A 115,897-nucleotide genomic window follows, 5' to 3' on the forward strand; every position below is an offset into this window, starting at 1 on the left:
AGTCACGGAGAGAGAGGGAGGGGGGGTGAGGGAGAGAGGGAGAACATCAACCAACCCAATATTCTGGCACAGGTTTTTGCACATTAAATCCTATGGACGGTTTAAAGTATAGACTACTTCTGAAGCAAAGAGAAGGGAAGGCCGGCCCCTGCCGACGTAATGTGAAGCGAAGCCTGTGAGATCCTGCATTCCTTTCCAGAGAGCATGAAGTCCGTTTCAGCACAGTACCAAAAAAAAAAAGGAAAACCCAAACCAGCAATTAGGTTATGACATCAAGCTCTTAAAGCGACAGGGGGACCTTATATATCAGTGTTTCTCAAACTTACATATTTCAAGGTCTCCCCTTAACTCTGACAATATACAAATGGATTTGGTTCTATTTGTATACTGTCAGAGTTACAAACTTGTATGGGTCAATTTAGACCCCCATAAAGGAACCCACAAAGTCCCTGGAATCCACTTTGAGAACCACTGTTATATAGGACTTCTTTACGGATGCTTTCCAAGACGGTTCAAAAGAAAGTTTTAAATTGTTGTTAGGTTTATTTGCTCTGGGTTGTTAAACTACGGCAAATGAGAGGTGCAAAATGCGGGTTTATTAGACCTGCACGGGAGGACGTCACGGCACCCCAGGGCCCAGCCAACCAGCCGAGTCCCCCCTGCATGCAGAAGCCATGCAGTTGCTGCTATAATAAGATGTTGAGATTCCTTGAGGGCGGCTAATCTAAGTTTGAATGCGAGTCTGTAATTATAAACACAACACTTTTGTAAACGTCAATTTAGAATAAAATAAAACTTCCCACAAAACAAGCCGCATTTTAAAGGCTACCCTTTCAAGTCTTTACAACGTTACAATAAGAAAGGGGGCTGGGAAATAAGATGGGGGGAATATATATATATATATATATGTATATATATATATATATATATATATATATATATATATATATATCCTAGAGATGACAATGTGTGAACAGCTAGCTGTAACTTAATATCTGTGATTTTGTGGTATCAACATTGAGGCATCAAAAAGCTTCAAGTTAGCAAACCCACTTTAACATATTGTCTTCTTAGAAGAATGGGGCTTCAAGTTGTCACAACATGTCACTGCAGCCTGCCTGTTGCCTAAGCAGCATACTTATTTTATCAGGAACATCCAGAGACTGCGGTCTGGATACATTTTTAAAATTGTGAATGTTATGGAAATGCTGTCTCTTATCTGACAACAATGGCTTTATTAACAACAAGCAAAAGGATACTGAACAAAGTGTCTATGTAGAACTGTTATTGGAATTAAAGCCACGCAAAGAAGGCATAAAGTTACAGTGAACAAGCCTATAGCACTATTCTACAAACCATAATCAAACCATATAATCCTAGAAACATTAAGAGAGCAGTGGTTCTCAAAATGTTTCTTAAATAGCAAGGAACCTCTAAGGGTCCACTTGGAACCCCCTCAAGGGACCCTGGGGGTCCCCGGACCCCACTTTGAGAACCAACAGGGCCACCACAACAGGCAATAAAAACTAAAAACCATTGACAAAATAAATACCAAACTATCTTGTGACACACTGAGCCAATAACACACAACATCAACAGGTGATGAGATTACATTGTCATATTTACATAACACTGGTGGTGAAACACTGCGTTCATTCATCACTTTTAAAAAATCGAACCTCTGTTCGAAGTGGAGCTGTGTGTGTGTGTGTGTGTGTGTGTGTGTGTGTGTGTGTGTGTGTGTGTGTCTGTGTGTGTGCAACAGCGCCCCTCCCTTAACATGTGTGGCCAGAAAAGGTTACTGCAGGGCAGTGCAGGCTACATACCCGGAGACAGACAGACAGACAAACAGACAAACAGACAGACAGACAGACAGACCCACACACACGGCCACGTATAGGGAGCTCCACACAGCTCCAAAAACTCGAGGCAGCAATGAACACACACACACACACACACACACACACACACACACACACACACACACACACACACACACACACACACACACACACACACACACACACACACACACACACACACACACACACACACAGGTGTATTTCTGTTTAAATGACGTCTGGGAGAAGCCAAAATAGAAATATGTGTGTGGGCTTTTTCTGCAGTCATTTATACAACGAGAAGCTGTCACAATGCAGAGCAGCTGAAACTCTGGAGAAAACAGCCATGCAAACAACTCACCTTGTATAGTCTAATAATAATATAGCCTATATATATATATATACACAGGACCTACACTGGAAATAACCTTTTTTATTATTAAACTGTATGGGTTGAGAAAACAGCCATACAACTCACCTTAGTCTAATAATATAGGCCATATACAGGAGTCAGGACCACACTCGAGATAACCTTTTGTATGGGTTATCCAATATTGTATTATATAGTCTATATATTGTTTTTACCAAATAGAATCAACAAATTAACCAATAAACCAGTTTATTTGTAAAATACACGAAAAACTTCCAGCACCCTTGGACTCACTCACACACAGGCCCATGCATGCATTGCATACATACACATTGTGTAAAAGTAATAAAATAAAATAAAATTAAAAATCTAAAAAGTTCAGTCAAATACTCTTCGTGTGCACAACTTATCCCAGACTAAATACGTTTAAGAAGAGTTTCTCTGCAGTTTCAGTTAAAGTCAGTATAAAATAGCTCAACAAGTAAACCTAAACTTTTTGCCCCCTTCTTCAAGAAACTCGAATGAATGATCATTGATTCCCTCTTCCTTACCTCTTGTGTTCCTTCTCCAGACATCCCGAGTTAAAAGTCTTTTAAAAAAAGAGCTTTTCTAGTCCCGAATCCCTTTAAAATAAAATGATCAATAGAATAAAATGATCAATAGATTATATAGGCTGCGAGATCCACAAGAAGAAGCCCTGGGACTTCCTCAGACGTCAAAGGGGAACAGCGGATCCCTGGCAGAAAGCAGCCTGAGATCTATTCCCTCTCCGAGGATCTATGTTCTCTCGGTACCGCGGTGTCGCCCTCAAAAAAGCACAAATCTACAAGCTCTAGAGTGCTGACAACAAGCTGATAACGTGTCGCGAGTCAGCTTGTAGATCTGTTCTTTTTTTGGAGGAACTGGCGATACTCTCGCGATGCCCGGAGTATTTTAGCCACTCCCATGGAATTCCTTTAAAGAAAAGGAAAAAAAGGAAAAAAGGATTGATACATCCCATGGTCCGGAGGGTCGCGGCCGTCCGTGATTGGCCCACCGGCTTTGCGTTTCGTAACTGTGATTGGCTAATTGGTTTGTCAACTGTACAAAATACAAAAAGAACAAGGCAAAAGCAGTCACATTATGTAAAGATATGAAAAACAAAGTCAAAATTAAATAAATAAGCTCGAGGTTATACATTTTAGGCAATATATTGATCACAGATTCTTCTGGTTTGCATAGCTTTAGTGTTTGTACAACATTTTAAGGTTTCTAAGTATGACAATAGAAGGGCTTTTAAAAAAAAAGGACGTTTTGGACGTTGTTTGTTTTAATTTAATGTTGTGTTTTCTATTCATTTACATTCGTTATTAGATGTAAATCAGAATCAAATGTAGTTCAGTTTAATCGACCCTACAGGCAATGGGACCTTGAATACCTTCCCAGCACAGTAGCCTAGTAGCTCAGCTGAGCTACTCAGTAATTTAATTAAAGGCTCATTTCACCCTTTTGTTTTTCCTCAACTTTATCTCCCATTACACGTGAAGAAGCATTATTCTTTAACAACATAACACAATATAACATAACATAACATAACATAACATAACATAACATAACATAACATAACATAAAAAAGGATGTAAACAAACACCCAGGTTTGATGTTTTTATATCTTTGCATCATGCCTATTCACAATTTTCATGGTATGTAACTAATTTGATATTTTACGGCTATGTGCTATATAAAGATTAATTCAGTACTTGTATGATAGAATGTTTCTCGCACTGATTGTACTTGTAATTTGCTGCCTTGCCTGATACATTAGGCCGGGTCTTCATTTTGAGGATGTTCCCTCAATGATGCTAAATTAATTGGCTCATTCTAGGATATTTGATGAGTTTTATGTAAAAACAATGTATTTATGTAAAAAAAAAAACTACTAAACAAATTATTGAACTCTATAGGCTACTACCACCGCACTGACACATCACAATCATGCCGAGGTATTAAAGTTATAGACATACACTATATATACAGGTAGTTGTCAGGCAGAAACTGTCAAATTAAAGCCCTACTTGTTCATACTACAGCATCACACAAAAGCATCAAAAGTAGATCCACAAGCTTTTAGATACTGCTACTTTTGCTACTTTGGAATTTTAATCCTGAAAAGTATCAGTTTTGAACATGAGGTTTCCAACCATAGATGCTTTCCCGTTTATAATGGTATGTGGCAAGACCTGTGAAGGAAGTTAGTAAGGTCTCTGGGAGCAGGAGATATACTGTACAGTATCTGTAGGACTGTGTGCAATAATATACTGATATTGACTGATAATATACTGAATTATCTGTACATATTTACTGCAAAAATAAGGTATGGCAATGACTCTAATGAACATGGTAAAAATACCTTACTCACATTTCAACTTAAAACAAGTGTGTTGTATGAAACGTGTAAATGCAGTGCCAATTAACATTACACACTTTGTGGAGCAGCTATATTACAGACATATGGCCTGTTTTATAAAATGTTCATTGAATGCATCTGACATTGGATCAACAGGTGAGGTGAGTTCATGTCAATCTGAGTTCCCAGAGGTATTTTTTTTCCGCCACTAGGGGGCGAAAAAGTTCATGTTAACTTTGAAGCAGCTAACGTTAGCTTAGCTAACGTGGTTGTCTTTGCCTAGAGGCAACGCACTCACTGTGAGCTTGTAGATCTGCTATTTTTTTTTAGCCGGTAGCTACTTCATATTCACATATCCTAGAGAGGGATAAATGTCCAGGATACAGTAATAGCATTGTTTCAACTCACTGTAGTTGATATGAAACGCTGATGTGTTGTTGTTGTAGTAATCTCGTGAGTCGTTGACGTTAACGAGATGTGGGCGTGGCCACAGCCCGCGCGCAAGGTGCTTCGTGATTTCGTGAAGTTTGTTTATCCTACTCGCACGGTCATTGGTTGATATCAACCTCACCGTGTTCTGATTTGATATTTGGATTTCAAATGTCAAGTCAACGGTATTAAAAGGCCGCTCACAGACGTCGTGGATCTAACGCTCATCTGACTTCTTTGAGACTAGACGTGCGTTTTACCAGCTCTTCCAGAGACACCATTACTGAGGAATCACTGCTTGTTTTCATCATCACCTGTCATCCATCTGTTGTAAGTAAGTTTGCTTTGTTCAAGACGCTCTTAACGACGTGTTTGTAGAGTTAATTTAGGCTTGTTTACAACAGTTTTTGGTCAGTTTCAACCATATTTACTAGGTTACCGTTTTTAGTACAGTAGATAGCTCGTTGTTTACACACACACACACACACACACACACACACACACACACACACACACACACACACACACACACACACACACACACACTCAGGTTTCAGAAGTTAGCCTAACCATACAACAGTTTTTGTTAATTTTCAACCATATTTACTAGGTTACCGTTTTTAGTACAGTAGCTAGCTGGTTGTTTTCACTCTCACACATACACACACAGGTTTCAGAGGATAGCCTAACCATGCTGCCTCTGCACTGTGTCACCCTGTGGCGCAAGGTGGGTGATAGCCTGTCGAGCCTGAACTGGCTCCAGGACATCTCCGCCCCCGGTGCCAACAGCAGAGGCCCCCAGCCAGGCGGAGGTCTCGGCTGGGAGGCTCTCTCCGTCCCCAACCGGCAGCCATTGGGTTTGTCTGTGGTGGCTTTGTCCCCTCTGGCCGGGGACATGGCGTCCATGGGCATTCCCCTGACTCCTGTCATGCCCACACCAGCTTGCAGCCAGACCCAGCAGAGCCTCCCAGGCGTTGTGACTCACAGCCCCTGCCCCGGTCTGGTGGGCTACAACACCAATGCCCATGAGAAGCCACACTACTCCTGTGCCACGCTGATCTTCATGGCCATACAGGCCAGCGAGAAGAGAAAGCTCAGACTGACCTCTATTTACGAGTGGTTCAGAGAGAACTTCTCCTTCTACCGCTGTGCCAAAACCAACTCCTGGCAGAGCACCATCCGGCACACCCTGTCCGTCAACGAGGGCTTCATCCAGCTCCCGAAGGAGAAAGGCGAGTCAGGAAAGGGGCGCTTCTGGACAGTTGACGCGCAGCATGTTGAGCGCCTCAGCAGCGGCGTCTACAAAGTCCAGATCGACCCCAGGTCCGGCTCGCAGCAGCTCCCCGGGCACTGTGAAGTCACTCTCACGGAACAGAATGTGCCGAGCCAGGGGGTTGGCGGGCGCAAGAGGAAGCTCCCCCAAGCCTCTGTCACTAGCCAGGCCAAAGTCCCCCGCCGCTCCAGTTCGCTGCTGCTTCGTGGAGACGAACAGAAAGAGCTGGAGTCGGTCGAGGAGCACTTCAACTTGGACGCCGTCCTAGAGTTGGCCGAGAGCAGGGAGCTCAGTCCGGACAGCGGGGAGCCACTGTCCAGATCGAGCCACACACCCCCTCCTGTCCAGCACCAGCTTACGGAGCTCTGCAGTGTGGCTAGCTCCGCTGTCTCTGTGCCTCTTCCTCCTCCTAGCTGTGACTTGGATTGTCTCCCACAGAGTCAGTTAACCATCCCCATACTGGAGGACCTGGTGGCTGACTATGACTGGGACGCCTTCCTTGATCCAGCCTTGAGTGAGGATCTGAGCCAGAACAGTGGGGAGCCACTTGGCCCCACCCCCGCAGAGGAGGATCAGGTGATCGACTTCTACATGAAGTCGTTCTTCTCTTCCGTCTTTGGCGAGGAGGTGAGTCTGGACAGCGGGGACCTGCCGTGAGCATCAGGGAGGAGTCCTGTCTGGTCATGGAGGTCCCCCCCCCCAGATGACCTGATGGTTAGTTGATTTGAGGCTTGCTGGAGTTTCCTGCTTGGATGTCTGAGGGCATGTAGGGTCGGAGGTCAGCGTGTCATGGGATCAGGTTGTTGGACACCAGGGCTTGTCCACACATCGATGGGCGACTGGGCGTGTGCACCTCGCCACTGGGGCTCTGCTGCTAAATTAAATAACATTAATTGGACATCATGGCTGCACAGTGCCATTTATTTAATGACAGTTTATTAGCGTTCACATTGTTAACAATTAAAGATTGTCAACACTCATCTTACGGCTCTCAACTGCATTAAATGTCATGCTGAAATGTCAACTCTCCTGGCCATACCAGCATAATGCCACATACATAAATGTGTCTGTCTCTCTGCCTGTCTTGTCTTGTCTGTCATGTACATCACAGGAGTTTCACCGGACTGGAAGTGGAGGTCCCCCCAGTGGGTCAGTCGAGCCTCGCTCCTGATCGCTCCTGGTGCGTGTGGACGTACTTCCACAAAGGGAAAATACTGTTGGCATAGATGGGCTGTACTGTGGTTGTGGTACTGTGGTAACAACATATATGTGTATGTCTTTTAAAGTTTTACATGAAGTAGTAATAGTCATATTAGAAATAGTTATTGTGAAGATTAGATGTAACAAAAATCTGTCTCTCTCTTCTGGACCGTGCTGGAGTTTCCCCTGACTGGAGGTGGAGGTCCCCCCAGTTGAAGTTGGTCAGTCGAGCCTCTCTCCTGATCGCTCCTGGTGCGTGTGGACGCGCTTCCAGAAAGGGGGACAACTCTGAGGTAAGTATGTTTACTTTTTTTCTGTTACTTTATATGGTTTAGAGTTTACTTTTAACATCAACTTGTTGTCATTTTATGAATATCTGTTAAGTAAGAAAAATGATAAAAAGCCAAAAAAAGAAGTAAAAAAAGTAAATCAATATCTGTCCATCTATACTCTGTATGTATTTCTATAGTGTTTGTATGTACAGTATTATATCACATAGACACACAATCTAAACATTCAGGGGTGGCTGGGTGTGGTAGAGTAGAGACAACACTCTTCCAACACCGCAGGTACCTGGGTTCAATATCCATGTATCTCCAGCATGGCTGGGCGCTTCAACAAACAATTGGCTGTTTTGGGTGGGAAGATAGTGAGGAACAAGTGATCATGTCCTTTTTGCTGCACTGCAAGATGTACATTTTTGTTAGTTTTCGTTTTTATTGTAATATTGTTTTGTCAGGGTTGAGATATTAAAATGTTGTACTAGTTTTTGTTATTTCGCTAATGTCATTTACCTATATTAAATAGTAGTTTATACCTTTGCAGCAACAAGGACTCAAAGATACTTGGGAAAAAAATGGGAATTGGCTACGACTAAATCGGATCTCCTCCCTGGATTGACACCTTGCCGCGGTGGAGGGGCTAGCGTGTCCCTGTAACCCAGAGCTGAGCCGGCTGGAGTCACTGCTTCTGGCTGGTCCAACCATGTCGGACAGCTCACAAGGGTAGGGACCAGACTAAGGTCAATCCCTAGTCCTCCGTATTTGGGGGTTGGGCATGAGGTTAACAACTTCATCCCTTAAAAAAATCATCTCAAAATCAAAGGACTCCAGACGTCCAATGTAAGAACTAAAATGTAATGTGACTCATAATGCCAATGCTTCCTTAGTATTGTTGCTGATCTTTTCAGAGCAGAGCTCTGCTGTGAAGGAAACGGGTGTGTGAGCTATGAGCCACTGCATCAAAGCAGCTTCCAGAGGTGCTTACAATGAAGGTCAGTTTTGTTATTATTATTTCTGACTACATGATGAATTCTTGTTTGCTTTTATCTGGATAACATTTGACATGAAATTCTGTACTATATATTGTTGCTGTCGGACAGAAACCTTATACCTCCATAATTTAACTTTTTATGTTTGACTTCATCCTACAAGAGAGTTGCACAAATGTAGTGAAAATGGCAGATCTACAAGCTAACAACGCATGGCAACATGTTGTGAGCTTGTAGACTATGCTATTTTCATTTTGTTTTTTCCAACTGACAGCGGTGAAATGTTTCAATACACACAGACACTCCTACTATGCTAAAAACGAAAGGAGGAATGTTTTTGTCATACGCTCGACTATGCTGTTGCATCACATGAAGATGCTTTGTGGGTTTCTACAGAAGGAATCGCTGCGCTGAGGGAGGAAGAGTCAGATGATGGAGACGATTGAGGGTCTGAACAGAGACATCAACCCTTTCAAACACAGTCAGAACGATAGAGGAGGAGCTGAGACCTGAACATGTCTCACAAGCTTTCATCCAACCTCAACTGTAAATATATGTTCTTTTCTTTTTTCTTTTTCTTCTTTGCAATAGAACTCTCCCATAACCCTGACATTCTTAGTGCCTTGCACTGCAAAATTCCCACCCCACAGCCACACTCACTCACACTCATGTCCTCACCCCCCAGCCATCTATCCACTTAACCAAATCAAATCAAATCAAATCAACCTTTATTTGTATAGCACATTTACAACAGCGGAGCTGACCAAAGTGCTGAACATGATAAAATCAATAATACAGAAACAATAATGCCTAAAATGCAATGGTATAAAATCAAAATACAAGAGTAAAAACAACAGATAAAAGAGCTATATACAACTAAAGGCAGTGGAGAACAGGTGAGTTTTTAGCAAAGATTTAAAGGCACCAATTGACTGGGCGGATCTAATGGGAAGGGGCAACATATTCCAGAGCCTTGGGCCTGCGGCGGCAAAAGCGCGGTCACCAACATACTCTTTCCTTCCTCTCTGTCTGTCAGGCTCTCCAGGCTCCTGAGCCTCTCCGTTCTCTCAAGGCAATGGCTGAAAGAGCAAGTGTTACGATCTCATCTGGATGGTGAGCTCCCACACCTACCAGACAGAGGTCAGCATCACCATCATCATCATCCCACACTGACTACTCATTGGGTCCTACTAACCGACAGAGGTCAGCAGAGAACGCGCCATTCCTTCATTCATCTCAAATCACCTTTCTGTGTGACACCTTTCTGTGTGACACTCTTCTGCTATGTGTGCAGTGAACATGAGGTGTAATGTTATGTCCTAGGGTTATCTGTTGTTTGCTTTATGGTAATGTTTTACAACCAAATGGATGTTTATTATCATTAATCTTTGGCCCCTTATGGTTGAACTAGATACCTCTGTGGTCAAAGAGGTTGACACTAAGGTCTCAGAGGCACTTGCCCATCGGGCAAGTACAGGTCATGTTCTACTTGCCCGAAGGTAATGCCCACTTGCCCGAAAAGTAAATCGTCCATTATAAAATGATAGGTACAATTTTAATTACCGCTCAATTTAACACTTATTTCTTTACTTTCTGGGGCTGTGCGATAAAATGTCATACCTCAATACCTCCAAATCCAAATACCAAATACTATGATTGGATATGTCTATGGTTTCACACTTGTTATTTTATATGTTTAAATGTAGCAACAGTAAAAACAGCACATTAGGTAAATAGTGCTCTTATTTTACATTCCACAGACCAGAAGACAGCGCACTGGCCACGTTCAGGTGTTTAGACAGATATCTCATGTTGTGTTTAGAGACATTTGTGTCCCCTCTCAAATGAGCACTTGCCCTGTCGGGCAACCTGAAAGCAAACTTCACCTGCCCTGATGTTTTATTTACCTGCCAGGGGCAGGTGGGCAAGCCTTAGTGTCAATGACTGAGTCTATGCTGTTTTAATATGCTGCTTTATAAGATATTATTTTATTCTTAATTTTATGGAGTGATGAGTGTTTGCTTTTGTGAGACCTAATTTTTGTGTTAAACCCAGGGTACAATAATGTTTATTGATGTAAAAGACTAAATGGGTTCAGATGGTTTTTGAAGGTGTAAATCTTAAATTATTTAATATGGAATATTAAATAAGTTGCAGTTGGAATATAAATAAGGGCTTTTGGAAGATGAACACGTCTTTAATAAAATAAAGTGTCCGTCTCACGCTTTGTCCAGCAGATGGCGACAGTGTCTATAAACAGACAGTACAACAACCGTCACTTTATTCCAACTGGTTGAGCGTCAGACTGGGACCAATCCACTTCTGCAGGTTGCAAATCCGGTCTGAAGCGGATACGGAAACGGTCCATAATTGTGGGTTAACGTATTTGTACGAGCAAAGTACCGAATACAGTAGGGCGGGCTCTAGACCGGATCTGAGAACTGAGCGTTAAATAGAACCCAGACACTCAGCCTGCCCTGGTGACGCGGAGAGGTTATGATTTCACCGGTGGAGCAAGTCAAGAGAAATCATGAATCATCACTGCTGATGGGACCACAACGTTTAATAGACGCAACGACTTAACAGCGTTATTTTTCCCAGTATTTGCAACTTAATAAAAAAAGACTAAATCTGAGGGGTTAATACAAATTAAAAACTACATATTTACTCCACTTAGTGGCCAATAAAGAGCTATCCTCTCTGAAGTTCAATCTGACTGACGTTAGCAGCACCCGGCAGAGGCTAGCAGCTATAGCTAACTAGCCCACCACCAACTTAACGGTCAACAAACAAAAACAACAACAACAAGAAAGGCGAACAGCGAACAAACAATGGCCGATAACGGAGCGGTGCAGCCGGCCGCCGAGGAGGACCCGGCGGCGGCCTTCCTGGCCCAGCAGGAGAGCGAGATCGCGGTGATCGAGAACGACGACGAGGGCTTCGGCGGCGGCGGAGCCCTGGATGAGGGCTTCGGCGGCGGCGGAGCCCTGGATGACGAGCCGCAGCCCGCTGCCCCCGTGGCGGCTGCCGCTGCCTCTCCCCCCGCCGCGAGGTCTCCCAGCCCGGACATCATAGAAGACACCTACGGTAAAGTAACCAGTAGGGCTGAGCTGATGCTGACTTAACTCTAGCTCTGGTCCGTGGCGTTTAGAAGGAGTTGAACTCCTTCTAAACGCTATGTATGGACCACCAGAGCTAACTAACTTAATGCTAACTATATGCTAAGTGCTAACTTAATGCTAACTATATGCTAATATGTGCTAACTATGTTTAATAGTAATAATACTTAACCTATGCCTAAGGTCCCTTTGCCAACGAGCTAATATAAGTATCTATTATAAAATATATAAAATCGAGGTTTAATCTCTCAGCTAATATTTATTATTGCGACCGTAGGTCGCAGATTAGTATGTCAACGGTCACAGCTTGTCCGTATGTATGTATCTCTGTCACGCCTGACACTGGTTCTATGGGTTTGTTGGCAACAAACCCATAGAACCAGTGTCAGGCAAACTTTGTTGCTCTGACATCACTGTGATGTCAGGGGAACCACTCTTAACAGAATGGGTTTGTCGCTCTGACATCACGCTCTGGCTTCACTGTGATGTCACACTGACAGAATCCCTTTTATACCAATAGATGGAGTTCCCTGATGTCATCAATATTAAGACCATATCTAACAGGACTTCATATGGGAAATGGGAATGCCCATACATGGAGGTCACATCGACCACATACCACACTAACGGCTGGTTCTACATAGAGGGATCTCCATGGACCATGTAACGTTTTGTTAAATTGGGATATATAAAATTCAACCAAATAGGTTAGTTGGGACGCAAACACGTGAATTACTTCCAGAGTACCGTATAATGGTTAGTAAGAAAATAAAATAATCGAGACAATAACAAAGTTATTAAGTTAACACAGAAACCTGAACACAGAAACCTGAACACATTAATGTTACATTATTATACTAAAACTGGTCATGTAAGCTAGTATGAGTTTGGTTGAGTTTAAGGAACTAGAATAGCTGTGTTTACGGTAAACACTGTCTACTCTACAGCATCTATCCAGTACTCTGTACCCTTGAGTTTTGTTTTATTTTCAGTAAACATTTGACTGAAACTGGATTTCTAGGGTGCGTTCGGAAATGCGCACCGGGTGTGTGTTCAGTGTAGTGAGTGCAGTGGGCGGTGACGTTGAGAGTGCATTCAGTGTGGCTTATTTACGAACAACCAGTTAAGGGGCAGCAGTGAGCTTTATCAGAAGGAAAACTTTCTGAAAAGCAGCAGTTGCTAACATAACGTTGCTATTGAAAGGTAATTTAATTCATAACATTGGCCTACCTGCTGCTAGTTCACAAGTTGATGCTTGTGTAACAATAAACCCCAAAAGGACCTATTCGAGCCGCAAATTGTGCGTTTTGTTATCAATTCCTCCATTGTTCACAGCTGAGAAGCGCTCGAGACACTGCAACCAATCAAAACACCACACTGACGCACCACACCGTCAAACACCATCTTCTGAGTAGGGTCGGTGAGTGCGTGTACTCAGCACACCGGTACGCCGCGCACTGGATTTCCGAACGACAACGCACCAAGTGCACCGAATAAACGAACGACAACATGGCACACCAGTGTGTTGAGTGCGCATTTCTGAACGCGCCCCTAGTGAACTTGTAAAACCAAGCTTTTGGTAGAAATCACACCTAGTGTGAAGTGAGCGGTGCTATTTAGCAGTTAATTTCATTAAACGCCCCACAAAGCTTGGCCAATGTGACGCTGGGCCTTCAACAGACTTTGAGCGCTTTGTAACAAGATGTAGGCCACACTTTGTGTTCTGGACAAAGCCAGATGTTGGAGCTTAGCTCCTTCCAGGAGCACCACTCAAAAACGCTACACATAGGGGTAGAGTTAGCTTCACTTCTCTTTATTTCAACGTTACATTTGTCATCCATTTGAAACATGTATGATAAAAGAGAAGGGGCTATTCTTTCCATGGTTATCTCTAGGCAGGTAACAGTATTCAATAGATCACACTTAATGGTGTGACACCATCTTATCCTCAGGTCACCCAACAGCACCATGTCCCAAATATTTTGTCACTATTCTTTACTGATCTACAAGTTCAAAACATATCGTTTCGAATGGCATTTCGAGCTTTAAGATCTGCTGTAGTAAGTGTAGTATGATCAAGTAGGCCATTAATTTACAAAAAAACACAAAGTTTTAAAATATAGAGATAGGCGGTTGCTGCCTGACAGCAACGTGTCGTGATGTGTGCGTTAAAGCTAAATAAGGATACATACTACTAACAACAACAACTGCCAGTCAGGTCATCCATCATCAGTTATCACATCAGTGTCCAAACAGGTGCGTCTGCATTTCTGGCTTAAGACAAAGAGCACACAAGGTTTCTACAAAGAGTACACCCTGGCTGTCACATTGTGACTTTGTGCTTTGAGACAACTTTGCTCTTGTTTTGCAGACGACTTTGCTGACGGCTTTGGAGAGGAGCCTGCTGCCACAGTGAATGGGGACATGTTTCAGGTGAGTTAACGGGTACACATCATTGTGTATCATTATTTTATGCTTTAACTGTTGAAAAATAGCAGATATACAAGCTCACAGCGCGGTGTGCTGCGAGCTTGTAGATCTGCTATTTTTGAAAAATCATGGAAATTTGGATTTTGACCTGATTCTATAAGTGTCGTTTGAATCCTTCTAAGGTTTTTTGAAAAACCCTTTGTTTCTGTGTCAGCAATCTGGCTGGCCATCGTCAAAGAAAAGGTCCTTTTCACTTAACTGGAGCTCAGTTAGTCTGTACTTGAGAGACTATTATGTCAGTGGTGCTCAAACCTTTTCATGTGAAGGACCCCCAAAATGATATGTATTTGGCCATGGACCCCCATCTCAAAATATGTAGTTCCAGGGACCACCCAGAAGCAAAATTTGAGTTACAAATGTTCGCTTAAAAATACATATATTCAAAGATTTCACAACTTTTTCAAAAATAGCAGATCTACAAGCTCGCAGCACGGCAGCTTGTATATCTGCTATTTTTCAATAGTTAAAGCAGTCAATAATCCTAGGCCTAAATTGGTTAACAAATACTGTCGGACCCCCGTCTCCATGTAACACTTTAAATGTTTTCTTGGGTTCAAAGACAACTTTTCAGACCAAAATCCTGTCCCTCTATTGTGAAGAAACAAGTGAAAATACATGGGTGTGTCTCAAGAGCTCACTCAAAGCCGCTGGAAAGTCGTGTTTTAGGGATTAAGGCCGCCTGTGAGTTTTCAGCATTTGAGAGACAAACCGCCTGGGGAAGTGTGTTCGATGTTCATCTCCTCCCAATAGAATGATTGACATGATGATTGACAACAGTTAATATGTTTAGCAGCTTTCCAATCTATGTGGTAATTGTCAGTGAATAGTCTTATGAGACGTAATTTCCTTTTCTGTTACCACCTCGCTCTGACTTTCTTTCACACTGACGAAGGCTGGATAGCCGAAAGGTTTGTTCTTGATGTAAAGATACAGTAAAGAAAAGAGAAATCTTAGCTCTTGCCACTGTGTGCGACCCATTGCCTATACAAACGTAGAGTTAATTTGGTCCCACCAGGAGTCCAACGGGCCGACAGACAGCTATGCAGCCATCGCCCAGGTGGACCAGCTGAGGCAGGAACCAGAGAGTCTGCGGAAATGGAGGGAAGAACAGAAGACCCGCCTGGAGGAGCTAGGTAACACACCAGTACACTGCCTACTAGGGCTGTCACAATTATTACATAATCGTCTAATCGTGATTATTTGACATTATCGCAATTATTTTGTCATAATCATCATAATCGTGAATGTTGAAAAATGTCAGAAATAGTGGAAATAGCCTATCTACAAGCTCACAACGCGTCGACGCGTTGTGAGCTTGTAGATCAGGTATTTCCACTATCAATGTTATTTTTTAAGTAGTAAGTTGTCAAATATGTCAGTAATGTATGTGTATATTTAGGTTATGTGTCATATCTACCATATGCAACTTCAAAGCCTAAAAGCCAAACAGAAATGTAATTATCAACGACAAATACACAATTAAATCGTTAATCGCCAATTATTTGAGTGACAATTAATCGTCATGTAAAATTTCATTTTGTGACAGCCCTACTGCCTACATTGACCTCTGTCTTAGGAGTGCAGCAGTTAACCATTACGACCTGAGGCAGATTCTACAAATGCCCTTTTAAGTCGTCAGTTCTCAAACCTTTTTAAGTAATTCAAGATTCCTCACATTCAAGTTCAGATTATGCAAGGCCCATCAACTTGCTATTTATTATGACCATGTATTAAATACAGAGGGCTCTCAACTTAAAAAAGACCGTAAAAGGTCTTATTTGAGATGTTCCTTTCCTTTTAGGCAGGGTGTTTAACTGTACTACATTTCAATTGTATTGACTATACTTGTACTGTTCTCCATTTTTGTCTAATAAAATAATCAATCAATCAAAAAACACGCTTGCTAAAACGTAACCATAGATAAGTGTTGTTTTATTGTAAACAACACATGCATTAAGCCTTGGACTGGCTTTTCCTGATTTGTATGTTTCTTTTTAAATTCTAAATTAATGGAATCACCACATGTTTCATAGGTTATAGAATTGACTCCACCTTTTCTGGTGTAAGTTCAAGATTTTTCCAAAAAATAAATACATACAATACATTTATTTCAATAACATATTTTTGGATGAGGGTCTGTTTGGGGGTCCTTTTGGGGGTCCTTGACATCATGAAATGTTTTGAGAAACCACTGGTCTAATTGCCATCTTAGTGTCTGAACAACCAACAATGGTTATCACAGTTCAAACACGCATTGTAATGACATCATAGCTACCAGTGGTGTTGCCAAAGAAATACTCGGCGAAGCAAAGTACCGGTACACAGTATTATTCAAAGTATTGTGGTATGTGACGTGTCAGTCAATGGATTCACAGCGATTCCTCTGTGTGCTATTTTAAACTGGTGCTGGTGGCGTCGGCTACTCCCGCCCCAAATGCAAACATTTGCACAGGAATGCTCAGGAAATATGCATCAGAAGAAAAAAGTTCTGCCATATGCATCAAACAGAAAATCTTGAGTATTAACAACACTGCAATTCATATTTTTAAATGATTGATTTCTTAAAGGCCCACTTAACCTCTGGGACAACCAGATCTTATTTTATTGTTGTTTGGGACACGATCAACACAATCCTGAGTTATTTTGCATCATATGATGCAGCATGATGCATCATATGATGCAAAATGCATCACTAGTAATGTTGAAATACGAAAATATCTCAAAACACAGATTGAACACAAGAAATAACTCAGGATTGTGTTGATTGTGTCCCAGAGGTGAAGTGGGCCTTTAATGACGTAACCATGTAATAAGTGAGATAATTAATAGTGAGGTTGTTGAGAAATAACCCTGACAAGATGATTAGACCCCGACGCAATATCAGAGGGGTCTAACAATGACCGGCTCGACATCAATATCCCACTTATTACATGGCTACTTAATGTAGAAATGTACAAATTGTCCCAAAAGTAACTACACAACTGATTTCATTGCTTACGCGGTAATGAAAGTCCATTAATTTATGCCAGGTGCGTCCAGTGCAAAGTGTCGCCTCGGAAAACAATGGGAATGGTTGATAAAATACAATACATTTTTGGTTAGTGAATGGTCTATGTCTCGCTTCAAATGTTTATGCGTGGAAAAACGGGGACTGCCCATAAGTCCAAAATCTCATTAGTCCGAATTTAGTTAGGGTTAGGTAAGGTTTTAGGGTTAGGTTTAGGCATAGTTTTACTGAGGTTTGGGTTAGGTTTAGGCTTAGACATAGTATTTCTCACCAGGTTAACATCACCAGATTCTGACTAATGGGATGTAGGAACAATGAGAGTTCGGACCAATGCCATGGCACCGGAAAAACATTCCAGAGAGCAATAAAAGTAGTGTACTTCAAGTTCTTATTTATTGGTATCGCAATGAAAACATGCTCATGTCCCATCAGGTCGGGACTCGGGAATGGCTGGTTTATATACTGTATTGTTCTGTCTGTGCTCCGTTTAGACAACGCGTCCAAGGCTGCGGAGGCAGAATGGAAGGAGAAGGCCAGGAAAGAGCTGGAGGACTGGCATCTTCACCAGAACGAACAGATGGAGAAGAACAAGGCCAACAACAGGTCAGTTGACTGGCTGGCAACTCGTCTCTCTTGGCTGGTTTAGTTGATGCGAGCAGCCATGACTGTGATAGTCTGTTTTAGTGTGAATGGCAGAGTTAAACAGCGGTCCGTGCCAATGCCTTTGTTGTTCCTGGGGTGGTTTTGTTAGATTAGGTATCACAATGCCAGAAGCAACTTGGTGTCAGGAATCACCAGGGACATCACGATTTGACCACGATTCATTAAGATCACTATTCTGTCCTTTTTTCATGTGTGTTGACTGCCATTAAATGTTCCATTGAAAAACATTTTCAATTTGGATCATTTCAATTTGCATTCAAATTAAACATTTCATTCTGTCTGCTGATCTGTAAACTAATATCCGAATGATACATTTTGGGCAGAATGTCGAAGGAATTACCCGTTGGCATTAAAGAGTCAATACAGATCACACGAAAGATCTTAATGCTGAATTGATTTCCCACCACCGAAGCAACATTCCAACACAGCAGTAGCAGAATAGTGGTGTTTGTGTGAGGCAGTATGTTTGGTGAAGGCTGTGGGAGATTGGAGCGGTTACAGATGACCTCAATGCCTCCAGGAAACAAATCGCTGTCGTCGGGTAGAAACCTCACGCGGCCATATTTCAACTTTTCCTGTTTATATTTTTGATAAATTAACACCCTACTTTGTCATACTTCACTGTCACACTGAAGTACCAAAAATAGCCAATCTGCAAATTCAGAGCGCGACGCACCGTGCCGCGTTTTGAGCTTGTAGATCTGCTGATTTGGGTCCTTTTTTTAAAGTAACGGTTTTGGACATACAAGGTTTCTTTCCACCCGACGGCAATGAAATGCTTTCTGTGGGAGCGTTGGTGTAACAGAGGGACACATGAAAAAATGATGAGAGACGATCAAAATGTCATGTTTTGGCCCTCAAGTTATGTTACGATATTCATGGCTAATGGTTAGCAATAAATCACATTTGTTTTTACACAAGCCCTCTTTATTATGCTACTGATAGTAGTTTAATCTTTTGAGGGTTTTTTATTTTATTTTAAGTATGACTGGTTAGTAGGGATGGGACGATACGTGATATTATCGCTTATCGTGATAAAAAACACTCACGATAATCGTATCGTGGAGATTGAATTTATCGTGAAATATCGTCCTCCGTCATGCACTGGGATCAAAGCTTGTCGATCTGCTATTCTTTGGCAATGTTCCGCCCCTGGATAATGGATTTAGTTTATCGTGATAATATCGTAAATCGCGATTTCTTTTGTCACAATAATCGTGATATGAAATGTTCATATCGTCCCATCCCCTACTGGTTAGCATTCTGAAGTGATGCCATGTTGTTATATACTGCTGTAAAAACGGTCTGTCACAATCTGTAGTCCTGTTTTATTCCCTGTTCAGGCTAACTTTTTCTTCTCTCACGCTTTCCAACAGACTCCAACAAAGTCTGGCACGGTATCACTTTGCATCTCTGACCGTAGTTTAGGCTCATTCCTGCCTCTCATGTCTCTGTAAGCATTCAGAGAGAATCCCCCAGTGACACATTAGAGACTAGTGCTGTATGTGCAGAATCTGCAGATTTAATACACCTGGGAAAACAAAAGAAATCGGGAGATAACGCTTGCTAGCAAGATGGTAACCATTAGATCAGTGGTTCTCAACCTTTTCAGGCCGCGACCCGATCATATTTGAACTGGGCACCCGCCACCAAGGCTTTCTTTTAGGTATAGAACGGGTACACATTTTGTGTGTCGTTATTTTATGATTTAACTATTGAAAAATAGCAGATATACAAGCTCACAGCACGGCACCGAGTGCCGCGCTGCGAGCTTGTAGATCTGCTATTTTTGAAAAATTTTATAAGTGTCTTTTGAATCCTTCTAAGATTCTTTGAAAAACCCTATATTTCTATGTCAGCAATCTGGCTAAACGTTGTCAAAGAAAAGGTCCTTTTCGCTTAACTGGAGCTCAGTTAGTCTGTTCTTGAGAGACTACTATGTCAGTGGTTCTCAAACCTTTTCATGTGAAGGACCCCCAAACTGATATTTATTTGGCCACGGACCCCCATCTCAAAATATCTAGTTCCAGGGACCACCCAGAAGCAAAATTTGAGTTACAAAAGTTTGCTTTGAAAATACACATATTCAAAGATTTGCACACATTTTCAGGACTTTTTCAAAAAATAGCAGATCTACAAGCTCGCAGCGCGGCACTCGGTGCCGCGCTGTGAGCTTGTATATCTGCTATTTTTCACTAGTTAAAGCATTCAATAATTCTAGGCCTAAATGGTTAAATTGTCACTTCACTGTTATCTGGGAACTCAGTTTGAGAACCACTGAATTAGAACACTGGTTCTTCACATGGGCTCCGTGGGACCCCCAGGCGTCCTTGTTGTTGTAGGGGTCCCCAGCTAAATCGTTGGAGTTAGGAACCAAGTGTACCCTTTCAGGATCTTTGAGTGTACAAATAGACCCTCATTTGGTTCCATTAATTAACATGTAGGATTTTATAGGGTAGATTGGGATTCCTAGGTTGGAAAACGGGGATCCTTGTCCTAATGCTGGGGTCCTTAAAATCATAAAGGTTGAGAACCAGTTTTAGAATTAGATGTACAAAAACATTGTTTTCATTTACAGTTCACTAGGCCAGGGTAAGCTGTCATTGGTTGAACATTGAACCTAGCCCACCCAAAACTATTGCCTAGTTGCCTAAAACTTTAGTATTTTATTATTAGGTCTCTGGTTTCTCTCACTTGCTTACAGTATCGTTCTTAACCACGTGATATACTTAGTCGTACCACGAACAGTGAAAATGGCAGATCTACAAGCTCACAACAACGCAGATCTTTGCCGTGCGTTGTCGTGAGCTTGTACATCTGCTATTTTAGCTATTCTTAAAGATAAAATTAAAAGATTGTGAAAAATCTGCTCAAAACAGGGTACTCAAAGTGTAATGTGGTTAAGCTGGCCCTAACCTTTCTCTGCTTTGTTCATGAACACTCACACTGTTTTTCTTCTCCTTTTTTTTCCTGCTTACTTGGCTTGCCTGCGTACTAGGATTGCCGACAAGTCTTTCTACAAACAGCCCAACTCTGATGTTATAGGCTTGGTGTAGGTTTTAGAACTCTTCTGCTTTTTGACGTTGTTTACGCCCCTTGTAGCTTCCATGAGTTTCTTTACAACCAGCTCCTCCTTTCTTAACGGGATGCATGCCCCCCTGCTCTAAAACTACAAACACATGGTTTATGAGATTGTATGCGTTTCACTTTTAAAAAAAAACTGCTGCTAACATAGGCTCAAGCACAGTCTAATGTTACGCTGCTTGCACAGAACTGTCTGTTGAGCTCGCTGCTCACAGGTGGTGCGTGCGGTGATAACTAAAGAAATGCATGAACGTGCTCTACTGTATATCTGAAGTAAAAGATTGCCAGTTGCATGAATTATCCACTTAAACCCTCTACTTGGTAAGACAGACCCGAGTTGCAATCGTACTCGGTCTGCTCCTTTCCTTCCAATTTCTTTGCTAGAAATAGACGATCTACAAGCTCACAAGATGTCACGGCGTGACACGTTGTGAGCTTGTAGATCGGCTATTTCGGACGAACGTCTGTCCCCCCCTCCCCAGAATAGGGGCTGCTGGAGTTCAAGTGGTTAATTTAGTTAACGAGTGACACATTATTGTGCGGACGTGCTTTTGCCAGTGTGGAGTTTTGTTCTGTGATAGCTGGCTTAGCAGGACGCCTCCTGATTTCTGGTGCTTTGTCCCGTCACGCAGAGCGTCAGAAGAGGCCTTCCTGGCCGAGTGCGACGGTGACAGCCCGGGGACCGAGTGGGAGAGAGTCGCTCGCCTCTGCGACTTCAACCCCAAAACCAACAAGCAGGCGAAGGATGTTTCCCGCATGCGTTCTGTCCTCATCTCCCTCAAACAGACGCCGCTGGTTCGCTAAGGCGGCAACGCAAGGACCTCTATCCTCTTCTTCTTTAAACTTTTGCCTTTTACAAGTTTTTAATTCCCGTTTGCATAATAACAATTTAGATTTAAGTCTTTCCTTTTTCACTACCTTGAGAAAACAAACTCCCATCGTTCTAATTATTCTGAAGTATACCTCACTCTCTTTGGATAAAATGAAGGACTGCTCTGTTGTTTTCGTATCCTGTAGTCACAAATGCATTGTGGTTATAATGGAGTAAATATTGTTACTGTAAATTAAAATCGCCCCCTTCCCCCTTGAACTTAACAAGGGCATTAGGTCAACTTAACTGCATGCCTCTATTATGCCAGTGTTTTGGATCTGCTGTTTGTTTTATAACATTGCATTTAGTTTTGTCATTAACAACCACTAATCTTTAGTTTCCATTTTTATTTAGAATTCAGTTCAAAGTACTGCACAATCCTTAAGGATAGATTGTAACCACCTCTGCCTGTCACTAATGAAACGTAACCACAAACACTATGTTCAATTATGTTGTATTATATTCCAAGTACCATATTTTGCGTAGCAGAAAAATGTCTTTTTGAAATGCTATAAAGCGTGTGGCCTTTCAGATTTCACCTCTTAATCCTGTAAATTCCAGTTTGTTTTAATCCAGATACAATTTCATTCCAAGTTTAGGCTAATTTCTACTCCCAACGATTTTTATTCAGTTGAAAATGTCATTTTTCAAGCGACAAGGTATGAATTAAGCCTTAGGCAGCATGTTGGTCCATAAAGGCAAAACATGCCACAACCAAAGATTTGTATAACAATCTAAATTTATTCTTACTTTGTACAAAGAATTTGTACAACAATCTAAATTTCTTCATTCTTACAATGAAGTTAATTATTATTTGGAGTCTTGTCGACTCTGAGCAAACAAGCTTCTAGTAATGTTTTTTGACATTTCTTTACAAAACAAATGAATATGGTGTTTGTTTGTTTTACAAACAGTAATGCCTAATTAGTTTCACATGTTGCCTATTTGGAGTTTATGAAGAAAAGAATGTTACAAGGGAAATGGAAAACTGAATAAAACAAACTATGGATTATGACTGCTTCTGCTTGAATATTCCTTTACTGATCCAATATTTACAACACATGGACAGTTATCTTTACATTTTATGTCTGTGTGAAATATGTAATGGCATATTCTGACATGACAATCTCATCGATGCAAGAAGACGGTGCAAAATCACGGTTCCATTTTTGTCTAGGAATAATCTTAAAGCAAAATACCACCCACAATGCAGCGAGCACGATTGGTAGGTCTCTATAGTTCAAACCAATAAAATCTGCATCACATTTTTCAATCAAGTTTGAACTTCATTGAGATTCCCAAGTGCTTACTTGGTCTGTGTTGGAAGAGTCTTTATTTTCACAGGTCCAACTTCAAGTATAACAACCCCGGTGGTTGGGAAAAGAAAATATGTTGCTGCCCTTTATAAATATCTTCTTAACACAACAAATAATTTAGCCACCACAGTTTCGTTGCTCCTCACTGTTTGGGTTTAAATGCGGTCGACAGAACACCCACAATAATGGCAACTACAGTGAATCCTTGAGCCGCGATACGCCCCCGCATCATCAGCTGGGACTGTCTGGTCTTCCCTTGATTGAAGGCTCGGAGACCCCACAGCAGCGCACCCGCTGTACCCAGACAACCTGGAGGAGCCAAACACAAGAATGTCACTCATTCATACATATACAAAACAAGCTTTTTTCACTAATTTATTCATAAAAGGTGTCTTCCTCAATTACTGAACAACCAAACTGGGAAACTTAGTTTGTGGGAGCCAATCAAAGCTGAGAATTACTTCCCAACCCAACTTTTTGGCATTGCCCAGCACGGACACTTCCGCTCTGGGAAACTTCATGGGAGCCAATCAAAGTTGAGAAGACGTGAAAAAACTGGAAAGATATAAATTGGCCAATTGTGCGATGTCTAACAAGGGGCTTGTGTGAGGTGCTGAATCTATTCCATACATTAGCTATGCAAGGACACCTACAGTACCTACTTCATAATTGGCGTGGGGTTACAAGACATGGATAATCAGTATGCACATGGTAAGGGGATGGCTGCACCTTGGTAATAGACTAATTTCTGTTTCTGTTCTGATGCTCATCTCAAACATGGACATACTCTGAGACCAAAGTTAATACCAAATGATACACATTTCCATTTGACTTTCTAGGAACCCCAAATATACCATCAACAAAAAAACGTGAAAATTATAGCCACCACAATCTGATGGATAGGCCCCCTGAAAAGGAGGCATGGCCAATTATAATCCTTACTAAAAACTATTGGTTGGAATCGATTCAGCAACCCCACAAACCCCTTGGGACACAAGCTCATATTGGCCAATTTATATTTTTCCAGTTTTCACACCAGGTCTTCTCTACTTTGATTGGCTCCCACAAAGTTTCCCTGAGCAGAAATGTCAGTGCTGGGCAATGCGGGCAGCTGCCTGCCTGCCCAGTTGAGCCCTTTGCCCACTGTTGAAAGACTTTCTAAACTTTAATTGGCTCCCACAAAGTTTCCCAGAGGAGTTCGGTTGGAAATAATTGACAGGCCTTACTTAGAAGACACCTTTATGAAGAAAACTATTATTTTGCAGATTGCAAAAAAGAGTTGGAATAATAATTGGTAACAAGGTGATTATATTGTAAAGGCAGCAGTGCAGCACTCCAGCTGCACACCAGCATGCCACGGGTACAAGTGATCACTTTAAGAATAGTTTCATTGTGATCCTTGACGCTCAAAACGTAGGTCTAGTTCAGTGCAATATTGGCTGATTTATAGTGAAAAGTGTTTCTATATTGGTGGTATAAATATATATGTTTTTCTTTTTGAAAAGTCTAATGCCAGAGTGCCAGTGACACCACCCTCGCAGTGCCAAGGTGGCCGGAGTCTAACCAATAAACCCTTTTGCAAATCCCGCCCCATTCTGCCCTGTTACTATGATGGGACATTAACCCTGGGCAGATTGTTTTTATAGTGGAAGTGGATGGGATTTTTTTTCCCTTCATAGCCTCATTACAGCTATATAAAGTACCAAAGGAAAAACACCTAGGTGATATTAATAAAAAGGGAAGACAAAGGTACAGTAGTTACATTGCAAAACAGGGGATTTACCCGAAAATATATGTTTTAATTTGTTTAATCCCAGTGGGACAGAATCCTCTTTGCAGATTCTTTTATAGTGGTAGTGGATGGGAATTTTTTTCCCTTCATAGCCTCATTACAGCTATATAAAGTACCACAAAAAACACATCTACGTGATATTAATAAAAAGGGAAGAAAAAGGTACAGTAATTACATAGCAAAACAGTAGTTTTCCCCCGAAAAATAAATGTTTTAATTAGTTTAATCCTCTGGATCAGAGATAGAAAGAGAAGCGCATTGCATCTTGGGTACTAGGAAGAGGACAGAGAGAATGTTTCTCCTCACATAATAGGCTGGCTTTTCGTAATTCTGCCCATTTAAATTATATGTACCCAATCGTGACTCTTAGACCATTGATAAGGTACATGTGAACTAGTTTGTTGAAGCTTATTCGTTATGATGAGCGAGATCGCTTGACGCTTGCCGTCGCTATCACCGTACCGGCCGATCTCCGTGTCGCGCACTGCGGACAGTTCTTGAAAGACGCATTCAACATTCTCCACTGCACAAACTCCACCCCCGATAGCAAAATGTGAATGTTTTTTTCTGGTTGGCCAGTCAGGGAGTCTCAGGGACCAATCAGAAGGCTGACAAACGGTCTATTAGAGCAGTGGTTCTCAACCTGTGGTTCGGGTCCCCTCATGATTTTTGAGTGGTCCCCAGATGACAGTGAAGTGATTGACTTTTAGGGCTTATTTTGTACCTCAAAAAATATATATATATATATATTAGTTGCTACAAAAGTAATCAACAAACTATAATATAAAAACTGATCAAACATTGGGCAAATTGTCAAATATTATAAGAAAGGGGCAACAAATTGTGAATAGCCTCACAAGCTTGTAGATCTGCTATGTTCACAATATTTATCTGTGGAACCGAACAGAGTCAAACTAAATGTGATGCCTCAACTCCTACAAGTCCAAGTGCTTGTCGGGGTGGAGGCTGGGGGTGTCCTCAGTTCAACTATGATCATTTCAGGGGGTCATGGCCTGAAAAAGTTGAGAAGCAGTGCAAGCAATTGAGGTGTCTAAAAATAAATAATACAACTCAGGAAATCTGAGTATTATGATTGACAGTGGCACAGGAAGATGATGCTATCAATAAAAGAAAATGCACCATAAAGAAATAGCATTTGGTGCAAAACGTGATGAAATATTGATAACTTGCAACCATATATTTTTTTCTACAATACTATGTTGATGCAAATCAAATCCCTGATTTCCAAAAGTAATATGTAGAAGGCATAGATCTTAACTGACAAGGCAGCTTCTTAATCAAGGGCATTGCACCCCCCCCATATGCCGTTTCATAACATAAGCAAGCACACGATGTCCTGTGCAGGACAGAACAAGGTATATGACAAAACATCAGTTTATTCTTAACTGGTAGGCAGAAGTGCACTGCTTTCTGTTCATTCTGGACTTATCTGCCCACATTAATGATGACATTGTTTATCTTTTGTTGTTGTCTTTTGACAGTTTAGATTCATTGATTGCCCGTTGCTGCTTTGCAAATCCTCAGCTCAGTGGCAGCTGCTGCTGACTGGCATAATGGTTCTAGCATAAATTACACAAACTACATGAATTATCGCATGTTGTAGTTTGCATACAACTATGTCGTTAACTAGTTTGCAGCAACTGTTTGTTTCACGTGTATTGTTTTCAAGACAGAGTTTGCCTTTAAAAACGAACCTCCAAAAAGCCTGGTTTCTATTTACTATTCAGATCCGGTCTAGAGCCCGCCTACTGTATCCGGTCATTTGCAAAACAAAACAAAGATTCTGGAATCTCTTTAGTCTCGCGTGGCCAGACTGTTGCCTCCGCGATTTGGTCAAATGCTCCCGGCATTCAGAGATTGTGGAATAGTTGTCTGGCTACGCGAGACTAGAATCTCTTTGAACACAGTTTCCGTATCCGCTCCGAAGCGGATGTGACCCCCTGCGAAGCTAATCGGACCCCACCGTGGTCATTACACAACTCACCTATGGGGACGAAGGGGTTCTCCTTGGTTTTCCTCAGGAACTTTTCCTTGAAACTCTCGTCCCTGTTGATCGGGGCTGAGGGTTCGAACCCGTCGATGACCGGAGGCCGGGAGAAGTCAAACGGAGCCGGGATGGGAACCGTCGTTTGCGGCGTTGTTATAGTAGCAGCCGCCTCGGCGGCGATAGTAGCAGGAGCAGCGGGACTAGCAGCAGCCATGTTGGACCGGGGTTGTTGTCAGTGTCAAGCCCGGTTTACGTCGTCACGCGACGGTGTAGCTCGCTGGAACATTGGCCGATCTACAAGCCCACGACGCGTCGCGGACTAGAAGCGCTGTGGGCTTGTAGATCGGCTAAGTTCATGGGCGTGAGGCTCACGCCGTGAGCATAAATCATTGGGAAAAACCTCACGTCCGGTGTAACTTCACAATAAAATGCCTTGATATAAAAAATATATATATTATCTTAAACTATCATACTATGCATGAATACGGTTAAAACAAAAAATTATCTATTACACGTTTATTGCACGTTTACATTATTTTATGATAATGGATGCATATCACAATCACGTATCAATTGATTGCTCCCTTTTTTGCAGCCTTACCCTCATCTGTCCTGACTCCTGACTGATTTATATGAATACACTATAGAGCAGGGGTCTTCAACGTTTTCAGGCCGGGGACCCCCAAACCGATGGGGAGATGGAGCAGGGACCCCCTACCACCTCGTAGCTCTAACCACCTCGTAGGGTGGGGGGGTCGGGGCTACGACATATATTTTTTATTTTAAACATGTACAAGTTACAGCGAGCAGGGTGGGCCGTACCACTACCATTTCTAAACATACTACTTATTAACTGAGAACCAATAATCAATAATATCAACAATCTGTCAATTGCATAGTAATCATGTATTCAAGCTATTCAAAATGGATAGAATCATGATTTATTTTTTAACATGAATGTGGAAAAAATTAAAAAAAATAAACATTTTTTGAAATCTTTTTTTTTTTTTAACCAATAATTTCGCGGACCCCCTGCAGTACCTCCGCGGACCCCCTAAGGGTCGCGGACCCCCTGTTGAAGACCCCTGCTATAGAGCATCGCAGCGGAAGTTGATTCCTGGTGTCACTACGTCATTCCCCATTCATTTTCGCCATAGACTTTTACAAAAATATTTATAACAATTATGTTAAGCCTCGAACCAAGCCATCCAGGATGGAGGTGAATCATGACCATATAACCTTTTTTTCTATGAAAAGAACATTTTGAAAATCGCTAAACAAAGGGTAGTTATTAAATGTAGTATATCAAATAATGTAATATTAAAATATGTTTTCACATAGGATCAAAGGTTATATGGTCATGATTCACCTCCATCCTGGATGGCTTGGTTCGAGGCTTAACATAATTGTTATAAATATTTTTGTAAAAGTCTATTGCGAAAATGAATGGGGAATGACGTAGTGACACCAGGCATCCACTTCCGCTGCGATGCTCTATTCAACGTACACAAATACACAATAATTCCAAAAGTGTCAGATGAATCAAAGCACGCTTATTTTATTCATCATGTATTTAATATTTTAAAACTAGGGGCAACTATTAACCGTTCCAGATAGCATGGAACCCTTTGTGATTGTGTTTATTAACTTCAAACACACACACAAAGGCATCACACACAGGTATTGTTTCAGCCAATTGAATATAATTGCATTGTATTTACATCAAGAATATATGACCGGCTTTCCTTGTTCCGTCTCTATTCTTCTTGGGCACGGCAGTGGCGATTCCCGGCTCCCCCTGGGTTAGTAGTGTCGATTCTGTCGAAGTGTCCTTGAGCAAGACACTGAACCCTACTGCTCCCGATAAGCAGGTTGATGAGGTTGCCTCCACCATCGTCATGTGTGGTGTGTGCAAGCAGCACTTTGTATAAATGCACCATTTACCGTTCCTTGTATGATAATTTCACCCATTTCTTTATTGTCAGAGGTTTACAACGGTAAAGATCAAATCTATTTGGAAAAGGCTTTTAAGCCAAGATCTCATAACCCAGCTTTTTATGGCAACTCCGCTTTTCAGACATACAGTATATTTATTTATTATTTTAGTCATAAACACTGCCACATTACTGTTCACTAATGTACAAAATACTTTTCTTTTTCCTGCCACACAAGATCTGATTTGTGTTTTCAGTTCAGTATGTCCACCTGCAACCCGTGCATAAACGCGGACAAAACTATTTCAGAAAAGAGCACACAAACAAAGAAGTACTTTTCAATATTTTTATTGAATATTAAGGTAAATATTTCACATTAATACAGGCTACATAAAGTAGAGCCACTATACGACATGAAATTTACTCTCATTTTAACCCTTTTTAGTATGTAAACAATTATACATGTATTTACCACTTCTAAAAGGTTTGATTTCTCTCTCTTTAGGTAATCATCATCTAGTTCTGGTTCTGGGCCGAGTTTAAATAGCTACGTCACGTTGAGCGCCCCCCGCAGCCCAAGAACGGTGTATGTGGGTTTAAGTCTCTCTCAAAAAAAAAAAGAAACAAAAAGAAAAAAAAAAAAGGCTAAACTACGCAGAGAATGTTTCCTGTTGGACAGGTAATCACGCATGTGTTTGCAGACATCATCAGGACATTTTGATAATAGCCCTCGCCCAAATTCCTCCTTTCTTATCTGAGATAGGCACATCAAAGAATGGTGTCAAGAGATTCCAATTCTTCAACCGCTCGCTCGCTCTGCACTCTCTGGTCTCTACTAAAGTTAACATGTTGCAAATTTTATTTTCTCATTTTTTTTAAACTCTTTTAAAACTTCGTCTCGGTCTCGGTTAACGGTCGGTCGGTTGGTACTTCAGGTTTTGCGCTGTTGGGTCATCATGCTGTGTGCGGTTTTGATTGCTGTTGACGCCGTGGTCTTAGTTGACGTGGTTCAGGTGCACGTTGCCCACGTGAGGGGCCCAGGTACCGGGCCACACCTGACAGGAGGCGAGACAAGGAGCAAAAGATGAGGCTTAACCTGTAAAATCAGTGGTTCTTAAACCTTTTCATGTCAAGGATCCCAAAAATAAAACTTATTTGGCTGCCGGCCCCCATCTAAAAATGTTTTGGATATACTACAGGGACCCCCAGAAACAAAGATTTGAGTAATAAAAATGTTCACTTTAAAAAGATATATTCAAGATCAAGAATATTTCAATAATCGTGAACAAATGTTCAAGATTTTTCAAAAATAGTGTGCGTGTGTGTGTGTATAAAGTTAAAGAAGCTAGCCATTTATGTTTTGGGTTTTGTGCTAAAAACTTTGGGAACCACTCCTCTATAAAACGGAACAGAGTTGCAGCTGTACTTGGAATGCTCTTTCACTCAACACCAAATCAGATTAGGGATGCTGAGGTTCATAGAACTTATATTAAGTGCAAGAGACAACATTCAGTCACTAGATGTCACACTTTTGCAACAGGGGTGTTGCAGTCATGTTGGTTTGCAACATACTGTAGTAACATGATGGCTACCTGTCAAAAATAACTTTAGAGGACACAAATACCTTACCCAACGAAAATAATGAAGGGCGAATGTCGAAAGAATAAAGAAAATATTTTTTCTGGAGTTTTGCCAAACCAACAAAATTAAAATGATTCCCTCCCCCACAAAGATTGGTGGAGCAATACCTTTAGTCCACCCTTTTGTGGATGCATTATTCTCTCTTTTACTAAACATTTCATAACAATGTTTACACAAATGAACCATTGTGATGATGTGGACTGGATCAGGTTACCTGCAGGGTTAGTTTCGTCGACTAAAACTACTGACGAAAAATGTTTGTCGACCACCTTTTTTACCCTGACGAGAACTAAATAAAAACTAAGCTATGATGACTAAAACTAAGAATAAATATATTGACAAATTCGTAGACAAATAAAAACTAGACTAAATTGTTATGGAGTGGAGAAGAGATCCAGTAGAACTAAAAGACAAGTTACTTCTATGTTTGGTTGGACTCTCTCTGAAAATAGCAAAACAAGCTCACAACTCTCTGCTATTTTCAGCATGCAACAAGTGTAAAAAAAAAAAAAAAAAAAACACCATCAAGGCACGCCAAAATACATTTTTGTCGAAAACATTAAAGATATTTAGTCGACTAAATCTAGACAAAAACTTTTCATATGACTAAAACTGAATGTCACTTTAATTCAACAGACTGACTAAACTAAAAGAAGAGTTTCTGTCAAAGTCAACAGTGCATCAGGTTATACCTGCTGTGGGTCAGAGTTGTCTGCGTTGTTTGGGACCACTTTGATGATGGGGCTCCATGCGGGGTCCCCAGTGTGCAGGCCGTTGTACATGGGACCCCCGGGGCCCTCTGCCATGGGAGGATGAGGGGGCAGCATGGTTCCTCCATACATCGACATGGGCATCCCCTGCAAAACACACATGATGGAACTTAACGGTAAGGACCTTTTATTTATGCATTATGTGGTGGCAGAAATGTATAGGTCACCAAATATATGTATTATGTACTCGTTTGCCTTCCATTCAAATGAGTTTGAATGGTTGGTCAGCTAGCTTTCACAGTACATGTGCTAACACTACTCAACTACAGCTGTCAATCTAACAGCTGAGTTGTATCCCCCATGCTTACTCTCTCACTCGGTCAGCGAATCTGTACTTCTCTATCTATTTGTATGTTGGTCTTATCTTTAGTACATGTCCTTATAAGACCATTTAGGAGAGCATCTCTGTTAAGGCCTGTCCATAGTATCTCCAAAACCTCAGAAATGTTCGGTGAGTCGCGACTTTCCGTAGTGCAATTTTCCGAACTCTAATTCGGTGTAATGCCTTTCAGAAGTCACGAGTGACGTCATTTTGTAGTCGAACCGGACCTTTCCGCCGAAAAGTTTGTTTCAGAGAAAGTATGGACTGGCCTTTAGAATGGACTATAAGAACTGACAATGGGGCTGAGGAAGGCTTGTGTCCCGAGGGGCTGCCAGGGGAGGCCACGACTGACTTTCATAGAAGATATACCGACTTCCATGGAAGACTGGAAATCGGTTGTGGTGACTGAGAACTTGAATCTGTGTGTTTGTGTTGTGTTTCCCCCACCTTGGGGAAGTCCATGTAGCTGTTGGGAAGGTGCTGGGGCTGGTGGTAGTTGTTGGCGGGGTTGGCGATGCCCGTGTCGTCCTGCTCCATGGGCTGGTGCTGCGAGAAGGCAGACTGCTCCGCCTGCAGCTGAGGGTGCATCATGTGGCTGCTCATCAGCGGCTGCGACCAACCCGACATGGCCTCTGTCGCCGCCAAACGCAAAAAAGAAGCAAGAGGGTTAGCGTTCGCATTGGTGGCAGAACCCACACATAAACGCCTATTTCTTTTTTTTATCGTTTTCCTCCTAAGGGATTGACACTAATAGTTTGCCACAAGGCAAGAAAATAAAACGTTTGGGCAAGATTGCCTGACGGTCAAGTGCGCATGAGTGGGGAAGCAACCGTCTTCATTAAATATTGTTGGTTATTCATGAAAGAACAATTACAAGTAGCAGTTGCAGTCATTCAGACTTTCATAGTGATTGCTGCCACTCGATTTATTGATCGGATTTAACATTGATTTGATTTACTTTTTTGACAAGTGGGCATGACCTTTGGGCAAGCAGAACTTGACCTGTACTTGCTCGACAGGCAAGTGCCTCTGAGACCTTAGTGTCAACCCCAACTCCCACATTTATAATAAGCTTTATTTTATTTTATAGCACCTTTCAAGAACAATGTCACAAAATGCTTGAAAGAATTCACAATGACAATAAAGGTAGCTCTCCACCGCACAGACGTCGGCAGCAGTTAAGTGTTGGGAAACTAAGCGTCTGTGGTAAAAAATCTGTTGTCAAACAGGCAGTGTTGTGTACGCTATCATGTCAGGCATACATAAGTTGTAGGGAAGCGTCGAAAGCTGTCAAAACTTGCTCTGTCAGCTACCGACAGAGCTCTACCGCCCGTCGGTAACAGCAGGGTGGTGGAGTGTAAAGGCTATGTATAGAAGTAGAACTCTCGTCTACTTAAGGTGCAGGAGCAAGCCTAGATAAGCCAGAGACATTGCCCATCGCACATTTGAACTAGATACCATATTGCCAACTCTCAATATCCCTATACCGATCAACTCCAAAGCAAAGCAGTAGCCTACTATGACTAGCGCAAAAATGCTCTGTGTTTTTGTTTTGGTCCAAGCTCTCTGAGGCAAGACGTGTCGAGTCGAGAGTTATCCTCTGACGCATGCACACAACAGCCATAGCTTAGTGGTTAGTGAGCCTGCCTGGGGAGCCACAGCCCCTGGTTGTCCCAGGTACGATTCCAGGACAGGCCAGCGATGTCGATGTGTGTCCCTGAGCAAGACTCTTAAGCCCTAATTGCTCCTCGAGCACTGTAGAATCGAATGGCTGCTCACAATTTCAATTCACCTATACATTATATCCATCTTCTATCCATATATAAATCAGCCATGTGTGTGTCTGTGTTTGTGTGTCTCCATGATCGGTCAAGCTTCATGTGACATCAAGGCATACGTATATATAAGGCTGCATACGGGTATTTATCCAGTTTATAAATAAACAGGATAAAGACGTGAGCAGCCGGAGATCAGATGGGTAAGGAGGGGAAGGATCCCTTAGGGACGGGTGAGGGGACGGGTAAGGATCTGGTACATGTAATGTGACAAAAACAAAAACACCCCTAGGAGTGGGAACTATTCTACTCTACAACAAGGTGCCAAAGGCCTAACGTTTGCAATAGTTTGTGCAGGGGGTGTGATCCAGAACTTGGAACTTTTTGGCACCTGAAAATCTGACATCATCCGACGTCGGACCCGACTGCCAGTCTGCAGTGGTCTGAAGTAGTCTGTTTGGTGGAGAGCCACCTTAACGGAAAACAAGAAATACATTAAAGTATTGCATTGTACAGCAAGTGGAGGAACATGCTGTTGCTCTCAACTCTAACCTACATGAGTAAGAGCAAGTCAGTAATTGGTTCTAAATATCCGTTTCCATGTTATTTACAGTTAAGTGCCCAGCTCTATAACCCATTAAGATCCAGGCCTATTCAATAAAATGCCTTCTGAATTAGCAATTCTCTAACTTTTTCGTAATGCAAAATGATTAAAAAAAAATTCAAATTTCAAAATCTTTCAAAAATGCTAAAAAACAGCAGATGTACAATAGTCCAGTGTCCTGTGTCCAAATATGAAGGTTCGTTCAAATCTTCGGGAGATTAGGAAAACTATACAATTTTGGAAACTTCAGAGTATAACAAATCAGAAAATCCATGATTCCATTTGCCATCTTGGATTTTGAAAAATGGATCATGATTCTGGTAGCTAAAGCTACATGTTTGGGGTCAGGGAATCCAATGATGCCAATTAAAAATATTTACAAATGATCAATGGCACAGATTTGGGTCATCATCTTTGATTTGGGGGGACAAAATAAACATTTGAATGTTTTTTTTTTTCACAATTTTTACTCTGAAGTTTCCCTAATCTCCCAAAAATGTGAACAAAATTACATAACCAAAAGTCTAGCACAGATGCGTTCCCGGTTTTAACCCATTAATAGCAAGGTCCCCTCCTCTCTTTTTGGTGATCAACACTCCAGTAGCCCCATAACAAATTATCTTCCATCATCATAGTCAACCCTCCCTCTCTCTCTCTCACCAGAAGCACTGCCCACGCCGAAGGACCAGATGCCCCCCTGGCCGACGGGCGCCGTGTAGCTGGTGGTGAGCAGCGGCGGGTTGACCGAGCCCGTCTGGCGGATGCGTGCGAGCCGCTCCGTGCCGATGGGCGGCGGGACCTTGCGGTCCTGCTGGGACGAGCTGCCCCCCTGCTTGGGCTGCTGGGGGGGAGGGGCCACGGCCGAGGAGGACACGGTGGAGGAGGGAGGGGGCACCGGAGACTCTCCTGTGGTTGGTTGGGAGAGGAGGAGAAGGAGAAGAACGGTTCAGTCAGAAGTGTTCATTCAAAAATTGAAATCAAAACGTTACAAAATATGATTTTCTTTTCTGAAATGTTGACGCCAGATAATATTATGATCTCCTCGTGTCAGGACGGGATTTAGGTTCACATGTTCCCATTCTCCCACACATTATACCAGCCGTTCTCAACCGGGGGGTCCCCAGATGACAGTGAATTGAAAATGTAAGGACCATTACTGCATCAATAGTCATCAACAAACTCTAAAAACTGGTCAAACATTCATAAGAAAAGGGCAATCGTTTAAAATACCCGATTCACAAGCTCACAATGCCACGCAATGCGAGGAGCTGTGCGCTTGTAGATCTGCTATTTTCACAATATTTATCTGTAGAGTCAAACAAAATGTAATGCCTCGCAAAAATTGTAATGCCTCAACTCCTATGATTAACTCATTCCCTGCCAGGCCCGATAGTCCCGAGATTATTCCAATGTCTTTCCCCGCCAGGCCCGATAGTCCCGAGAATTAAAAAAAAAAAAAAAAAAATTTTGACCCCCAAAAATGGAGTAGGCATGATAGCAATCGCGAAATTGCATGTTTAACCCCCATAGCAACCCCATCTTTCAAGCATGGCAGCCATTTTGGCAGCCATCTTTGTTAAACATAGTGGCTGTTATCTCATGAATGCCTGAACGGATTTCCATTCAGATTTTTTTGTTTGAAAGCTGTGAGCAATGTGGACACACGTGGTGCATTATCTAGGCATGGGTGTGCATGATCCGTGCACACCCAATTACATGGAAGTCTATGGAGACGAATGGCAGGTGGGAGTACGGAGGTATGTTAAAATGGCGGTCAATGTGTTAAGAGTGCTTTTTGGGGGTCACAGCCTGAAAAGGTTGAGAACCACTGCTCTAACCCATGAACTTCTGTTTGTTTCTCTCATATGTGTACACCCACCGATGTCAGACATTATTTCACATCACTGATGTGAAACACACAACAAAGTCCTCACATCAGAACCATGGTACTTTGGTTAAAGATTTGTACCATTTCCCTCAACTGGGTTGTGCTTTGACTGAGCATTCAGAGAGTTGAACGGGGCTGTGTTGTGAGCAGTACCTGAGGAGGAGGCGCTCCAGGGATGAGGGGAGAAGTGCTGTCTGCTGAACGAGGGAGTTCCATGGCCATGCAGATACACGGGGCTGCCCGAGATGCTGGTGGCATAGCTGGTCAGAGCTGCACACAACAAAATATACACTTCATCACAACACAGGACGTGGACCTCAACACAACACATTTTAACTACTGTCAACCTGGTGTCCCCGTTTTGGAAATTTAATTATAGGTGAAAGTTGTAAAAAATATGTTTTTATAAACAAAAATAGTAGATCATTGCGACGGGTGTTAGAGTACAGATGGGCTATTGACAAAGCTATAAGGGCACAGAAGAACATTACAGGACAATTCCAACATCAAGTATAACATTATCTTCAATCTGTTCTAATGAAAATGGATATATCTCCGTGACATATCGTATCTCGGGTGGAAAGATCCATATTTACGTAGTGTAATATGATATAAGACTCTAAAAATTAACAGTGCAATTCAGGGATGCCGTGGATGAAAGGGTAATTTACAGGCGTACCAGAGCCAAAACAGTTTGAAAACCTGTGGCATAGAGCCTACAGTGAAATAAAATACAATTTCTTTGTACCAATGGGGCTGTTGACCATCCTCTGGGAGGCCGAGCGGTAGCCGGGGGCCTTGGAGCTGTCGGGTGGAGGCGGGGGCATCATGCTGTCCATCTGCCCCATGCCCATGTAGGCGGGCGGGGCCGAGTAGGACTGCTCTGGGGGCGAGCGGGTGGGCAGGTGGCACGCACCCCACACCTGGTTGTTACCAACCTGCCAGAGACAGAGACACAGCAGACCAAGGACATCAACAAGCAGCTGCTACCTCGTCGACATTTAGAGTCAATATTCTGTATTTTCTGCTGCACACAGAGGTAAACTTAATGCATTTTTTATTATCTTTTCATAAAAAAATCGAAAATAAATGATTTTGGGGGGAGACATTTCTCCCCATTTAGGCCTAAGTCCGATTGAAAAAAGCCTTAAAGACCCATGTCCGATTTGAAAATGACACAGCTTTTCTGGAAAACGTATTACTTTTTCTTTTTTCTTTTTCAAAAATTACTGTACTACATACTGTACATGTACTGTAATAAACACAAATGTGTTACCAGCCTGAGGGGTAAATATAATATATAATTATTAAAGATAAATGACAATTTTATTCAACTTGTTGATATAGAAAAATCAAACAAATGATCAAAATGGATAAATAGAATAATCTGCAATCAACAGTTGCCGTAGCCCGAGACCAGATTGTGTTGGGGGGTGAACTGACCTGACTGTTGTTGTCAAAGATACTGCTGAAGTTGAAAAGGCCTGCAGGTCCGAAGTTGGGGGGGATTTGCTGAGGCTTGGCGGCGCTGGGGACGTGCTGCATCTGGGAGCCGTTCATCATGCCCATGTTGGAGGACACCTGATGGGGACCCTGCTGCTGCTGCTGCTGCTGCTGCTGCTGTTGTTGCTGCTGCTGCTGGGGCAGGTTGGAGGGCTGGCTGGCCTGGCTCTGGCTCTGTTGTTTCGGCGCTTCTTGCTGAGCGTTGAGGGGCACAAACACAGACTGCTGCTGCTGCTCGGGGAGGGAGTAGTAGGCACCCGGAGGCTGCATCCGATGGGAGACCCTGGGAGCCGGCGCCGAGAAGTGGGGCACGGTGTTGTTGGGGTGCGTGAGGGCGTGCGAGGGGGCCGGCGCCGCGGGGGCCGACGACATGTGGGAGCTGACCTGTGGGGCGAGGAGCGGGGGAGGGGCCTCCGAGGAGGAGGAGGAGGGCGCGGCCGAGGTGGGAGGGGGAGGCTGCTGCTGCTGCCGGGGCTCCGGCTTGGGGGGCAGCGCCATGGTGGGGGCGGCGAAAGAACCCACAGAACTGACACTGTCACTGGTGGAGGCGGGCTGGCTCTCCAGGGGCAGGGAGGTTTTCTCCTTCTTCTCTTCCGTCTTGAGGGGCGGCTGGATGGGGGGCTGCTGCTGCTGCTGCGCGGCGGGACCGATGGGGGGCTGATGGGGGGCGACGGAGGCGGCCGCGCTGTGGTGGGCGGGAGAGCCGGCGCCTCGCACCGCGCTGCTGCTGGGAGCCGCGACGGAGGTGCTGGACACGGGGTGGTTGACCCCGGCCGGCTTGGGGTCGGGCGCGAAGAGCTGTTTCCTGACAGAGGAGGGCGTGGGCACGCTCGGCTGGGAGCTGTACGGGGCGGGGGGGTTGGGGGGCGTGTGTGGCGAGGACGCCGCCACGGTGGATGTGTGTGCGTTGGGGGCGCTGCTGATGACCGGGGAGCCCTGCGAGCCGGCGGTGGAGCCGTGCTCGCCGTGGCCGGACGAGTTGGAGCGCGCCTGCTGGCTGCCGGCGCCGCTGCCACTCCCGCCGTTGTGCTTGGGGGAGCTGTTGGCGCTGCCGGGACTCACGGGCCGCACGGGGAACGGCCCCCAGGTGCTGGCGGCGGGCGAGAAGGTGCCGCCGAACTGGGCCATGGGCAGACGAGGGTGTCGGATCTGATGCATGGTCTGAGCGGCCAGCAGAGCGAGTTGGGGGTGAGCGTAGGCCAGGGGCAGCGACACGGGGAAGGGCTGCCTCACACCGGATGACAGCCCCTTGCCCATCTTGCCCGCGGCCTGAGCGGACGACGAAGATGACGATGAGGAGGACTGGAAGGAGACCCCCGTGGAGGTGACGAGCGAGGAGAGCGCCTTGGGGCCCACGGAGCCGCTGGCGACGCCCGCGGAGGTGGCGAAGGGAGCGGAGGAGTTCTTGGAGCCCGGGGCTCTGATGTGGTTGCGGGGGATCAGGTCTTCCAGCTCCTTGGCCGGGTCTTGGATCAGAGCGTTGATGAGTTGGACCGCGTGCCTCGTGGACTCCGTGCCACCTCTGAAACACACACACACACTAATTAGGAGACTGAACACATGTGTGCAACATTAGTGGTCTAAACAAAATAAAGAGAAGGGCAACACAGGTCTACAGTCATAACCAAACCAGGGGATGTTGAATGTGTGGCTGACGCACTCTCCAGTCTAACCCCCCGGCTCCACCGGGCGCGTCGAGCGTCGCGTCAACGTCAACGCTGGGAACGCTCCCGTTTTAATCAATGAAGGGTGCTCCACTGCCGACGTCAACGTCAACGTCGGACGCTCAAATTCGCCCCGGTTCATTTTTTGTCGCCGTCCGACACCGGCACGACGCCGTCATTTTGGTGGAGCCCTAGCCTTAACTCACTTAGCGCCGAGCGACTTTCGGGGCGACTAACTAATGATGGCGTTTAGTGCCGAGCGACTCGGAGCGACTTTTATATAAAAGCATTGTTTAAGCTTTTAATTTGGGTTGATAGACGGAGCGGAACGGTTAGCTTACCTTCGACTAGCATACAGATGAAAACCGTGAAAAAAAAGGATACGATTATGACGTCACCTTTAAGCCATAGCTTCCTGTTTACGTAGGCCTTTGTTAGCCGCTAGGCTCAATGCAAACCATCCGACCCTCACGTAGCTTCACTAGGTCGGATTTTGATTCGGAAACTTTCTGTGTGGCATCTATATACGTTCCGATGCCCATACCAATGGTGGTTTGAGACGATCAAGCACGAATTGAGCAGTATTGAGCTCAAATGGCGGCCCGCGGCCTGTCCATTGAATGTCAATGGAGAGCATGTCATTGTACCATCCTGTTATCTCCTGAACCTTGTTTTTTATTCTGACTTAACATGGGACCATGGAAAGTCTATGGGCTATGGCTCACTCTAGTGGTCATCTTGTGGCATTCGCAGGCACGTGTAACTGGTTATGTAATGTGATTTTGGGGATTCAATATAGCTATTTCCTGGCGTTATAAGCGCAGATTCATATTGAAATCTGGCTCGCTCGGCGCTAAGTGAGTTAAGGCCAATATATTCTCCTTCCGAAGTTTTCGGAAAGGGAGGTGATATAAGTACAAATTTAAGTCAAATTTAAGTCAAGTTCTGATGGACGGTCTCAGAACTTTTTATCAAAACTCCTGACTCTCTGAACTAGTTTGGAAAGCCCATCCTAAACAGCAGTTTATGTTGGAAGGAGTATGTATTGTAATTTAGTCCAGTGTTAAACTACCAGCACGTTCAACCTTTTAAGATAATCTCAAGCGGTGATGACAACAATATATAGGTCTATATTTATTTAACTATCATTTTAGAAAACAGTCTGAAACCAGAAGGTCCGTGAGAAAAGGTGCAACCCGTTAAAAACATCTATGAGTCATCCATGACCATGACATATCTGTGATGTATGGCACCAAGGCCGATCAGAGCCCCTTTGACTTGCATTATGATCGTCTGTGTGTAATCTCACAGACCCAGTTGTTTAAAACAGAAGTTCTGTTGTTCTGATCTTTTAGAGTCACATTTGGTAAATATAAACACAGAATGATGGACTCTATTCATGGTGGCTGACAATAACCAGGTGGAGAGCGTGCCTTAACAGCAATTCTAATGACCGTCCACCAGAGGGCTCCCTGCCGTCCTACCTTATGGTGATCATCCTCTCTCCGTTCTTGTCTTTCTGTTTGTCCACGTCGATGTGGGCGCCCGTCACGTCCTGGATGGCTGTGATGTTGCAGCCCCCTCGGCCCATGATCCGAGACACCACCGAGGCGGGCACAGAGAGCTTCTTAGATCTGTTCACGCAAAAACCAATGAAGAGAGAATCAATGTATTGCTTTAAACAGCATGAAGAGCAAAGTAAAATCAAAATACATGCACTCGACTTAGAGGTATGTTTCCACAGGGGATTTAAACAAAGGCACTGATTTTGCTAGCCTTGGATCTTCAGGTAGGGTGGTTCCAAAGCCAAGGCGCCCGGGCCACAAAAGCCTGATCACCCCTGGTGAGGAGGTGAGTTTTAGGAGCGACCAGGAGGGCTCTACCTGAGAATCTAAGGCCGCGCACAGGCTTATAAGGGACCAGCATATCTAAAATGTAAGGAGGTAGGTGGAATAAGATAATCTCAGATTTTGCATCATTTACAATTTAGGCATTTAGCAGACGCTCTTAATCCATTACCTTGCTTAATACAATAAGCAAGGTAATGTATCATTACATCAACATCAATACATCAAATGCATAGAAATATCAATCTAGAAAAAATAACATAAGTAGACCAAACACCTAATCAGTAATAAAATGTTATATAAAACCTAAAAAAAAAGCTATCTAGCTTTCATGTATTGTCATTGAGAATAGGAGAGTGCTACGGTTAAGTGCGACAGGGAGTTTATTCCACAGTTTGGGGGCCAAGAGGGCGAATAGACCCTATTCACGGCCCGCCCACGCACGCACGCGCACTCAGCAAATTTCTCAGCAACTTCCTGGTGCTGACGTCAGCTTTGAAGGGTAAATTAATACAGAAATTGCTGGACTTAAAGCCAACAAATCATTATTTCGAACGGTAAAGTAAATTATAACGCTTTGTGCCTTTTACTATCTTGTGTTCTTGATCATGCTAGCCGTATTTTATACTGTACTATTTGGAAATTGCATTAAACTCTATAGGCTTTTAGTAGGGTTTTCCCCTTCAACTGTGACGTCAGCACCAGGAAGTTGTGCAACGTGAATTCGGTCAATTTGTCCTGGGGTTTTTAGCGAGGGTTCTGTCAGCATCCTTGTGTTAGCAGATCTGAGTGAACGGGTGGGGTTGATATACCTTTGGCTGCTTTGAAGGCCAGCATCAGTGTTTTGTATTCTATGCGAGCCGCACCTGCAGGAAATTCTGTGAAAGTTAATAGTTTGAATGGGTCTGTATTCGGTTCAACACTTTAGTAGCCACTGTGCAGAATATCAGAGTTCTGTGTGCTTCATCCTGGATTAAAGCAAAAATAAGATCTCACGACTGAAAAAAGTGCTAATGTGCGATTTGTGAAACATTATGACCGCTTCCATAGAAAACATGCTGTATGGAAAGGAAGTCACGGCGACTGAAAACTTTAATCCATGCATCCTCAAGGTACGACAAAAGAAAGGATTTCCAAGTCAGGAGGGACACTAGCGCGTTGCCCTCATCTGCTCTTGCAAATGAGAGCCCGCCGAGCCGGCGAAGCTGTACGTACAAGGGATTTTATTAGGATCAATGACAAAAGAGAGCTAATGGAGTAACAATGAGTTTAATGAGGTAATAATGAGTTTTGCTTTGCTGACCTTCTGACAACCTCCTTCCAGCCTTCCTCTCTCTTCTGGCCTCGCTTGGGGCTGGTGAGGCTGAGCTTGCTGTTGGGGGAGGTGACGGGCAGAGACATGGTCTTGAACGGTGACGGCAGAGAGCTGAGGGTCGACTCGCTCGTGTCGTGAGCCCTGAGGGGAAGAGAGAAAGAAAGACACGGTGGAGTTCAATTAAGGATTGCTGTTGGGGTATTTATTGGCCAAGTACATTTTCACAAGCCTGGAACGATTTTTGTGTTGGCTATTCAAAAATAGCAGATATTCAAGCTTGCAGCGTGTCAACTCGTGCCGTGCTGCGAGCTTGAACATCTTGAATTTTTTTTGAAAAATCTTTAAAGTGTGACAACTACTGATTTAGTCGGCCACAGGTCTAAATGGTGCCAAAAGGGGTCTTTTTGATAAGCCCTAACACAATGGTTCTCAAAATGGAATCCAGGGACTTTGTGGGTTCCTTTATAGGGGTCTAAATTGACCCATACAACTCTGTAACTCTAACAGCATACATATGGAACCAAATGGACCCTGACCGGGTCCATTTGGTTCCATTTATACTATCAGAGTTAAGGGGAGACCTTGAAATGTAAAAGTTTGAGAAACACTGCCCAAACGCGTCACTGAACGCTGCGGTGTCAACCCACTCACTTTTGCGTGGGTTTGGAGATGGAGACTGTGACCTTGTCCACCTTGCTGTCGTGGCTGTGCGACAGCGGCGCGACGGAGGCGGGGGGGAAGTGCCTCTTCTCCGGGCCGGGCGGGAGCGTCTGAGAGTGGGGGGCCGTTCCCGACGGGGCCGAGGAAGAGGAGGACGAGGACGAGGAGGAGGACGACGAAGAGGACGAGGGGAGGTCCGGGAGGTAGTTGAGCTCCTGGCTCTTGCCCCCGCTGCTGCTGCTCTCGCTGGCGCAGTCGGTGCTGTCCAGGGGGTCCGAGTCGCTGGCGCCGCCCGTCAACCCCCCGCCCCCGCCCCGAGGCTCTCCGTGGATCTTGTTCTTGTCAGCCTTGTGCTGCGCCAGCGCCACCTGGAGGAGTTAGGGAGGAGTGGACAGAAACTAAAGTCAAGTTTAGCTTCTCCACCCTGGAGCACTGGATATAGAATGGAAGACGGTGATAAACTAAACAATGATTGTGTTTGAAAAAAATGTAAATATATGAATATATATCTCGTATCGACCGATTTGACCATGCATTTAATCAGATATCGGCCAAAATGTACCATTCATAAGTTCACCACGCATCACCTTGTAAGCCTATAGATTGGCTATTTTCACAATTTTTTTTAATCTATTCGATCAATAATTGATTATCTTTTTATAAACGGATTAAATTGACTAGTTTCATTAACTGCTGCTATATTGGTATCAGCTTTGAAGCGTCCACAAAAAGGCTACGAAATACCTACAGAAACATGGCGGTTACCTGCGGGTCCTGTAATATGATTGGTTCGTTGGGCGAGGAGTCCTTGGTCTTGTTCTTCTTGCTCTTGCGGTTGGCGCTGGGCGCGGCCGCCACGCTTGCTCGCTTCTTCCCGAAAGCCGTGGTGAAAGTGGCGGAGGTGGCAGAGATACCGATGGTGGTGGTGGTGGTGGCACTGGGAGGCTCGATGGGAACCTCCGCTTCTGTGAGGGTGAGAAAGAAAGAAAGTCAAGTTGTTTAATGCAACAAAATATGCTGTTCACTAATTATTTTGCACAGTCATGGACCTCATCTCATTCAAACTGGGAGAGCATCAAGTCAATTTAGTTTAGAAGGCATTTTGTCGAGCTCAGGTCTTGGTGCGACAAGGCTGACCACTGACAAAGTTTCAGTTGACGAAACGGACGTATTTCCTACTGAAAATATGCATTTTGTGTTCGTCTCGCTTAACCTGTTCGAGCAGAGATATCCAACTATACGTCAGATTTACTGTGTGGAAACAATTCTGAAACATTACTGCATTGCAGAACCAACACAAACTTTAGGGCAGGTCCTTCATTATTGGGATAATTGGATGGTGATATGACTTGTTTTCAATGTATTGTCCTTAGACACATCCTCTGACTTTCTGGCTACGCAAGACTAAGCAAACAACGCTATGTGGCAAAGTATAAATCAGTCCTCCAGTACAGCAGGTGGGGAGCGTTCCTTACCTTCAGCAGAGTCCTCCTTCTGCTCCTGCATCTCGTTGTACTCGTCCTTCGTCTTCTGCTCCTCCTCTTCCTCCTGCTTCCTCTTCTGCTCCTCCTTCTTCTTCTTGCGTTTCTCCTTGCGCTTCTCCCGCTTGGCAGCCAGGGCCTGCTTCTTGCTCTCTTCTCTGGACTGTTGGGCCGAAAACAAGGGTCAATTTTGTAGACTTAAAACTATGATGAACATTTTCTTTATGCAACACACCGTTATGCAACGCAGTATTATTGTTTATTCAATTTCTGGCACTTATGCCCTGGCTAGTGGCTACACTAGAATGGATCTTTTTCTAAACGCACATTTTCGTTTATCCGTATAGAAAAATATCCAGGTCTACATGAGTCAACAAAAATATCTAGCTCCACATGATCAGCTCCAATAAGCATGCCATTGCTTCTCAGGTCAAATATTTTTATGCGATTAATTTAGATTAATTAATTAAAAAGCCTCTAATTAATTAGATTTAGTTGTATCTATATCAAGTCCCAGCCCTAGAAAAAGGTTATCAATATAATGTTAAGTGCTGAGAAACCAAGGACCCTAAAAGCTAGTGCAGGTCTCCATTGTTTTACCTTCTCCAGGTCCAGCTCCTTGAGCAGGATGCTAGCGTTCTTGTTGGCCTCCGCTGCCTGCTGGTCTTTGGCTTTGACGATGGTCTCCATGCACTGGTGGCACTTCTTCAACAGCTCCTGGAAACAGCAGGGAACAAGAGACGGTTAATGGTGCTGCACCCATCTTGAGCCGATACCAATGATTGGATTCAAATAAAACAATAGGCCAATTCCTACATTGAACCGATATATATTTGTACAAGTGCAAGGCTCATGTCCCATCGCTCATGAATCTACATACATTTACAGGCACTTTGGAAGAAAGCCAGCCATCATTCAAAGGCCCTGTATGTTTTTTTTCAAAATCCTAGCCAGTGGCTCATTGTGTGATCATTTAATCAGAACAAGTAGATCAAAAGCAGAAGATCTGCTACTTTTGCCATTTTAGAATTTGAATCCTGAAAAACGAACAGTTGGACATATGGTTTCCACCCGACAGAGACGGGTGTGTTGTGTCCCCATCATCCTACCTTGTCGGCGATGGTGGCGATGTATCTCATGCACTCGATATCTGAAGGAAACTGGTTGACCTCCTTCACCAAGTACTGCACCACCTTCACGTGACCCTGCAAACGTTCAAAGTCCACTGATTAGACACCAAGAAGAACCCATGTTCCGCCAATAACACTTCATCCCACAGGACAACAGGACCAGGAATCACATGTTGGAGTCACATGTGGGGACGGCAACGCGCTTTGCTTTCCACTTCATTAGCCTGACGCTGCTCCTCAGGTCAGGTCAAGTCACCATGGCATTAGTGCTGTCACCATCATGACAATGTAATTGATGATAAATGTGCAGCTTATGATTTAACTCATTCACTGCTTTTTCAAAATGGCCCCCAAGTTCCTCACTGCCACGTTCCTAAATTTCTAGTGCACGGATACATTTTTAGTGCACGGATCGTGCACGCTCATGCCTAGATCATGCACCATATGTGTAGTACTTTTTCACAGCTTTCAAACAAAAAAATCCGCTTGGAAATCCGTTCAGGCATTCATGAGATAGAAGCCTTCAAAGTCTTCAAATGTAAACAAAGATGGCTGCCATTTTGAAAGATGTGTTTGTTATGGGGCTAAACATGCAATTTCGCATGCAAAAATAGCTTATATAAGCAGTGTGAAGTGATGACTAGGGATGGGACAATATAAAATTTCAAGTCACATAATTGTGATTTACGATATCGCGATAATCAAAATATCCCCAACAACCATTATCTTGGGGTGGAACATTTGCCAAAAATAGCCCATCTACAAGCTTTGGCAAAGAGATTTGGTAGAGTAAAAAAAAAAAAGACTATCAATTACGTTATTTCCAGGTCCGTTTGACCAATTATAGAGGGTTTAAATGGTACCATGAGCGGGGTGACCTTACCTTGCGGAAAGCAGCCATGAGCGGGGTGATCTTGCGGTTGTCGGCTGCGTCCACGTCGGCGCTGTCGTGCACCAGGAGCTGGACCACGTCAAAATGGCCGCCGTTGGCCGCCAGCCAGAGAGGCGTGTTCCCTTTCTTGTTGCGCACGTCGATGTGAGCGCCCCTGGAAGGAGAGGAGGCGGTTATCATGGGATGTCAAGATGTCAAGAAGTCCACAAATATGTACTATTATGACTTTATGCCTTTATACTTTTATGCAAGGAGAGAGAAGCCCAAGTTATTTGCATACCGGAAATAGCCAATCTACAAGTTCACAACGCAAGTTCACACACAGTATAGCCTACTCTGTAGCGGTCGAGTCAACGGCAGCGGACTTTCATGGCAGCTAGTAGGCCTACAGTAAATAGTAATAAAGAAATCGGCGTCGCCAGTCTATTGTGTCTAAAAATACATAATTAGACACTTGTACGCATGCCCACCCCCACTCAAATAAGAATCTGTGAAATCACTAAAACGATAGAAAGCAGTAAATGAAAAGGTTTTAACACTCATCTATTCGTTGCTCTAAGTACCATCTAAAACATGAACCCTTGATGTAAAACAAAACTAAGTTGTCCTTTAACCTGTCTGGTGCCAACCCCGAGTTTCCCGAGTTTGTATTGGCCTACCATAAGTCATTTGTAACAAAAACTGTCAAATAGCTGTAATGGAATAAAAACTAAAATGATTTGTCTCTGAGATAGTAGTGGAGCAGTAGTTCTGCATTTTTCAATCTGAAATACTAAAGTAAATGTAACTCAAACTTGTACTTAAGTACAGCACTTGAGTAAATGCGTTTACTTTCCACCCATGATTGTAGACAAAGTAAGACAACATGCTTGTTTGCAGCAGTCCAGCACTCACCTGTTGATGAGCAACTCGCAGAACTTGTAGTGACCTTTATCGGCGGCGATGGTGAGCGCCGTGTCCCGGGACGAGGGGACGGGGGGAGCGTTGACGTCCGCCCCTTTGTCCAGCAGCACCCGGCCCACCTCTGCGTAGCCCCCCGACGCCGCCTCCATGAGAGGGGTGAGACCCGTCTGGTGATGGAGAGGAGAACCATTCAATGATCAAAACCACACAGTGACACAGTTAACATAAATCACAGAAAGACTGGATTGTTTTTTGTTTTTTTTCAGTGTGCGGACCCGCACTAGGCCCATCCTGACTGGTCCACCAGGACAGGCCACTCTCGCAGGGCCGAGTCCTGCACAAGCCCAGCGGCAGCAAACTCTAAAACAGAGCCTGCTGTGCCGAACCACACATACAGAACCTTTATCTACCAGCCCTGTAACACCGTTCCAGACACGGGTCTTCTGGACAGCTGACTAGGAGCTGGACTAAAACAGCATAAACAGCTCAGATCTACAAGCTCACAGTAGGCTGCGATGGAAGATGCTGTGAGCTACTTCACGTAATTAGCGAGACCAGCAGACTGTCTCACTAAAGTGTTCATTTCAAGGTCAAAAATCTTCGTCTACTACCTTTTTTCACTGACGAAAACCAAATAAAAACTAAGCTATGACGGCTAAAACTAAGACTAATATATTGACAATTTCTTCAGCAAATCCCTGGAACAAAATATTTTGAGATGGATGTCGGCAGTCAAATACATATATTTCCAGGCGTCCTTGACAATAAAAAGTTTGAGCGCCACAGATCATAGAAACATACGTTTTTTGTTTTTCTTCAGAAAACCGCTAGGATTTAGAAGGCCTAAATGGGCTAAATCAAATCAAATCTTCAAACAAAAAGTCAAAATTAAAACCCTGGTCTCACCTTGGCGCGGTGCTCCACGTTGGCCTTGCGGTCCAGCAGCAGGCTCACGACCTCAGCGCGCCCTTGGAAGCAGGCCAGGGTGAGAGCCGTGTTGCGGTTGGTCTCGATCTGGGCGTTGATGTCTGAGCCCATGTCCAGCAACAGCTTGACCGCCGGGACGTGGCCGTTCATGGCCGCCAGCATCAGAGGAGAGATGCCCAGCTTACTGCCAGTCCTACACAAACACACACAAGAAATGTGAAATGGATTAAAATCTGTGGTTTTCAACCAGTGGTCCTTGAGTGGGTTCCAGGTGGTCCCCACCTAAATGATGGAGAGTTGGTAACCAAATAGACCCTTATAGATCTTTTACTCTTGCGAGTGTAAATGGACCCATAGAGTTAAATTATTGTTAAACATCTGCATTTCTTAATTTAGAAGAAGTCTACACAATTAGAGCATGTAGAAGAAGCATTGTTATATTGATCAACGTTTTGCCTGTTATCTCTCACTAACACTTCAATACATCATGGAATTGTGGCCAAGATCTTATCCAACAGTGCATTTGGCCACTGCCCACCATAATTCTGACAGTGTACAAATGGAACCAAACAGACCCATTAGGTTTCATTTGGTTCCATTCTGACAGACCTGTAGGGGTCTATTTGGTTCTTAACTATCAATGGTTTAGCCAAGGCCAGCCCCCCGGAATCCCCCCAAGAACCACTGTTCTATACAGCTCGCTCTGTGGGAGCCAAGCAGTTAACAATGGATAGGTGTCAATGTTTGTATCTTGCAAAGAAGTGGCAAACACGAGTACAAACACAGACTGTTTGACCCACAGTCCTCCATCATTACAATACTCCTTGCAGGAGTTCTTTTTAGCGACCTAAACAGAACAAGTTGCTGCTCCTCACCTGGAGTTGATCTCGGCCCCGGCGTTGAGGAGGATCTTGATGATGTTGACGTAGCCTCCGGAGGCTGCCAGGCTCAGAGGCGTGTAGTCTGAGACGTTACGGTGTTCCTTGTTGGCTCCCCGCAGCAGCAGCAACTCCACCACCTGAGAGCACACACACACACACACACAAGACCCAATGCTCTGTGTTCCAATACCAGTACCAATCCATACACTTTATAGTAACTTTAACACTGTATTATGCTTAGGCACACAAGTGTGATACTGATGTTACTAAACGTACTACACTTACGAGTACGACACATACAGTACCGGGTAAACTGAATGGCTTAGCCTGAAATCTAGACAGATTGGCTCAGTTCAGCTGACTTTAATTTATATATTTTTTTACTTCACAGAGACGCAAAGTGCACTTTGTTCTTTTAGGAGCACTGCTTAAAAAAGTCAGCTGAACGGAGCGAATCAGTCTGGATTCCAGGTTATGGATGGCCAGGCTTTTTTGCCTATAATGTCATGCCCCAAAACAGGAGATGCCTGGTTGAAAGTGGTGAGTTTTTAAAAGTGGTTTTACCTCCTGCCTTCCCCCAGAACAGGCCAGAGAGAGTGGGGTGTCTTTGGTTCTCTCCGACTGGGCCTCGATGTCGCCCCCTTTGTCCAGGAGGACCTCCACCACCCCGACATGGCCGGCGGTGGCAGCCAGGATCAGAGGGGTGAAACCTGGAAGAGGGAGAAAAGACATTTTTGTCATTTGTACTTAAAATGTTATGTTCCGGTCACTATGAAACCTAGATCTCCAGTTTACACAAAATCTAGTTTCAAATGGTCTGCATAGATGGACCGGTCACGTCCGTGACATAACCCAAGGTGTCCCAAAACGACATTTCAAACCAGTTAACATTGAAGTCTCACGAGGTCACTTGTCATGTTTTGGGAACAAATCACACCCTTAACCCATTTAGGCCTGAACACATTATGACGCAATATTTTATGCTTTAACTATTGAAAAATAGCAGATATACAAGCTCACAAGCTTGTAGATCTGCTATTTTTGAAAAATCGTGAAAATTAGAATTTTGACCCGATTCTATAAGTGTCTTTTGAATCCTTCAAAGATTTTTGGAAAAAACCTAGGTTTCTATGTCAACAATCTGGCCAGCCATCGTCAAAGAAAAGGTCCTTTTCACTTAAATGGAGCTCAGTTAGTCTGTTCTTGAGAGACTACTATGTCAGTGGTTCTTAAACCTTTTCATGTGAAGTATAAATTATATGTATTTGGCCACGGACCCCCATTTCAAAATATCTAGTTCCAGGGACCACCCAGAAGCAAAATTGAGTTACAAACGTTCGCTTTGAAAATACATATATTCAAAGATTTGCACACATTTTCACGACTTTTTCAAAAATAGCAGATCTACAAGCTCGCAGCGCGGCACCGAGAGTGCCGCGCTGTGAGCTTGTATATCTGCTATTTTTCACTGGTTAAAGCATTCAATCATTTCTAGGCCTAAATGGGTTATACGCAAAGGGCCCACTAACCAAATATAATATAACATTTGCTATGCTCCATCTGAACTACACTTGGATTTTGTGTAGTTATTATCCCCGGTCGTAATTTACCAAATGTCCAGGTATTTCTAGCTGTCCAATCCTGAGTACCTGAGATGAATAACAGTCCAAGTCCATATTTCTTTTGTTTTTGTTTAATATAGATATTTTTTGATTTACCAGACTGTAAACCACAAACTAATGATTTTGAATCTGTTAAATTGTTAACGCACTCCTCCCTCATTTTGTTCAATTGTCTGTTTTAATGTTATCTGCTCCCTTTGTCTGCTGAATATTGCTTGTACAGACTTATACTGTAGTTCCACAAACTGTTGGAGATACACAGTTTTTCCACTTTGCATAAGGATTATGTCTTAAAATTCCTAATATATATGAGTTAAGTAAAAAAAATCAAATTCAACAACACGAGGGGGGAGTGCATTAAGAATTTAACAGATTAAAAACTTCTAGTTTGTGGTCTATCTATATTCAAAATTTTAAAATATGGGCTTTTCGTCTCAGGTACTCATCATTGTTTTCTAGTTAGACCTGATAGGATGGGGAAAAAACTGCAGAAGGCCTGAGCTAGCCGAGTCTAGACTTTTCTTCCTACGGAAACTCAGATCTTTTAAAGTCAGGTGTTTATTATTTATCAGTGCATTTCAGTATTTGCTGGGATGGCAGCATTACAGCTGATTACATTACAGAGGACAAAACACTGAATCAAGTAAATCAAAAAGCCTGGTTCCATTATTGGAATTACCCCACAACTCTGAGGACATTGTCACAGAGTAACGTACAAAGAAAGGACAATGACCCATTACTGCAGTACGAGGGTCATTTTAACAGCCTGAGAAACACTTTGAGTGGTTGTTTATGTTTTATATTAACAAAGTGTAATAAGTGTCCTTCATCCACACGCATCCATGCGGTATTTCAATAAGGTAGCTGTCGAACTCATGAACTGCACTTTATGTGCAGTGATCTGTGTGTCTGTACAGTTTGTCACGGAGGAACACGCTATTCCTTCTGGTTCCACAATGCACTGAACAGGCGTCTAGAAGATCAACCTGGAAGAAGTCACTAGTGCACTGACAGAAATGCCCTCCCTGCCTGACCGGCTTCCCTCCCGTGGACACAGCCGATTGTATAAATAGGCACCGACTGCGTAGGAAGCGTCCATACCTTTCTTGTCCCGGTGTTCGATGTTGGCTCCTCGCGCGATGAGGACAGACACCAGCTCCTCGTGTCCCCCAGCGCAGGCCAGCGTTAGCGCAGTGTCATGGTTACTCTCCGTCTGCGGTAGAAGGAAGAACCAAAAACAAACACATGTTGAAATTCATTCAACATGCGTGCATGACAGTACATACAAATGTTTGTCTGTGTCGTGTAGACGGCCGGAGGACTTACGTGTGCGTCGATGTCCACGGAGGGGTAGAGGGGCAGGACAGCGGGGGGCGAGGCCATGTTGGCGGGCGTTTGCGAGGGCGGTTGGGACAGGGGCGTGGGCGAGGTGGTAGTGTTCAACATGGGCACGCGGTTGCTCACGGCTGCAACGCAAGAGAAACACCACCTTAAACACCTCGGTAGCAAACATTTATTTATTTTCAACTGAAAATGTGTTTAGGGGCACACACCAGTAGCTGACTGGATAGAGTGGGTCTTTCCCACTCTCTGCCCCCAGTTCCTTGTTTGTATACTGTATCGTATGCTATTTAATACATTTTAAAAACGTGAACCCAGGTAAATGCATCCTTAACCCTATAAATGTCTGTTAACCATGAAAACAACATTTCCCTTCCGAGGTCCACGATAGAAATATTGTCCCTACACAGTCGATTTCTCAAATTCTACTATTCTTTGCAGGAACATCTGGCCCTCACAACTATAGCAAAACCTAACGTGCACACACAGACACTGACCTGCCATGATGTCATCCAGCGTGTCCGTGAGCGTCTGTGCGGGCGTGGCCACCATGAGTCCGTCGGGGGCCTGCTGCTGGTTCAGCATGCCCGCAGGTCCCAACCCGGCCAGCTGCTGACCCGGCAGCACCTGCTGCTGCTGCTGCACTTGCCCCAGCATCTGCTGCCCCGCCAGCACCCTCTGCAGCTCGGGGCTGGTACTGCCCGGGTACTCGGCGGGGTTGTAGTCCGGTAGGGGCTGGATGGGGACGAAGGCGGCCTGGAGAGGCAGGGGCGGAGGCTGGGGCTGCTGCTGTTGCTGCAGCGTCAGGGGCGACGGGGGGAGAGGCGGCTGCGGTCCGTCTCGGTACAGGATGGTGTCCACCTGAGGTAGCTTGGCGTAGTCCACGTCCTCGCCCTCCACCTCCTCCTCTTCATCCTCCTCCTCCGAGCCTTCCTCCTCCTCTTCCTCGTCGTCTTCATCGTCCTCCTCCTCGTCCTCTTCCTCCTGACCCGGTGAGGAAGCAGATTCAACTTTAGCATCTTTTTTAGTTTTAGTTTTTATTTCTCCCAATTTAGTCACCATGCCAAGAAGCTTGGAGACTTAAAAGGTCCATTTTGGATCCCCGGTGGTCCCCGCCCGGACCCTTCTTTCAGAAGCAGTGCTCTAAGCTCTTCTAGCCCTTCAATTATCTCTTCTCTAGTCTCTTCCGATAAGTGTGACTTGAAGGTGAGGAGCTTCACCAGGAGGATGTGACATGTGTGACACTTAGGGTTTTCGTAAATCTATGCCTTATCTAAATCACACTAAAGCGTCCCACAAAGGTGATCAACCAGTCCTAAGATATCTACATTCTATTTTTTGCTATTTTGAAACACTTTAAAGTGAAAGTGGTGAAGTCTGATGGTTTTATAAATATTTAACCAATGAAGAGTATTAACCAGAGCCTGTGACTAAATAACTACACTGGATCCCTAGGGTTGGGATCCTTTAGGATTTTAATGATTCAGGTTCCTTAGCCTCCATGACTAACCTCTTAACCGTCTGATTCCTTAATGGTTCCATTTAAAGACCCAATTCACCTCTGGGACAACCAGATCTTATTTTATTGTTGTTTGGGACACAATCAACACATTTTGCATCATATGATGCATCCTGCTGCATCATATGATGCAAAATGCATCACTAGTCATACTGAAATACTAAAATATCACAAAACACAGATTGAACACAAAAAAACAATAAAATAAGATCTGGTTGTCCCAGAGGTGAAGTGGGCCTAATGATTCCTATAGGGCAGTGGTTCCCAAACCTTTTAGCCTGTGACCCAAACTAGTGAAAACAGACGATCTAAAAGCTCTCAACGAATTGTGAGCTTGTAGATCGTCCATGTTATATATTTTTTTTTTATGTGGGACAAGAAAATGGGAATTTTAGTCTAGTTGTGACCCATAAAAATTGATGGGTCCCAACCCATTGTTTGGGAACCAGTGCTATAGGGGGTTCCAAATGAGCCGTTACAGGTCTAACTCTGAGAGTGTACAAATGGACCCTTACGGGTCCACATTCCATTTGTACACTCTCAGAGTTATGGTAGTCTATGAAATGAAAACGTTTGAGAACCACCAGCATTGTAATTGTATAGCAGACGTGAGGTCCACATACCAGCTCTGACTGTGTGATAAACCAGTGTGACAAACGGTTCCAAAGGTGAGGGAACCGATTGGGGTTCCTCAATGCTGGATCCGGTTCCTGCGGTTCCGGATCCCAACCCGCATTGGAACAAAGGTTCTTTCTTTTTTTCCACAATTTCCTGAAAAGCAACTGTGTTGGACATACAAGTACACTCAGTGGTGGTCATGGATTAAAGCAAAAATGTAATCTCACAACTGATTTACTGTATATTTCCACACTCACCGGGGGGGGGGGGGGGGGGGGGGGGGGTCTGACACTGTTTTGTGTATCGGCCGCCATTCAAATTGACGCAAATACTGTTGCAAATAGCAGCCCGGTTCTTTTAACCGATTTAGACCTGGTGCCACCTATAATTGTTTTACATTTTAAACTGGATGCAACCTCTGTCTCATTAGTATTTGCTATACATATATCAACATCACAAATTTTACATTTTTTTGAATTTGAAGGTTTTCAAAAACCATAGGTTAGCGTTTTAGAATCAGCCTCAGGTCCAAATGGGTTAAACGCCAGGGGTTCCAAATGATTTTGCTAATTAAACGCCCGGGCTACTAATTGGAAATATACAGTAACCCAATATGTAAAATGATGACGTTTTAGTAATATTGGCCTGCTGCTATTCTACATACTGAAAAAAACATCTTTAACCTTTGCTTTTATGACATATCTGAGACCATTAGGGTTTTATGGAAAATGCTTCCACACATATTGCTAGTTTGACTACTTCAAAACGCTCCTTTAAAAAGAAAACAAAAAAATCATGATAATGGCTCACTCATGCATCGAGAGCTTGTAGATGGTCTATTTATGTATTTATTCTATCAGCTGCGTAACATGCTTTCATGCAAGACAAGCTGGCTTCTATGAAATCCAAATAGAGTACTGAAGTCCTGACGTCACTTTCTCTATGGAGTCATTTCTCTATGGAGAATAACATTGTGTCATCTTAGAATTGTCTCATATAACAATTGTGATCCAAAAATAAAACAAATTGTCCTGGCGCCATTGTCAGGGAGGTGGCTCTGTATCGTTTACGATAGTCAGACACTCATATTTGATACAGTCCCTTTCTGGAGAAAATGTAATTATTTTGGTAACCCAGGTAGGAATGCATAAATTACGTCAGACTACTTCGGGGCTCTTATGAATTAAATCGTGGCGACTTGAGAACTTGAATTAACCCTTTAAGACCTGGAATTGTGTCACTTTAAATTGTAACCACTTTAACCATTGTTTTATGCTTTAGCTATTAACAAATAGAAGATCTTGTAGATCTGCTATTTTTTTTATGGTGATATTTTTTCCAAATCTTTGAACATCTTTAAATTGAACATTTGTAACTCAAATATTTGCTTCTGGGGGGTCCCTGATACATTTAGAGATGGGGGTCGAAGGCCAAATACATACAATTCTAGGGGTCCTTGACATGAAAAAGTTTAGAAGGGTTTAGAAGGATAAAGAAACCTTATGCCTCATTCACACTACAGATATATAGTTGAACGTTCAATGTAATCTCAATGGAAACCAGCTTTAAAGATGCAGGAGACCCTGAGAACGAAGCTTTGAAAGCTTTAAAGCTGGTTTCCATTGAGATTACATTGAATTACCAAGCTAAACGTTCAACTATATATCTGTAGTGTGAATGAGGCTTTAGACTGTGGACTTATGTGAACATTTTCAAAGATTAAAATAAAGCTGATCTAGAAGCTCGCTGCGAGCTTGTATATCTGCTATTTTTTTAACAGCTAAAGCATAACAATGTTTAAAGCGGTTAAACTCTAGAGTGATCCAGGTCTTAAATGGGTTTCGTATTTTCGTACCTCTTCCCCTTCCTCTCCCGGCTGCTCCTCCTCCGGTCCGACGCCGTCCCTGTGCGTGGCCTCCTCGTCCGTGTCGGAGCCGGTGGCGTGCGCCAGGGCCCCCAGGGGCACGGTGGGCAGGGCCCCGTGCAGGGCCCCCGGCCCGGGGCCGGGCCCCTGGCTCTGGCCCGCCTCCTGCTCCTCCTTCAGGCCCTTGGCCTCCATGTACTCTTTGGTGAACTGCTGCTGCGTCTTCAGCTGCAGCTGACGCTCCACCTTCTGCAGCTCCTTCAGGATCTTCTTCTTCTTCTGCACCTTCAAGACAGACGCAACACACTTTAGCGTTTGTGTCGGATTGTCCGAGAACAGGGTTCCCACTCATTTTTACCAATTCATTTTCCAAAACTTTTCCAAAACGTTTCCAGAATATTTAACCCGATTTCCAGGACTACCGTATATAACAATAATTCAGCTCAATAACGAGTCGCTTACTCCTATGCGCAATGCCCAAAGACAGGTAGTGAATGCTAGTGGTTCTCAACCTTTTCAGGCCGTGACCCCCGAAATAATCATATTTGAAGAGAGTTGAGGAATTTTGTATAACACGGTTTTATTGTGAAAATAGCCGATCTACATGCTCACAACGCCTCACGATGCGAGGCGTTGTGAGCATGTAGATCTACTATTTTCACAATTTCTGCCTCTAATATTTGACAATTTGGCCAATGTTAAATTTGTCATTTCAGAGGTATTAACAAAATCAATAACCAAAGACAACGCATAGCTATTTTTTTCCAGGACCTTCCAGGACCCTTGATCAATTCCAAAACATTTCCAGTAATGGAAAAATATTTTTCTAATTTCAAAATATTTCCAGGAATTTCATGACCGTGGGAACCCTGCGGATCGTCCGAGTAGCGCGTCGAAAAGGTTTGTTGTGACGTCGTCGCCGCTGCAGCCGTGGTCGGGCAGAAACCTTACAAACCTTTTGGACCATAATGTAAAAAATCATCTTTGTTCCCACGACACGAAGTTTTTTGGTTTAGAGGTGCTCGTTAAGTCAACAACAATGCATAGATGAAAGGAAGCCTTAATAAACTTAACTCTGAGCACACATCTGATATGGTCTATAAGGGTGAAAAGCATGTGTAATGTTTTATTTTATTTTTACTGGACAAACAAACTAGTTTAGTTTGACACGTCGGTGAGATACTTGTGTAGCACTGACTTAACATTGACTGTTGGGACACTTTTTGTTTGGTACTGCGTTGATTAGTTGTGCTTTAGGTATTGCCATTTGTGTTGTGACACTTATGAGCGTTAACATCTTTTTTCGACACTCCGTGTAAATATTCTTCTTTTTGTGACTTTCTTTTTTTCCTGCTTTATGCAGTAGTTATGCTGGGGAGGTATCAAGGCCTGGGAGCTGAACAAGCTCAACAAAACCATTAAGAAGGCCGGCTCAGTAGTTGGCCTCTGAATGGAAGGGCTGCAGTCAGTAGCAGAGAGGAGGATAAGGGACAAACTAAAGTCCACCCTGGTTAACCCCTCCCATCCTCTCTATGGTGATCTGCAGGACAGGAAGAGCACCTTCAGCTAGAGGCTCACTTTCCCCCTGAAAATGCACACGGAGCGGTACAGACTCTCTTTCCTGCCAACTGCCATCAGACTGCACAACCTACAAGTATAAGATCTTTCTCCCTTGTGCATATGGCATGTGCCGACTATGGTCGTTTGTGAATGTGTCCATTTATGTTTGTGGTGTCCTTGTTTGTCCAGTGGTTCATTTGTTTTTGTTGTCACACTATGCTGCTATAATGCCTAAATTTCCCCTCTGGGATTAATAAAATATATCTCATGTCATCTCATTCTACTTCTGTAACCTTGTAACCTTAAACTGCTTTGCTGCCTCTGGGCGACTGATTCTTCCCCTTGGGATAATAAAGGTAACTATCTATCTATCTATCTATCTATCTATCTAGATCAGGGGTTTTCAAAGTGGGTGACGGGGCACCTTGGGGTGCCGCGGCGGCAGTCCAGTGGTGCCGCGAGATCATTTGATAATATTTGGAATTTATTTGGACACTTGAAAATATATTTAGTATCATTTTAAACTTGAAGTATAAAGTTATTTTCAGTCAGTTCTAACCAAACTGGCTATTATCTCAACGTTTTCCTCGCAACATAACCACTAAAATATCATTACTGTCAGGCAGAAACCTCTGTCGCACAAAACTAGTGAAAACAGCCGATCTACAAGCACACAACGCCTCGCCATGTGTGCTTGTAGATCTGCTGTTTTCACTAGTTTAGTACATTTTATAGATGATAAATACAAAACGAACGGTTTTGGACATACAAGGTTTCCACGCGACGACGACGATATGCTATAAATATAAGGTGCTGGGAGTGAAAATTATAATGTAGGGGTGCCTCGGATTAAACAAATATTTATGGGGTGCCCTGAGACAAAAAAGTTTGGGAACCCCTGATCTATCTATCTATCTATCTATCTATCTATCTATCTAGATGTGATTATATATTAAAGGTATCTATCTATCTATCTATCTAGATGTGATTATATATTAAAGGTATCTATCTATCTATCTAGATGTGATTATATATTGTGCACGGAGCGTACCGGTGCCCTCACCTGCTCCTCTCTGCTCTTCTTCAGCTCCTCGATCTTGTCTTTGGTGAGCGGCTCTCCCTGGATGAGCTCCAGCGACTGCAGCTGGGCCTTCTCGATGGCGCTGATCCGCTGGCCCAGCTCGTTCAGCTTGCCCTCCGTCTCCTCCACGATGCACTCCAGAGGCTGGCACAGGTGGAAGGGCGGCAGGGGCTCCACCTCGGGGCCCCCCCGGCCCCCCGCCGAGGTGGGGCCGCCGCTGGGCTGGAGGGCCGCTTGCCGCTGTTTGGAGGACGCACCTTAGGAGTGGGGACAGAGAGAGGGTTGATTGTGTTGAAAGACTTGTCGACATGTTTGGATCACATATTATTGTATATGGATGTTGTTTGGATAACATATTGTATATCGTCGTTGTTGGGTGGAAACCAAAACCGTTCGCTTTGTTTTTTTTTTTTCTTTTTTTAATGATTTAAACTAGTGTAAACAGATGATCTACAAGCACACAACGCCTCGCACCACGAGGCGTTGTGTGCTTGTAGATCGGCTGTTTTCACTACGTTTGTTCGACGGTTGTTACTTTGCGAAAAAACATAACATTTTTAAACTTGAAGATACAAGGTTTCTGCCCGACAGTGACGATATGGATGTCATGGATTATCATGTGTTCTGTCTATCAAAACAAACAAATAAAAATAAAGTAATTGAATACAAAAGCAAGAACGTGAATAACAACTGAATAAAATATACCAACAATAAAATGGAGGATTAATTTATTTTTTTCTAAAAAGAGAAAACTACGTGTATTATTTTATTTAAATAATTTTGTGAATGAATGTAAAGATTTCTAAATGCATAATAAAGTTGCGAGGGTTGTCACCTTTGCTGGCGACAGGCGGGGGCGTGGTGATGTTTGAAGGGGCGCGGTCTGGCTCCTGGGGGGGCACCACCATGGCGAGCGCTTGGAATGGGACACGAGGAACCTGCAGGAGGGAGCCACGTCACTTCTGATACACTATGCACAGTTGCACACACACTATGCTAAATACTTATTAGAAAGGGATTTGTCTTCAGGTGTACAGAAGATTGATGGTGTACTTAAAAATCTGTCTTGCGCAAAGTCAAATGACTGCGGGCGGGGCTGCTGTCAACCACTGTGACTTAAGGTCTGTTTGTTTAACCACTGTGATGTTTGAAGGTAAATCTTGCAGTCAATGTCACCCGATGGCTTACCTGAGAGGCGTCTTGCGAGGGGGGCGTGAGCTGGGACAGGTCGGGGGCGGGGACAGACAGGACGTTGTTGGGGTAGTCCAGTAGGTAGGACACCACGTTGGTGTGGCCTCCCTTAGCAGCTTCAATCAGCATGGTCGAACCATCCTGACAACACAAACAAATGGAGTTTTATTAGATTTTCTGAGGGGGGAAATTCATTCATAATATTGTAATCCTAATGCGTTAACTCACAAGTATAGTAAATACTTTCAAAAAAAAGTACAGAAATATCTGCATAAAAATGTACTCAAAGTACCAAAAGTAAAAGTTCTTGTTATGAAGAATGTCCCATTTCAAGTTTTCAAATGTATAAAAAAATATTTTGAAAACAGCAGATCAACAAGCTCACAATGAAGCTCACAATGCGCCGCATCACGACACATTCTGAGCTTGTAGATCAGCTATTTTCAAATGACCAAAATGTATATAGGGCTTAAATGGTTAATCTAAATCTCTAAGTAACTAGAAACTAAAGTTTTCAAATAATTGTAGTGGAGTATTTGCCTCTGAGATGCAGTGGAGTAGAAGTAAAAGTACTGAAAATTGGAAAGACTCCAGTAAAGTAGAAATACCTCAAAATTCTACTTCAATAAGTGTACTTGGTTAATTTACACCACTGCGTATTACAAACGTGCATGCGTGTGTGTGTGTGTGTGTGTGTGTGTGTGTGTGTGTGTGTGTGTGTGTGTGTGTGTGTGCGTGCGCGTATGTGCGTGCGTGCGCGTGCGTGTGTGTGCGTGCGTGCGTGCGTGTGTGCGTTACCTTGAGTCTGTGTGTAGGATCAGCCCCGTGCGCCAGCAGCAGCTCCACCACGGCCAGGTGTCCTCCAGCGCAGGCCAGAGACACCACGGTGTGGTCGTTGTTGGCCGTCGCTCTGTTCACGTTAGCACCTGGACAGGACAGGTCACAACACACTGAGTGTCCATTAAGTTAGTCAGGACATTTTCAACAGATGGGGGACATGTCAAGACCAGTTCATTTCTCTGTAATAACATAATCTGTTCAATTCCCAGGGTCAAAGTTTTGAGTTAACAGTAGGGAAGCTCCGATCACGTTTTTGGAGGCCAATTCTGATCACCGATTTATTTTTTCATGATCTGCCGATACGGATTCATTTTCAAAGGAAAATATTTAATCTCTGTTATAGATGATTATTGATTAATTACGTATTGAGATCAGTTATTATGTTAGTTGAACATATCTTTATTGTGCAGAAGTATTAACTATTATGTAGTAACAAAATAGAATGTCAAATACAAAATATTAACATGCCATACAGTTGAATTATTGCAAATTATAGAAACAGGAATTCAAACATATTTAAACTAATATACCTATTAAGGATGTCTGCAGTTGCATTATTGCACATAACCAAAATGGATTAATAATATTAATTATTGGTGGAAAAAAATGTAGATATACTCTGTTACAAGTAAAAGTCCAGAAAAGTAAAAGTGCATCAAAAAAGCTATATTATAAAAGATCAGCTTTCTGGATCAGAGACGCCCGATCACCGATCGCGTCATTAATTGAATAAATCGGCTAATTTAAATCGGCCACTGATCGATCAGAGCATCCATAGTTAACAGCCTACAACACCCGGTTGGATCTGACGGCACCTCTAGGCATTGTGTCAAAGCGTGCTTGAGCAAATTCCAATGCATTTCAATGTAAGTTTTAATGCAAATGGTGAATAAACTTGAACTTGTGAAAGGCGCTATAGAAGTGCATTGAACTGACCTTTGCTGATGAGGAACTGTACAGTACAGAGGTGTCCCGCCCTGGCAGCCTTCATTAGAGGAGTCCTCCCCCCTTCCGACTCGTGTTCCTGGAGGGAAACACCACGACAACAACACGCTCAATCAGGGTGACAAAAAGCCCATTTCAGAAAGCACAAAGAAAGCAAGATGAATTGTGTGTTATTGTTGAGCATTAAGGTGTGCTTGATGCGTACCAGGTTGGCTCCAGCCTGCAGCAGCACGTCTGCCACGTCCGTGTGTCCGTTCTCACACGCGTACGTCAGCGCTGTGTCTCCCGTCGCCGTGGTGGCGTGAACGTTCGCCCCTGAACAACAACAATACCAGTGGTTAGGAAAGATTTTTGTTCCAAATAAAGGGTAGAGCGCACACACCAAAGCAGGTACAAAAATCATGAATAATAATTGTGCCACACAAAAAGGATTGAGTCCTACGTTGAGGCAAAAATCCAACGCCAAAACAATTGAGTAGGTACACCACCGTACAATGCTAAATAATAGCAAGCCTTCAAATGGCAAACTTTTGTTTACATAAATTAACAAACGATTGGCTTAAAATCTTGTTACAGAATCTCAACAATGGACACTGCAGTGTCTACATGACAAGAAAGAGACACCGGTGTCTTTACTGTCTACATATTGACAAGAAAGAGACAGAGCAGAAAGTGGGACAGTCAGCTGAAGCCTTAGATCTTGCCATTCGTTTCAGGGGCACAAGGCCAAACTGAGGGGCAACGGCGGCCATGGCCTTCATGGCCACCATTTCATAGACAAGATTGTGTGCACATCTCAAGCCTATATTCAGGCCAGGTGCTGGACATCAAAGTATGAGATAATGGATGGAGAAGAACGCCCGCACACTGTTTATATGCGCCAAAAAACTTACTTTTATTATAGGCAACTGCAACGTTTCCACTTTACGTCTTCATCAGGCAAAAGTAAAAAAAAAAAAGGTTTTGCCTGATGAAGACGTAAAGTCGAAACGTTGCAGTTGCCTATAATAAAAGTACGTTTTTTGGAGCATATAAACAGTGAGCAGGCGTTCTTCTCCATCCATTACTTCATGGCCACCATGAAATTCCTGCCCTGATCGCAATCCTAGTGTGCGTTTGGTCTCTCTCTCTCTCTCTCTGGGCCCTCTCACCTGCAGCCAGCAGGTACTTGACCAGCTCTAGGTGGCCCTCCTGTGCAGCCTCCATGAGGGGAGTGGAGCAGCCCAGCTCGATGTCCGCCCCGGCCTTGATGAGGAAGTCGGCCACCTCCAGGAAGCCTCCGCAGCAGGCCAGGGTCAACGCCGTCTCCTGCGTCTCCTCTGTCTGGGCGTTAATGTTGGCACCTGGACGGGAACCGAGTGGAGGGATTAGTTACTGGACGGGTTGTAAGGCTTCACATCAAGGTCCATTATTTATTTGGACATTTGAGCCACAGACCACCATTTGATGAGATTTAGCCTCTCAGACCCCAAAACGTAGAATATTGTGTATATTATGTTAACGTTGGATATGATTTTGTTCACAATTAGCCAGTAGCTATGCCCCTCCCAAAAAGCTTTTGTCCAATGCTTAGAATAACTTCCTGCTTGCCAAGATTTGCCTTGGCAAGCTGCCGGTTGCTAAGCTAGCATTGGACAAAAGCTTTTAGGGCAAAGCTTTTAGGGCATAGCTACTGGCTAATTCCATGCTGTATTGATGTGGTACCATAGGAGAGGTAACCGGCAAACAAGCAAAAAAATATTCTTGTAAATTAAGTAATGCAGATGTTTAAAAACATTTGGTTTCACTCAAGAGTTAAAGCTTACAAATTGCATTATGATGTGACATGTGAGATTGTGCTGCTATTTCCAGTAATAGTTGGGCAAATATATACATTGAATGCCAAAATGAGGATGAGATATATTCTTTGTACAGAATCTGCCCCCGTATAAAGAAATGAGAACACACCAAGTACTGATATAGTAAATTGCAATCTTTCATAACTTTTTGTATAGTTTTATAGCATTTATATAGAAATGATAAATCTCACAGCACACCTAAACTTGTCTTAATGCACACCGTTTGAGAACCCACTGACTGTAGGTTATGGGAAGCAAAATATAATAAAGACATCTTCCCTCGCAAGCTACTTGTCATCCATTAAGTCAGTTGCCAAGCCAAAGCCTAAAACCCATGATGAAAAGTCTGTTTATATTGTGTTCTACTTATTGCCAAACCACTGTGAAACAGTTTGACTAATACTCTGCTCAAAGAAGTCTGTGGGAAAAGATTTTCTGTCTCCATTATCGGACAAAGAAAGAAACCGGGGGACCAACAGTGTATTTATAGTGGAGACAGAATGTGTCAAGAATAACTACGTCTGCGACCGTAAACCACCCCACATACATTATGTACGTTACTGGTTCAAATCAATAGCCTACAATTAGCCTAAATGAACCTAAGCCTGCAAGTTATTAGCGTCATACTCAACCATGTTTGTCTGACCCAAGGCATTTACAGCCGCCTGCCAAACTTTTTTTACTGGAGACTAGAGGCTTTGTTTCAGAATCTCCATGTTTTTAGACCTTCTGAGCTGGATTGCAACACTGACGAACAAACGCACACTTTCTCCAATAGAAAGAGTCACTATGACACTGCTTGGAAATGTACCTAGGGTATGGGTCTTCAACAGGATGTATGGGACCCCAAGGGGGTCCTATAAATCGTTGAGTGATAGAAAACATTTTTCTGATAACTTTTTTTCTGAAAAAATAGCAGATCTACAAGCTCACAACGCCTCGTGCTGTGAGGCGTTGAGAGCTTGTAGATCGGCTATTTTCGGCAAAGAGCTTTGGTGTAGATGGGGAAAAGAGCAGACTAAGTACAGAGTTAAATGTGAAGTTTAAGTATTGAAGGTTCAAGTGGTTAAATATCTGAAAACACAAATTGACATGAGTCCAAAATAAACTGACGATTGTGCTGTCAAACAATGAAACTATATGAAACCTAGAACAGACTGTGGGGGTCCCTGCTTCATCTCTCTCTAGACTAAGGGGTCCTTGGCCTGAAAACGTCGAAGACCCCTAACCTAGGGGTTCACCAATGAACCAGCCTTCCTTCTTTGTCTCAACACCAAAAAATAAACGATATGCCGATAATATCTGGCCAAATACCATTACCACCCTGTGCTAACATAAAAAAGCTTGGCTCAGACAGTCAGACCATATGTTCCTTGTGAGTCGCAAAGGACCCGAATCGGAATCCAACTCCTGTCATGTCTGTCAGCTCGTGTTCAATGACTAGGCATGAAAATGTCTGCTTGAGCCACAGCCAAGCAGTCAAACATTCCACCCCGTTTCACCCTATGTTAAATACACCGCCCCACAGCACTCATATGGCCCATGGAGGAGGGATGTTTGCTGGTACAATAATAATGTTGTAAAACGGCCCCGTGGAGCAGATAGTGAAAAGATAAGAGAACCAAACAAATACCTATAATTTTTTTGAAATGGGGGGCTTTTAAAACCCATTTAGAACCCAGAAGAAAGTGTCTTTTGAATCCTTCTAAGGTTTTTTCAAAAACCCTATGTTTCTATGTCAGCAATCTGGCCAGCCATCGTCAAAGAAAAGGTCCTTTTCACTTCAACTGGAGCTCAGTTAGTCTGTTCTTGAGAAACTACTATGTCAGTGGTTCTCAAACGTTTTCATGTGAAGGACCCCCAAACTGATATTTATTTGGCCACGGAACCCCATCTCAAAATATCTAGTTCCGGGGACCACCCTCAGAAACAAAATTTGAGTTACTAACGTTCGCTTTAAAAATACATATACTGTATTCAAAGATTTGCACACATTTTCACAACTTTTTCAAAAATAGCAGATCTACAAGCTCGCAGCGCGGCTGTGAGCTTGTATATCTGCTATTTTTCAATAGTTAAGCATTCAATAATTCTAGGCCTAAATGGGTTAAGATTACACTTCATATACTTGATATAGACACAGAACCAATAAAATTCCCCAACCATAGCGAGCCTCCTATAATACAATAACACAGCAGTAATTGTTGTTGTTTGCAGGCTGAATGTACGTCTAGGTGGCTTTGACAGAACCCAGTGTGACTGGCCCTGGTTCAGTGTGTTCTTCTGGTTGATGAGTGATAGAAAAATAGCAACATGTGAAGGTAAAGTTCAGACAATTAAAGAGAGTCCAGTTCACCACCACCAGCGGAGCGGTGAGTCAGAATGACATCACACACTGCAGTGCTGGCTCTTCCGTTTTCCATTGTTTGGGCTAGATGAGGATTTTCTTCTCAAAATGTGAACGCACAAACTGAATACGATACTGACCGTATTACTTAAGCAGGGGTGAGAATAATGTGCAACCTTAACCTTATTTTGTTTTTTTTAATACGAGAGGTAATCGAACCCTTGTGAACGTTTTTTTTTTTTACTGCATTCGTGTTTTGACTACTTGCCCGGTAAAGCAAACAATGCGTGCAGTCAGAACATAAAGCTGACATACTACACACTAGGGCATTAACGAAAAAGTCGACATTACACAAGTCGACTCCCACCAGAGAAAGTCAAAAGTCGAAGTTGAAAAGAAAGAAATCCTTTGTATTTTTTCTATCATTATTTTTTCTCCATGTGTGCGTCTGTAAGGCATTCAAACGGTAGGATTGCTTATTGTCAAGGACGGAATGATCCAATATTACAGCGCTACATTACATTTGGTATAACATGGTTCTACTGTGAAAATAGCAGATCTACATGCTCACAATGCCTCGCGATGCGAGGCGTTGTGAGCATGTAGAGCATGTAGCCTCTATATATTTGACAATTTGGACAATGTTTAATTTGTCATTTTAGAGGCAATAAAATGTCCTTAAATTGGCACTTTAGAAATGTGAAGATACGCTCTATATACTTAAACGTTATGTTGGTTTGTTTACTCTCGAGTGAAAAAACAATGTTGCACATCTGGGGGCTGGCCAAAATAATTGGGGGGTTGTGTGTGATGTGATGACGTCAAGCGATAAAGTCGACTTTAATTCAACTTTTGACTGAGTCGAGTCGACTTGCAAAAATCACAAGTTGTTAATGCCCTACTTGCCCAGGCTTATAAATAAAAATACTGTGTACAGTGAGTGCGATTAGCTCCCATTGTTTATTTCAATCAAGAATCTTAAATCAGGAGGACGATGGACTATTTGTTATGGTTATGCTGATCTTCTGATTGTCCTGCACATCAGAGCTCACGCTCTACGTTCCTCCTCTATTGCCCAGGTATAGAACCACACATATCTGTGTGTCACGTGAATTATATGAATTCTCTCTGAGTCTAGACCCCTGGTGGTCCGGGTGTGGTGGTGGGAGTTCCTTACCTTGAGCCAGCAGCAGTGCCACCATCTCCTCATGGCCTTCTCTGGCTGCCTCCATCAGGGGAGTGTAGCCCTCATCGTTCACCTGCACGCACAACACAAGCACCAGCATGGCTCAACACAAGCACCAACCTCTGTACACTCTGAAAGTCTATAACTCTTAGAGTTATATAGCCAGGTAAGGGTCCATTTGGTACCATTCGTACACTCTCAAGAGTTACAGTGGTCCTTAAAGGTGATACACCATGAAAATTCACTTTTCCTATTTTAAAACCTTTTTTTGGGATCCCACTAGCACCTTCTATCCTCACAAAGTCCCATTTCTGACCGTTGTGTCTTTCTCTGGTTTTGGGAAGGTGGAGGTTAAAAGCATCCCACGGGTTCTCAAAACAGGCTGTCCAGATTTGCTGCCGTTTGTGACGTCATAAACGGCCGTTTTTGAAGATTTTTTTTTTTTTTTTTTTACTGCAGCTGAAAATGCTCTGAGAGCCATTCAAAAATGAGAGGCTCTCTTTTCAGGAGTGGTAATTTAGCCTCAAACCTTTTGAAAAACGTTTTTGGGACATAAACAATATGACATAAATACTTTTTAAATGCATGGTGTATCACCTTTAAATGCTGCATCGTGGCTTTTGAGTGTGCAGCCTTTTCTTTACTTTTAGGGCATCTTTACATGAAAAAGTTGTAATGTAATGTAACGATAATGATTATGAATTAATTTGTATAGCACATTTCTAGCCATAGTCACAAAGTGCTTTACAGAGCAGGATAAAAAAAAAAGTAGAACATTTAGGGGAAACCACAACAAAAGATCAATGTACAAAAAGGGTTCGACACATACAGATCAATCTCAGATTAGAATATTTTGTAAAATCACCCCAAATCATAACTGACTTCGGAAACTTCCCACTGGATTTCAAGCAACTCTGACTTCAGAAGGTTGACATTTTTCTAATACAAATCCTTGTTTTAGTGGTCTTGTGTGATATTGTAATATTTTGAAATATGGACTTTTGATATTCATGAGCTGTATGCCATACAAATTCAAGATGTTATAAAAAAAAAAAAAAGAAATGGAATAATTCACAGAATGTCCAATGTATCTAGAATATATGAAAGAAATTTGTGAACGTTTCAAGAATATTTACTTTTACAAAATACTCAAATTTTCTGAGATTGATCTGTACAAATATAGCAAATGAAGCAAACAAACACTTTAGGAATGTGTGAGTGTGCTGGTTCTCCCACCTCTTCCAGGTTGGCTCCTCTCTCTATGAGCAGGGCGGCCAGCTCCACGTGTCCCCCGCAGGCTGCCAGGGTGAGGGGAGACTCGAAGGAGTCGGCCGGCATGTTGACCTGCGCGCCGCTGTCTAACAGCAGTCGCGCCACTTCCACATGGCCGTCCTGGGACAGCGGAGAGAGAAGACACAATGGGGGGGAGAGGTAAGCACCTGATGCTTGGGGACACGTGCTCGGCGTCGAGCCGAAGGCTGCCACGGTTAAGGCCTAGAATTATTGAATGCTTTAACCAGTGAAAAATAGCAGATATACAAGCTCACAGCGCGGCACTCGTAGATCTGCTGTTTTTGAAAAGTCGTGAAAATGTGTGAAAATCTTTGAATTTATGTATTTTTTTAAACGAACGTTTGTAACTCAAATTTTGCTTCTGGGTGGTCCCTGGAACTAAATATTTTGAGATGGGGGTCCGTGGCCAAATAAATATCATTTTGGGGGTCCTCCACTGACATAGTGGTCTCTCAAGAACAGACCAACTGAGCTCCATTTAAGTGAAAAGGACCTTTTCTTTGAAGATGGCTGGCCAGATTGCTGACAACATAGGTTTTTTAAAAAACCTTAGAAGGATTCAAAAGACACTTATAGAATCGGGTACTAAATGGGTTAACACATTTTGAGTTAACGATTGTCATTAGGGATGGGACGATATGAGAATGTCATGTCACGATTATTGTGTCGAAAGAAATTGCGATTTTACGATATTATCCCCAACATCCATTATCCCGAACATTTTGACCAAAAATTGCAGATCTAAAAGCTTGTAGATCAGCTATGTTTTGGCCATGAGATTTGGTAGAGTGAAAAAGACTGTATCAAGTATGTCATTTCCAGATCCGTTTTACCAATTATAGAGGGTTTAAATGTACCGGATATGGAGCTCGGCAAATAAAAAGATGAATTGATGCATGACAGAGGACGATTTCATTATAAATTGAAATCGCCATGATAAGGATTATCGTGTGATTTTTTATCACGATAAACGAAAATAGCGATTATCCCATCCCTAACTGTCATAAAAGAATTACTGCGATTAAACGGATATGTTGCTCGGGATTTAAACTCAATAATCTGCAGTAGTAATTCACAGTTTTTGACGGTCTCATATCAGGAGCAGTGTTGCTTACAAAAAGCCAATATCGTCTGGCAGAGATACCGCAACACTAGTACAAACAAGCATTTAGGTTACAACATCTATATATACACAGTTTAACCAGCTGTGAGTTTAACTGCCGCTTGTTATTCCTCAAAAGGCTTCCCTAGAGGACATATTGTGGAACAAAACTGTCTCTTATGACAACCTTGATGCCCAATTAGTGCAGCTAGTCTCCAGACTCTCCAAGCTAAGGCAGGAGGGTAGGGTGGAGATGGAGAGGGGTGGAGATTAGGGATACACTATTCTGGTTTAAATGATAATCAAAGATATCTGGATTGGAATTAACATCATTTTCTGGCTTAGAATTGACATGACGATTCTCCAACATATCAATGTTGTTAATTCATGCTAAACCGCATGCTCCAATCCATGTATTGTTTTACATTCACTTTTTTTTTTACTAAAATATATAATGTTTTAAAATATGTAAAAACATATCTCAGTGTGTCCACAGACAAAGGCTTCGAGGCCCTAATGTAGTATACACAAATACGTCAAGGACAAAAAAAATGGCAACGCAAATAACTCTTCCCAATGTCAGGATTGGGCAAATGTGTCACCCCTTTCCCATCATCAGCTAAATCTGCTGATAATGGTCTCCATACCCGATGAAGGTCTGCGTGACCGAAACGTTCTATTTGCACTAAAGCTTTTTGGCTGTAACTGAAGACAGACAGCATGCCTTACCCCTTATCCCTAAACTTCTTTGCCTTTTTTTACCATTTTGAAAAACCTTTTTGAATAGTTCAAATAGCTGATCATTTGAAGTATGGCATGGACAAAAATAGGGCCCAGAATGTCCCTTCATTCTCTCCTGCCATAAGTTTACAGAACACAGTTGGACCGACATGGGCTTCAAATCTGGTTTCATCTACTCTGCTATCTCGCATAGCCTTCGTCTCAGTGGGTGGTCGCGGTTGTGTTGGCACAGCACGTCGGGCCGCTCGTTTTGAAGTCTCCCAAATGCTGATCACAGTCTTTCTGATTCAAACAGGCTCTATGCACAGCAGACACACTGATAAGAGATTGGGCCCCTTCCTTATTTGCACTGCATATGCACCAGAGCCGAAAAAGGCGTCTACCTTTCTATGACTATGTCATTGGTGACACACGTCAAAGAAGTAAGGATTAAGGAAGAGGCACAATTTCTTTCCAAGATGGCTGCTGCACATGGAGCCTACTGCACGCGACGATGAATGGCCAGCGCTGAGCGCGTGTCGAGGGTGATGCTCACCATGCAAGCCTCCATCAGCGCTGTGTGCATCTCGTCCGTCTTGTGCTCCTGGTCCGCTCCAGCCTCCAAAAGAAATCGCACCATGTCCAAATGACCTGCAAGAAAAAAGGTCTTGTGTTACGTCCATGTTTTTGTTTGGGACGCCTCGACAGGACACCGATACAAAGCAAGATTTTAGATGGCATGTGTGCTCAATGTGGGGGTAACTGACATTCTCATGGATTTAAGCCAGTGGATCTCAAAGTGGATTCCAGAGACTCTGTGGGTTCCTTTAGGGGTGGTCTAAAATGACCCATACAACTCTATAACTCTGACAGCGTACACTACAAATGGAACCAATTGTTAAGGGGAGGCCTTGAAATTTGAAAGTTTGAGAAACACTGATTTAAGCTAATCAAAATGTAATTTACTGAACATATTTGTTGGGTCCAGTAATAATCTGCGATTTGAGAAACGGCTTGAAGCAGCGCTAGGTTTCCTAAACAATGAGCACAATATAAATGTAATATAATTATAATTAATACCGTTCTAAAGCTATGCTCTTGCTGTTCACAGCCAAACACTTGAATTACAGATCGAGGCTTTGCTTCTATTAAATGTTTTATGGAAGATTCTTCTGAACATGTGAATATCGTTCATCTGACAAATTGACTATTTGTCAACCTTCTGGTTGGTCCCTGACTGACCAACAAGAAGGCTATTTCGGCCCTGGTTCCGTCTTATAGTTGATTATGTTGAACTTTTCTAAAGCATTCTGAATAAAGATTTTACATTATGCCCAGTCACTATAATGCACCTAAGATGTGCATTTTTACTGACACCATGTTTAAATTAAGATTTTATTACACAGAATATCAATACCAACTGAAAAACCTGTTATTTCAATGGTAGTGGATGACGGAGAGACAGGATTTTTGTCCAACCAAGAAACAGCAACCAATGAGTGAGAAGAGAGGCCAACAACCACGGGCGGGACTTGACAAAGGGTCAATTCAAACACTCTTTCAACGTACAAAAAATAATTAATAACCAAAGCTTTCAACGCTTGATGAGCTATTCTCGGTGTGCGCGAGCGACATGCTTCCATAGCAGACATGCTGCCGACTTCTATGGAACTTTAATCCAGGGGGGGCATTCTGCTCTGACCTTTGTAGCAGGCGAGTGTGAGCGCACTCTCCTTGAACTCGTTGGAGTGTGTGTTGATGCCGGCGCCAAACTCCAGCAGCACCCGGGCCACCTCCACGTGGCCGGCGCTGGCCGCCTCCATCAGGGGCGTGTGTCCGTTCTCGTTGTGGTCCTCGATGTTGGCTCCCTCTTTGAGCAGTACCTTCACCACGTCCACGAAGCCGCCCGCGCACGCATACGTTAGAGCCGTGTTACCTGGAGGAGGAGAGGAGCAACAGGGCTGTTATCACATTACCTTGGACCGGGGACACACATGGCCCTATATACTGTATTATGTAGACTGATTTCCTGAGCCAGGGTTCCCACACATCTTTACCAATTAATTTCCAAACCTTTTCCAGAATATTTAACCCGATTTCCAGGATTATATAACAATAATTCAGCTCAATAACGAGTCGCTTACTCCTATGCGCAATGCCTGAAGACAGGTAGTGTATGGCAGTGGTTCTCAGCCTTTTCAGGCCGTGACCCCCGATATAATCATATTTGAACTGGGGACTCCCGCAGCCTGACGAGCACTAAGAGTTGAGGAATTTTGTATAATACGGTTTTATTGTGAAAATAGCCGATTTAATTTGTCATTTCAGAGGTATTAACAAAATTAATAACCAAATACAATGAATGGCTATTTTTATCAGGACCTTCCAGGACCCTTGATCAATTCCAAAACTTTTCCAGGACTGGATTTTTTTTTTTTTTGTAATTTCAAAATATTTCCAGGAATTTCATGACCGTGGGAACCCTGTATGTAGACTGATTTCCTGAGTGCCGCCCAGGAGAGTGCCGGGGTTTCAACCCTACGTAAAACCAGGGAAACCAATATAAAACACACCTGGCTTCCCGAGGCTGCATGCTAACAATAAGAGTGAGTAGCTAACTAAAAGGTTACAAAATCTTCCAAAAGTCCTTTAGGTTAATATTTTTTATCCACTTCTGGTGAACATCTTTGTAACTCCTCATTCAGCGTATCAACAGACTCTCTCTCTCCCTGTCACACTCTAATGTACTATCTGAATAAAGGCAGAAAAGCCCCAAAAAGCCATCTTAATTTTTTTTTTACATTATCTATAACATAGAAAATGGAAAGGATATACTTTCATGTTTTGATCCATATAGATTCTATTCATGGGTTTCATTTGTATTCCTACAAGGCCATGTTGAGGATCAACACAGGTGTTTCAACTTGTCTGATTGGCATAGAACTAACGCTCTTCGCCTATCCACGGGTTTCCAAAGCCCCATAGTGCATTGCGCAGACGTTGTACTGAGCTTCCGGCGTGCAGCAGAGTGTGATTTACAAGCTCACAACGGGCTGCATCTGCGACGCGACGTGAGCTTGTATGTCTGCTGTTAAACCGGAAGTGTGGTCCAAATAATCTCCAGTAAACTCCCGCGGAAACAGGTGGATAGGGTGTGCCAAATGTAGTTCTAAGAGCGGCCATTTCTTGGGTCAACACAGCCTTACACAGGTGTTCTGATTGGAGTAATGCATGGTCCTCAACATGGCCAGTGTAGGTACAAATGAAACCCATGAATATGGATCAAACATGAAAGTAGTTCCTTCGAACTAACACTCCCTTCAGGGATGGAAAAAACAAAAAACAAATCACAGCACTTCACATGTTCTGGTTAGGTTTCGGGTTATGGAAGGTTCTGTGGAAAAGGTCTCACCTGTGGATGACTGTGAGTTGACGTCTGCCCCGTGGACCAGCAGCAGTTTGACGATGTCCACGTAGCCTCCACTGGCAGCGGCCATCAGAGGCGTTATGTCGCCCTTGATGCCCCTGTCCTCCACGTTGGCATGCATGGCCAACAACACCTGGAAGCACCACAAGGAACAGGGTCACAGGTTGGAGGCATCGGTGATTTTGACAGCAAATTTTGATTTGGTTTTAGTCCGTCTTTTGAATAAAATGTAATTTAGTTAGTCATATTTCAACAGTCATCTGAAAAGTTTTAGTCTAGTTTTAGTTTACCAAATATTGTAATATTTTAGTCGACTAAATCTACAGTTGATTTTGGTCAACAAAAATCTATTTTGGTGGTTCTTGATGGCGTTGTCATGCCTTATTTTACGCTTGGTTGCGTGCTGAAAATAGCCGATCTACAAGCTCGCAGTGCAACGTGTTGTGACCTTGCAGATCTGCTATTCTCAGAGCGCAACACCCGAGCGCAATTTCTTTAGTCACAAGGATCGTGACATAACATTTTTATATCGTCCCATCCCTAGGCTTGACACTGACTTGAGACCATGGGGTATGAGCACGAGTCAGTGAATCCAAAAAAGATAACATGCCATACCAATTATAGGTTGATGTTAGCGTTATAGCAGCCATGTGATGTTTGGATCATAGTGTTCGTGATAGACACATACAGATAAGCAACTGGGTTTGGGATAAGTTGTAGAGCTCAATATGTCTGCCGTAACATACAGTATTTGTCGGGCTTCGGACCGAGCAGTACATTTATAGGCTACGTTTACAAGCCTTTCACAATACGAGCCTAGGACACCAGGACCCAGGAGAAACTGAAGAGCAGCAACTCAGTGTGTGTAGCCAGCCAAGCAGACAGACAGAATGCCTCTGATGAGACCGTAAATAAAGTTAACACTAACAGCCTTCATCAACCGTCTCAGGCTAAATGTTTTCTACTGCCGCGTGGATCACCATGCGTCTGCGTCAACTACCATTTCAGAGCAAATTGTTCATAAACGAAAATTAGTTTATGACCAGTTTGTCACATATTTCTCCGGCCTCTGGCCGAACTGTTGACCGGCTAGACTTGTGGCCCTGTTAAAGCTTTAATAAGTTGCACCTATATTGAATAAATATTGCACACCACACGGCTTTCTTCGATACATAATAGATTATGGAGTGAGAGAGAAGAGCTTTAACTTGAACAAATTATTTTTCTATGACAATAATAGAATGGGAACATATCATAAAGTTACTCAACAATGGGTGAAAAGTTGTGCACAGAACAAGGAAACACTTTTAGTTTCCCCCCCCCCCCCCCCCCCCCAGAAATTACAGGGATTAGCTTAGCTTTGATAAATGCCTGTGCTGGGCCAACAACAGGACAACAACTTTGTCAACAACAGTTTATTGGGCCATGTTTGTTTCTAATGCTTCAATGTTGTTGAAACTGAAAGAGCAGCGTCCCCAGCGGGAATCGAACCCAGGACCTTCTAGCTGTGAGGCGCTACTGACTATGCCAGTGTTTCTCAAATGGGGGTACGCGTACCCCTAGGGGTACGCGGAGGTACTGCAGGGGGTACTCAGAAAATGCTACCAAAAAAGAAAAATAGAAGAATAAATCATGATAATATTCATAGTTAAATAATTAACTGCAATTGAATTAGAGGAGTTATGTTTAATGATGACACTTGGAGAAATGTGTTGAGATCCTGATAGTTGCTAACCCAAATTACATACCAGGCAACTGGGATGTGTTTGAATGATGTTTGAATGCAAGTATGAAAATTGGACTGAAATATTACGGCCACAGTGTTGAATATAAATCTGTTCAGGAGGAGCCAAACTCTCACTCCCTTTCATATTTGTGATGTTATATTCTTGAAAAGTGGGGGTTATCATATAGCATCATATACCACTAGTTATGGTTTTAATTGAAGTTTTATAAGGTAAACGTTGTTGTCAGGTAAAGGGGGTACTTCGATTCAAAAATCTGGGAAAGGGGGTACTCAAGCCAAAAAAGATTGAGAAACACTGGACTATGCCACCGTGCCCCGGTATGAAATTGTAGTTTTTATTGAGGATATTTCAGAACATGTATTCTATTACTAGTTTGATCAATTCAAATACCCAGAGAAGGCCAAGGAGTCAGCCAAGAGAATGACAGGCTTACTGGCCTCCGAAATGACATCATGACTGAACTTTAATCCATGATTCCACTAAGCTTCAAATGCAGCAATAACAACAACACGGTCATCAAACACGGTCACACACCTGAGCGAGTTCGTAGTATCCCGCGGAGCAGGCGAGGCAGAGCAGGCTCTCTCCTTCCTCTGTGTGTTCGTTGACGCTCCGTCCCTCGTCCAGCAGCTTGCGCACCGCGTTTACGTCGCCGTCTGAGCACGCCTCCGCTAGACTACGGCTGAAAATAACCAGACTGCTACAATTACTGCCACTGTGGCAGGACATACACACCTGATGATTACACCGCTAGCTACAGTGTGTTGTAGTGGTGTAATTATTAGGGAAAAAACAAGACCTAATAGTACACACCTGGAGGTAAAAAGAATCAAATCACATGATGTGTCATAAGCTTTCAAAGACAACATGAATGTAGTAGTTCATGTAGCGTTAATAGAAGTGGAAATGTGAGTACAGAATACAGATCCATAAAATAAAATAAAAAGAATATTGTGTAAAAAAAACATTGCAGATGCCATAGAACCCTGAACTGACTGAGAAGCAACTTCTGACTTCAGAAGGTCTTCATTTCTCTATTATAAATCCTTGTTTTGAGTGGTCTCGTATAATACTGTAATATTTTGAAATATGGACTTTTGATATTCATGAGCTGTATGCCATAAAAATTCAACATTTTAACAAAAAAGGTTTGAAATAATTCACTGAATGTGGAATGTATTTAAACTACAGTATCTACAATATATGAAAGTTTCAAAAAATAAATGAAAATTTCAGGAAAATTTACTTTTACACAATATATTTTTTTTAGATGGATCTGTACGTTGTCCTCTATTGATTTGAAGTTTTGGATGTGGTACCTTTTTGGATTTTTTTTTCTATTCCTACTTTTTATGTAATGAATGTAGAGTCACGTGGCTAGGCGATCAGAAATGTCCGCCAACTTATTCGAAATGTAAAGTCAATGTAGGGGCAATAAACTGGATGGGGAAGAGTGCAGGCCTTCATATTGGCACGGTGACATGGTTGGTTTTCTAAAGCAGTGGGCGTTGGTTTGTTACCGGACGTTCTGGCCTCAGGTCTGGCAGCGACACTGAAATCAGATTCTCCCAGACAGACGTATCAATAGGGCGGAGATCTCTGATCACATTAATGTTGTGGCGTTTCTCAAAGTGCAGTCTATGGGGCTATTTGAAAATAGCTGATATACAAAGCTCAAAACGCATCACGAAGCAAAGCGTTGTAGATCTGTTATTTTTGTAATTTTTTTGCAGAAATATTTTAGAATGTAGAATTTGTTTTACTCACATTCCGTCATTGTCGGGTGGAAACCTTTTATGTCCAAAACAGATCGTTTTGTGTTTATCATTTTAAAGATGATTTAAACTAGTGAAAATAGCCGATCTACAAGCACACAACGCCTTGTGGCGTCCAAGGCGAGGCGTTGTGTGCTTGTAGATCTGCTATTTTCACTAGTTTTGTGCCGGAAAAAAACGTATACATTTGAAACTTGGAAATACAAGGTTTCTACCCGACAGTGACGATTTGATCTTCTGTGGGGGGTCCCTGGTGGGGTCCACAGTCAAACACATCAACATGAAAGCCCATGAACACAGGGGTTAAAGCCAAAAGAAATCCCAAGACCATGTCCCAATGTGATTTTTGAAACGCCAATATTTGGGATGTTTCCCTTAAGTTCTGAACTGCCTTCACTGAATGTGTGTGTGCCAATCCATGCTTCGTTTTATAGAACCATCTTCTGAAGTTCTGTTGTATTCTATGCTAGTCTGGCCAATTCAAATACTCATATCTTGAAATTATAACTGCTTTTTAGTTTGGAGATCACTTGACTAGCGTTTTGACGACTTTGTCGTTCACGCCGCCCGCGGCTATCGCTACACCTCACCCTTATTTATTCCTTTTTTTGCGGATCTGCACTGATCTCAGAAACAGCCCCATGGAATCTTCAACACTGAAATCAGTCCCCAGGACTGAGAACTTGAACCCCTGTGAACAACACTGTTTTAACACAGCGCAGGAGATGATTCATGCAGTTTGATGAATCGGGGGAGCTGCCAGAGGTGGGAGGAGGACGGGGAGGAGGAGGGGAGGAATAGATACATACTTGTCGGCTTGGCCGGCGTTGAGTGTGTTTTCCGCTCGCATGCGGGTCAGGGCCGCCGCCGCCTCGTCCAGGGCACAGCTCACCGACGACGTTAGCCGCCGCAGCACCTCGGGGTCTGCAAAAGCTTTACCATCGGCAGTGGACAGTTTACCGATGCCTGCCCGGGACGAACAGTCACCACCACAGCACAGGGCAGAGGTGCATAGGAGGGGACACAGGCAAGACCACAGCAGTGGAAGAGCACAGGCCACAGCCACACCCAGCAGCAGTCAGAGAGACACCAGATGGAAGCAGCCAAGTCCAAATCCACAGCCAATCCAGTCCAGGGGGTTAGTAGCAGCATCCACAATAAAAGAAAACAAAACAAAAAAAAAAGAACACACACACGCACGCAGAGACACACACACACACGCACACACACGCACACACACACAGAAAACACACACAAGCAATGTTGTTAATATGGCCCCAAATTTATTTTTCCGTCGATATTATGGGTCATCAATCAGCATTGGTGTTTTGATCGTCACCGCATCATCGTGGTCATTTCTGTTTTGGATTTGGGTGAAGGATTACACAAAAGTACAGAGCAGAACCCCAGTAGACAACCATGCGACACTAAAGGCATTTGCACACAAGGGACCGATTTTCCGCACGGGAAAAGAATTACAATAAATCTTTTCCTCGAGGAAAATCGGACCCTTTGTGCAAAGGCCTTTAGACCAGTGACCAGAGGTAAGTTAAACATTGATGTTGGGAGGAAACCTTGTATGTGTCCAAAACCTTTAGCTTTTCGGGAAACGGATAAGAAAATAACCTGTGTTACTGTTCTCAATGTACTTTTTTTAGTCACAAACGTAATACTTTTTATCGGTTCAATATTTATAAAAACCCACAGACTGACTTAACCTCTTTCACAACATGGCCTCCTTATTTGGGGCATGTCATTGTAGGTGAAAATGTAAAAAACAAACAAAGAATTGCGTGTGACTTGTGAGCTTGTAAATCAGCTACCTACTCTAACACTACTCCGCCTTTGCAAATATAAAGTAGAGCATCAAAAGGTTTAAATATGGTTTGAGGACACAAGGTTTTTGGCCCCACAGCAATGTTGCGTGTGTTGGTTCTACACTGACCACAGCAGAGCAGACCAGTGTTAATTTTGACAGCAGATTTCGATTTAGTTTAGTCAGTCTTTTTAATAAAATGTAATTAAGTTTTAGTCGACTAAATATACAGTTGATTTTGTCAACGAAGATGTATTTTGCCAGGCCCTGATGGCGTCGTAATGCCAGATTTTACACTTGATTGCACGCTGAAAAGCTCAACGCGTCACAAGCTCGCAGCACGTGTTGTAAGCTTGTAGATCTGCTATTTTCAGAGCACAACGCCCGAGCGCAACCAAACATAAAATTATTTCTACAGGATGTCCCTCCCCAACATGTTAGTCTAGTTTTTATTTGTTGGCGAAATTGTCAATATATCTATTCTAGTCATCATATAGCCTAGTTTTTATTTAGTTTTTGACTGTGAAAAAAGCAGTCAACGAACATCTTTCGTCATGGTTTTAGTCTACGAAATGAACACTGTTCTTTCTACCCTGACCACCACCACCTGAGTAGCAGCAGAGCAGACGTTAAAGAGGAGATCTAGCTGGAGGAGGCATAGAAAAGGGCAGAGCCCCCTTCTGTGTGAATTATAGATGGAGAGAGATAGGCGGCGAACGTGAGAAAAACAATGCAGAGAGACACCGGTCGGCAAGTGAAAAGAGAGAGACAGCTGGGACGAGATCAAGAATGCTGTACAAGAGAATAGGTCACAGTGTGTGTGTGTGTGTGGGGGGGGGGGGGGGGGGGGGGGGGGGGCATGGAAGGTGAAGTGAAAGCAGGAGAGGGGGCGCAAAAGTAAAGTATAGTCAGGGGAAGGAGGAGAAAAAACAAGACCGCTTGTTCTGATGACCTACATTGAAGGACCTTTCACAAGACGGGGGCAAGGAGGTCCGTTTCCCAGCCAAGAGACGCCGTTTGTGTTCGTTGTGTTTGTGCACTTTTTGTGCTAACATGTTATTTTATGCCTTAGCTATTGAAAAATAGCAGATATACAAGCTCACAGCGCGGCACCGAGTGCCGCGCTGCGAGCTTGTAGATCTGCTATTTTTGAAAAGTCGTGAAAATGTATGCAAATCTTTGAATATATGTATTTTTTAAGCGAACATTTGTAACTCAAATTTTGCTTCGGGGGGGTCCCTGGAACTAAATATTTTGAGATGGGGGTCCGTGGCCCAAATACATATCATTTTGAGGGTCCTTCACATGAAGCACCACCGACATAGAAACGTAGGTTTTTCAAAAAAAGCTTAGAAGGATTTGAAATTGTCAAAGGAGTGTGTTTGTGTACTTTTGGAGGGCATGCGTGCATGTGTGTGTGTGTGTGTACACAGAGAGCAGCAAACACAGCAGGGTGGGGGAGAGAAAAGTGATGGCTTAGAACTACAGCTCTAGAATGTTAGCCTCGGTCTCAACCCATCCATTAGGCCCTAGCAGCAGAGAGAGAGCTGCAGTCCTTCATGCGGTCTCTCTCTCTCTCCTGTGTCCTCAGCGCTAACGCCTGCGACTCTGTCTAAACTTAGCCAGGCACCGCTCTGTCAAGAGCGGGATTTCGCAACCCACCCCCCACCCCCAGGCAAGCGGAAGCCAGAGGTCTGGAAGGGTTGATCATTAATGCAGTGTGTTTATCTGACAGGGAGCTAGGAGGAGCCGGGCCGAGCCACAGTGCGGAGTGCTCTCCTCCAGAGGCGCACTGTAAACAACACAACGCAGGAGGAAAAACAAAGGCCAAAGACGACGTCGTTGTTGTGCGCCCCGGCATCTTCTGACGCCAACGCGGCTGCTTTCTGTGTTCGACGTCGACGACCTCAGGTTCAAAGTAACTCTGAGCGGAATATTTAGTGATTTTCATGTATGGAGGAATCACTGCAGAGGATCTTATCTCAACCTCATACAGTGGCTTGAGTTGTTCTACTTAAAAGCCTTTTTTTGCAATATGAAAATTTGTGTGACTGTACGTCAGGATCAATGTGGCCGAGGTTCTCTTGATCAGTTTAGATAGATCATAATTAATAGGCCACCACCAACCAAGAATCATTTGCCTACTTTCCTATCTAGACAAAATATGTCACTCAGGAGCTCTGGTACTATAGAACTGATTTCCTACAGAAATATTCATTTCTAACAAGGTTGCTTACAACAATAATCATCCCTATTTAAATACGTAGTCATTATACACTGCTAACAAACTGTGGCGATCTAGTTAGCCAGCCAGCTACTCAATTCTACTGCCAACGCAAGGCAACTGCGATTAAACCTCATTAGCAGCTGGCTATGGTAATCATTTTAATAACATGCTGGCTTTAAGAATGTTCTAAGCTTTTCTTAACAGTCTGATCATACTGGGAGTATTTAATAGCTTTAAGAGCATTGCAGATCGTAAGCTTATAAATAACCTGAATGCATGATTTCTGAATCATTAAAACGGCTCACTCGGCATGAATAAGAATGAGGGCTCCATCGGTTTGGTTTGTTGAGTCACTGAGTCAAGCCATCGTCATAGTTTATATTACCATACCCATTTAGGCCTAGAATTATTGAATGCTTTAACCAGTGAAAAAGATCTACAAGCTCACAGCGCGGCACCGAGTGCCGCGCTGCGAGCTTGTAGATCTGCTATTTTTTTTTTAAGTCGTGAAAATGTGTGCAAATCTTTGAATATATGTATTTTCAAAGCAAACGTTTGTAACTCAAATTTTGCTTCTGGGTGGTCCCAGGAACTAAATTATATGTATTTGGTCCGTGGCCAAATACATGTAATTTTGGGGGTCCTTCACATGAAAAGGTTTGAGCACCACTGACATAGTAGTCTCTCAAGAACAGACTAACTGAACTCCAGTGAAAAGGACCTTTTCTTTGACGATGGCCAGCTAGATTGCTGACATAGAAACATAGGTTTTTTTCAAAAAGGATTCAAAGACACTTATAGAATCGGGTAAAAATTCATGCCGCGCTGTGAGCTTGTATATCGGCTATTTTTTAATAGTTAAAGCATAAAATAATGATACACAATAATGTGTACCCCGCTCTGAATGGGTTTAACCCATTTAGGCCTGAACACATTATGACGCAATATTTTATGCTTTAAATATTAAAAAATAGCAGATATACAAGCTCACAGCGCGGCACCGAGTGCCGCGCTGCGAGCTTGTAGATCTGCTATTTTTGAAAAATCGTGAAAATTAGAATGTTGACCCGATTCTATAAGTGTCTTTTGAATCCTTCTAAGATTTTAGGAAAAAACCTATGTTTCTACGTCAGCAATCTGGCCAGCCATCGTCAAAGAAAAGGTCCTTTTCACTTAACTGGAGCTCAGTTAGTCTGTTCTTGAGAGACCACTATGTCAGTGGTGCTCAAACCTTTTCATGTGAAGGACCCCCAAAATGATATTTATTTGGCCACAGACCCCCATTTCAAAATATCTAGTTCCAGGGATCCCCCAGAAGTAAAATTTGAGTTACAAACGTTCGCTTTGAAAATACATATATTCAAAGATTTGCACACATTTTCACGACTTTTTCAAAAATAGCAGATCTACAAGCTCGCAGCGCGGCACTCGGTGCCGCGCTGTGAGCTTGTAGATCTGCTATTTTTCAATTGTTAAAGCGGTCAATAATCGTAGGCCTAAATGGGTTAATTTCAGATGGCATAGTGGCTCGGTTGCCCCAGGGCTCACGTCATTCACCTGCTGGCTCTCCCTGTGGAGCCATGCTTACTGGCCCAGTGAGAGAGCGCCCGTGGAGGACCCTGGAGCAAAGTTCAGACACCAGGTTTGGACAAAGTGTTTACCCATAAGCACCTGCTCTAGCACTGCCCCCACCAATAATCAACAATGGTTACACGTGAACTATCTTTTAGGTCTTATCTTTTTTAGGTCTGACAATATATACACATGTCAATTCTTGCCTTCTGAACATGAGAAAAATTCCAATATAGGCCAAAAAACCAGTTTGACTGACAGCAATAGTATATACAACGACTCTGTCACATAACCGAGACCGTTATTGCTGCACCGCACCGAACGTGAGAGACAATTCTTTGGTTTATGCCACAGATAAATCATCACACAATTTAGCCTTTGCTTTTAGCTGTAGTATCTCTGTGAGAGATGGTTCAGTTACCGAATGCACCGAAGCAAGAGGTCAATTGCAAAAGCCCTATAAATGAGGAGCTTCAACTGTATTCATCGTGAATCCCAACATCCTATTGCGAGTGAAAAGGTGAAATAAACACTTCCCAATAACGCGTTGTGTTTTACAACATCACCGGCGGCCTACAAGAAAGTCATCGAAAAGCATTGCCTCGTGCGAGCTGGAGGCCATTTGATCTCAACGCGCAAAAAGCTTTAGGAAGGGTTAGGTCCGATTTTTCCTTCACAAAAGAATGATAAGGCCGCTTCACTTTAAATATCAGCAAGGTTTCCCCCTTAAGTTGGACTAAACTAACTGTCATGTAATAATGTAATTGAATTGAGGAGCAGTCATGTCCTTCTCAGGGTAGATATCGGAGGACGTTATGCCCAAAGGGCATTATTCTGTATGACTAAGTCAGAGATGTAAATGGGTCCATGGATCCATGGTGGGTATGCTACCCCACGAGAACATTTTGAAAGATGAAATCGCTTTACATGCTCATTTCTAGTTTTTAACTTTTAAGCATGCATCTGCCTGAAAACTGATTCTAACAGCCATTACCCAGTGTTGAATGTTATATTGAACTGCCTATATGACAAAGAAAATTCTGAGTCAAATGTTGAAAGCAGAATTAGCTCTGTCATCTAACCCAGTCAAGAGGGGTAGAACTTAAGAGGGGTAGAACTTAAGTGACCTCCCGCGTGGGCGGCTCGGGTTGAAGGGTTCAGATCCCGGGTAGGACATACAATTGACGGGATTGCAGATTTAATAAGTCACGGACTCACGGCAATCACTGTCTCTCCCGCAAGCTTTTAATTGGCCTAAGGAAACCGCCTGCAAGTTTGCATGCGTCTTCTAGTAGACGAGGCCAGGGGAGAAACCGGAAGGGGTGTGAGATTAGCCTGTTAGCCTGCCAACCTGGTTTCCATGCAAGCTGTGAGGCACAGGTGAGGTGAGGTTAATCTGCCAGGCTATAGGCAGGCCAGGACACAGATTAATGTACAGATTACATAGACAGAATCCAGGTCCTAATCCCAAATTTTACGCTCTGGGAAAACTAACATAATAGGTTGATTTAAAGACTTGCACAACAGATGGATACTCATTTATTTCAGCCTTCGCCTAACCAAGCTTTACCCTCAGAATCCTGAGAATAGCAACAGTTATAACGTCTTGAGACTGACGCGATCATCTTTTCTTAGACGACGCATGATCGAGCTACTGCTTGTGAAAATGCTGTGAAAACTTCAAAAAGTCACGGGTAAAGCGTATACTGTAAATGTCTAAAACGCCCTTCCCCCATCATGTATTCAACATTCTGTATATTTTCCTCTGGTTGCAACCTATAGTTATAGTTCAGCCTTAGGTCATCTACGGTCTACTATCTCTCAATAAAGATGTAATTGTGATTGTGGAAACAAGGGCAGAAAGACAAGACATTTCAGATACTGGGGTTCTAAGGTGGTGTTAAGTCTTGCTCAATGTTGTCAGTTAGTAGGACAGGTTCACAGATTGAATTATTGAGGCTAGGGCTGGGCGATATGGATATCACAATATATTTCACCAAATACCTCAATATCATTACTATGACGACAACATATTGTGACGATAATATAAAATAAAACAAATGCTTATTTTTGTTTGTTTTTCAAAAGTTACAGAACCACACGCTCACAATATTACTGCGATGCAACAACATTGTGAGCTTGTAGATTTTCTTTGTCGATATAATATAGCCCAGCCCTAATCAAGGCCAGTCAGTGAGTTGTGGACACAGGAGGTTATGGATGGCGTTATCAGCAGAGGTTAGGATGATTCATCATAAAAACACAAGAGAAGATCAGACAAAAACAAGTCGTATACCTGCGGCCTCCAGCAGCGCTTCGAGACGCGCCTGCGTTTCTGGATCGACCGTCCTCAGGTCCACTCCGTCTGAGGCGCTCGACATGAGCAGCTCCGACGCCGTTTTCATGATGGGGTTGTCCAGGTCTTCCTGGTCCAGGATAAAAGACTCCACCTGCAGGAAAGAGCAAGAAACGAAATCAGAACACTTAAAATCAACATGCATGTTCTTCATACAGTTTCCTAAAACCTAAACCACTTGAAGCCCAGCATTCATTGGGGGGAGGAAACATTAAGCCAAAAATAGCCGATCTAGAAGCTGACAACGCGTCGCAAGGCGATGCACTGTGAGCTTGTAGATTGGCTATTTTTGGCGGCGCAAGTACAGAGCCAACTCGGGTCCAGTTTACCAAGTCTAGACGGTTTAAGTGACTAAGCATGGTCTCCAGTTTGAAATCTCGGGCACACAATAGGCTCTGAGCATTAACTGGCTCGGCAGCATGGAACAGTAAAGACATATGACAACTTCATGTGAGTTTCCTGTTCAAATCTGCTTCCAAGCCAATCAAACGAAGCTATGGGAAAGGGAAACTGGACTGGAACGGGAAACATGCCACTGTATGCCATCTATGATCTTCTAGAAACCCAGGACTACAGATATGCACAAGATAAGAAATACTCCAGTGCTAGTAGTGTACTAGCATTGTAATTGGTACCTGATCGTCAACCACTGAGCAGATTCTTCTGCTGACACAGAGACTGATGGGCCATATCATATGTGACGATTGAGAATTATTATATAAATTATGGTGTTTCAAGGTTGTTAGGCCCATGCACTCAAATGTTGATTTTGTCCATATGAAAACGGTCTTTTCACTGCAAGTGAAGTGTAGTGTCCCAGATCGATATTATGAACACAAAGAGATTACATGTGCTGCGATTTTGTGTTTGTCAAAATAAGTCTTAAATAGGTCTACAGTATATTCCCATAGTAAACATCACTATAGAGTGTTTGTTCAGTAACGGGTGCCTCCCATTCTTCCCTCCATCTTTTTAGTAAACAGAAAATACACTTTCGGGTCAGGATATTCATTTCATCCAATCAAGAAAGAGAGCGCTTCAACAGGGCAGGATGCAGGATAAACAACTGAAATTGGAAATGATTAAACAAAAATGAAGAGACAAATTTGAAACAGGAATACTATCAAATTGAAGCTAATAAATTAGTTATCTGTCGTGATTGGATGAACCCGTCCCGCTTGAAAATATATTTTCTGTTTATTAAAGATGAACAAACACTACTACAGCAATGATGAAAACAACCACTTTGTTTCAAGCAAAGGATATCACTTACATCAGCTTTAATATAGTACTACCGATACTCTAAATAGTTACAATACTAAAAGAAAGTACTACCATTACCCGTCATGAAAATGTGAATGCACATTCTTCTCTAATCAAACATGCTGTGAACACATTCTCTATTGAGTTGGCTTAATGCACCAATTAACTGCTAATTACATTGTTCTGTATTGACCTTAAGCACCACAATACTTGCTGCTGATGGAATGGACTTCTGGCCTGTCACTACACTCCATTTAGAAGGACTTACAGTGCTGTTTTGAGTCATTTTATGAGACTATCTGCATAAGAGAGCCCAAAAGAAATAGATGCAACATGAGTGGGCATATTGTGCAAGTTTAGAAGCTCTCAAAACAGTGCAAATAAAACAGATTTTATCTGTTATAACTAACCGTTCCGTCCGTGCTACTGAGAATGACCTCAACAGCTGTGACCAGAGTTTCAATCTGGTCTTCCTATTTTGGGCATGTAGAAAAATGCTAAAGATTTTCAAAAACTGCGAAAATAGATCTGCAATGGCAAAACATGTTGCGATGGGACCCTTTTTAACATTGTAGATCTGCTATCTTGTCGCTTTCATTTCACTTGCTCCCCATATACACTAATGTCTTGCTGATGCTATTTTAAAAATAAATCTACGTTTTGTTGCACTTTGACGGTGGTATAACACTGCTAAATGATCAAGCGAACACTCCCCCCAGAAGTCTTGTGAGGTCAATAGGATGTTACTGAATGTTTATAGTTTTAACAAAAGGAAAGCTACAAGTACAAGAGGTGTAGACTAATAATCACAACAGATTATGGATTGCAAAAATATTATTATTGTCCATTTACATGGGCTATTACTATTCTACTCATATTCCTGTTTTCATGCAATATGTTGAGCAAAGCTTGATCAATGATCAAAGACACTCTCTGTCCACACTGGCATACATAGTACAGTGGTTCTCAAAGTGAGGTCCAGGGACCCTCAGAGTTTCTTGAGGAGGTTCCAAACGGACCCTTACGGTCGGTAACTCAGAGTAGAAATTGAGCCAAAAGGACCCTTAATGTCTACACTCTGAAGGTTATGGGGGGTCCTCGAAAATGTAAATGTTTGAGATCCAAAGGCATAGTTTCTTATAGTATGTCCCAGTGTTTGATATCCTTCATTCGGTCACTCAGCAACCTTTCTTTATATAAAATCCATATCTACACCCATCCAAAAAGGTTATTAGATCCAATGAGATGCGTTATTAGCTTGTAGAGACCAGATCCCTCTAGCTTTACCTTCCAAATGTTGAGCACGGTGACAGTTTCAGCCTCACCCCAGAACATGTTGGGACTGACATGTCTTTTTTTTAACAACACCTGCCATATTTTGCAAATTGCTGCAAGAACTCACAGTGAGTCTGTTAATAAAGTGTATACTGCACACGTTTAAAACAGCCATCTCCCATTCATTTATTCATCGTTATTTTTTTCTTATGCCTGATGCAAGATATCGTTATATTTCCTGCCATACTAGTACCGCAAGAAAGTGCAATTCCATTTCAAAATGTTCTGTGTATTCTGATAGTTTTTTCGTTTGTTTGTTTCAAACGTAGATGGTTATTTAAAATGTTCTACACTATACACGTCTCTTATTGCTGCTCAGTACTCTTGTATTATACCTTGCCTACTGGTGTTATAACTTATTTTCATTATCTTGTTTTTATTGTATTATAGGCTGTGTGTTGGACATTAGCACAGTCTGGCGGAGGATGCCACACCAACCTGCACATAATTGTATGAGCGCGTGACAAAGAAATCTTCCGCAATCTTCAATAACCGACTAAATTTGGAATACTCTACATGTCTAATTGGATTATGCTTACTCCGTCCGACTACGGCCTCATTCGGGCTAAGGCAATCAGAAAATTCCGTTTAACATGGCAATTGGATTATTGCCGTCCCCGTAAACACATGTGGTGGTGCTACGGCCAGAACTCGAACCCCTGCACACATGGGGAGGGATTCAGCTGAGAGTCAGCTGCCCCATGTACAGTACAGCACCACGGGCCTGTTGGCTTGTCTCAGCTATTACACAGTCCTACAGATATTCCAGTCTCTCGACAATTCTCCAGGGAGTCCTGCGTTAAGCAGATGTTATGCCTTAACATCGTTCTTGTTACTGCAGTGGACATTGGGGGTTTTCTTCCTCCAACATGGCTGACTTGTCAAATGTACAACACACATTTCACTGGTAAGTATTAGGCCTATTTATTCCGGTGCACCACAGGTACTTTGTACACATGACCCGAGGTGTGCGGAGACTGCAGACACACTGTGCAAGGCAGCTGACACAAAAGCTTTGAGCTGACGCCACAAATCTAACGGCCCTAGATAACCTCCATAATAAAGTAATCAAATATATTCAAAATATCGCAGATACACCAACGTAAGGACTAGGAATTGGCAGTTTGGGGGCAGCCAGATGAATACGGTTAGTTACAGCAGGGTATTTACATTTGTAATAAATAGAATTACAAAAAAACAAACACGGATGGTCTTGACTGTATGGGAACAGTGTTTTGGTGCTCAGCAAGGGGTGTAAAGTATCAGCACCTGGGTGGGTGTGCTGTGTTGACCCATATCTAGTAGTTAAACATGGGGGAAAGTGCCACGCTGCATTGGATACAGCACTGGCTGCTTTGTGTGGCTCAACACCACCACATTCAGCCCAAGGTCAAGGCCAGAGAGGGGTTTTGTGTATACCAAGCACCACGCTGTCACAAGTGTCCTGGTTTCCATTCCACTATACCATTTAGTAGGCTAAGCACATACATGTGTTATATACAAGCCGGGAGGGAATGACAATATGAACAATCGTTCAGCCGAACTTGACAAGAATACAGGCTACCTCAAAAAATCAACTGAGCCTATAAACCTTTTATAAACGCCTATAAAAACCTTTATAAACAACAATTATCATAGGAATCTGGCCATCGATACATTTCTATACATCTTCAGATCTTATTTCAGTGATATAGCTTGGATATGGATAATCATGCTAAACAAAAACAAAACAAAAAGGGGGGGGGCTGACTAAAACTCAGCTTATTTTCCTCTATAAGCTGCAGCAGGCTTTTAGTGAGGCCTGGTCCAGTGAGCAAATGCTGGAGGGAGTCGGCAATGTGGAGGAATGTAGCTATATGACAGGAATGCAGAGCACAATGACCCATGGGGGATGTAGTCCTGCACGGGCTTTTATAAACAACAATGGAAATCACAGTCTTTACAATTAATGAACTACAGTTCCCAGACTGTATCCACAGAGCTGGGGAGGCCTAGAATGGCATCTGCTTAATCCTGCAGCTCAGATTTTAGCTGCTGCCCAGAGCAGTGAGTCCTCCACCGGGGTATTATACCACAACAACACTCAGTTCCAGGCAGGGCGTCTAGGCCTGTGCAGCAGAAGGCATACATTTACCATCCGATAGATCATTTTCAAACCCAGTAATAGTTTCTCCCCTCTGCTGCTAAACATCTACCTCTTCAGATAAGGGGACAGACTGTATCAACAACACAGGGTCGAAGCTAACTGGTTTAGCCATCTTATACCGTTATGTCAGTTCAACAAAACACTTCACCCCATGTCACAGTGTATAAGTAACTGTGGTAAGTAGCACTGGTATTCTCAAATGTATTTCAACAGGTAGTGTGCAGCAACAGATAACTGCCAAACCATCACTCTTGACTAGAGCCAGTGAATGTTGCATCGCCTTGTTATCGGGACAGATGAATGTGTCGTTGATCGACGATAATGAATACTAAGCTAGTATGGCGTTGTAATGTGATTAAGACCGCGGATAGATTTGTGCCAATCTCAAATATTTACCAAGTAGCCCTCTTGCTATGTTTCAGTCCTGTGTCAGACTGTCATATGATCTGGTCAACTCAATTACATGACAATAGTCTGGGAGAGGCATCATGCCTTTAAACTTGGAGCTCGCATAACAAGGAACGCAGTGAAAACATGTTTTCTTTTTTTTATGAGGCGGACGGGGGTTAACATTTTCTTTTATTGTTTAATGCTAATTTGGAAGGGGTGGCTCACTGAAGCCTTTGTCAACCAACAAGGCCATGTTGATTTAACAATAAACTAACGTGGATCAGCCAGGAATCATTACTCTAACGCAGACAGAACCTTTTGTATCATCAATGCACCACCTAGGCCGAGCTAACCGTATAATAGACCCACAGTGTGTTCAACTCAGCTGACACACCTGTCCCTGTGCGTGTGAATGCTGCTCAACACACATGGAAAAGCTGCTGCCACTAATCTGCTCCTACTATCGGCTGCTTGCAACTGTGACAAGGCAAAACAAGTTGACACAGATTGTGGACATTTAGCCGGTGTCATTAGAGAGTGAGGGGAAACCAACCAACCCCGTAGCCTCTTCCATTTGTCATGTCGATCGAGGCGAGACAAATTAAGCAGTGTTTCTCACTTTCTTTCAAATTTCAAGGTCTCCCCAACTCTTGCAGTGTACAAATGGAACCAAATGAACCATTCTGGTTCCATGTGTACACTGCCAGAGTTACAGACTCGTATGAGTCAATTTAGACCCCACTAAAGGAACCCACAGATCCCACTTTGAGGACCACTGGAACAAGGCATCGTTATATCAACGTATCGAAAAGTTAGTAATTAAGTTGAAGGGCAGTAGGAGTCAATTTACATAATTTTGAAAGGTGACGTAATTGCACCACTTATTACTGTGAAATGGCAGCTTTAAGTTTAGCAGGGCCGTACAGTAGGTGGGTTTTTATACACACACATCTTCCATTTGCTGCTGTGGCGACTAATAGCCCAGCTATACTGGTGTGAGCAGCTTGCTGCAAAGTTGTGGTGTGTGTGTGTTGTGTGTGCGTGTGACTGACTGTGTTGTGTGTGTGCACACAGCACTGACGAGGGCCGCCCGTCGTCGTATCCACCCGAACTAGGCCGTGGTCCCAGCCCTACGCCGCATAAATAAAACATTTCTAACGCACTGGCGTGACAAATTGCCCGTGTCTGTACAAAATATCGTCGCTGTCAAAGCCAACGAACGCTTCTGGCCACTCGCGGGACGTTATTCGCATGAACTGACGGGTGATTTTACGTAATTTAATCGGCCTGGGGAGGGGGGGGTGGTTGCCAACTTGGCTAACAGCTAAGTCGCTAACTAGCTTTAGCACAGGGCAGGAATGTAAAGGCGATTGAGAGAGCAAGGATGCGTCGGTGATGTCACAACTAGGCGCCATCTAGCGGAAGTGCTTCAGAATCACCATGAGAGCCACTTGAATCGTCCTCTTTCTAAAGAGCATAAAGTTGGTGAGGTTAGGGTTGGTTAGGTTTAGGCATAGTGACGTTAGGTTGAAGTGAAGTTAAATGTTACACCCGGAAAAAGGGAGTCCCCTTGATCCCCAATTGTTGTCAAATTATAACCACTTAACTCAAGAAATAATAAAAGTCGGAGGATACTTAAAAAGTAGCCGATCTACAAGCCCACACACAGGGTGTGGCGTTGTGTGCGCGTGCATCTGTTGTTGTTTAATGGTTTTGCCTATAATGACATGACATCATGGTCACACTAGAGAAGCCTGGGTCAAAGTGGTTAAAAGGGACCCGACGGGTCCATTTGGTTCCATCTGAACACTCTCAGAGGAATAATTAAGGGTCTCAATGTAATGCCCCCCTAAAAGGAATCCAGAGTCCCTGGAGCGTAATCCACTTGAACCCGCTGGTGTAATGCAGTGTTTCAAATTTCAAGGTCTCCCCCTTAACTCTGACAGTGTACAAATGGAACCAAATGAACCCACCAGGGTTCATTTGGTTCCATTAGTACACTGTTAGAGTTACAGACTTGTATGGTGTCAATTTACACCCCCATAAAGGCACCCAGAGTCCCTGGGAAATCCACTTTTAAAGAACCACTGGTGTAATCATCATGGGTTAGTGTGTGACGTCACGGTCCCATCCTTGGCGCACTCCTTCTAGAATGGTAAGGCTATCTGTGGTTAGCCCCAGCTTAGCTAAATGTGAGCCGCTAGCAGCAAGTAGCAGCTAACAGCTAGTGGAACCACCATGATCGTACCTCCGAGACCTCGTCCTCGTCGCTGCCGGATCCCGGACCCGAGGAGAGCACGGCCGCCGCCGCTAGTTTGAAATCCAGTCTTTCTGTGGCTGTGCCCGCGGGCCCGCCGCCGCCGCCGGACTCTCCGCCGCCGAACAAGCGTACTTTCTTTCCGCCCACGCCGATCCCGATGCCCCCGAGTCCGGCTCCGACTCCCGCTGGCGTCGCTCCTACCCCCATCATGCCTCCTACCGCCGGGGTGCGAGGAATCACCGAGTCGATCTCGTCCTCGAAGCCGTCCGTCAGCATTGCCGTCCCGGCTACTGCATCCTGCATACTTGGGGGGGGTTGTTCGCCGATAACGTGTTGTTTAATAAACGAGCTTATCGTTGACTTGGGAGGTCCGTGCGGGGGCTCTCCCTCCTCTAGGAATTATTTTTGCGTTGATTTTGACTTCAGGGAATCCAGAAACTCTCCCGAAGCGTCGAGGTTGAGGAGGATCTCTTTCCCCCAGCCATTAACTTTCTAACAACCTAACCCACTACGCACTGTTTCTCGACGAGTCCCGCCTCCCAGGAGGGGACAGGCGGCCTCCCCGTTGGCTGCGCTCGAACGGGGCCCGCTTCCCACTGGTCCGTTCCATCTGTCCGTCAGAGCAAAGACCGCAACGTCATGTTAGGTTTACCAATATCACGAGGCTGTAGAACCAACGTCAAGACTTGATATGGTGTAGAGGAGAGCAGCTAAACTGGTGGCTGAGAGAGAGCTGGGGCTGACACAGTGCGTTTACCAGTCAGTCCTCCTCTCTGGGTGGGAAGTACGAATTAACGGGATAACTAACGGGAATAATGGGTCTACTGTCATCACATTGTGTCATTGTGATTTTTGTTTTAATTCAATTCAATTTCAATTCAAAGGAGCTTTATTGGCATGAGAAAACATACGTTTGCATTGCCAAAGCAAGTTTCAAAACATAATAAAAACTGTTGAAATGGGGAACATACAGTATTATACAGTTGGAGGGGGTAGCCTACAGCATTGTGTAATTCAGTCAGTGTCAATTACAGCACCTTGCAAAGTACTTAGACTTAAACTTAGTGTGTGTTCTTTGAACTGAATTGAATGTGTGTTCCAATATGACAAGTGGTTTTCAACCTTTTTCATGTCAAGGTCCATTATTTATTGGAAATTTGAGCCATGGATCACCATTTGATGAGATGTAGCCTCAAAGAACCAAAACATAGGATTTTGTTATGGTGGATAAGAGTTTGTCCACAATTCCATGCTGTAGGCCTATTTATGTGGTATCATAGGACTGATAACAGGTCAATACAAATAGAAATTCTTCAAGAGTTGAAGATCTATAAAGGGTCTCTTTGGTCACCAACTCTCCATAGCTGGGGACCACCTGGAACCCCCCAAGGACCCCGGAACACTGGCAATATGACAAACTTGCAGTATAGTCTTCCAGAAGTTCCAGATAATGAATTGTCATTTGGTCATTATTTTTGTTCACAAGGAAAAATTCAAACCACAATTAAGACATTATAACATTCCTAATTAGCCATCCATACTTCTCTTATGGTTGTAATTCCCATGGCATTGTACTGTCACATGTAAACATGATGTTACCACATAGATGACATACATTTACACTGCATGATAAACACATGGTTCCATAATGCCCAATGACCTTTGCATGAACTTGTACAGTATAAATTAAATTTAAAGGAAAGTAATTGGAGAGCTGCTAATCTATAGCAGTGGTTCTCAAAGTGGGGTTTGGGGACCCCCAGGGATCCTTGAGGAGGCTGCAGGGGGTCCCCAGCTATATTAGTAGCCTAAATATAGCATAAAACTCAGATTAACCATACATCAGCTATTTGAAAATAGCCGATCACAACATTTTAACAACACAAATGCTATGGGGGTCTGTGGCAAAACATATTTACAGATAGGCCTAAATACATACATTTGTGCGTCTGTGAGATAAAAAGTTTGAGAATAATTTCCATTTTAAACCCTTGTTTGCTAATGTGTTGGCATGTGGTCACTAAAAGGTATTTTGAACAACAATGTATGGCACATGACCAACATGAAAGTCTGACAACCAAGTGGCTGCAAGTAAAAGTAAATAAATAAACCGTGTTAAGGGGAAGTGAATTACTTGAACTGAAATGAGCTCCAAATAAAATATTTGGAAACAGGACTGTATACGCCATATAATTAGAATTAGATGCCATTATCACATTTAATGGCCCACTGTGTAAACAGGCAAGCAATCTAAGATATACATTTTCCATATTAGTAAAAAGTACAATATTTGTCCCTGAGAAGTAGTGGAGGTCAAGAATGTTTTTATTTATTTTTTATTTTTTGGGGGGAGGGGAGGGGGGTAGACCAACAGGAAATGAGGGAAGAGACGGGGAGCGACATGCGGCAAAGGTCGTCCGGATCGGGAATCAAACCGGCGACGTGGTCAGGCATCAATGCCTATGTGGCACGTGCCTGGACCAGTAGGCCAAGCAGGTGCCCCAGAGGTGAAGAATCTAAAAATGAAAATATTCAAGCAAAGTAAAAGTACCTAAAAGAAAGTACAGTACTAGTAGTAAATTAACTTACTTTCCACTGATTTTATTCAAGGACTTCTGTTCGGATGTGGAGATTGTGGATCTGTTTTTTTCCACTAGCCTATAATAAATTGGGTTAAATGCCTAAAAAATCCAAATATCTATTAACAGACCAACGCCCAGTGTAATTGTAAGAGCTCATCATACATTTTCCTCTCCTCTACCTTCCTCTTGGTGGATGATTTTCACATAAGGACCACCGTAGAGTGTGCATGTGGAGAGGACTGTGAGTCATTGTAAAAATCTGTCTGCTCTACTGTCCGCCCAAATAAAACATTTGTCATGCTGCTCTTGGAAAGCTAGTAGGTGCCTGTTTGGTTTCAAAACTTTGCATTTGCTTTTGAAGTAAATCCCCAGTGGCATTGTTGATGTTTTTGCAGTGGTGACACACAGCAGCAGACATTATATAAAGGCATTGGAGATGGTGTGGAGGTATTTTCTACTTTGCATTCTCAAGCACGAGGCGAGCAATACAATTATTGTTATGTAGGCCTACCCGTCATTTGATTACAAAGCCGTTTTTGCATACCAGTGACCTATATATTCATCAGTGTTTGTGGAGGACTCATCACAATACCCTTTATTAACTAGTTATATTTGCTTGCTGTAGTATATATTTATTTTAACATGGTTTCGGGACACCCTATCCTTATTCTAAAATGTTGGGGGTGAAGTGCCCTGCTCAAGGGCGCCTCAATGTCATCGAGGGAGTGGAAGCCATTCACTTTCTCTGCCAATATGTTCTCGCTGGTCTAATTCAAACTGGGTTGGCAGGTTGGCATGGTGGTTCAATGGTTTTGTCGCTGTTGCCTCACAGCAAGAAAGGCCTTGGGTTTCCAATCTGACTGGAGCCCTTCTGTGTGGCTTTTGCATGTTCTCCCGTGGTTTCCTCCAGGTTATATGGGTTCCTCCCACAGAAAAAGAGTTAGTTAACATAGTGCCTGTGACCTCTAGGCCAGGGGTCTTCAACAGGGGGTCCGGGACCGCTAGGGGGTCCTCAGAGTTACTACAGGGGGGCCACCAAATCTTTGTGTGATAGAAAGTGTCTTTTACATTAACCACTTGAATCCTAGCATTCCTATCCTGGGTGGAACATTAGCCTAAAATAGCCGATCTACAAGCTCACAATGCCTCGCAGGCTATTTCCGGCAAAGTGTAGTTTGGTGTAGGGGGGAAAAGAGCAGACCAAGTACAATTGAGGGTTATCTGCCTGAAAATACAAATGAATAAAAAAACAATGATGACAGTGCTGTCTATGAAGCTATTTATGAAATCTATGAAAATGTTTAATCAGCAACACAAGTGGGGATCCCTGCTTCATCTCTCTCTAAGCTAAGAGGTCAGTGGCCTGAAGAAAATCGTTGAAGACACCTGCTCTAGGCGCTGGAATAAAAGCATGGCTCTGGAGAATGCCATCTAATAGTTAGGGTGTGTTAAGTGCATGTATAATGTATAAATAAAATAATAATAAGTGTATCCAGATTGTAAGAGAGTTTTCTGTTTTGGCAAGGTTCTCTAACCTCAGACGTCAATAACTCAAGCAAGTAAGCCCTTATGTTCCAGGGTGGTTACAATGGGTATAGCTCCAGGGTGGCAGTGCCTCAGGAGGTATAGAGTTCAGGAGGAAGATTTCCTATTATTCCCCAGCTCCTTCTGGCTATGTGTCATAGCCTAGTGTCCTTGAGTGAAACCCAACTGCTTCCTGGCACTGTTCAATAGTTTGTCCACTGCTCCTTATAGTTAAAGATAGGATGGTTAAATCCAGAATTCTAGAATCCATCTTTGTCATAATTTATTGTTCACTTGAAACCAAAACGTCTAATTTTTTTTCTTTCTTTATACAAGAAGGCAAACATGATATTATTATCAACTTAAATCACTTGAATCACAAGTATTTTATACTTTATACTATACTACTTTATACTCCTACAACTCAAATACTGTACTTTTTACTAAAAAAATATTACTAAAATTATTTGACATAGCCTACAGTAGTTAGTTACTTTTGTAGATTTAGATAAATCAACCAAAACATTTATAGCCTATATTCTATAATAAATATACATATTTGTATTTAAATGTTACTCCTTCTCTCATAAATAGGAGTACTTGTTCCATCCCTGCATACTGCATATTCTATAAGGTCCAGAGAAGGCCACAGACTGCATAAGGTCCAGAGAAGGACACATACTGCATAAGGTCCAAAGGCCTCATGCTGCATAAGGTCCAGAGAAGGACACATACTGCATAAGGTCCAGAGAAGGCCTCGTGCTGCATAAGGTCCAGAGAAGGACACATACTGCATTAGGTCCAGAGAAGGCCACATACTGCATAAGGTCCAGAGAAGGCCACATACTGCATAAGGTCCAGAGAAGGCCACAGACTGCATAAGGTCCAGAGAAGGACACATACTGCATAAGGTCCAGAGAAGGCCACAGACTGCATAAGGTCCAGAGAAGGCCACATACTGCATAAGGTCCAGAGAAGGACACATACTGCATAAGGTCCAAAGGCCTCATGCTGCATAAGGTCCAGAGAAGGCCACAGACTGCATAAGGTCCAGAGAAGGCCACATACTGCATAAGGTCCAGAGAAGGACACATACTGCATAAGGTCCAAAGGCCTCATGCTGCATAAGGTCCAGAGAAGGCCACATACTGCATAAGGTCCAGAGAAGGCCACATACTGCATAAGGTCCAGAGAAGGCCACAGACTGCATAAGGTCCAGAGAAGGACACATACTGCATAAGGTCCAGAGAAGGACACATACTGCATAAGGTCCAGAGAAGGACACATACTGCATAAGGTCCAGAGAAGGACACATACTGCATAAGGTCCAAAGGCCTCATGCTGCATAAGGTCCAGAGAAGGACACATACTGCATTAGGTCCAGAGAAGGCCACATACTGCATAAGGTCCAGAGAAGGCCACATACTGCATAAGGTCCAGAGAAGGCCACAGACTGCATAAGGTCCAGAGAAGGACACATACTGCATAAGGTCCAGAGAAGGCCACAGACTGCATAAGGTCCAGAGAAGGCCACATACTGCATAAGGTCCAGAGAAGGACACATACTGCATAAGGTCCAAAGGCCTCATGCTGCATAAGGTCCAGAGAAGGCCACAGACTGCATAAGGTCCAGAGAAGGCCACATACTGCATAAGGTCCAGAGAAGGACACATACTGCATAAGGTCCAAAGGCCTCATGCTGCATAAGGTCCAGAGAAGGCCACATACTGCATAAGGTCCAGAGAAGGCCACATACTGCATAAGGTCCAGAGAAGGCCACAGACTGCATAAGGTCCAGAGAAGGACACATACTGCATAAGGTCCAGAGAAGGACACATACTGCATAAGGTCCAGAGAAGGACACATACTGCATAAGGTCCAGAGAAGGACACATACTGCATAAGGTCCAGAGAAGGCCACAGACTGCATAAGGTCCAGAGAAGGACACATACTGCATAAGGTCCAGAGAAGGACACATACTGCATAAGGTCCAGAGAAGGCCACAGACTGCATAAGGTCCAGAGAAGGCCACAGGGCCAGCAGGAGCAGTGGCCAAGCCAGGCACATGACGTCATCATTCTTGGGCGTGGACCGTTCGCTTGTGTAGACTGGGATGCCAGGTTGGAGAGAAAACCTCCATTTGGGGTTTTCATTTGATTAGGGAGGGTTTTTTTTTTTTTTACCTCCCCCAATATCAAACAAACGTTGTTTTATTCCAGAGAGACATAACATAATTTCATAAACAAATATTATCATACACAAACGAAAACGAATTCCATATAACCGTTGATAGAACATGATTTGTGGTAGCCTTGGATCAAGACTCACACACAGATGTATTTGATCGATTTTCACATACATTTTTAAATCAGTATCTACAGCATAAAAAAAAAAAATCTATATCTATGATATCATATTCTTGATCCAAGGCTGGATTCGTGGCGATAAAGCCCTTGACTGTGATTGGACTGTTGAAAGAGGAGGAGGCTTGTACGTGGTAGCGTCCTTAACTGGCAACCACCAACGAATCGTGAGCAGCAGGACGGCGCAGTCACGCAGTATCTATCGGCGGAACAACGCAAATCTGGTTCATACGGAAAAAACGTCTTCGTTTAGAAATTATATCAGGTAAGGTTATAATTCATATGTTTCTTTTAACCGAATAAGACCTCGCAGTTTAAAGTTTTCCAGTTTTTGATTGATTAATTGATTGCAATTTGCATTAATCTCATAAGACAGGCCGCCGGGTAGCGTAGCGTAGCGACGCCTGTGCTGCTGTGCATTGACTCCATCTTACTAACGTTCATGCTAACGCTAATAATATGGCGCAGGCCGCTTTGTTCTCAGTCTTTTCAGCCTGTCTGAATGGATGTGGTCTTCTTGTCGTGTGTGTGCGTTTCTGTGTCTGCTCTGGGTTACTTTTCAGCGTGAATAACGTGAAAGTGAATTGTCTCACATGTAAATAAACTAGATAAACTCTCCAAAATGCCAGTCAAACCTTCTGAAATGTGAGATATTGTCAGGAAATCACCAGGAATACGACGAAGGAACCAGGCAGGCCGCGTTTTGTGAATGAGCTGCTGCTCCCCGCCGGCCGTTCTGTCTGCTGTTGAAGGCCCACAGTTGATTTTTGATGTATTTATTTATAGAACTGTGTTTCTCAAATGTTCAAGGTCTTCACCTTAACTCTTGACAGTGTACAAATGGAACCAAATGGACCCGTTAGGGTTCCCGGGTTCATTTGGTTCCATTTGTACGCTGGCAAGAGTTACAGACTTGTATGGGTCAATTTAGACCCCCTTAAAGGAACCCACAGACTGCACAGAGTCCCTGGAATCCACTTTAAAGAAACACTGTATTAGAAGAAGCTTGCCTTGGATCAAGACTCTGCTTCTGCTATATGTATTTGATCGATTTTTACATTTTGTATCTATCTATGAAGTGGAAGTGAAAGTAAAAGTCTAGACTCGATTAAATGCATCTAGCTAGCCTATGTCTTTGATGATGATAGTCTTGATCCAATACTAAAAATAAGCAATATCACCATAATAACATAAGTTGGGGACATGCAATTTATTTAATAAACCAGTGATCCACAGCATTTTGTTTTGAATTAAAATGACCCCCAGTTTTACCGTTATATGCATCAGGCCACCTCAGACGCGAATTTAAATAGGATTGTCTCATCTGGGAGTCTGGGACCCCAATCTGTACTGTTTGATTGATTGAATACTTTATTAGCAGTTAACAGAAAAAAGCAAAGGAAATTATAGTTACAGGGTCTGCTAACAGGATTGATTTGAACCCAAGAAAGCACTGGCTTGTTTCCATTGGGGTCCTTTGTACTCAATTCATTGAAGTAAAAGTCTAAGTATTAAACTCAAGAGAACTGCAGACTTGGCTGTAAAGGTTCATTTGGTTTATGGTTTACTTTTATAAAATCAAATTCATCAGGTCATCAGGACGGGGTTGGAAAGGGAACACGTATATTGTCTAATTATACTATTCTAAAAACAATTCTGCAACTTGACTTGGTTGCGTGGGATACACAAGATTTATCTGAGAACGCTTCTCATTGTCAACTTGTATTTTTCTATGCATGTATTTATAATGTAAAGGAACAGGCATTCAAATATTATATAGCCGCCCTACTGATCATGCCTTACAGTAGAACTGTGCTAATTCCTGCCTTACACAACACAACACTTGCAAGCTATGTGATTACAGTAGCAAGAGTACTTTAAATTCCACCCCTGCAGGCAGTGGTGCATTCATTGGTGATTCAATGTTTGAGGGGTCGCTTATCTGAAGACGTGGCGGGCATGTCGCTCAACACCTCTATTGATATGCATACAGGCTTGTTTCGTTGTTAAAACACCCTGTTGTGAGTGTGACACTAAAGCGTTGGCGAGGTGTGAACTTGGGGGGTTTTGGGATCAATGCATGTCCGTTTGCATGAGAGGCGAGACCCCTGCTCAAAAAAGATATGGGGTGGCTGGGGGCGCGCCACCCCTGCCCTGCAGGTTACCAAATATCTTAAACCCCCAAAATGACATTTCTTTCCCTCCTATCGATTACTCTCCCCATGGAGTCTTGAATTCAGATATTTTGTTTTTTTGTCACATTCCTAAGACAATAATTTGAGGAGAGTCAGGAGACACTGTCTCCATAAGGAAAAATCGTGCAGCGCTCACTTCACATTAGTATCAAACACGACACTCGTGCATATCTCCTTGTATGGGCCGTTCTGTCCTTGACATCAGTTGTGGTGATGTCGGTCTCTGCTTACTTTTTGTGATGTTAGTCTCATACTGCATACGGTGCTCATGATGACATGGGGACCTACACACAAAGCGTTGGTACCGCTCAAAAAGAAGGTTCTTTGAGAGTCTTCATAGGGAACCACTGCTGGCCATTAGATTACTGGCATAGGAATGGCACAAAAAAACAAGTAATCAATAGAAATATCCCTATTAAGACACAGACTCCCAAGTTATGGCTTTAGGAGTTAGATGTGTACAGTGCACACACCACCAGCTCTCTGAAAAAAGAATCTTGCAGGACAGAACATATGAATGAACTCCTTTTTTTCAAACATTTGACTTTGACCACCAGTAAATCTTATCTTGTGTGTGTTTGTGCTTTTTGTTTTCGTTCTCCAAAGGATCGCAGTGACTAATCATGTCTGAGGAAGGAAACGTGATTCGCATCAGGGGTCTTCCTTGGTCCTGCTCAGTGGACCAAGTGCAGAGGTTCTTCTCTGGTAAGTCACTGCAGCTTTGTTTGATGTTCTTGAAGAACCTGAAGTGTTTAGACCTGACCTCTCTAATACATATAACCCTTTCATTCAAAACGCACAGATTGCAAGATTGCCAACAATGGCAGCGCTATACATTTTACCTACACGCGAGAGGGGCGTCCCAGCGGAGAGGCGTTTGTCGAGATGGAGACCGAGGAGTGCACAAAGCTTGCCGTGAAGAAGGACAGAGAAACCATGGGTCACCGTTATGTAGAGGGTGAGTAGAGCCAACCATTATGAGCAAATCACACAAACAAACAAACAAACGGCCCCTTATGTGTCAGAATCTTCACTTTAAAGTCTCCCTTTAAAAAGTCTTAAATGCATACTTCAAAGGTCTTCAAAAAAAGCTACATACAGGTAAAATAAGATTTAGGATCCATTTTACATGCGTTGTATTTGTGCTTTTTTGTTATTTGGTCTTAACCACTTAACCCTGTGATGTATATTAAGTTTAAATCAGTCCAAAATGACAGCCCTGCTATTTAAAATTTCTACATTTATTTCTTCACCAAAATTAGCCGACGGTCAATGTTCTTCCCAGAATATGTATTCTAGGACTCAAGTGGTTACATTCAAGTCTGAGTGGTATTAAAAAAAGTTTTAAATCTGTCTTGGTTACCTGCATAAACCCTGTTGTGAGTGACTGTTGTATGTCTCCTGATCTAGTTTTCAAATCCAACAACGTTGAGATGGACTGGGTGATGAAGCACACCGGTCCCAACTGTCCGGAGACGGCAGGGGACGGCCTGGTTCGCCTCCGGGGTCTTCCATTCGGCTGCAGCAAGGAGGAGATCGTGCAGTTTCTCTCAGGTACGAACAGGGGTCACTCTCGTGGTAGGACGTGGTTGAGGTCTTGTTAGTACCGAGGATGATTTTTTTCCCCTCTGCCTTCCTTTTCTTGCTTCCTTCCTCTCGTGGCCACTGAGAAAGTTGCGCCGTGAAAAAAGAAAAAAGAACGGTTAGAAGATGGAAAGAATAATTCCGTCATCTGAACTCTGAAGTTAATTGAATAAGGAAGGGAAGGGCTCATTAAAGTTATATTTTTGGGTCAGTGATGACGAGGGAAGGACACAGGAAAAGGAAGCTGGTTAAATCTGAAATGAAGAGAATTTTATGGATGTCCGTTTTATGTTCTTTTGTTTTCTTTTGCTCAGCGCACAATGCTAGAATTTAAACGCCCCCATTCTTTCCACTTCATAACCATACTTGGTCCCAGACCCAGTCATTCCATCACGTTGTTTTCTTTAAATTAAGTCATCTTAACATTTAAAAAAAGTCTAGTAATACGTTTTTATAATTCTAGCTTTTCTATATATCGTTGTTGTCGGATGGAAACCTTGTATGTCCAAAACCGTACGTTTTGTATTGATCATTTTCAAAATGATTTGCTAGTGAAAATAGCAGATCTACAGATCGGCTATTTTCACTAGTTTTGTGCGACAGCCTTGTATGATGAAACTTTACGAAAAAACATACACATTTGGAACCTAGAGATACAAGGTTTCTGCCCGACAGTGGCTATGTACTGTATATATTTTTAACCCCTATTTACACACGCCCCTGCAATAAGAAAACAAGTAATTTAAAGGAATGCCGCTCTGGCTGTTGCAATTCTATGCGTCTTTAGAACAGAACACAACGGGTGAAGACGATAACGTTAACTCATGTCACTCACCGGGGGGTGGGGTTCCTCGCTCTCTTCTGTTCATCAACACACCAACTCCTAGCCCGACGTTTCATATCGGCGCTCTCTTTTTCATATACTTTCCTCTCCTCCCATCCCTTTTATTGTCCGCCCCGCTCCCCGCCCCCTATTGGAGAACACCGCAAAATAAAGTCGTTCAAATGGCAGCTCACTGGTAAAACTCTTTCAACTGGTTTGTAAATGATGATGTTATGTAGAGTTTGTTCTTCTCTCCATTAAGTTTTCTATCTATATCTATATACATCTATCTCTCTCTCTTTTTTAGAGAAAGTTAACCTCTCTCTCTTGTGATTGGGCATGTGATTTAATATGTCCCCTGCTTGGGGTTATCTGTCCTTGGGTTGAAGGGTTGGAAATCGTGCCAAATGGGATAACATTGCCGGTGGACATCCAGGGGAGGAGTACGGGGGAGGCCTTCGTGCAGTTTGCTTCACAGGATATAGCTGAAAAGGCTCTAAAGAAACACAAGGAAAGAATAGGGCACAGGTGGGGATGGTTGGTTGGTTGGTTGGCTGGAAACGTTGATTTTTTATTTCTTTTTCTTTATTGGTGTGCACCTTCAACATCTGCAACAAAACATATATCACTTAAAGTAATATATATATATAGTGTGCATATATCGGTTTACGCCTGATTTATATTTGGTTACGCCAGGGCTCCACTGCAGCCGCTGGGCGTCATGCCGGCGTCGGACAGCGTAAAAAAAGAACCGGGGCGAATTTTGAGGTTGGACGCAGTCACCGAAAGCAGCGCAACGTCTGCAATGGAGCACCATTTAGGCTTGCAAATCTGTGTAACAAAAATAGCATAGAAAATAGCAGATATACAAGCTCACAGCGCGGCACCAAGTGCCACGCTGCAAGCTTGTACATCTGCTATTTTTGAAAAATCGAGAACATTAATTGCGAAAGTCTTTGAATATTTTTGACCCGATTCTATAAATGTCTTCTAAATCCTTCTTCTAAACCAGTGGTTCTCATCTCAAACCTTTTCATGTCAAGGACCCCCAAAATGAAATGTATTTGGTCGCGGACTCCCGTCTCAAAATATGTTGTTCCAGGGACCCCCCCCGCCCAGAAGCAAATATTTGAGTTACAAATGTTTGCTTTTAAAAATATAATATAATATATTCAAAGACTTGCAAAAGAAATCGTGATTTTTCAAAAATAAAAGATTTCCAAGCTTGCTGCGCGGCACTCGGTGCCACGCTGTGAGCTTGTATATCTGCTATTTTTCAATAGCTAAAGCGTGAAATAATTCTAGGCCTAAATTCCGTTAAAAAGGGAACATTCCCTGCGTTGACGATACCTCAACGCCCGATGGCTGCAGTGGAGCCATGGTGTTAAGTGCCGGTGTCGTGCGTCAGACGTAGCAGATCTACAAGGTCAGAAGAGCGTGGTGCGTTGCGTGCGCGCATGGGTCGGCTGTTTCCGCCGCACGACACGATGCGCGAACCAAGCGTAAATCAGGCATAAACTCCCAACATATTTGTGCTACCGGTAAACAAAACACATAGCCTCTACTGTCATTCTTAGACCAAACTATACTCACAATAACACAATGGGAGGATTAGTGTTTTGGCACCATTCCACTTTAAGAAAAAAAGAGCGAAAACGGTTTGACACCGATGTTTGGTGTATTACTATTTATAAAAATGTTTAGAGTCTAGAATGAATGGTGCCTCAGCACTAAACGTCAGTCCAAGGTTTGACCAATGGGAAAGGAGTTTTCCCAGGTGTTCAATTAAAAGAGGGCCGCTGTACACTGGGAGGAGCTGGAGCCCACTGTCTGTCACACAGGTAAAACTTATAGTGTTGCAGAAGGGCCTGCAGGAGCTCTGTCTGTCCCTCTAGAAAGCACCTCAATGTCTGTCATGGAAGGGACACAGGGTGACGCTCTATTGCTGTACATTCAATCAGACGTATTTATCGTCAATCGTTAACGGGTAAACCATAAAGAAAAGTCTTGTAAGTTGTCGTTCAAGACCCCTTTAGTTCTGATCAGGGTTCCCACGGTCATGAAATTCCTGGAAATATTTTGAAATTAGAAACATATCTTTCCAGTACTGGAAAAGTTTTGGAATTGCTATTTTCACAATAGAACCGTGTTATGCAAAATTCCTCATCTCTTAGTGCTCGTCAGGGTGCCGGGTCCCCAGTTAAAACAACCTTTTCAGTCACGGACTGAAAAGGTTGAGAACTACTGGCATACACTACCTGTCTTTGGGCATTGCACATAGGAGTAAGCAACCTGTTATTGAGCTGAATTAATGTTATATAGTCCTGGAAATTGGGTTAAATATTCTGGAAAGTTTTGGAAAGGTTTTGGAAATTAATTGGTAAAAATGTGTGGGAACCCTGTCTGATGTGGTCTCTTGTCTCTTTTCTCCTTAAATTTCTCCTTAAAATTGATCCCAATTGCAAACTTTTTGTTTTTTATTTTTGAACGACATTTATAATTACTACCTATGGGCCCACACCATGACAGTATCTGAATGTCCCCCCCTTCCCCCCGAATTATTTTGATCATTTTATTGACGCCGACGCCATCTTCCGTTGAGTGTTGACTGTGGCGTCTGTATGCTCTCAGGTACATAGAGATCTTCAAGAGCAGCCGCGCTGAGGTGCGGACCCACTACGAGCCCCAGAGGAAGCCCATGGGCATGCAGAGGCCCGGCCCCTACGACCGCCCCTCTGGAGGCCGGGGCGGCGGCTACAACATGATGGGCGGCCGAGGGGGAGGGTCCTATGACAGGATGCGCCGAGGAGGATACGGAGGCGGAGGTGGGTGGCAAGGTTGTTGCAGTTTTGCATTTTTCACAATTCTTTTTTTGTTTTTTGTTTTTTGTTTTGGGGCTTTTTGCCTTTATTGATAGGACAGTAGACTGACAGGAAATGGGGAGAGAGATGGGGAATGACATGCAGCAAAGGTCGTCCGGGTCGGGAATCGAACCAGCGACGCCGCGGCAACCATGCCTATGTGGCGGTGCCCATGTGGTATGCGCCTTGACCAGTAGGCCACCGGACGCCCTTTACCAATTCTTTAAAAAAAAATTATTAACCCTTATAGTGCTTTGTCGGCTAGCGACGCAAATCCGGAGTGCCGATCCCGAACTAGTCCGGCTTTTTTGTCGGCTAGCAACGCCGTGCTTTGGTCCTTACCGTGAGCTGATTATTGACGCTGTAGGTGGTCCGAGGGCCGCCGTTGTTTACCGCGATCGCTAAGCGCATTTTCCGCCGATTTATTCAGTAATCCAATGCAGATGGCCAACTTTGAAGCCCATTTTCTCTGAATCTATGCTTTTCTGGAAGAGGACAGCCTTTATTCGCAGCGCATAGTGATGACTAATGGTTACAGCCCTGTAGGCTGGCCACCCAGCAGGAGATGGCTCCATCTAGTGGTGGCACTAGATGAGTGGATTTGCAGACCTTTTTTGCTCACTTGTAAAAATTGGTAGGTTTTGGTAGGTTTTTCACCTTGGTAGGTGGACCTGTGGTGGACGCCACTTTTGAGAGAATCAAGGAATCGCTTTGCTAGCAAGTGTGAAATTCATATTGGGTAAAATTCTGTCATGTTTCAGTGGATAATCGATGTGTAAAAGTGCAACATCCATCCACAGTTAAATTCTAGTTCAGAGGCCTGTGTTGCATGTTACCCCCATCTCAGCCCTCGCTCCAGTCTTGCTCTACAGTGTCCCATCATAAATAATAAAGCAAAGCTGAAAAATAAACGGATAAATGCTTTCTTTTTGTTTTATATTTATTTTAGAATGTTTTATATTCTTTGGCATCTTGTGCAGAGAAGACAAAAATAATCTCATCACTCAATTTTATGCCTCCTCGTTCCGCTGTCCTCTGGCTTGTGTCGTGAGCCAGTTTATTTTTATTTTATTTTCGAGGGGAAGGGATCCTTCCTGAGGAGTAGGGATGGGACAATAAGCAATATTATCGTTTATTGTGATAAAAAACACTCAATGTAATCGTATCGTGGAGATTTAATTTATCGTGAAATCGTCCTCCGTCATGCACTGGGATCAATTCACCTTTTATTTGCCAAGCTGCATATCCGGTACCACTTAACGCTCTATTGGTAAAACGTACTTATAACTAGTCCTTACCCGTTCAAAGATATGAGCTCCGAAATGATGTGCAGTGTGTGGGTTATGGGGTGTGCACTGTGCACACAGTATATGAGGGATGGAAAGTAACTTTCTGGTGCTTGCATGATAATATGTAGGAGCATCAATGTAAGAAATACCCGTTTCGTTTAAAGGCTACAGAGATACTGTGTACCGATCTACATGACAACATCTGAAAGAGGGCCAGCCAACACCCCCCCCCCCCCCCCCCCCCCCCGCCCACACACACACACACACGCACACGCACACACACACAGAGCGGGTTAAACATGTTGCCCCATGCTAGATGCAGAATAGACATGCCTCATGCTAGATGCAGAATAGATAGTAGTTGCACCATAAAAATGCTAATATACAGCATATGATTTGTGAAAGTGACAAACGGGCTTCACAGTTATGTCAGGTGTGTTCATATGCTAATGGTGATGCGATTTCAGATCAATTGCTCCAGCCACTGAGGAGAAACGCTGTGACAGACAGACAGACAGACACTCACTCAGACATTCGCAAAATTATAGTATAGATATACATACTTGATACAGTCTTTTTTTTTCACTCTCAACCAAATCTCTCCGATCTACAAGCTCACGATGTGTTGTGAGCTTGTAGATCTGCTATTCTTTGGCAAATGTTCCGCCCCATGATAATTGATGTTTTGTATATTTTTTATTATCGCAATAATATCGCAAATCGCGATTTCTCTGGTCACAATAATCGTTCGTGATATGACATTTTCATATCGTCCCATCCCTTGCTTGGAGGGAGTATACAGAAATGGATCCTTCGCTGAAGGCTATGGGATGCAAGACGAAAAGATTGAAAAGAAAATCTAATAAAATCCCGCTCTGTACTTTCTCACAAATTGCACCCTCGTCTTAACAATGTGAGCATGTCAAATAACATTTACAAATGCCATAATGATTTGATTGGTCTTGGCTTAGAGCGTCCTTAGCGTTTCTTGTGCTCGTGGTAGAAATGTCTGGAAAATAAGGGTGGGGAAGGGAATGATTCAGAGGTACTCAGCCTTGTGTGTACTCACTTGCTGCAGTGCCTCATGGATAAACGCTACGTCACGGTCTGGACGACACGAGGGCTCCCATTAAGTCCTCCGGTGATATTTAGGGCTGAAACGACAAGATTATTTTCTTAGCTATTATTCTATCGTCACACAGAACAGTGTTTCTCAAACTTTAAAATTTCAATGTCTCCCCTAAACTCTGACCGTGTACAAATGGAACCAAATTGTTTCCATTTTGTACACTGTCAGAGTTAGAGACTTGTATGGGTCAATTTAGACTCTCCCCAAAGAGTCCCTGGAATCCACTTTGAGAACCACTGACATAGAAGATCGCATTGAAGATCTGCTATTTTCACTATTTTTGAGCAGTTTGTGGATAGAATTGCCTATAATGACCTTCCCAAAATAGGGATAGATTATTAATCAATAATCTTATTTATTTATTGAATGATCAGTTCCACCCTAATGGTAATCTTGATTATATTCTGTGTGTTTGTGTGCAGGTGGTTCTGACGGGAGGTACGGAGACAGTGGCTCATCCTTCCAGACTACGACAGGCCACTGTGTGCATATGAGAGGTCTGCCTTACAGAGCCTCAGAGACGGACATCTACAATGTAAGAGTCACTGCTGTTCCATTTTACCAAGCTCTCCAATAACACTGAAAAACTAGGAAATGTTTCATATTGAGACGTTCCCAAAAACAACTATGCACGGAAACATTGTTTGCCTAATTTACAATGAGATGGAGATAGATCCTGAAAAAAAGCCAAAAAGGGCACGCACATCCGAAGCCATATAGGCTCGGTGCTGGACTAACAGTATGTAATGAAGAAGAAAAGAGCCTGCACACTAAATTTGCTGCTCCCACAGTTATAGTTTACTTGGTGACGTTTCGAGCCTGACGGCTCTTCCTCAGACCTGAAGAGCCGTCGGGCTCGAAACGTTACCAGGTAAACTATAACTGTGGGAGCAGCACATTTGGTGTGACAGAAATTTGCGGTTATTATGCACTTCTCGTATACCCGGCACTGCCATCAGTGCCATGCCATGGTCATATGGGACACTCACCAAGTTTGAGGTCATTCAGTCAGTCGGTCAATGTCCGAGTTATGCCTTGGACACACAGACATGCATACGTACACAGGTTTTGTGAAATAATATACACAATCTGAAGGTACATCTATGGCCTTCTGGCTGCATGCAAAATACATTTGACACTGATCACTCGGTGTAGCGGTTTGCGAGATTAGCCCTGGACAAACGGGTCCCATCCTAATTTACAGTACACTTTAAGACATAATAAAGCCATAATAAGAAATAATGTGTTGGTAATTAGAACTAATATGTTTTATTAGACAGAAACAAAGACAGAATAGCAGAAAGAGCGGATAAATTCTCTGGCAGTTTCTGTCTAATAAAACATTAGTTCTAATCACCAACACATTGTTTCTTATTATGGCTTTATTATGTCTTATTCTGTCTTAAAGTGTACTGTAAATTAGGATGGGACCGACAAATGGGTGAAAAAAATAAGCTCGCTTTTGCCTTGAGCCTGCCGGAGATAATGGTGCAAAAAAGAAATGGTGTAAAGTTAGAATGTTAGAAGTATATTTATCTCAACAACTGCAAAGAAGCTGGGTAATTGAAACCTAATTAATTGTAATTTATTTATTTTTTAAATTTTGTGTGTGTGTTTGCTCATCATATTGTCCCTCTCTCGATGTCCCTCAGTTCTTCTCTCCACTGAACCCGGTACGCGTTCATATCGAGATCGGCCCAGACGGCAGAGTGACCGGGGAGGCTGACGTGGAGTTCGCCACGCACGAGGACGCTGTGGCGGCCATGTCCAAGGACAAGGCCAACATGCGTGAGTTTCCTTAAAAGACCTGGAACGCATTAACTACGGATTATTACTTTAACCATTATTTTATGCTTGCGGCACCGAGTGTCGCACTGCAAGCTTGCTATTTTTGAAAAAATCGTGAACATGTCTTTGAATAATTTCTTTTAGCCGATTCTATACATTTCTTCTAAACCCTGCTTCTAAATCAGTGGTTCTCAAACATTTTCATGTCAAGGACCCCTAAAATGACATGTATTTGGCCGCAGACACCCATCTCAAAATATGTTGTTCTAGGGACCATCCAGAAACCAACATTTGAGTTACAAATGTTCGCTTTCAAAAAATTTAACTATTTTCCAAAAATAACAGATCTAGAAGCTTGCAGTGCGCGAGCGCGGCACTCTGTGCTGTGCTGCGAGCTTGTATATCTGCTATTTTTCAATAGTTAAAGCATTCAATAATTCTAGGCCTAAATGGCTTAAATACAGGGGCGGTGTCCTTCCAGTGTCCAGTTCTAAAACTATGACAAGAATGTTCATCCACTGCCTTTTTACTGTCAAACTAAATAAAAACTAAGCTATGATGACTAAGACTAAAATGAAATGTTATTCAAGACTAAAGGTTTGCTTCTCCTGCCTTTCAGAGCACCGCTATGTGGAGCTGTTCCTGAATTCAACAGCAGGGGGCAGTAATGGAGCTTACAGCAGTCAGATGATGGGTGAGTTCATCAGAGGCAACACAGGCAAGCCTCCAGAAACCCAGTTCTGCACTCTGCAGTGAGGGGCTTCTCCCAGAACCCAGTTCTGCACTCTGCAGTGAGGGGCTTCTCCCAGAACCCAGTTCTGCACTCTGCAGTGAGGGGCTTCTCCCAGAACCCAGGGTTAGAGCTGAAGCCAAATGGACATGCTGGCCCATTTTGAGGTACTGCAGCCTATTACAGATGAGGGCCCGAAAACATGAACACGCATCCAGAAGTTAAACTCCTCTGTTCCTCTCTGGAGCGCACCGCATTAAACCATAGACTGTAAAAAAAAACATGGATGGTGCGAAGCCATTGCTTTCTATGCTGCGAAAATGACACTTTTTTTTGTCCCTTGTATGGGTGTCGCATCATTATTTTAATGGTACCCAAGGAATTATAAGGAATGCTATTGGCTGGCAACGGTCACGTGGAACCGCAGGGATATATGGGAGAATGTGGTGTTGAGCCTCCCGAAATAAAGCACATGAAGAACACAGCCGGCTGGTATCAGTTTAGTTGTCCACGCCCTCCGCAACTTTATCATCAATTTTAATATAAATGTGACCATATTGCACAAAACGCATATCATGGTGATTGAAAGGCAGTTTTTTACTAGCGACAGGAACCATAAAGTATTTATGATGATGTTTATTAAGGTTAGAAAATCAAAGGAGGAAATGACTGGGGTCCAATGGAGTAATATTCTTTTGGTACCTCACGGGGGAAAACAGCGCAACTAGCGGCCAATCATGGGATCTTCTGTTCCGGGAATGCTTCAGGAATAATCTAGGCAACAACACGCCTGCATTAAACCAGGAATATCCCATTATGACTTCTTCTTATTACTTATTCATCTCTGTAATGAAATATAGATACCTTCCCGAATCGCTTAGTTACACCAACATTGTTCTTTTAAAGCACTCCGTTTGTGCATAATTATTAACATTATAAAGTTCGCTTTTGTCATTTTGACGGCAGGCTGCTTGCCATTGACTGTGGATGAGATACCGCTGCCCCTGGCACAGTGTTCTTCTCCCCGTCTGAAAACGCAACAATGCACATCATGGAGCTTCTGCACTTGTAAACCTGTGATGTTTTTTCCTCTGCCTCCAGGTAACCAGTCTTCCTACAGTGGAGGAGGGCTAAACTCTGGCTACTCTGGCTACAGCAGCAGCCAGGGCATGGGAGGCTACAGCGACTATAGTGAGTATCAGCTCTGCAGAAAAGTTTCATTTAGTTTTTAGTCAGTCTTTTGAATAAAATGTCATTTAGTTTTAATCACCCGAAATGTTTGAAGTTTTACTCTACTAAATAAACGATTTAGTCTACTAAATTTACAGTTGATTTTATCCACAAATTCATTTTGGCAGGCCTTGATGTCGTCGTAAAGAATCGTAATGCCTTTTTTACACTTGCATGCTGAAAATGGCAGATCTACAAGCTCACAACATGTTGCAGCGCAACACAGTGTGAGCTTGTAGATCTGATATTCTCAGAGCGCAACAACACCCCGAGTGCAACCAAACATAAATTGACTTGTCTTTGTTCTACTGGTCTAGTTTTTATTTGTTGACAACATTGTCAATGTACTTAGTCTTAAGGCCTGTCCATAGTAACTCCACAATGTTCGCTGAGTTGCGATTTCCGACATGCAAAACTTCTGAACTCTCATTCGGTGTAATGCTTTTCAGAAGTCGCAAGTGACATCATTTTGTAGTCGAACCGGACCTTTTGACCGAACAGTTCGGTTTTGGTCAAAGTGTGGACAGGCCTTTAGTCTTCATTGCTTAGGTTTTAGTTTCGTCAGTGGGAAAAAAAAGGTAGCCGAACATTTTTTCATTGTAGCTTTTAGTTCAAGGGTTTTCAAAGTGGGTGACGGGGCCACCCTGGGGTGCCGTGACGGCAGTCCAGGGGTGCCGCGAGATAATTTGATAATATTTGGACACTTGAACAAATATTTAGTATAATTTTAAACTTGAAGTACAAAGTTATTTTCAGTCAGTTCTAACAAAAATGGCTATTATCTCAGTTTTCCACGCAATATAATCACTAAAATATCGTCACTGTCGGGCAGAAACCTCGTATCTCAAGTTTCAAATGTGTACGTCTTTTGGTAAAGCAAAGCCCTGCTTCATCATACAAGACTGTTGCACAAAACTAGTGAAAACAGCTGATCTACAAGCACACTCGCGAGGCGTTGTGCTTGTAGATCTGCTGTTTGTTTTCACTAGTTTTGTACATTTTATAGATGATAAATACAAAACAAACAGTTTTGGACATACAAGGTTCCACCCGACAACGACGATATGCTATAAATATAAGGTGCTGGGAGTGAAAATTATAATGTAGGGGTGCCTCGGATTAAAAAAATAATTTATGGGGTGCCCTGAGACAAAAGTTAGGGGACCCCTGTTATAGTCGACACTGCATGCAAAGAGTGCCATGTCCATACACGGCTCCTTGGTGAACTCCTCGGTCCCCACGGTGTGTATTCTCTCTCTCTTGTCAGGTAACCAGGCGGCATGGGGAGCAGTTACTACGGCAGCAACGGAGGGAGGAGGAGGAGGAAGTAGAAGCTCTATGAACGGACTTAACGGAGGATGGGGAGTGTAGTCTTTTTGTTTTTTCCTCGTCGTCTGTATTTTTTTAATTTCTTTTTTTACACAGCGTTTCGCTGGTTGGACTTGAAACGTACGTCACACATAGTAAACATATTAGGCAGGGGAGGGTGAGGTTTGGTTATCAAAAAATCAAGAGGGACGTCTTTTTTGGGGGGGTTATTTTAAATGGCTGGTCTTTGTGAAGAAGAAATGAGAGCGTCTGGTGATGACACAAGAGTTTTCTTTGGCAGTCGAAGTGCTGTTTCTGTTCCCGTATTCTTTTTTTTTCCCCCTTAGTTGCTCACACGCGACAAACACTTGTGTCCTTGCCGTTTCATGACTGGGGTAAGGGGGAGTTGTGCTTTTTTTGTTTTGCTGAGGTTTTTGTTCTGCAGACAACCTGGCAGTTCCTGGAATAACTATCTTGTGTTGATAGCTTTTACATTTAGAGTAAAAATGTTTTGTTTTTTAGTGCATGAACAACAGAATATTGTAAATATGTCTGGAATCTCTGGATGACTCTCCCTCGTTTTCATTCTGTCTGCTTAAATAGGTTGAAGCCCTTTTTGTGTTGGGGGGACAAACAATGTACATTTGGCAACACATGGTTTAAGTATGTTTTCTTTTTTAGGGTCCGAGTGTGGGATGTTGCAGGTTTTACAATATGGGTTACATCTTGTTCATGTGACAAATTCCTGCAACGTTGTTCAAAACTTTGGGTCCTTTAATCCGAGTGGATGAGATTGTGGGCCGTTCAAAACAATAATGGGTATCACTTTGATATCCGATCTGTGTCATAGTATTATCTTGGCAAACGATAAGAAATCAAATGGTATTACTATTAACATAATGCCCCAAATCTAATCCACTCGCATAAACGATAAACTCGGATAAAGTGTTTTGACCTCTTTTGTTTTGACCTCTTTTGGGCCCTGAAGCTGAAGGGTGGGAAGTGATGGGGACCGTACACATACAGGGTTGGGGGGGGGAATTGGCAATTATTAAATTGGGAGAAGAATTTACAGAAAAGAATCTCGTTCACATGAAGGTTTCTACTGCTTCGATTACCATTTTGTATTTTTCGTGCACAAAAGTGAATAAAACTGCTCTGGAATACGTATGTACTTCTGTTGGACATGTGTATTTGGGAGGGGGGGAAAAAATGACAGGAAGCTTGAATAAATTCAATATCTCTTTATCAAATATCTAGATAGAAAATGAGTCTGAAACATGTTAACAAAATGGCTTTGTAGCACTTCGCACTATACACAAAATTCAGTTAAACATTCTAAAATAATTTGGCTTGTGTTAACATTCTATAGTCATGTACAGTTTAGTATTTTATGCACCAAATTTATGCACCAATTGTTTGAACTGTCTAGCTACGGGGAAATATGCACACAAGCCTTTGTACAACCTGGTAACAACAGCTGACTTGAGTAATTCATCTCTTAATGCTTAATAGAGGGCTTGACATTTCACTGACTTGAGGCTGTTTTTCAACCTAATAAAATGAGAATTCAGAAAGGAAAAAAAATATATATATTGTATTGCAGATTAACCAACTACAACCAACTACTACTGATTCTGTGAACTTTAACCACTTACAATAAGGGTCCAAATTTTAGATTTTAAAGGAGTAGTTCACCCCCCAAAATCGATTACTCACCCCATAGAGACTTGAGTTCAATAGAATAAAATGTGCGTCGCATTCCTAAGCCAATAATTTGATTATAATAAATGTACCCCCATTGATAAAATCTTTCAATTAACTGCTTTCTATCATTATAGCGATTATAATGT

At 43.0% G+C, this 115,897-nt stretch overlaps 4 protein-coding genes across 15 annotated transcripts; 2 read left to right on the top strand and 2 right to left on the bottom strand.

Moving 5' to 3' along the window:
• The first annotated feature begins 11,282 nt into the window (after positions 1 to 11,282).
• On the top strand, positions 11,283 to 22,977 carry cltb (clathrin, light chain B). Its single transcript, XM_080745615.1, has 5 exons — positions 11,283 to 11,856; positions 14,260 to 14,321; positions 15,394 to 15,511; positions 17,877 to 17,988; positions 21,765 to 22,977. The coding sequence occupies exons 1-5, from the start codon at positions 11,601 to 11,603 to the stop codon at positions 21,934 to 21,936; spliced, it is 720 nt and encodes a 239-aa protein (XP_080601741.1). The 5' UTR covers positions 11,283 to 11,600; the 3' UTR covers positions 21,937 to 22,977.
• Positions 22,978 to 23,043: 66 nt separating this feature from the next.
• On the bottom strand, positions 23,044 to 27,343 carry higd2a (HIG1 hypoxia inducible domain family, member 2A). Its single transcript, XM_080745616.1, has 2 exons — positions 27,117 to 27,343; positions 23,044 to 23,628 (listed from the first exon to the last, which is right to left on the bottom strand). The coding sequence occupies exons 1-2, from the start codon at positions 27,331 to 27,333 to the stop codon at positions 23,462 to 23,464; spliced, it is 384 nt and encodes a 127-aa protein (XP_080601742.1). The 5' UTR covers positions 27,334 to 27,343; the 3' UTR covers positions 23,044 to 23,461.
• A 2,042-nt stretch (positions 27,344 to 29,385) lies between these two features.
• On the bottom strand, positions 29,386 to 93,132 carry ankhd1 (ankyrin repeat and KH domain containing 1). Of its 12 annotated transcripts, none has more exons than XM_080745981.1 (42): positions 92,627 to 93,132; positions 85,185 to 85,338; positions 78,083 to 78,239; positions 76,033 to 76,180; positions 73,736 to 73,883; positions 72,026 to 72,259; positions 70,880 to 70,974; positions 68,445 to 68,600; positions 67,200 to 67,281; positions 62,989 to 63,180; positions 62,043 to 62,152; positions 61,829 to 61,916; positions 60,851 to 60,978; positions 60,050 to 60,193; positions 59,697 to 59,799; positions 58,844 to 59,118; positions 56,212 to 56,505; positions 54,362 to 54,520; positions 52,717 to 53,203; positions 52,205 to 52,344; positions 51,980 to 52,091; positions 49,821 to 49,966; positions 49,251 to 49,393; positions 48,355 to 48,568; positions 47,440 to 47,615; positions 46,537 to 46,699; positions 45,633 to 45,728; positions 45,124 to 45,240; positions 44,518 to 44,686; positions 43,808 to 44,007; positions 43,034 to 43,410; positions 42,371 to 42,523; positions 41,880 to 41,945; positions 40,705 to 40,854; positions 37,497 to 39,078; positions 36,802 to 36,991; positions 36,207 to 36,323; positions 34,826 to 35,071; positions 33,953 to 34,033; positions 32,234 to 32,418; positions 31,387 to 31,551; positions 29,386 to 30,108 (listed from the first exon to the last, which is right to left on the bottom strand). In XM_080745981.1, the coding sequence occupies exons 1-42, from the start codon at positions 92,939 to 92,941 to the stop codon at positions 30,049 to 30,051; spliced, it is 8,517 nt and encodes a 2,838-aa protein (XP_080602107.1). In that variant the 5' UTR covers positions 92,942 to 93,132; the 3' UTR covers positions 29,386 to 30,048. The 12 variants fall into 12 exon arrangements, with proteins under 12 accessions (XP_080602107.1, XP_080602106.1, XP_080602103.1 ...); XM_080745980.1 differs by having other exon boundaries at positions 56,212 to 56,499; positions 58,832 to 59,118; XM_080745977.1 differs by having other exon boundaries at positions 56,212 to 56,499; positions 58,832 to 59,118; positions 60,851 to 61,002.
• Positions 93,133 to 99,266: 6,134 nt separating this feature from the next.
• Positions 99,267 to 115,032, top strand: LOC308301862 (heterogeneous nuclear ribonucleoprotein H-like). Its single transcript, XM_080746008.1, is given in 13 exon segments — positions 99,267 to 99,372; positions 101,909 to 102,007; positions 102,105 to 102,260; positions 102,713 to 102,856; positions 104,099 to 104,237; positions 106,341 to 106,534; positions 109,411 to 109,523; positions 110,641 to 110,776; positions 111,396 to 111,470; positions 112,608 to 112,697; positions 114,004 to 114,006; positions 114,009 to 114,046; positions 114,048 to 115,032. Coding segments are annotated over 12 exon segments (1,230 nt in total). The 5' UTR covers positions 99,267 to 99,372; positions 101,909 to 101,925; the 3' UTR covers positions 114,108 to 115,032.
• Positions 115,033 to 115,897: the final 865 nt, after the last annotated feature.

The sequence above is a fragment of the Nannobrachium achirus genome (assembly GCF_963921795.1).
Source record: "Nannobrachium achirus genome assembly, chromosome: 17".
Taxonomy (NCBI): domain Eukaryota; kingdom Metazoa; phylum Chordata; class Actinopteri; order Myctophiformes; family Myctophidae; genus Nannobrachium; species Nannobrachium achirus.

Excerpts from the sequence above, each read along its gene's own strand:
- ankhd1 (XM_080745972.1), bottom strand. The coding sequence starts at position 92,941 with ATGCAGGATGCAGTAGCCGGGACGGCAATGCTGACGGACGGCTTCGAG. Across the intron at positions 85,339-92,626 it reads ACGAGGACGAGGTCTCGGAG|GTGGAGTCTTTTATCCTGGA; the intron begins GTACGATCATGG and ends TCTTTCCTGCAG. Across the intron at positions 60,194-60,850 it reads ATCCTACACACAGACTCAAG|GATGGTTCGACCATGCTGAT; the intron begins GTAACGCACACA and ends TTGTGTTGTCAG.
- higd2a (XM_080745616.1), bottom strand. The coding sequence starts at position 27,333 with ATGGCTGCTGCTAGTCCCGCTGCTCCTGCTACTATCGCCGCCGAGGCG. Across the intron at positions 23,629-27,116 it reads GAACCCCTTCGTCCCCATAG|GTTGTCTGGGTACAGCGGGT; the intron begins GTGAGTTGTGTA and ends TGGCTCCTCCAG.
- cltb (XM_080745615.1), top strand. The coding sequence starts at position 11,601 with ATGGCCGATAACGGAGCGGTGCAGCCGGCCGCCGAGGAGGACCCGGCG. Across the intron at positions 14,322-15,393 it reads TGAATGGGGACATGTTTCAG|GAGTCCAACGGGCCGACAGA; the intron begins GTGAGTTAACGG and ends TGGTCCCACCAG. Across the intron at positions 15,512-17,876 it reads GACCCGCCTGGAGGAGCTAG|ACAACGCGTCCAAGGCTGCG; the intron begins GTAACACACCAG and ends TGCTCCGTTTAG.